This window comes from Blennius ocellaris, assembly GCF_963422515.1.
Source record: "Blennius ocellaris genome assembly, chromosome: 14".
NCBI lineage: Eukaryota > Metazoa > Chordata > Actinopteri > Blenniiformes > Blenniidae > Blennius > Blennius ocellaris.
Window position 1 is genome coordinate 24,184,639 of NC_137663.1, and position 137,572 is coordinate 24,322,210.

The 137,572-nt window shown below is 44.2% G+C and overlaps 4 protein-coding genes across 5 annotated transcripts; 3 read left to right on the forward strand and 1 right to left on the reverse strand.

The window, feature by feature from the left end:
* Positions 1–1,246: 1,246 nt before the first annotated feature.
* On the forward strand, positions 1,247–7,416 carry nherf4b (NHERF family PDZ scaffold protein 4b; the record flags this gene model as incomplete). Its single annotated transcript, XM_080509049.1, has 10 exons — positions 1,247–1,263; positions 4,700–4,758; positions 4,841–5,052; positions 5,140–5,356; positions 5,445–5,584; positions 6,245–6,446; positions 6,523–6,719; positions 6,803–6,994; positions 7,097–7,309; positions 7,393–7,416. The coding sequence occupies 10 exons, from the start codon at positions 1,247–1,249 to the stop codon at positions 7,414–7,416; spliced, it is 1,473 nt and encodes a 490-aa protein (XP_080365175.1).
* A 5,039-nt stretch (positions 7,417–12,455) lies between these two features.
* LOC308139588 (vacuole membrane protein 1-like) lies at positions 12,456–71,357 on the forward strand (the record flags this gene model as incomplete). Its single annotated transcript, XM_080509050.1, has 11 exons — positions 12,456–12,534; positions 12,661–12,793; positions 17,537–17,627; positions 18,782–18,892; positions 33,253–33,462; positions 37,028–37,159; positions 45,658–45,738; positions 46,070–46,186; positions 50,495–50,556; positions 66,435–66,537; positions 67,998–71,357. The coding sequence occupies 11 exons, from the start codon at positions 12,456–12,458 to the stop codon at positions 68,139–68,141; spliced, it is 1,263 nt and encodes a 420-aa protein (XP_080365176.1). The 3' UTR covers positions 68,142–71,357.
* Positions 71,358–85,055: 13,698 nt separating this feature from the next.
* Positions 85,056–95,096, forward strand: rps6kb1a (ribosomal protein S6 kinase b, polypeptide 1a). 2 transcript variants are annotated; one of them, XM_080508214.1, is made up of 14 exons: positions 85,056–85,094; positions 86,580–86,700; positions 88,778–88,846; positions 89,237–89,384; positions 89,475–89,532; positions 90,303–90,403; positions 90,507–90,597; positions 90,900–90,990; positions 91,078–91,185; positions 91,262–91,324; positions 91,416–91,493; positions 91,580–91,687; positions 92,492–92,604; positions 92,868–95,096. In XM_080508214.1, the coding sequence occupies exons 1-14, from the start codon at positions 85,069–85,071 to the stop codon at positions 93,142–93,144; spliced, it is 1,452 nt and encodes a 483-aa protein (XP_080364340.1). In that variant the 5' UTR covers positions 85,056–85,068; the 3' UTR covers positions 93,145–95,096. The 2 variants fall into 2 exon arrangements, with proteins under 2 accessions (XP_080364340.1, XP_080364341.1); XM_080508215.1 differs by having other exon boundaries at positions 85,078–85,094; positions 86,615–86,700.
* A 568-nt stretch (positions 95,097–95,664) lies between these two features.
* Positions 95,665–99,500, reverse strand: rnft1 (ring finger protein, transmembrane 1). Its single transcript, XM_080509234.1, has 9 exons — positions 99,353–99,500; positions 97,840–98,294; positions 97,663–97,739; positions 97,479–97,579; positions 97,239–97,392; positions 96,962–97,120; positions 96,814–96,879; positions 96,625–96,726; positions 95,665–96,521 (listed from the first exon to the last, which is right to left on the reverse strand). Exons 1-9 carry the CDS (start codon positions 99,376–99,378, stop codon positions 96,387–96,389), a joined length of 1,275 nt encoding a protein of 424 aa, XP_080365360.1. The 5' UTR covers positions 99,379–99,500; the 3' UTR covers positions 95,665–96,386.
* Positions 99,501–137,572: the final 38,072 nt, after the last annotated feature.

Sequence of the window (137,572 nt, forward strand, 5' to 3'; positions counted from 1 at the left end):
TTCCGCGAAATGAACGGCCTTCACCTCTGTCTGTCCATTCAGATTGTCCAGCGAGACGTCCTCATCCCTCGGCACTGTCCCTTATCCCCTGCCGCTCAGTGGAACGGTGGAGAGTCAAGGATCAGAGGAGTCTGCGAGGCTGCGACTTGAGTTATGTGCAGCGAATGGGGGTGAGGCTTACAAAAAGGTAACTGTCTCCGTGACAGATTATCTTGACCGTGAGTGCACTCCAGCGTTTTGGCAAGGATTTGGGCACAGATGGGAGCTGTGTCTTCCTGTGGCTGGGAGGATCCCATCAGGGATGACTGAGCGGGACTTGACACTTGGATCCGGAGCAACGACTGAAAAGCTCCACTGGGTCGTCTGTTTCTTTCCTCATCCAGCTCCTCCTCGGCAGTCCTTCTGCTCCACTGTGCTCCACCTGGAGGACATTCTATACACACTTTGTCTTTTTCTCTGTCTCTGCCATGAAGGCCGAGGTCAATGAAGCCATTCCCCCCCTTCACATGTCAGTGGTAATAATGCTGCTCAACAAGATTTCCTGAAGAACAAATAATGTTTGAAATAACCCTCCACATTCTATAGTCACCTCATGTCCCACACATACTGTACAATCACGTGAGACATGGGGAAGTCTAACCTTTGGCCAGAGTTTCAGGTGGAGTTACTAATTGACTGTATGTGGGCCTTTGCTCTTTTCAAGCTGGCACTATTCTAGTTAGTCACAGGTTTGAAAAGCAGGAGTGACTAGCAAGGCCGTATAACACTGAATTAAGCTCTCACGGATGAACAGTTTATTTCTGGAACTGTCAAAGTCCTAAAGCCACACATTGATAGTGAAAACCTTAAACCTGCTTTGACAAGAAAATAGGTAAACAAAAGATTTAGGAATTAACTATTGGCTTAGCCTGTCACAAATAGTGCAATTGTGCATAGACAATATAAGAAATGACAGAAAAAAAATGTGTTTCTGATTTCAGGATTTCAATCGTTGGACTTCTTGTCTTTGACTTTTTGGATTCTGCTGTCATCTAGTGGACTGAGGCTTCAACTTACGCTTGTGTTAGAAATGTGACACTCCCCAGTATGTGTGTGTAGATAATACTTCACACAGTCAGCCTAACCTTTGAGATTAAACACAAAATCTCCAACAGAATACGAAGTTTCATTCTTCACAGTATAAAACCCAAATTCCACCAAACTATGCCAAACTTCTCATTTGCAGGATGCTGGAGTCAACGTGATCATGTATATTGGGAATGGGTCAGTGTGGATGTGTATGAATGCAAAACTTAAATCTATTGTATGTATATGTATATGCGTTTATAGTGTATGTGTGTATATAGGTGTATGTATATTTATTATGTCTTCTATATTAGATTGTGTTCTTTCTGTGTATACTTACATATATTAAATTATACATTTTCAATACAGAAAAATAATTATATACAATCACTATCGAATATTGGAGAAGGTGGGATTAGGCAAGTTTTACTTCTTCCTTCCCTTTTCATTGAATTAGATACATGATGTATGTGGTTATTAGTATGTGTGTGTAAACTCAAATATAGATGATCAATTTTGTCTGAATATATTTCTATAAAATATAAACATATTCATTTATATGATCAATGAGGGGTTTATGTATGGAAAGAGATACTTAGTTTGAAATGAGTTGGGCTTATTGACAGGTTTCTCATGGTTTCTTGTTTCTACTTCTATCATCCTCAGTGCATGACGAACTCATGAATCACATTTTGTTTTCCTTTTTGCATATAATCTTGTCCCCTTCTCTCTATCTCTGTGTTGCCACTTGTCTGTTATTCGGCCTCGACCCTGACGGTTCCTGTTGGATGTGTACGAACGTTGTGCCTCTGCATTCCCAGATCAGTTTAACCTCAAAATAAATGTGACACTGTGGAGAGAGCAATCTTCACTATCGGCTGAGGTACTTTCAGTCCACAAAAACCACGCCATGGAGACAAAATACATGGACGTGCGCTCTGAAAATATTATGTCAAGATGAGACATTGACCCTGGGGAGGAGTCTGTTTGGGGTGAAAAATCAATGCTTATGCATACAGTACGTCCACTTCCCCACGACTGGACTTCTGAAATGACCGAACAGAAACACGGAATGAGCTCAAATGGAGGTAAAACTTTCAAACATTTTGATCTCAGCTACCAAACTCTCCCCATGCGAGGGCTTTGGTCTGTGCTATTTTATTTTGTCACAACATCTTTTAAGATTTCTTTTTGCAATTTGCAATTACAATTTCTGTGTTGCATTTTGGGAGCTGGTCAGTAACGTGAAACAATTTAAACTGTAATGCTATCTATCTATCTATCTATCTATCTATCTATCTATCTATCTATCTATCTATCTATCTATCTATCTATCTATAATACTGTAAGTAATTTTTGGTGTTGTATCTCAATGTAAAAACCCACGACCATCACAACTAAATGATGATTGCATAAGTATAAATATAACAGATGATCATTTATACCCTGGGGGAGGGACAAATACAAACACTTGTTTTTCTATCTATGCGGAAGATGCTGTGGTTTCAGAATATCAGAAGGTTTTATCGAAGAAAAGGGGGAATGGTAAACCATCAGTAGAGAGACAGATCTCCTCTGGGAACAAGTGGTTAAACTTGGGTTTAGTCATTTATCTTTTATCGTGACGATTTGTTTTTATTTAACACGGCGTCGGAGAGGCAAGGACCCTATCACTGACACCGTGGAGAAAAAAAACACAGATAAGCGGGGCAGCATATTACAGCTCCATGTGTCAGCTGGAGAGGATTTTATAGCCTGTACTGTCTTGTTTAGAAAGGCAGATTAACTCTGAGTGGATTAGACATTATTCTGTCATCTCGCTGTCATGTCATGGCAGGGTACCAAGGTAAGTTGACGAAACACTCATGGACACTCGGGGAATATGTTGCTGGTTTACATAAATCTGCTGCATCACAATCGATCACTTCGTTCCATCCTCAACCTTCTTTTATGTGGATCGGGGCTCTCAAACAGATTTTACTTGGGGTTACTACAGCTCAATTTGATTTCAAGTGGACGGGACCAGTAAAAACCTTTTCATCAGGAAGGCCTGCTTACCCCAGAGGAGAAAATCATCAGTCATTTCTGTAATGATTGCTTCTTTGTTTTACAGTTAGAAAAAGAGATATGAGCATAAGGTTGTTGTTTTGTTTTTTTTATTCAATGCCATGTTTTGGGGGCAAATGCACTTGTGGGATGGGCAGTGGAAGTGCCAAGTGTTGTGGACAACAAACAAATTAAAGTTCCTCTCTCTGCTTGAAGCTCCCCTCCGCCTTCAACCTGACCCCCACCTCTAGACAGGCGTCTTCACCATCATGTTTTCTCATCCATGCAGCTTCCTTCTCATGGAGCTGAAATGAAAATTGTGATAGTTGGGTCATTGAGTTCATTTGCCTCTCAAAGGAGACCAATGAAGCAAACAGAAATTCCGACTGATTAAAATGCGATCACGTTGTCGTGGGACATTTTGTAACTCCTAGGCTGTTGGTGATCTTCAATTCCCTCCCCTTCCACAGAGGGCGAAGACTAAAGATCATTACATAAAGTCAAACCCAGTTTTATTGCACCTGAGCTGATAATTAGAGGCAGCACATGTGTCCCCTGAGGTTCAAACATTAGTCTCACCGACTGACGACGCAGACGATCACAGAGCTGTAAGTTTAAAAGTTATGTATCGTGACTGACACATTTCTTTGTTTGTGTTTTGCAATATTTAACCTGGGGTGTGTGGATCTGATACGAATTGAAAAAAATGTGTCTGTTGAAATGTCTTTTCTGCAGTTTGCGTGGTTTAATGTGTTATTTTTCTTTCAAGGTATGGTGAATGGCTCATCTTTAACAAAGTAAGTCTGCTTTTATTGTATGTATGTGTACTCATAACTCTTACCGTACTTTCCTTACTGAAACACCAGATCAGTTTCAAATGCAATATGAAGATTGACGCGATCATTCAGAGTCTACATTGGATTTGTGAACAAAGCCTTCTTCTGCGTACTGAATTTTATATATTTGGGGCAGTGTGGGAATAATTTGAAATGTACTTGAGCTGGTTTGGCACGTTGACATGTGAAAGACTTTGGGCTCTTGATAAGGAATACTCTCCACTGATGTTAACATAACTGATTAGGCCATGTAATGATTGTGCACTATGGATTGGAACCGTAGTCGAGGCGAAATTGCAGAAAAGTGATAAATGTGTGGGATCTATCAAGATTCACATGAAGAATAGAAACCATTTATTTACATTCTCTCAAAGATAAGCCGTTAACTTAAACCCCTTTACACAATCAGCACCTGATAAAATGTGCACACTTGCCCACTCTTATCCCAAGTAGAAGAGATATTTTAGGGTCTGCTTTCTCTTTACGAAGCTTTACAGAGGCGATAACATGTGTCTGCTCTGCTCTTACGTAAACCCCGAAACATGCGACTGTATTCTGGCACTATCCACATATTTAATATACAATTATACAGTAAATCAGATTTTTAAATGCAGTAATCAAAAACAGAGTTAAGTCCTCACCTGTTTTATTAGTATTTTCAATTAGGGCCAAGTTTATTGTTTTACTTGAAAATTCTCCAATTTGTCCCAAGTTTTGTAACTGAAATCAAATGATCTCTCTTTTTCTTCAAGGAAATACACATTTAATCCAAAAGAGGGCATAATCAACCCAGGGATGGTGATCATGGAGGGTAACTATCAAGCAACATTATTATAATTTTCCGAAATTGTGTATCTCAAGATTGTGCTGAGTTTCAGTCTGTTCCCAACCAGACGGGGTGGAAACTTCCAGCCCACGCCTGTGTGTCCTCAGACGTGAGGAAAAGGAGACCTACGGCTTCAATCTGCAGTTGGAGAAGCATAACCGAGGTCACGTGATCAGAAACGTGGAGTCGGGGGGAATAGCGCAGCGCAGCGGCCTCCAAGATGGAGACAGGCTTCTGGAAGTCAATAACGGCTATGTCGATGACGTTTCTCATTCTGAAGTGAGATGAGACTCCTTCGTCATGGGGCGAACGTAATCTGCCGTGACAAGACTCAAATTAACAGTTGTTCTCTAACACATTTAACAGGTGGCGAGGAAGATCAGAGTGAGTGGGAACCAGTTGTGTCTGTTAGTTCTGGAAGAGAAGGCGCACAAGCAGGCCGTGTCCCAAGGTCAGGACCTCCGAGGCGTGGCCGGGGCGTGGCGTGCGGGCTGCATGGCGCCCAGACTGTGCCACATCAGCAGGGATCCCGTCTCTGGCCTGGGCGTCAACTTTACAGCCCTGGAGGGGAGCAACTCCATCGGTAATCACCCGAGATTAGATGACTAAATGGGAGTCTGTCTGTCTGCCTGCCTGCCGGTGTCGTTCAGCTGCTTGAGTATCTCTGCCAGTAGGAGAGAAAGGTCGCTTCTCCGTGAACCTGGTGTCAGGAGGCGCAGCTGATAAGGCCGGGGTGCGCAAGGGCGACCGCCTGGTGTGGATGGATGGGGCCATGGTGTCTGATCTCACACACTCCGCACTCAGCAGAATGGTTTGTTCTTTCTGTGATTAACGTGACCAAAACATGTATCTCAATAAAAGTGAAGATGAATTCAGGGGCAGAGATGAAGCTACTTGTTGCCAACTTTCAAAACAATAAAGGTTGAATGGTGAGGGTTGTGCAGTGGTGAACACTCTCGAGTCTCAAGGTAACCAAGTCGTAACCAAGGACTTTTCTGCATGGACACATGAACATGCTGTCAACATCCTTCCGATAGGCAAATCTGGGAATTTTGTTCAGTTTGGTGACATTTCTCTGGAAGTCAATGACTCTCACTTTTTAAGATCATTCTGGGAATGCTGAAGGCATTCACATTACTGTTTTTCAAACCTTTATTATTCCTCTGGCTTCTTCTTTGATGCACTTCTCCTCCTACAATCTTTAACCATTTGAAACCATTCAAGTATCAAAACGTACAGCTTTTTTCAGGACAAACCCACTATGCCGTGCGCTTTTTTTTTACGTAATATCTTTTGAACTTTTAAGATAAGTTTTTTTAAGATAAGCATATTTCAGAGGTTGACCATAGGTGACTCTAAACACGACAAAGCAACACTGAAGATGAATGCATGAACACCAACCAAGACCTCTATATACGACGTGGCCTGCTTCTGAACTCTTCCCTACTTCTCATCCCCTGTTGTCTGACAGATGAAAAAATGTGGTGACATCACCATCCTTGTGATCGACAGTGAGGGTGAGAAGAAATACACGCAAAAGAAAATACCCATCCTGCCCTCGATGGCCGTCCCTCGCAACCTGCCCCACAGAGCCAGGACGCTCCACCTTGAGCGAGGGCCCGACGGCTTCGGGTTTCTGCTCCACCTGGAAATGATTGCGTCGGGACGCACATGTGAGACGACCGACCCGAAGGAAGAGATTCAGATTTGGTGCGTGGGCTGACGTCTGGTTCCACCCCGCTTGATTAGATCACGTCGTGCGAGGCGTGGACAGCGGCGGTCCGGCAGAGAAGGCGGGCATGAAGAACGGAGAGCTGCTGCTGGAGGTCAATGGAGAGTCGGCGGAGAAACTGCAGCACCAGGAGGTTGTGGACCGAGTGAGAACGAGCCGGAAACAGATGTCCCTCACCGCCATCACCTACCGGGGACTGGACTTTTACTCCAAGGTGGGAATCGCTTCCTGAAACAGAGATATCGAAAATCACGCCCAGATTTGAGCATCGTTCCCTCGGTTTTTCTCTCTCTGCAGCTCGGCCTATCTCCACTTCTTTTCTGCGAGGACGCACCCGAGGATGAGAAGGAGATCAGAGTAAAAGTCTCGAAAGAGATGGAGACAGATGGTCTGCGCAATGCTCGACTCTGTTCTCTGCGAAAAGGCCCCACGGGGTTTGGTTTTGACCTGGGCTCCTCCCCCGGGGGTTCCGGGACTTTCATCAGGAAGGTATGGGGTGAAAAGATGACCCGCTGATACGAAACGGAAAAAGAAAAATTGGGAGACTTTTTAATTTTTTGTAAGCTTTGAAACTTTCTCCGTGTCCTGCAGGTAGTTTCAGGAGGTTCTGCTGAGACAGCCGGACTCGCCGAGGGGGACGTGGTGATCGAGGTCAATGGGCAAAATGTGGAGAGGAAACGCCTGGAGGACGCGCTGGTGCTCATGAAGGAAGGAGGAGCTTTTCTCTCGTTACTTGTCGTGAATGAGATGAATTACAGGAATAAAAGAAGTGACAGTCCCAGCAGGAACATCCCGGAGAAAGAGGTGAAAAATCAGTGACTCTCTATGTCTTACAGTAAGACGTCACGAAGCACAATCTTTACACGTTTCCTTTTCTGTCCCTGCAGGACGACGAGCTGACGATCCTATGAAGCGCTCCATTTTAAATAAATGTTGCGGTACAATTACAAAAGTATTCATGTTCACCACGTTGTACCGAATCAATTTAAGCCTGTTGTGTAACTGAAGTACAGCACCAGTGACAGAAAATGCATATTTCTGCATTCTTGTAATCCACTTAGATAAGTGAGCAGATTGTCATGGGAAGGTTCAGGCCTTTTTTTTTTTTTATGGCACCAAATTGTACAACGTGCATTAGTGTGCAGAACTTTATCTATAGATTATCAGCTGTGAATTGATAGCAGCAGGGTGTATCCGGGATTTTCAGACAGGGTTCAAATGATATAGAAATACAGTGAATAGCTTAATAATTCTGTGGCGTGTTCGTTTTGGGGACAATTTCAATTTGTTTTTGTTTAGTTTTTTTGTTACATGTTGGACGTCAAGAAAAATGTACAGAACAATATTCTGCAAAGTTTGTGAATCTGTATGGGATTCACTAGTACAGTATAGTCACGATATGCTGCCTGTCAATCAACTGGTCTACAATACTGAAAAAGTTCACTTTTGCTGAAATTTTTCTGATGAGACTCCCAATTATTTTTTACATAATTTCCTATGGAAATGTACTTCACATCAGACTTTATTTGACATACCACACAGTTTTGGGTTTTTTTCAAAAGTAACGTTGTTGTTTAATTTCCTTTTATTTTTAATTGTTCATGACTGTCATTGTGTCACGTTTATGATCAGTTGATCATCCAACTGTAGAACAAATGATCCTGTGGAAAATAAACTCATCAACAGACTGTTGATTAAAAACATCTTCATCTCCAGTCTTCATATCTCCTCTGGCTCCCCTCAGGGCTGCGGGACACATTAGATGACCCACATTTGCTTGAAAAAAATATTTTTTTTTTAATTCAACTTTTTGATCCAATTCTTGATTATGAATAAATAACCAAAAGAAAAAGGGCCATTTAAGGGTCCCACAATAGCAGGGATTATGCTTTAAGCTTTCAGTTTCTGGCTCTAAAAGGCCACAGCCAAGGTTGTTTTGTATTGTAAGATCACCTCAAATCATTTTGAAACTAATATATTCGTTCTTTCATTTCCTGTCCGAGCCAATCCCAGCTGACTGCACCCGAGAGCTACAGTATGTTTCAGCCTGTATTTCGTCACTTTTGCATGAGTAAAAAAAGTTGCATCCAACTTTTGCTTTCACTTTGTTCACTTATTTATTTATTTATTGCACAAGTCTACTCATCGCGAGCATATTTTTCTTTTTAGTGTCTGAAACAGTATGTGCTGAAGTTGATGACTTGACTAGTAAAAAACACAAATGGCCAGTCTATCAAAGGGCTGAGCTGAAGATAGGGGTGTGAAATGCAATTTTTTATTTGGGGGAAAAAAAAAAGAAAAACAGGATTTATCAACTGGAACTCCTTTGAATGGAACCATCAACCTGTTAACATGCCAACACATTTCCCATTTTTGCAGTTTTAGGGATGTGTTGATATGATGATGTACTACAGGTGTTTGAAATGCAAACACATGTCAAATATTTTGTCTCTAAAACTGCATCTACCGTATCTTGTATCTCTCACTTATGTCTGGAACAAGTTGTGAAATTTCAGAGCAGCCCTATCAAATTAAAAACCTATAGATACGGGAAAGAACAACATGTAGTGTCTGCTCCTCCTGACTGTCACAGTATGAGATCTTACTTGGATTCCATCTCACACAGTCGCTCACACATATATGCCCTAATTGAAATACCTTGAACAAATGCAGCTTTTTTTCAATTACAAGCGATACAAGTGATTCAGCAGGCAACGTTGAGATGACACTGCCATCTACTGGTCAAATATCGAGAAAACATAGAGGAACAGAGTAAATGAAATCGATTTAACTCCAGTTGATTTCATTTAATGCACGTCGTGGACACGTGTACTGCAAGGCTTAGACTGCTTTCAAACAAAAATGATTGTATCTGCATAAATGTTAATACTGATTCATCCTTCCATCTTTTGTACCATTTGGAGATTATCCCACCTCACTATGGAGGAGCACAGGTCACCTGTGTACTCCAGGGTAAACACATAAATACAGTCATACACACTCATTCCACGCAAAAGTAGTAATACATTACCCTGAAAAATAATCACATTGACTATATTGCATGTGTTTCCATACAGTATAAACTATGAACTGCAATGTTTTTTCCCCCCTGACGGTCTGCAGTGAGCACAGATCTGTACGACTGCAACACCTGACATTTAGTGTAAAACTCTCTGTCCAGCGTGATATTTCCCAGATCATGTACCCTATATAGCTGCCAAGTTGAATATGTGCAAGAGGTGTTACCATCCAACAAATGTATGATCTCAGTAAGCTGACAGGAGTAAATTATTCTAACTGATAATTCTCTCTGCCTTGTGTCTAATGCAAGCATTATCAGACGAAATCTCCTGGTATGTAAACACGCAGGAAACTGTATTAAATATATTATTTAAAGAGGTTGTGAATAAATCTTGGCACAAAGTGTTTTTTTTAAATATGATTTCTGTCTCTAGTTTCGCTCACCTCCTTTCAAATCCGCTGCTTCCCTTCCGTGAACCCCTAGACCCCTGAGCAGTGTTACATGTGAAGGCCGACTAACACGTAACTGATCCCACATCAGTGCCATAACTCCGTGCAAGCTGGCAGGGATTGTATTTGTCACGTATATCAAGCATGTCCCACACACTCTAATGAGTAATCCACAATGTTAATTTCCACTAAGACTTGGTCGATGACACATTTGCTGCATCGCTCTCCCGAGACTCCAATTCAGAAAATCCTAATTGTGTCCTTGTCCAATCAGAATCCGCTTCCACCAGTGGGAACAGAGTGACCTGCCCATGGGACAATAGGCAGGAAGTGCTCTGGAAAACTTTTCTCACTATCTCTCTCTGTCTCTCGCTCTTCCTTTGCAAGTAAATGATGCACAAACTCTGAGTTTGCAAGCGTTCTGCAGTCATGATCTGAAAAGTGTGCTGACCTGGTGTGTGTGTGTGTGTGTGTGCTTCATGTCTCCTTTTTGTTTCGCTGTGGGGAAATAGCCGAGCTTTCTGTGCCCAGATGCCATTCAGACTGAGAAGTGTTAGAAGTGTGCTCCAGGAAAGTGATCCACTTATTTATAGACCCTTAATTAGACTGGCTCTCTGGAGCTTTTACTGGGCTAATGATTAAATTTTCCCCCCTTCTTTCTGTGTCTGCCTTTCGTAACCCCCCCCCTCCCTCTTGAGCAACCTTCTATCGGTCCTCAAGCCCTCAGCGGCCCCTTCCATCACCACACCCTGCACTCAACTTCTGATGCAGTCCATGGGCAGCACACTCTTGCCCCACATTGCCACCGGAGCTCCACCACAGGATTTATTAAGAGCTCTGGCCTCACTGTGGATTAAACATCAGCTGAGCGGTGAGTTTGTCCTGTCTTTACGATTTATTGCATTGAGCAAACAATGGAGTTGTTTCACACTTTGTAACGTCTCTGAAATTGATTCTGGGTCCATTTACGATTCACACAGTGTTGGGTTTCTCACTGTGCCCTTTGCGTTGGAGTTACTCAACAGGTCTGGGTTGTTTTGGTAGATGGGATTGCGCAATCCAAGCAGAGTGTGAGTGTGTGTGTGTGTGTGTGTGTGTGTGTGTGTGTGTGTGTGTGTGTGTGTGTGTGTGTGTGTGTGTGTGTGTGTGTGTGTGTGTGTGTGTGTGTGTGTGTGTGTGTGTGTGTGTGTGTGTGTGTGTCTGTGTGTGTGTGTGCTACTACGTCTCAGACAAGCAGAAGTGCTGTTATGAAACAGTTCAGGAGGATGTGAACCACACACCGAAACCTTCTTAATAACCGAAGGAACACTTCATGTAATAATGCACATGTTTTTGTCAGAAGTGGGGAGGATGTTGTTTTGGAGGCTCTCAGTATGTGCTGACACACTTTTGTTAAACGAATCGTAGGGTGCAATACATAGTTGTGTGTGTCCTTGATGTTTAAAAGCTGTGTTGTGAAGATTTTTGTTTACACTTTGCATAAAAAGTCTGTAGCACCTTTCCAAACATCCTTCTATTTTCTTCAACATGACACTTGACCATACTGAAATGCGCTAACGACCTCGTAAAGTTATTTAGAACCAGATCAAAACAAACTCGAAGCCACTTGTTGGATTCGCAGCTACTTTTTGGTTCTTTGGGCAGGAAGATCAGAAATGTCCCTGCCCCGCAAATGACGGATCGACACAATCCAACCCCCACCCCCCCAAAAAAACCTCCTGCACGTTGAAAGTGATATCATGTCCTACTCTAACACTGGCGCAGCTTCTGTAGCCTCAACACCAAGTGAGTGAAAGTACATGGAAACAGGAGCCAGAGGCCCAGACCTCAGGAACAGGATAGAGGGATTAAGCCGCGCGTGTGTGTGTGTGTGTGTGTGTGTGTGTGTGTGTGTGTGTGTGTGTGTGTGTGTGTGTGTGTGTGTGTGTGTGTGTGTGTGTGTGTGTGCGTGCGTGTGTGTACGTGTGTGAACTGACAATTCCACCAGATGGTGCGTTACATACCTCAGTGTCAGAGTCCCCATCTCGCTGCTCCCTGGCAGATTCCTGAGGCTCTGTAGTGATACACTGCACATGTGCGGTGAAGGTGCGCTGATGATCCTCTCAGTCAACGCAGAGAAAGAAACAAAGAGCCGGAGCTCATATCTGACATCTCTGAGGACGTGACGTTTGTCCCGGTTTGTCATTCCTCTGATTACCAGGGGAACAAGGTGCATTCACAGAAAGATAAACAAGCTTTGCATGTGCACACTGATGCTAATTAAAGTACTCATTAGGTCATGCACAGGCCTGATTGGGTTACCAGTAATCTGCAAGATGCAGGAGAAGGCAAACACCGGCTGGTCAGCGAGTGTGTGCGAGTGTGAACCAAGTGTTTGGGAGGGCTTTTGCACGTGGGAGTTTCAGTTCTGGATTTGAGAATCCGTTTTTTTTTTTTTTTTTCCCTTTTGTACCAGAAGAAGTCATCGCCAGTGGACGACATGGCAGAGTGCGGGGCCCAAGGTGAAGTGACACAGAGACGTCCAAGTGTCAAAGAAGCGCCGGATGGAGAGCTGACAGGTAACCCGTTTGCATGCAGTAAAACTGAATTTCAACAAAACAAAAGGAGAAAAGAAAATACTCTTGAATCCTCATGTGTTCATTTGTGTGTGCTCTCCACGTGTGTTTCTCCATGAAAACACTCAGAGTGTCCCACGGAGGAAAGGCAGCAGAAGGACAGGGACGAGCACGAGGCCCTGGTGTTGTGGAAGAAGCCCGTCCAGACACTCTACTACTTCACTCTGGAGCTGCTCGTCACCCTGAACTCATGGATAAGCAGGTGAGGATACAAGGCAGACTTGATACAGCAACTTTCTGCACTTAAAAAAACACAAAAAAAAACTGTTGTCCACCTCTGTGTGAAGATGTATGTGAAATCATCAGTACAACCGTACAGAACACAAGCTGCTGATGTTCTTTGAATGTACTGAAAGTCAATTGACAATATGACTTTGAATTTTTAAAATAAAGAGTACGTTTCACTTTGACTGACTTAAACTGAGGCTTTTTTAAAGATTTCCATTCATCCAGCTGCTTTATATATAGCTGTTTTTGGTCAACAGGAGTGAATTCCTGAATGTATTCCGGTAAAACGGAGTTATTGTATTAAAGCAGTTCAGGTGACAACGTTGACAAGGGTGCAAATAACAAGAATAACAACCAGCATACAGGTTACTAAAAAAACTACATAACCAAGAATGAACTGTCCGAACCATGGCTCACATGAGCTGAGGTCAAGTATTGTGTAAACAAAATAGAAAGAAACGAAGATTAAATAGATATTGGACCTTCAAGTTTGTTTGTTTTTTATTCTGTTAGTTAAAAGTTCAGAAGCAGTAAGATTTGTAGATCATTAATTTTTTCAGCCTTTTTGTGTTCAGCACTGTGGATCAACCAGCTCATGAATTAAATTGTATAAACCTGAAAAGGGTAATTAAATGAATCCAGCAGTTTATAATGTGCAAATGCAACCGTGCACTTGGTAATATTGCCATGAACATAACAGGAGGTCAAACAGGTAAAGCCACTTATTTTTCCATTGATCCCGTCATAGAGGAGACCAGAGCAGAGCAGCTGGCCTTTTGATTTATGACGTTATGACGTGTCCATCTCAGGAAATTACACTATATGATGGTTGTGAAAGAAAAATTCACACATGATTAGAACCAAATCAACATGACATTCACCTTTTTGGGGGGGCAAATTCCCCATGTCTTTTTACACACCTTGTAATCTCCGCTGACACCGAGAGCCCAGAAGAAGGTCAGGGTGTTCTCTTCAGGGGGGGGGGGGGCTCTGTGGTTGAGCGTGTCAGGACAACGTGTTTATTTTCTAAACTACAAGAGGATGTGGTGAGCCGCAAGCGCCACGAGCAGCGTTCTGACGGAGAGAAGCTGCTCTTCACCGACGCTCAAAACACATGGCGCTGCTGCTGCAGGGCCTGACATGCGAACACATCGTGGCTTTGTCCACCAGCGTTCAGAGAATTCTATCCTGAATGAATTAGAAGTGGTTTATAATGTACAGCATGTGTGCAGGGAGGCCCTCGGGGGCAACGTACTATCCAGTATTGTGGCCCAACACTTGTTTTTCTTCTAATGTAAATGGATTTTGAAACAGTGAGCAGATCAGGGGGTTGGAGGGAAGAAAGGGGGGGGGGGGGGGGGGGGGGGGGTGTTAAGGACTGTTATTTTGTGAGAAATTATTCCGGGCAATTTAATGCTAATCTCACACTTATAAACCAGAGGCTCAACAGAAGTGTGACACTGTTGCTGCCCTAGATGAGCAAATTACTTATAATTTGTGAGTCAGAAGGACCATTTTCTCATAAAGCGGTAAAGGATATTACTGTTCCTCCATAAAGGAGCACTTTTCAGTCACTCATCTGGATTAGGTGTGCTGCTCATTGGGACATTCAAGCAAATGGCTCTTCAAGACCACCAGTAAGAAACATGGATATTAAATAATCTATTTGCTCCTCAAACTGTTCGATGTTTTATTTAATTATCTTATTTTTGTAATGCATGAAAAAAAGGTTTGTATATATATATCAAAGGTCATCAAAGGTTTAATTCTTATTAAATAAAGCATGACTGAACACAATTTAATAATTGCGTTTAGTCATGCTTTATGTACTTATTTTATTCTTTAAATTAGTGAATTAATGACAAATTACATGAGCTAATTTAAATGTATTGGATCTATTTGAGTGAAAAAGCCATTTTCAATGTGCCATTTTCAACGCCACCGCAGAGGTCCCGCGGGAGTTGCACTTTCCTGCACTCAAACAAAACTCCTCGTAACATCTCTGCTTACGAGAAGCGCATTTGTGAACTCCTAAAAAAACCAGAACAAACAAACAAATATGCTGAGATAAACTATAAAGGACCAAAAAGCTCTGATGGAGGTAAGGAAACGTTTATCTCAGGATGGGAATTTGTCGTATTTCCCCAAAAAAAGCAAACTGTTTTGCTTTCGTTGAAGCTAACAGCTAGCATGGGAGACGTGAAGACGGCACATGTTTTCATGTACAAGAATAACAACGTGCCAGTAATCGGTTATTGTTATTTCGTAAAGTAGTGCTTATGTCCGGCAGTTGCTGTTGAATTCAATTAACTTTATGAGTTTGCACTTTAGTGGGTGATAAATACTATAAATCAGGGGTGTTGCAGTCATTTTAGTTCAAAGGCCAAATGCTGCCCCCACCTTGGTCTTCTGTGACTCAGGTCACTAAATGAAAGCTATTAATTTATAAATGACCACAGCCTCCAAATGTTTTTCCTTTGTTTTACAGAAAACAAAGTGGGAATGCATGAAAAGTCTATTAAAAAGAACTGAAAAAAACAACTAAACAACAACACAATAATCATGCCATTTTTAACAAAATCGCCACCTGTTGCATGGAGTTGTAGGTATTTTCTACATATACTTAAATTTTTTGCATTGTCTATCATCACCAGTGTGTCTCTTCAGGTTAAAATCTGCTACTTTGCAAGTAATGTTTAATTTTTGTGACTACTACTTAAAAACAAAACCCCCCAAAAAACAATTTAGTTCAGGGGCCACATTTGTCCAATTTCATCTTGAGTGGGTAAAATAGAAATAGTAGTAAAGTAGTCATAATAATAACATAATAACATAATGTCATAATAACCTTTAGATTGAATTTTTTCTTTGCTGTGGCACAGAGTACTGGCAATGAAAATATCTATATTATCACAAAACCAAACAATTACTTGAGAAAATATCTACAGTCTTAACAATAAGGCTCATTTTAATAATATCTTCTGGTGCAAAATACAGTAACATTTCAGAACACTTGTCCTATTGTTGTTGCATTGTGTATATTTTTACAAACTCAGAGAGCGTGACAGAGAGAGAGAGAGAGAGAAATTTGCTTAAAAAAAAAGAAATCTTTTTTTTTTGGGAGGGGACATTTTTCAAAATGGTTTGGCCGGATTGGAACCTCTTGTGGATCAATTTTAGCCTTACATTTGACACCCTTGCAATTAAAGCAATAACACAATGAGCAGTACTTTTATTTTAGAATTTTAGTTCAGTTTTCAGTGTCATTTTTAAACTTTGTAAGCGAGTTAGTTTTGACCTATGGGCTGTGTTTCTGTCATAGAAAGACCCCTTTTTCATCAAAATTAATAATAAAACGTATTGGTGGTAATCATAATGATCCGAAATCCATACAGAATGTCGTGAAAATATGTAACCTCAGTATGACGTAAAATAGGTAATCTTACAGTCACACTGCACACCAATATCAGGTTATTCTGATCGCCTTATCTTTGACTGATGAAGTATTTACGTCACAGTCTACAGCACTTCCAAGAAACATTCCCTTGTTATGATGCTGCTTCCACCATGCCTTTATACTAATGCTGTCTTTCCCACGGTCGCCTGCGATCAGAGGTAACACTTGTTGTACAGTCTCGCTCACGTCAGCTGCAGAAGCTTTTTCTCTCATGTGTGACGACGGCATCCCCCCCCCGGAGGCTGTTTTTTATTTTTATTTTTTTCACATGGATCATCATCATCTTACTGTTTCATAATCACGAAGCAGTTAAACACTCACTCACACTTCCAGAAGTCTTCACAACAAGGTTTTTCCACACAAAAACAAATAGCCATTTATTTTTTTTTAAACTGTTTTGCTTTACTTGTTTTACTGTTTTATAGCATATTGTTTTGGTTTCGGGACGAGAGCACCCACTGGTGGCAAAACGGCATGATTTTCAGCGTTTTTGACGTTTCTGTGTAAAATGGACGTCGTTTTCAGAACATTGCCGTGTGAACGTGGAACTTTTTTGAAACAGAAACACAAAAACGATGCATTTTCAGTTGTCACCTTAATAATATATGCATATATATATATATATATATATATATATATAAGTCAGTGAAAAGTCCGGCGTGCACGTTTTTACAAACTCACCTTTACACTCACAAACACATTATTTCATAATTTAGGTAGCTGGTTTTCCAAACGCACGACAAGCTAAACAAAATCAATTAAAACCTTTTATTTCTACTGAAATACGGACTATTTTTCTTATTTTAACCTGGCTGGTTTCCACCTGTCCGGCTGTAAGTTTGACTCCGTTTCGCCGTCAGGTTCCCTTGCATGAAATTCCACTTTCGTTCCCACGCCTTTAGCAGGAGTTTGAGGTGGTCCACCACATTCTCCAATGGCACGGAGCCGAATTCATGGGCATAGCTGCTGCACTGGGTCGCGTTGAACTGCGCAGGTGTTCCCTGGTTGAGCGTCCGGGGCGCCGCATCACGCCAACATCTGCTTCACTTATTGCCTACCAATCAGCGACGACCAGTGAGGACTTGTTTTCCAGAAGATCTCCTTTTTTTTTTTCCCCCCCTTCCCGACACGCTCTCAACCCACGCTTTCCCGTAATGTCTTGCGTTCTGACTTTCTCCTCCCCGTTCGCATGTCGCCTCTCACCTCGGCCCACTTGGCCCGTACAATTCATTCGCTATCTCCCTGTCCTCCATCACCCAGGCTCTGGCGGCAGCGACAGACTGCGCTCGGCCTGCTGATCCTGCTGATCTTCTTCGTCACTGCCTACCGTGTGGAGGGAGCGCACCAGAAGGTGACCGCATACTTTACATCTGTTTGCGATTGTGCCGTAATGCTGTGCGAGAGGTCAGTGAACGTACGGGGTTGCCGCTCGCTTTCCACGCAATGAGATCTCGTGGCAGCGCACGCCTGATCAGATCTGTTTTTAGTAGACAGAGTACACACACACACACACACACACACACACCTCACATTTGCTTGATTACTGTAAACGCTTTTATCCGTTGGGGATTGTATTGGAGTCATGCAGTTGAATCACAAGAGGCTGTGCTCTATAAATGACTGCCCCCCCCCCCCCCCCCCCTTCTTCTTCTTCTTCTTCTTCCTGTAGTAGTCTGAAGCCCTCTGCTGTCATAAAACCGTTTTTTTCCCCCTCCCCTGCATTTATATGTCAAGTTGTGTAATCATTTCTCAGCAACTCCACGTAACAATCTCCAATAGCTGGCACTCCACTTCCCAGCAGTCTGCCAGCGAGGAGAGGTGGAGAGTACATGCTGTTTTTGTTTTGCTGGGTTTCCTGGGAAGTAGAGTTTTAGGTCAGAGGCCCCCCTTCCTCCTCCTCCTCCTCCTCTTCCTCCTCCTTCACTCCTCTGCCTCCTTTACCCCTCAGTCCCCTCCCTGCTTCCCGTAATCTACACACTCCATATTTCCTCCCGAAAAACAACCTGCTTTTGTCACCACAAGTGTGAATGAGGCGATAAGATGGAGGGATGAGCAGGGGGACAGTGAGGAGGGGAGATCTCTCGCTCGCTCTCTCTCTCTCTGCAAGTTGTGTAAGAGTTTGGCTGCCACCAAAAAGAATAATGGTGCCGTTCTTCTTGTCAGCGTGCTGAACACTCCTTCCCTACGGCTCTTGTCCTCCACAACTCAACAACAACTTCTGTCTCTACAGACTCCTCTCTTCCTCTTCCTCCGCCACTCACTTGCCCTCTCCCACCCTTTTTAAAGTGCCCTCTTGTTGTTGCACACTTTCACTCTCGTACCTTCTCTCACTCTGCCTCCGTCTCTCCCTCCCCTCAGAGCGCTCCCCCCCCCTCCTCCCTCCCTGCCTCACCCCCCCCCCCCCCCTCCCTCCCTGCCTCACCCCCCCCCCCCCCTTGTTTTGCTCACACTCTATGCATGTGTCTCTGCCATGTGGTTGACCGTCCCTCTCTCTGGCCCCTGCAGTATGTGCGCTACATGGAGACGAAGACGCTGTGGTGCGCCTACTGGGTCGGCCTGGGCATCCTCTCCTCCGTGGGCCTCGGCACCGGCCTGCACACCTTCCTCCTCTACCTGGTAAGACGGCGCGAGTCCCCGACGGCCACGCTCCCACGCCGCCAGCCAGCCGCCAGCCAGAAGCACATTTTTATGACTGGGCTTCCAACTCGCAGCACAGCAGTGGATGATGGTGGTGGCGGAGTGACGCAGGTCTTAAAAAGGGGGGGGGCTGTGTTGATGTTGTTGTTAAGTTGTTGCCAGGGGGGGGGGGGGGGGGGGGGTGTGACAAGATAGTTACTGAAAGCTGTTTTTTTTTTTTTTTTTTTTAATAGGTATTTGCAGCAGTTGCATATGCGAGCGTGTCAGTACGGGTTTGCGTGCGCGTGCATTTCGGAGCGGGGCGGAGATGAATAGACTCGGTGGAAGCCGCACTGTTTTGACAGGCAGTCCAGGAACAATCGCACTCGCTGACCCCTCTGACTGAGTGCACATGAGGATAAAAACACCCCCCCCCCCCCTCTCCTTCTCTCTCTCTCTCTCTGAACTCTTTCTCCTTCTTGCTCCCCACTGTGTTGCTCACTCTCACTTTATCTCCTTTTTAAAAAAAATATGTCTCCTCTTCTCTCTTTGCTTGTTTGTGTGTGGGGACGTAGTCCCGATCAGACCAGGGTCCCAAAACATCTGCTTGTCTTCACTGCTCAGAGTCCATCTGTCAACAGGGGAGTCCACTGTCACACTTGTTTGCCCTCGCCCAGTGGAGCTGAACTAGAAACCTTCCTTGAAGTGTGTGTCCTCCATTCCACTAGGTTTTTTTTTTTGTTTTTTTTAATTCTAAAAGCCAAACTTGAGCCCTCCAAAATGTAATTCGAGAGTTTTTTTTCTTTTTTTTTTCCTGGCTTAGTGGCGCAGATCTTATTTATTTAGATTTATTTATTTTTTTTTCTGGAAGGATGTCACCATCTAGTGAGCGTGGCTGCTACTGCAGGTTTCGGTGTCATTGAGTTCACGACAGAACTTGGTGCTCTTTCGCTGGAGCTGCTGTCGTGCATTTTTTTTTTTTTTTTTTTTTTTTACAGAGTTGGACTGATAATGGCCCGTGAAGGTCGATCCCGGTGCCGATAGTTTGGGGGTTTTAATCTATCCCTCGCCCATTTCTGCATTTTCAATGAAGATTTTTCTGATAAGGATGTTTAATTTCATCACATGGCTTCACCAAGATCACATGTGAGTGGATTGGAAATGCTTCTTTGGCTTCAGGTTAATGAGTTTAAATGACATAACAATGCTTCTTGAACAGTTGAATTGTTTTATTTGACTATGAGATGAACGAGTGACTCAAAAGTTGCTCTCAAGAGTGAATTTCTCTCTGTGTGTTTGCCCTTTGATGGACTGGTGACCCGTCCAGGATGCCCTCTGCCTTCACCACATGGGTCAGCTGGGACCCAGTCCAACCAACCCCACTAAAATAAGTTGGATGAAGTGGTCGGCTTTTTGGCAGCCGTGCAATTAAGCGCGTAGCCTCGTGTTGACCCGAGTTGTTATTCTAACCTTGTTTATGTAAGATCTCATATTGGCTTCCTTTATTCAACAGAGAGGCACAAGCCAGGAGCACAGAAACACTGCAGCTCCTCTCCTGATCAAATCCACATTCTTCAGTGCTTCTCGTTCAGTTTCTGTGTCCTGATAACACGTTTCTCTTTTCTGTCGGCGAAAGATGCGTCGTTCTATTTTTAGGATCTGGGACTCTGCGAGCGATTGTAACCGGAACAAACGGTCGAGACACTTTTCTTCCCCGTCCGTCAGACTTTGCAGTGACGGTGAACAAGGTAATTGTTGGGAGTGAGTGTGTTTACAGAGAAACACCGACACAAAATGCTCTTCAGCTGGTTTACTCGGTGCGCCCGCCGTAGACTTGCACCTCCTCACGGGAGGAGGCGTTGTGTAATATGTCATTGAGTTCAGGCACTGAGCTGCATGATGAGAAACTGACCTGAGAGCAGATCTCAGGCAGCGAGTATCATTGATTAGCATTGATTTCTTGACCTGGAGAACAGGAGCTTTGTGAATCCATTCCAGATTTCTTACATTTTTACACGCGGGACACGCAGTCACATGTTCACAACTGTTAGCAATTTAGAGTCACCGCGTGACTTAACAAGCATGTGTGTGGACTGTGAGAGAAAAGCTCCACTGAGGCGCAGAGAGAACATGCAAACTGAAAACTGGAAGTCAGACAACTGTTGAGGGGAATCCACAGTTGCAGCGAAAAAGAAAGTTCATTATGTCATAAACCGGGGATGTCGATAGATGTGAAACAGAACCATAATCGGCCTCGAATTTACACTTTATTGTTTTTATTTGTTGTGGCGCAGAGTTTACGTGATGAAAATGTCCATAATTTTTGCAAAAACCAAATGATTACTGTGTGAAATTGCAACAATCTCAACATAAAGTTAATTTTGATGATTCTGGTGCTAATTACGGTGAAATGTTCCAAAACAAACCCCAAAACTTCTCCTATTGCATTTTTCATGCTTTTACAAACTTGACTACGTGACTTTCAAGCTAATGCGAGTTTGCTATCTTTCATGGCAGCATCACTGATATATCAACTCAGGTCTCAGTTTTGTGTTTTCTCCACTATTCTTAAGACATTTTCTAAACAAAAATATGTGTTTTCTTTGAAGTTTTTACAATTTTGGCCCAATTAGAGCCTCTTGTGGATCAATTTTTGCCCACAGGCCTTATATTTTACACCCCTGCTCTGAGCCATAACAATTTTCTATATTGATTTACATAAGACGGGGTTTTTTTCCTCACTTTATTTCAAATTCTAATCGTTATGAAAGCATGGAAAGTTGTGCTTAGTGGGCTCTGGGAAATCAAAAATAATACTGTATATTAGAATTGCTATGATTGGGAAGATGTGATTGATAAATGTAAAGCTTGTTTTGCTGTGAACATTGTTTCGTAATAACCTCGTTCATTCTTCGTCAAGGCCAGTAGAGGGTGCCAGTGATCTTCAGACGTCAAGTAACAGTACAGTGCCTGAAATGGGTTATTGGGTCAATATGTTGAGATCAGCTATTAACATTTTGCACATACAAAGTTGTCTGTTCTCTGGAAAACAGAGGAGTGGCAGATGTGTGGATTTACGTTTTGAAATTGTGCTTCATGTGCTGGCTTTCTGCAAGGTGCAGAACGTGAAACTTTCCCAGCTGTTCCGTTTCTGATTTAAATTTCAGTTTTTGAAGAGATTTTTTTTTTCTTCCCTCAATCAGTTATAGAAAACACGAGTTCCTGATACCGACATTGAGAATCTTGCACAAGGTGCTTTGTAAGACCTGAACCTCCTACGTCAGTGTTTTTCAACCACTGTGCCGCGGCACACTGGTGTACCACGAGATCTAGTCAGGTGTGCCATGGGAAATGATCCAATTTCACATTTTTTTCTAAAAAAACATTTGCTCTCACAGCGACAGTGTGTTGCAGAGTAATCATGTATAAATACTCTTCGCCACTAGGTGGCAGCACAGAACTTTGCCGTTGAAATCAAAACTGAAAGACGTCAGTGGGGTTAATGTCCACCTCCTGCTCCCATCTTGTATCAAAGTGCTGTGTCAGTGACGGTGATGGAGAAGTTTTTGAAAAGGAAGAATGCTAACCAGGATCTCAGCTCTGTGTTCATCCAAACAGGCCCAGGTATCACACTGAGTGAGTAAAAATTAAAAAAAAGGAAATTGGGAAATACTTTTTTTCTGTATTTATTTGATTCCTGTTGATAAAGTATTGATGAGAATGACTTTATATTGTTAATATAGTGGTATAGTGGTGGTGTGCCTCGAGTTTTTTTCCAAAGAAAAAAAGTGTGACTTGGCTCAAAAAAAGGTTGAAAGACACTGTCCTACATCACAAGTGTCACACTTCGTCAGTACCGCGGGGCCACCAGCAGAGGGGGCCGTTGAGCCGGCGGCGGGCAGAACGTCCTGGCGGATGAATGTGGAGCAGAAGTGGCAGCTCTCCTGTTCCCTGACATGAGCAATTGGTGCCCTGCGTCTCCTCTCTGTGTCCGCATCCTGCTGGGACGGCGGGAGATCATTGTACATGGTTCAGGGCTGGTTAATGGAGAAAGATAAAACGCTTGCAGCTCAGGCGTAGAAAAGGAAGAAGAAGAAGGGGAGGGGAAAAAAAAAAAAAAAAGGCCCACTTGGCACATCATCAAGTGTATTTTATCCAGCTGCTCCGAGAGAGGAGGTAGTGGGCGGGCGCTTACAATACACACCATGAAAACAATGAAATCACGCAGGAACAGGAGAGGGATCTCATTTCGCCAGGGTCCCGCAGAGGCGAGGATTAGCGCTCGCGTTCCCCGAGTCCTGCACCTGTGCGTCTATCTGCTGTAATGACTGTCAAGATCACAAGCACGAGTGGGATCGGACATCATTCACACTTTTTTTTTTTTTTGTTTCTCTCTCTCTGGAGCCCTCGTTGTGGAGCGACAACTGGTGTCACTGCTCTCATAAATCCTCTTTTAACTGACAAAAAAAAAAAAAAAAAAAAGGGTGAGCAGTTGAGTGTGACTCTTGACTGCTCGGGAATGCTGTAAATATTTTAGAAGAGAGCTCATCTGAGTCACCCACCGTTAAATTACTCTCAGTAAATGGCTGTTGCCATTAAGTCATTATGGGCAGCATGAAAATTGTTGTGCCCGCCGTCAAAATCAACAGAAACAAAGAATTAAAGTCATTATAATTGCAGCGGCGCACGTTGCTGTTTACATAATAGAGGATCTGTTTTTTTTCCCCTCTCTCCCTCCTTTGCTTGGATTAGTTTTTGAGTAAGAGGTGTACATGATATCCTCACGTTAGCATAAATGTCAGCCGTCGCTGGAAAAAGAACAAAAAACATCTTAGCTTGTTTGCATATGATTTATGATTTCGAGCGCCATGTTTTCCACCAGAAGTTTTTTGCTAAATTACACATTCCACGAGATGGTTTTTGTTGAATGCGCAGAGCAAGCTCTCATTAGTTTTCGGTTGTATGTTATTACTAGTGGAACAGCTTTATTTTGATCATTGAATCCCGTCAAGACACCGAGAACCTCAAAGTTGTTTCGTTAAATACGACGAACTCGCGTTTTCACTGTAAGTCTTGAATTTTTGAGACGCATTTATTCAAGGTTGGTCTAAATTGGGATTAGAGAGTAATGCAAATCGAAGATACGACAACATATATCAGTTAAAGAGCTCAATTTCAACTTGGAGACTATGAATATAACAAGAAAAGACCAAATCAAATTAAACTGATCTGTGTTATTTATTTTTATGATAAAGAAAAAAAAAATAAGTACATAGAAGAAAAAAAACTTTTATTGAGTAAATCATACATTTGTGTCAGTGAATACATGACTGAACGGATCTGAAATGTTAAGTAAGCTTCAGTGTTAATCCATCAGTGTAACAGTGCGCAACTGGTGCGACAATCTATAAAGACCCACAGGAGATCGTATAGATTTTTTTACTGTAGATCCTGACAACTAGATCTTGTATTGTGAAAAAGATTGGAGGGAAAAGCTGTGTTCTACTTAAAAGATCAGGGAATAATTGTAACAAAGTACTTCATTAGTATTAATGTTACTTGTAATGTCACTTTTGTCCATCACTTTGCTTCTAGTAAGAAATCTGCTGTAATCTCTCACCTGTAAAACAGGAGGGCCCCCTCTCACACACGCACACACACACACACACACACACACACACACACACACACACACACACACACACACACACACACACACACACACACACACACACGTGTTTTTCCACTGCCTTCATTGTCCTCCCGTCACTCACTGGGTTGTCGATAAGAATCATCAGCGATGAAGACTCCCTAAAGAAGTTCAACGCTTGATTGCGGAGCGCCACGTTGAGATTATTGTAACTTTCCAATGTTCAAACAATCGTGACTCAGCACAGCACAACCGCCCCGCTGCTCTCCAAAGAGAGAAGTGATACCCAGAGCACGAGTGACGCGTCGGGATCGGGTTCAGCGTTTGTTTGAAAAGCTGAAAAGCTCCTCTTGAGTCACCGCTGGCCGGCAGTAACGGATCTCACACTTTAACTTGAAGCGCCTCTTAAATTCAATTTGAGGCCTTTAATTTTTAACTACATCTAGATAGGGTGTCAGAACTTTATCGCGTTGGGACGCCGGATTACGCACGTACTATAAAGACAGACCGGTTGGACATTTTACACTGAGCTGCAGCTGTGCAGGGATTTGGCAGATAGTTTTGATTCAGATACAGAATGGCTTAGAGTTGCAGCACAAATGCTTTCATTCATGATTTTGGGTTTTTTTTGTTGTTGTTTATTTTTTTTCTTTTTACCCAAATCATTTATAAATTTGCTCCCTCATAAGGTTTGGAGACACGATTCTTCTCAAACATCTTGTGACTTACTCATCTTCACCAAACCCCTTAAAGAGGAACGCCAGAGATGCCGAAATGTGTGTGTGTGTGTGTGTGTGTGTGTGTGTGTGTGTCTGTGTCTGTGTCTGTGTCTGTGTCTGTGTGTGTGTGTGTGTGTGTGTGTGTGTGTGTGTGTGTGTGTGTGTGTGTGTGTGTGTGTGTGTGTGTGTGTGTGTCTGTGTGTGTGTGTGAGATACATACTTCAGATGGCTAAAGTGTGAGTTACGACTGAGAAGGTATTGCGCACACACACACACACACACACACACACACACACACACACACACACACACACACACACACACACACACACACACACACACACCAAGTGGGCTTAGTCTGGAATGGCACCAGCAACCGTCCCAGAACAAACCAATATGCTGCGTGACCTCGGCAGTTGTTTCCTTTCATTCCTCTCTTCTTCTGTATCCAAACTTTTGTCATGAAAGTCGGCCGTATCCGTCATTCAGTGCTTTTGCATCAGCCACTGGATTTCTACGTCATCCTTTTTACAACTTTCAGCGACGGTAATAAGAGAACAATGGATTTTCTAAAAGATGCCAACAGGGTTTTCCTGTCGTTTTGGATAATTAAAGGACATTTAACCAACATATTGATATTTGCACATCACATTTGATTGTGAAATCGTTGTGTTTGAGGACTCAGCTCAATAATAGGTACGGATTTGATAAATGTGCGTTTCCCACGCAGGCAGCCTTTCCAGGTCCGGGTCTCACAGTGTCACAGTCAGCTGGGTTTGGCTCCAGCACCTCGCAGTCCTGAACTGGAAAGTGGAAAAGAAAATGGCTGCGTAGATGCCTCTCTGCCACAAAACAGGAAAATCTGCGATGCAGCTTGCCTTCTCAAAATAAGAGAAGAGCATATTTAGTTTGTTTTTTTTGTTTTTTTAATGAAATACAAACGTTCAAATGTGAGAAACCTGAGCTAAGGAACTTAACCTCAAAAATAATATTATTACTATCATCAAAATACTCCGCAATTGTTGCCAATAACCACTAATCACTTCCATTGTTTTCCGCTTTGGATTATACGTGGACAAATCTAATAGAAATAAGAATGTAATCAAATATAAAATAATAATTTGTGTCTTCAGTAATAACTCAATTTGAAGATTACATTTCAGTTCAATTACAAGTTGAATTCTCTGCCTTTATATTTGTTTTAATTTCATTTTAATAACTCTTATGAGAAGAATCATACACGTTAGATGCTTTATTTCATTTTAAATTGTTAATTGTTTCTCATTACAGCTTTATTGGGGTTAGCTCAAATTCATTTATTTATTTTTTAATGCATTGAAAATGCTGCAATATCAGACAAGTAATGTCAGGAATCTGTTGCACGGTCGGAGGTCCGGCTGAGCGCGTCCGCTCGGGGGAGAGTTCCGAACATGAAGTCATATGGGAAAACCACATGGATAAATCACCAGGACCAACCCCACCAATTTGTGTGTGTGTGTGTGTGTGTGTGTGTGTTGTGTGTCTTTTGTGTGCATGTGCGTACTTACCACCCACTTGTAAACACCCCCGCCCCTCCTCCTCCTCTCCCGTGTCTCCCGCTCCATCGCTGGCCCCGGTCCAGCGTTCCACTACCTCCCTCCGAGATGCCCGGCCCGGGGCCCTCGCCATAACGAACTGCCCTCTAATGTTTGTCCTACTTTACCTCCAGCAGTCTCCCACCGTATGAAGTGGCGAGCAGGTTACGCTCGCCGGACCGTGTCTAATGCGCTCAAATGGCCCCTGACAACCACAGCGACCTGCTAATGACTGGACCGTCCTGTGGTTGTGGTTCCCTGAGAAACTGGTCAGCTTCTGGTCACCCATTAATGTCTGGTATGGGCTGCAGCGGCGAACGCGTTGCGCCGTCGTGCGGTGCGTCGGCCGAGGTTTTCACATGTCAAAACACATTGAAGCTGGGAGAAGGGATAAAGAGACAAAAGCAAGACTTCACTCTTGCTTGTTCTGCCTCCTGGGTGGGAATATTTAAAGTTTTGTTGGATGACATTTTGGACCTCGTAATAAACATTCACCTATACTTCAGCCAGCGTGTTCATATAACGAGGGATGTTGCCAAAAGCAAATGCATACATTATACCTGGGGTGTCAAAATAACTTTATTTGAGTGATCACATACACCCCAATGCTCCAATGCTCCAACGCTCCAGTCCAGTCACATGGGCTTTAAATACAATGCAACCTTTCAATGCAATTTTGTGTTTGCATCACTCCAAATTGAGTGCATTTTAAAAACTCTACACGTTCGGAAAACCCGAACATCAGAACACATTGAAGAAACACAAATGTGATCGGAACTTTTGGAAAAAAAGGCTCCTTAAGTGGAACTTTTTGAAAATGCTTGGACTCCAGCTCCGTAGATAAAGGGGAGAGATGCAACACACAACAGCACACACTAGTGGCCCGGCTGTATAACTACACAGATTTCAGCATTTGTCGCGTAAACCGGGCCTAAAAGAACCTTAATTAAACCTCTGGTCTTAATAGAGAAAAAGAAAAAAGAACCTAATATGAAAGCAGATGATGAAAAGTCTTGTAGCCATGATTTAGTATTTTACTTCCCGTGTTTATCGTCAAAATATTGTTTTGTCTCATTATAAATCTGCTGCGTTTCTTTTTGTTCTCAACTGTAGTTTGTGGTCCGACGATGTGAGAAGATAATCTCAGGCTGTCTGTGGTGCCCCCCCCCCCCCCCCATGTGACACCTGCTATCACTGTATTCTGCCATATCATGTATAATGATCAAACGTTTCACCACAGTTGCCTATATATATTTATTTGAATAAGCCAAATTCGCAGTTTATAGCTGCTTTAAAAATGATTGTAGATACCGTTACACTTTTACAGACAGTATATATAAAATGCAGTGTGAAAAAGTCCAGCAATATGTCAAGAAGCCCTGCTGACAACAAAAGCTGTTATACATTAACACTTTTTATCGTGAGGCTTTATGACACGGTAAGTTAGTTATGGTTAAAGTGTAAAGTGCTGTAACGTGAAATATGACAGCCGTAAATTGGAAAATGTGTCACATTGCGGGGCCCTTCATATAGCGTCACCGCTTTTCTTTCATCTCCACCGTCTCACGATAAACGTCGTCAACGCTGAGAGACTCTCGTGGCGACCAACAAGCCTTTGCATTTCTCTGGCATTGTTTGGGGAAATCCGGCCATTGGCGGGAGATGTTGGGGTAACTCGGCCTCTGGCTGTGACATTATGCTACGACTGTGTGCGTTTGTGTGTGCGTTACTGGACGCAACAGTTGCACAACCGGGATCCTCGCCGTCGCACACAAAAGGAGGCATTGTTTCATATGTCGAGCGTTAAAACAATTCAGTGCGATAATTACAGTGATGCCGGATGCCGTGGACAACAGTCAGCGGCTCAGCCAGCAGTCACCTCTACACACACACACACACACACACACACACACACACACACACACACACACACACACACACACACACACACACACACACACACACTGAGAGGGAGCGCTTTTCTTTCGTCAGCAGCTGGTCAGCATGCAGTCGTTAACCAAAGGCCCGTTCTGATTCTGAATAGACATCAAAGTCATTTACCATAATGCAGTTGGTTCAGTCGTCCGGGCCGACGTATCGCGGCCGAGAGGCAAGAATCCCCCCCCCCCCCCCCCCCGTTGCACTGGTTTCCTGAAAGTCACACTTCAGTAATACCACATTTCAGTTTATCGCACAGGAAATCAAACATTCTTTTTTTCAGGAACTTCACAGCACAGTATATGAGAAACACAGTTTCTTTGCTGTGTTCGGTACCGATCAGTTGTTTTTCTCTCTTTGGGTTCACGCACCGTCTTTTTAAACTGTCATTCGCCGTCTTTTCATCACAAATAATACAACCGGCTCTAATTGTGCCCATTGCCTCAATGAAGAGTTTTAGTTTGGTACTCTCTTGGTACAATCTTGTATTGTTTATTTTCCTTTTGACGGATTCATCTCTTCTGTTGAATTTTTCTCCCGTTGCTCACTTTGCAAGCTTATCTTTGTCTGTACTGCTTCATGGAATTTCAAAACTTTTAACACTCAAGAGGGATTTACAACCCTTAACTACAACTACATTGGTAAAAATGATTCATAATCAACTGTGGAAAATAGTAACGTTCAAAGATTTAAAATAACTAATAGGTTTTACATTTCTAAGAGGCATAGTAGGGACATCTCGCTTATATTTTCTCTGTTTGAAATGGATTAATATCATACATATCCCGACTGACAATACGTATATACTGCGGGTCTATTATAGACAAAAGATTCACAAATATTTGGAAATCATGAACAATTCAGGTGCTCTTGAGTCTTTTGTAAATTTTCACTTTGTTCATACTTAAAATAGAATACAATAGAATCTAGGGCCCGACCGATTTCCAATAGGAAATAGAACAATTCCGATAACCGCCATATATCGGCCAATTAAACATGTTGGGATCGGAAAAACACCAAATTCCTATTTTATTGCCAAATTACCAATTATTCTGTAAAGGCTATAATCAGCCAACGACACAATTAATCGGTTGGGCCCTAATAGAATGTATTCGTTGTCTTATAAAAGTCATTGAAATGCAGATTGATGTTGAAACCAGACCAACACTGAGCGTGTCTCAGATCCGTTTGGGCCTTCGACGACACGTCTCTACCCGCCATGCCAGCTCTGCTGCCCAGAATGTGAAACTCGTCAAAAGATAGAAACCGCAGTGTCATGCCTCCAAACTCCATCATCGCTAGGTTGACGTCAGCATCTCGGCGGAGAGCTCCTCCACCCTCTGTTTGTAGTAAACAGCGTGGAACAATGAGGTCAGGAAGAAAGAAAGACTTCCCTGGCTCATAATCACCCGGCTGCACCTGGTCGTGACGTGACGTCGGTATATGTGTCAGTGAGTCAGGCGCCAGAGGAAGAAGGTACCTGGTGTTTGGCGGGCCGGGTCGACGTGGCGCTGAGTCACGCGAGGCCGACGTGAAGGAACTGGACTTGTGCGTAAGGTGAGAAGCGGTGACACAGCGATCGGGGGGGGGGGGGGGGGGGGGGACAGGTACTCTGAGTCACGCAACGCCACTGTGTGTGTTTAGTAAATACACTTTATCTGAGGCAGAGCCGGAAGGTGTGAACAAGGAAAATATAGTGTGGGATTTTTATTTTTTTTTCTGTACACACAAGTGTGTGTGTGTGTGTGTGTGTGTGTGGGTGTGTGGGTGGGTGGGTGGGTGCGTGCGTGAGGGGGAGGATTTGAGCTTGAGGAGTGTCCACACTGACTGGGTCCATGGTTTCTTGATGTCACGCTCTGCTAATGCTTCTCTAATTATGTTGTTTTTAACACGTGTGAAAATCAAACCTATTATTTTTAAGCCCTTAATGTGTTTTTTTTCTTTCTTTCTTTGTCTCTTCTTCTTTTTTGTCCCAAAAGTGTGTCATCTGAAGGGTGTGTGCAGCGTTTCAAAGAGGAGACGACGCTTATATCCTGTTGCCTCACTGTCCTGTCCTCCCACGTCCCGTCCTGTCCCGTCCTGCCTTGTCCCATGCAGCCCCGGAAGTTGCAGCCACGCCCCGCGTTTGCCAGATTGCCCTTGCTCCGAGTTGCGCAATGCCAAACTGCCCCCCGTGCGTCACTGGCGTCACCCTTCCCACACAGTTGCGCGTATGATCGCAAACGTTTTCAACGGGCTGCAGCGGCTCCTTCGCAACGCCAGGTCCTGCCTTTATTTGCTCATAGAGATTGTTTGATCGTCGCTTATTCACAGCCACGTCTCGGTAAACATTCGACGTGCAGCATGCGGCCTTACAGGGGAAGTGCGATATCACATGACCTCCCTTTTCTCACTGGCTCTCATTCATCATGAATCTCAATCATTGTGCTCTCCGGGGGACAGTATCAGTGTTCCAAACGAGTCAGCGTAGAGTTCTCAACACTAGTTTATCTAATCCATTCCCGTGAAGCAAGAAACTTTGATTAGTCTCTTTTTATATGTAAGAACCAAAGTGTTCTATCCAACAACACATTTTTTTAATGTCATTTTTTTTCTGCAGATTTTTTTAACATTTGTTTTGACTAAAAATGGAAGTAAAAATGCTTATTATTCCAGAATGCAACTCAAATGACACATTATTGAATCTTTTCATCTGACAAACTGAAGTTGAGTTGGATTTCTTTTTATTTGGATTATCAATTGATTGTGTTTGTTAATTGTTATTTTTAGGCCGTATTTACACAACATTTTCAAGCGAAAAGGCAAAACTTTGCATTTTCGGTGTCCATTTACAAAACTCGGACTCACTGATAATGCAACTTTTTGAAAACGGTCGCCAAGGTGGAACTTTTCGGAAACGCTCCAACTCCGTCTACGTAAATGGGTGAAAATGGAACTTTCTGAAAAATGCTCAGACTCCGTTTCCATGTTGTTGAGTCGCCCATAATAAAGACAAACAACAGCGCCCACTACTGGTCCGGCATGAAAACTACATTGTTTTCTGCCGTTTCCGTGTAAACGGATATCATTTTCAAAATATTGTCATATTTGGTGAAACAAAAACGATGCCTGCACTTTAAAAGTTGTCGCATAAACAAAGGTCCCAGTGTCATAGTAGAATCCAATGTAAAGTAATTGTAAGGTAGCTGTTTTAGTAAAATAAACCAAATGTGGTTTCTGCCGAACTTAAAGCTTAACAGTAAAATGTTCCAAACAACAGTGTTGTACAATAGAGGGACTTAAAATATCCGTCTATCCATTCATCTTTTAAACGTCGTTCTTCAACTTCAGGGTCAAGGGCTGCTGGAGCCGAGCGACCATGGGCGAAATTAGGGTACAGCTTGGATGGGTAACGGGTTACTCATTATCAAAGTTGGTTGAACACCGTCTCAATGAACTGAACAACGGCCTTTATGTAGCAATTTAATCATTTCATTAAAAAAAAAAAACACCTTTCCCCCAGACGTCGAACCTCTTCCCCTCGAGTTTGGTTTGAATTGTTACGTAAATGATAAAGGTGTGAAGAGGATCACACCATTTCAAAGACCTCAGGTCTACGTCTGCACAGTCCAGAGCTCGAATCGAGAACTGGCTGCTCATCCATGTATGCAGCAGTGGGCACATGGCTCTCATCTGGCAACCGTGGAGTGAATGAGGCTTATAAAGCACTTGCTAATGAAACACTACATTTATCGCTTTCTTATGCCCCCCCCTTTGAAAAGTGGAGGGTGGAACATTTTGCAGGTTGCTTTGGCCCTGCGTCAAAATAATACTCGTCCCTGGCACATGTAAAAGAAATGTATATTTTCGTGAAGTGTCACCCCATAGTGCTTCAGGTCCTCCACCGCTCAGAGCCAGGGGTGCAGGTTCAACTCCACTTGGACTGACTTGCCGTGAAACAACTGTTGTCGCGCTCAATGAATTGTGTTTCCGACATTAATTGTTTCATGGTTGTGAGAGCACACTTGCAGTAAAATCCCCAAATCCAACCACAGCTTCAGATTACATTGATCTTTAAAAAAAAAAAAAAAAATGCACGACAGCCTTATAAAGCTTCAACTCAAGTGGTTTATCTTCAAGCAGCGTGTCACTTCTGGAGAAGCCCGTCCTGATATGGATCAGACCCACGGTCATTTGCATGCGGGGCCTTCCGAGTTCACGCTTTGATCCTCAAACTTTGATCTGATCTCATTTGCATAATGCAACGAGAAAAGCTGCGCAAACATGTTTTGTTTTGTTTTTCTTTGTAACTAATCTACTGTGAAAAGGGAGAATAAACTCATTCTGTGTTTGACTCCTGTCACTTTTCCCACTCGTGCTAAAAACAAAAAACCGAAGGGGTCTTCCTCTGACTCAGAATATGTCCGACAGGTGTATTTACTCCCACTCTTTTTCCCCTTCTTTCTTCTCCACCTTCCCCTCTTACTGTCTTCCCGTCAGGGACCACACATAGCGTCGGTTACCCTCGCAGCCTACGAATGTGGCTCTGTGGATTTCCCCGAGCCCCCCTATCCAGACCAAATCGTCTGCCCCGCGTCGGGCTCTGACGCAGAGCAGGTGAGCATGGAGGCCGCGGGGGCCGCCGCCCTCCAGGGGACCGTCTCTCTCTGGACCATCGTCTCCAAAGTCCGTCTGGAGGCCTGTATGTGGGTGAGTGGCTGTCACAGATTAGAGATTTTGCTCGAAGACCAAAAGAAAAATCGTCGCAGAATCAACAGAAATCTTGTAACATTTGTAGTTTTTTTTTTTTTTTTTTTTTTTAACCATTATTTGGATTTTTTTAAGCACAAAATGTTGTTTAATGTTTAAAACGTCACACATGTCTGTGTGAAGTCAAAACCCTTGTATAGAAAATTTGGGGTTTAAATATAAAGTACAGTATTAGTATTGCCATACTTGACATGGAATTCAAAGAATTCACTTCTTGATTAATTTGCAGAAACGACACAGATGTGTTAAAAAAAACAAAACAAAAAAAAAAACAGGCTGCAAATGTATTCATCGATTCCTGCTTGGAAACTCCGCCCCCTTTTACAAAGAATTTCCCCTCAGCAGCGTTGAAGGTTTCACACCTCTAACCAAACCCCCAGAGACCACCACCGCAGATCTGACAGTTCTTTCCAACGCCCAAACCGATAGAATTACTGCGTCTCTATAATAAAATCAACTGTAAAAAGTTTCTTTTTTTTTTCAAATTAATTCTGTCTTATTTTCTGTTTAGAGTTGGGTGTCTGACGAAGAGCAGCCCTCTGTACTTGGCTCGGTTCTGCTTAGATCGGGCTTCTTCGTGGTTTATCAATGACTCACACGCGTCTCGGGCTGAAACCCACCGACAGTGGCAGAGGACACGTGTGACCTCAAGCACACGCCGTTCTTGGCTTTCCTGTAACTTTCGTCCACTTTTCTCATCGGACGACTTCTTTTTTTTCTCGCGTCGACGAAAGGGCAGAACTCGCAAAGAGCGAGAAAAGAGAACTCCGCGTGTGATTCTCGTTGCTCTTTGTCTTTATCAGTTTCCCTGTTCGTCAGAATGTGGAAGGTGCTGGACCGCGGGGGGGGAAGCGCATGTCCCGGTCGAGTTCTTCACTGTCGGGGCTTTAGAGGAACCAGACCGAACGCGACTTCTCCCATTCAAGCTTCCTCACCGCCGCAGTCCCGTCAATGATCCGTGCACACATTAAACACATGTTCACTGTAACAAATCCAGAATTGGAACCGTGTGCAGCGGCACTTCAATCACTTCCTCGCTGTCTTTAAATAAGGTCCTCTTACTGGTAGTATTTAAATCATTAATACGAGACGTGTCATGTTAGTTTATTTAATCATTTTTTTTAAGCGAAGCAGTTTGCATGTTTGCCTGGGCGAGTTCATCCGGTTTTAGCACGTCGTCAGATTCCATGGTGAGGCGAGCGCCGGCAGCGTGGTTGCGATATCCACTTTCTGAGGGCGTGTCCGGTGCCACCCAATCCCCTTTTGGCTTCGCCAGCGCCGCCGGGCCGCGCGTTTGGCTGTACGGTTGGGAGACACCTGTTGCCTCCACGGTTTCAAAGCAGCCAGCCACGCCAGGCCTCCCCTCCTTATGGCGACTCTGGTGATGAGACGTTCCCCCTCAATGCACTCCTCCTCCTCCTCCCTTTTTTTTTTTTTTTTCTTTCTTCCCACTCCCTCCATGAGCCGCTCCGTCCACCAGGTCTCTCGAGTGCCCCACTTCAAACACCACCACTGTGCAGGTGGACGCAAATTCATTGTCCCGTACACAAACACACACACACACACACAAACACACACAAACACAGGCAGAGCCACTGAATGGAGCAGCTGCCAGGGAGATTAAGACACGTCCCTATTATGAGAGAAAACTGGCAGATTTCATCAAAGACTGCAGTGTTAACAAGAGAACTGGGTGTCCAGATTAAAGATGCAGCCCTGCCAGGTTTGGGGATAGCACCGCCTCCCGAGAGCGATTGTTTGGGCTTGTTGTCGCTGCCATGGTTGCTAACTACCCACTAATCATCTTCTGGCTGAGCCATTCAGCAACATACGAGTAATGTGCCTGCGATTAGTTAGTTATGTTCTTCTGGGAGAGAGATGGAAGTTGTGATTTGTGCGCAGACCACGAAACTCGGGGGCAAAAAATAAAAAAAATATATTAAAAAAAACTTAATTCTTTTACTGCCTGTACGTTTTAGGCTGTTATGGATACGCTGAGTCTTGAAATCATCCATTTGTCGTCTGTAATTGTAACTTACGCCTAACTATATCTTCTCATGCCCCCCCCCTCCACCTCCCCCCTTCCACCCATTCTCTCCCTCAGTGCCTGGAAACATTAAAGTAATGAGCTGTGAGCAACTCCAAAAACACAGCATTTCTTGGCGGCTGTTTTCATTGTGTTAATTAAGTCTGTAACCCTCTCCCCTCACTCCTCCCACTCCCACCTCTTTTCTCATGTTTTTTGGCGAATGAACTTGGTGAACCAACCCCAAGTGCAGAGGATTTATTTCCCTCAAATCACTTCCGTTTTCTCCCCGCTAAGCCCCCCCACCCTTCAATCACACAGGCTCCAGCGCTTTACGGCTACGAGCCCCCCTTTTGACGCGTGGATATAGACATCGTCATTACTCCGTCGCCATCCGAGCGCAGGATGTCTCATTGACAAAAAATGGAATTTTCAAAGAAAACTAACCAAAAAAAACCAACAACTTTCAATCCACATATCGAGAGTAAACTGGAACTGAGCAGTTTGTTGATGTCTTTTAAACAACATATGCTTTTTCACCTTCACACCCCCCCCCCCCCCCTCCCGGCCCCGTGTTTAATGTGTCCACCATCGTTAGTAATCACCGGGATTTTCATTCTCGTAAATCCTTTCCGTTTTATTCCCATTAAGCACTCTGATCGCACAATCCCAGACGTCAAGCAGGGCAAGCTTCTTTGGATAGTGGACATTGATATTTTTTGCTCCATTAACCAACCCCCCCCCCCCCCCCCCCAGGCTCCGCTTTTCACTAAAATTACCAACTTTAATACTGATCTCTTTTCAGCCAATGCTTCGATGAAACAAGCTCTGTATGGAAATCCACTTGAAAAGAATTGATAGAAATAAATATCCTGAATACTGTAAAGTCTTGAGTGTCGAATTTAATTCAAAAGTTGCACGTAAAGTATTGAGAAATAGCTTTTGATTGCCTTACTTTAGCGTGCATTTCGAGAGAAAACAAAAAACACAAAGTCGCTATTTTTATCATCTTGGTCGCATCTCGTGAGCCGTGAAAATGCCTATAAATAGCTCTGAAACTGTTTGAAGTCATGTATTCTTTGTACCGTTGCAGCTTTGGAAACGTTACAGAGTGTTAAAACTGAGACCAGGCTGACTGTTGAACCTGAAGCCAAGAAAGAAAAAAAAGCATTCCCGAAAAGTTCCCAAGAAAATCATTCATCTGATTTCATAATTTTCATGTTTGTTGGAGTGATATTTTTGTTGTTGTTTTACATAGAAATTTTTTTTTAATTGCAAAACAATGTGATGTCAGAACACGGTTGTAATCTCACATGTTAATGTGGGGAATTTTTTTTTTTTTTTTGCATGTGCTACCTGTGCATGTGTGGATTTCCTCCAGATCCTGAGGATTCCTCCCACAGTCCAGGGACATTAAACAGCATGAACACACGATTGTAGGCTTCCCCTGTGTTTGAGTGTGTGTTCCTGTGTGCACAGGGTGCGGGGACGGCTATCGGAGAGCTTCCTCCCTACTTCATGGCGCGGGCGGCTCGGCTCTCGGGAGCCGACCCCGACGATGAAGACTACCAGAGGTTCGAGGAGATGCTGGACCAAGCCGAGTCCGAACAGGTGACCCGCCTTCGTCACACCCTGCTCACGAAAACCCACCTCACTCTTTCCCCCCTCTGCCCGTTTCACTTACATCTCACGCCCTCATTTCACATTTTTCCATTCAACACTTTTACGAGAGGCAGTGATTCTCTGGAGGAAAGTGAACCAACAGGTCACCAGCAAGGTGACGAATAAAAGACGACCCACTGTGGTGAATCTGTAAGGGAACATGAAAATAACAAAACCCTAAAACGAATAGATTTACCACACGTCTTACTGCGTATGTTCCCCGCCTCGGTGTCTCAACACTACGGCATACGGCGAAGTGCTTTCACAACGCCATGACTAAGAGAGCAGTGACGACGCACTCCAGTGAAATGCTCCCACGATTTCCGGCCCATCGTTTGGAAACGCTGTGTTTAAAGAAAGAAAAGTGATTGCATATCATATTTTCTTCAACTTTAAGCCTAACAGCTTATTGTAAATATTTATTTATTCCACCCTCTCGTCATTAAGAAAGAAGGGCTGGTGGGGGAAACATGCAGTCCAATGCAGCGGCGGGTCCGGTGCGACGAAACGGCACCAAGTGGGTTTGAACATTTCAAACACATTTAATCATCTGCAAAGAAACTCCGGTACTCAAAAGTGTCATTTTAATGAGGGAGTTCCAGAGAGATTCAGAGGAATTGCATGCCGTTGGTCAAAATAAACTCAGTCTGCTGAATTGAATCTACCGATTTTATATAAAATAATGAAAAGCAAAACAGTGGTGACAAAAAATTGTTTTTAACAGTGTAAATTCAGTTTTTAGTGTACGTCTACTCATGGAGGTGTAAGAATATCCCAGAGTCCAGTTGGGGGCATTTCTGTGCAAATGTTCATCCGGTTGCTCCTCCCAATACAAATATTTCCATTTGTATGAGTTTATTATTATTATTTTCAAGTTAAGTCAAACAACTTTTACATCCTTCACTACTGTTTTCCAAAAGAGCAGACTAATAATGGAAAAAAAAAAAAAGAAAGTATTTTAAACCAGTGGGGAAATGCAAACGCCAAGTTATTTCCAAACAGGACAAATTACTTTTTTCCTCCCCCAATTCAAGTTTATGTATAAATATTTCATATCAGTTGTCTCCAAGCAGATGTGGACAAATATGTTTCAGGTTCCTTCTACTTTTATGTGGAAATCCTGAATCACAACATTGTTTTTTTTATTTGTTTTTTTGTTTTTTTTTCTCGTGTCGAGACATCTCCATTTCTCATTTTTCCGCGGGATTAAACATTTCAAATGAAGATCAGCCGCTTGCCGTCGAGGTAGGTGATTGTCTCATTTGATCGCACTGCGAAGCACAACTTCGGTCGTATGAGTAAAGTCTGATTCCTAAGTCATACAGGCAGTGATTATTTACCATGTCATGTGTTCAGTGCTGGTGAGTCGATTATGTGACTGCGGGCGCGCAAACTCAAGTGACCTTTCAAGACTCGTAGCGAAACGGCTTTCAGGAAGTCAGAGAAACGTGCGAGGAGGAGAATCCGTGGTGCTAATGAGCGCAGGGCGCCGGCGCCGGCGCCCCCCACCTGCTGGAAGGTCCACGGCTGAACGTGCCGCGGACAGCTGGGCAGGTTGGCGCCGGCGTCAAGAAAAAAAAAAATAGTTCACGCCACGTGTGTTCCACTGCAGCTCTGACATCATTACCGGCTGATAGAGTGGAGCGTCCCACCAAAATACAGTGGAACGAGACAAAAGGAGAGGCGGCGGCGGCGAGAAGGAGAGACTGTCAAAATGACCGTCCCGGCATTGGGAGGGCTTCCGCCCACTTGCTCTCCGTCGAACCCGCAGGAGGAGCGTCGTTTGTGTGCGTCACACTCGCGGAACGCCAGATTATATTGACGCAGATGTGGACAGCCTCGGTCTTCAGCCGACTCTGACATGGTTTCTTTTCCTGTCCGATTCGATGCTCTCACTCTCTCTCTCTCCCTCCCTCTCTCTCTCCCTCATGATGTCTGGCAGCTGTATATATGTGTGTGCTCTTGTGATTGGACGGCGTCTGGAGGCAGGTTGCTCGCCCCAGCGATACACTGAAACTTTTTTTTTTTTTTTTTTTTTCTCGCGCCATCTGACTCCGATGTTGATGGGGTTCCCTCTTTTGCTCTGGGAGATCCCGAAAAAACACCTCTCCCATTTTGACACATCTAGTTTTTATACCCTCTGACAGCGGATGGGGGTGGGTGGTGGTGGGGTACCGGGTGGGGGGGGGGGGGGGGGGGTTATGGAGGGGGGGGGGATGCTTGTGCGCCACAGATCAGTGTCCAGTTTTCTTTGAAAGCTGAAAAATCGGTGGTAGTAGATTAAAACAGAAACAGATTAAACTGGAAATGGAGCAGCGATACCGTCGGACTGCTGTGCATTAGGCAGGAAGTGGTTAAATTCGGTCGTGACCCTCCGTGAACCTTGCACTGCTGTACACACACACACACACACACACTCAGACATCTCCAACCCTACTCACAAACACACACTTTCCAACCTGTGCCCGTCGAGCTGGATGAAGACGCCGACTTTGTCGCCTGCGCACAAGTCACACAGGTTTGTAGGTGCCAGCAGTTTGACTTAAGCCCGCTGGTATTTCTCCCGTCCTGCACGTGCCAACTTCCTGCCACAAGCGCACGTGACACACAGCAGCAAAGCACTCTGGGTTTTTTTTTTTTTTTTTCCTCATTCATTCAACAGAGCTATTCAAGAATAATGAAGTCATGCCTTTTCTAACGGCTCCAGACGCTGATGTCATGAGCATCAGCTTTTTTTTTTTCTTTTTTTTTTTTTCTTTTTCCCCTCCTCTCTTAAATCTTTCGCTCCGTACCGGAGCTACTTCTCTTCGCTGGAGAGGATCCCCCCGGATCGCAGCACGGATCATCTCTGAGGATTGGAGCATGGACGGCATCCATGTCGGTCGTGTCACGTCACTTTGAACTAGCCCCCCCTGACCCCACCCCACCACCGGCTCAGGTGGTTTTGCTTTGCGGGTGTATTTTTTTTCTTTCCTCCATCTGGTGCAGAAAGGGTTCACGGGCTGTGAATTCTTGATTGCCAACTCCCAGGATCGTATCTCCTGTAACTCAAATCAGGGCCATCTGCACTGGGCGTATGCCTGCCTTCCCCCCCTGGCCTACTGCACTCAAAGGCTCTCTGTGCTGTGGTTTGCCCAGCCCTGTCACGTGACTTCTCTGAAAGTGCCCCCTCCCTCCTCCTCCCTCTTTATTTCCAGTAAACTGTTTGAAAGGAGGGGGGTGAGTCAGAGTAAAACCAGCTTCCCCTTAACCGCAGCTTGTTAAAGAATTTGTCAACGTGGACTCAGGGGTGCATTTGTGTGTGTGTGTGTGTGTGTGTGTGTGTGTGTGTGTGTGTGTGTGTGTGTGTGTGTGTGTGTGTGTGTGTGTGTGTGTGTGTGTGTGTGTGTGTGTGTGTGTGTGTGTGTGTGTGTGTGTGTGTGTGTGTGTGTGTGTGTGTGTGTGTGTGAGAGAGAGTGCGCACGCACTTCTGGACAGATTTGAATGTGTACCTCTTTTCTTTTTTTTCTTTTTTTTTGAAAGAGGACTGTAGCTTCTATTGCGTCAGAAGTCCTTAATCTCTCCACTTCCTGTGCCAGACAGAGCGGGCGCGGGCTTGTCAGGAGTTAATGAGATGAACTTTAGCCGTCTTCGTGTCGGGGGGCTCGCGACTGCTCCCGAGATGTGTGTTTTCTGTGTGAAAGAGTTTCATTGAGAAAAAAAAGAAAACACACAGAGAGAGGGAGAGCGAGAGAGAGAGAGAGAGAGAAAAATGTGTGTGGGTGTGGGCTTGTGTATAGGCTATGCATAGATTTTTCCTTGTCTGACACTTTAATTTTCCACATGGAGCAGAGTGCCTTGTCGTGGCTGCTTCTCGTCTGCGTTTGAACTCTGTACCTCACCAGAACTACCAAAGCCCACCAGAAAACAAAATAGTTTACTTCGCCACAATTAAAGGTGACCAGCCTGTCAGCAAAAAGTCAAAATGAATAGATGCCACATTGCACTGCACGCTGTGTGATGCATTTCGAGCTAAAACAAAAGAGGGAAAAATAATATTGTTTATGCAAAGAAAACAAAGACCCTTGTCATCCACAATATATCAACATGTGCTCTTATAAACACGTTGAATAAAAAAAAGCTGTTCATATCTCGGGGTATCTGTCTTCCATTTAATTTTCTCCCATGAACGTTTTAACAATCTGCCCGCGGCTGCAGCCGCAAATTTCCAAGCGACATTGTTATATGTATCTCAAATTCATCCTCACAAGTTTTAATTCAAGACACGACGATGTCGGTTTAATCGGATTTCCAATTATTCTTTTATTGAGGTAATGGTAAACTGGTGACCGTCACAATAGTTGATGGTTATCAGTGTTTCTGCTGCGATCAGCTCAGACCTCAACATGTCCAATGTGTGATTTGCTCTGCCGACATGAACACATTGCACATAAAGAAACCTTGAGCCGTCATCGCTTGATCGGGTCGTTTGTTTAAAGTAAAATAGGGTCGCGATCCATCAAATGCGTGTAATGTTCCCCAGCGGGCGAGAGACGGCGAGGACTGCTGAGTAAACCGTCTGCGCCCGAGTGGCCAAACCCAGAACTGTTTTATGACACTTCACCCGTGACAAGAATTTAGCAAAAGTAATTGCTGCGTCGCTCAGCCCCAACAGGCTGATGGTGAGGGGTGGAGAGGAGCGGAGGACAAGGGAGGGGGGGGGGGGGGTAGTAGACAGGCATTTCTTGGCAAACTGCCTGGTAAAGATGGTGATTTTCCATAAGCCGCCAACAACAGAGCCTGGATGTCTGAACCCCCAGAGGTCCAGGAGAGACGCTCCCCCCCGGTTCAAACGCTTTATGTAAAGAGGGAATAGTTCAGCCACAGTAAATCACAATGTCACAACTGTCACCCCCCCCCCCCTTCTGCAGCCTCCCCTCACCTCCCCCGGAGGGGAAAACCTTTTGTTTCGCAGAGCGGTGATATTTTCATTCTCTCACTCGTGTGAGCCGGGAGATCCGCTTACAGCGCCGGCGTTAACGGTGCGCGCCGTCATGATGTCAGCAAAAACGCCGCGGTGACACACTTCTGATTGGCTCTGCGGGGACAGTGGCCGTCCCGTCAGGTGTGCCCGGACCAGACCGGGTCCTCGGCGGTTCAGCTGTGTACACCGGCCATGCACATTCCTTCCCTTCCTCGTCTCCCACCAGCTGAGAGACACACACACACACACACACACACACACACACACACACACACACACACGAACACGGGGAGACGAGCTCAAATTAAAACTACAGGGTTGTCCGAGGAGAAACCTTCATGATTGGACATCGGCGGAGGCAGAAATTCAAATGGCGAACCAATGGGATGGTGTGTCTCTTCGCTCCCCCCACCACCACCTTATTAGGCGACCTCCCATGTCTCTCAGATTTCCTGCGAGCTGGGCTGTACCCCGCAAAGAATGTCATCAGCACTGTACTGGCTTTGTTGACCATATTTGGTATGCTCATGAATTGCAAGCCCCCCTCCTGTACCTCGTTTTCAAAAGCAAACATGTCAGGGGGGGGAGAAAAAACTGTGGCCTTTTCTTAAAGATAAACACATTTTCTTTACTTTTCATTCGGCACAAATTGTTCTTTCTTGTTTGTTTGTTTTTTGGGGGATTTTTTGTATTGTTTCAGGGCAAAAAAAAATGTGGATCAAGAGTAAAACTCATTTTCATATATAGAAAACATTGATTTGGATATTTAGACTTCAATTAAAGAAGCACAGATCTGTAATTAGTTCAATATCATCTCCAGAAAATGTTTTATCATCCTAAAATCATCCTAAAAAGTGAAACTGTTCAGTTAAAAAAAAGAACATATTAAACATTTTTGTAACTGTTGTTGAATTTTAACCTCAAAACTGAGATAAATATGCCTGCCTGGCACCTATTGTCAAAAGTATTTTTAGTAATTATCCGAGGAACAAACATTTGAATATTGTAATTAGACATATGAAATGATTTTAGAGTTAAATTAGAAGAGCAGTAAATGAGAAACATCAATATGATGCAAAATATCTATTTTACATTCTTGTATGTACTTTTATTAAAAGCAGCCGAATCAAATGTCACTGAAATCTTCTATTTTTAATTAGAAGATAAACTAGCAATGCTTTTTTTCTGCAAAAGTCTCACTGAAATCACCTCTAAGGTTGACTGACATAAAGTTGTGCAAAGAAAATGCTCTATTTAGGGACGCCTTAACAATTAATTTCAAGTTATAATCAATTTCTCTGCAATTAAAAATCGACGCAGTGTTACCACAATAATTTAATTTGTATCACAAACATCAAATAATGCCATTATTTTAAATGATAAAGGTGGTGAAACACAAAGAGAAGCTCAGACAAATGTAGGAATAATGAAGGAGAAAATCCAGTCTTTTTATCTGTCAGCAAATCAATAATATCACATTTTAAAGCCTAAAACAGTCTCAGTAATCAAGATAAATACAAAATCCAGCAAAACAAAAATTATTGTATCGAAATATCTCTTAAAAACTGCAATTTTCACACTCCCTTTTTTTAATTTTTATGAGTTTCAGAGATTTCAGCCCACGGAGGATAAAAGTCTCTCCAGAAGAAAGTATTTCAATTAAACAGTAACAAATCTATGAAAGGAATAATTTAATAATTTACCTTTATATTTAAATATATCACCCAGAATGTGAAGACCCTGCATCAAGGCTTCTCTTTGTGTTTCCACAATGTTCCCAGAAGTTGCTCGGGTCAGATCCAAACAGATTAAAGCTCCTATTCCCAGAAAAGAAGGTAGATTGAGGAAATTCTGTGTCATTGCTGTGAAAAGAGGCTTTTATGGAGGCTGTCAAGAGGGGTAATGGTCAGACGAGCAGAAAAACCTACGAATTTGTGAGTCACTGGAGGGACTCTTGTCTTCTTCTCACATTCCCAAGAACAAAGGAGTTAAAAAATGGGCTCTAAAAGTATATAACCGACTTGCTAAATGCAGATTATTGTGAGTTAGAATGAAACGGGCTGTTGGCAGAGCAGGATTTTAATTCTATCAGATAATGTGACAGGTGAATCAGTGACTTTTCCTTGAGTTTCAGTATATTATTGTGCTGGAATTTAATCTTCAAACTTTTTTTTTCAAATGAAACATTCAAAGAAACACATTTAAAGAGTGAAATGTTGAACATTTTAAGAAGATTTAATGTGTTAAAGGACAGGCACACAGACACACACTTGAAGGTTTTTCTTGAACAAGACTCTGTTCTGACTGATTAATAACATTTAAATTTTCTTCATGTATTAATGGATCAGTAAGTGTTTAATCTTTGCAAAAAAAATTTTTTTATTTAGTTCTGAAAAGTAGTTTTTTTTTATCTTTTCAAACGAAACATGAGAGAAGTTGGATGCAGTAATTCTAGGATGTACTCATATGTGTGGCTTTCTTGTACAATTACATTAAGCTCATGTTATTTTACATTGTGAAAAGTCAGCAGTGCCGTGCGTGTCATTTTTGGAGATGCGACTGTTGTGGTGGTCAGTTGCTGACTTGCTGAATAATTGATTAAAGATTTGAGTTGAAGACATTTTCAGGAGGAAGAAAAGCCTCCCAGGTTCTTTGCACTCATTTAAAAATATGCAGGGATTGAAAAAACACAGCCAGTTAATTCCCTCATTTTTCGTTTCATTAGGCCTCAAATGTGTTTTTAGATAGAAAAACGGAAGGTTTAATTGTCTTTAAACAGACATTACAATGTAATAAAGTCGAACCTGCCGCATCAGAGACGTCCACAAAAATCCTGCCGGCGTAACTTTGATTATAAGATAGGAGGCCAAAATAAATTGTAGTTGTAAAGTCTTTTGTTTGGCTAAATGTGACACTTGAATGAGTCTCTAAGTGTTCATAAAATAATCCTTTTGAAAGGAAACCTTGCAGCTGGCGGCACACATTTATTTCACACGTCTCTGTGATATTCTCGTCTACGCATAAATGCTTGGAGGGGGAAAATAAAAAGAGTTCTAAATGCAGTTTTCCCCCCAACTTGTCTCAAATAAAATTATTCAGGAGTGAAATTAATTATTTAAAATTAAACAAATGCATCAATCTCCAATTTAATTATTTAAAAGTGATTTGTAACAAAGAAATGCAGATCTGGGGTCATTTTTTTGGTGAGGAAATGAGCGGTTATCTTAAAAAGAGCTGGTCGTATGCCGTGCATCTGATGGAAAGTCTGCATTATTTATATATATATAATTGTTATCGTGCAATTTTCAGATTATTTAAAGGAAAAATACACCCTCTGATAAGTTCTGCTGTGAATATGAATGATTTTTTGTTCTTAATGTTCACCTCACAAATAATAAATGATAATAAATGATAATATATGATTATGAAAAGGCTTAAAATGTGTTTCATCTCACGTTTTTGTCTCCCTTCTTCTCCGTTTCAGGACTTTGCCACCCGAGCAAAGGTGGCGGTGCAGAAGCTCATCCAGAAAGTGGGATTCTTTGGGATTTTAGCCTGCGCCTCCGTGAGTCTCCCCACACTATATTTATATATATTTATTCCTCTCAAACACTTTCGCCGCTGATTCAATCGGTCCTAAATCGTTTTTTTATTTGTTTTACCTGGATTCATTCTCTAGGTTCACATTTAACATGTGAGCAAGAACTGACCTGATCAAATCTACATTTGACACATAAACGATTTTCTAACTTTTTTTTTTAACATCTCACACATAAAAAAAATGAAATAGAAGATGAAGATCTTTTGGATTGTTGCTTCTATTTCTCTTTGCATGTAATTATTAAGGTGAATTTGTACATGATTAACTCTAATCTCTCCTCCCCCCCACCCTCTAGATTCCCAATCCCCTGTTTGACCTGGCAGGAATAACATGTGGACACTTTTTGGTTCCTTTTTGGACTTTTTTCGGCGCGACGCTCATCGGGAAAGCCGTCATCAAGATGCACATTCAGGTGAGCTGCGGTTGAATTATACACATTTGTTGCTCGCGACACCACGACGAATCACCTCCCTCCACCCCTCGCCCGGCTGGTATAAAAATAAAAAGTTGAGTTGCGTGTTGGGGAAGAGTTGGACAACGTTGCCTTTAACCTTTGGACTTCATGTGAAGCAGATCGAGCTCTGAATGCATCTTTAATGTTGCCTCCGAGGGTTGAAATGCCCTGAATAATGAATCACACTCGCGTACAGCAGCCCTGACACTGTCAGAGTCAGCTGCTCGAGAGGAGGCCATTTTGTTGCTGCCAAAGTGGGGGCAGTCAACCATTTTGTGATTTGCAGCTGCAGACGCATTGTACAGTAGCCCAGGTCAGCCCCTTCGGCAGATCCAGGTCTTACAGGGGGGAAAAAAAAAAGTTTAAAAGCTGCATCGTCGACCTGGGGTGGGGACGCTGCAGTGGGGAGACTTGGCGTGGCCCACGTTTCTTTGTAATCCTGGAAAATCCTCAATTTGCGTCCAGGAATTTGCAGCATGTCTGTGATTACCGTCAGGGGCTCGACTTTTTTTTTTTGTTTTCTAAGCAAACGCGGGAATTTGCTCAGTGTGACACAGAGAGAAAGGGGTGATCGGAGGAAGGGGGGGGGGGTGAAAGCATATACCATTTCTTCTCTTATTCCTTATCATATGCAGAAAAGATTATCCTGCAGCGAAGTGAGAGGAAAAGACGTGTGAACCCAGCGAGCGCCAGCTAACCCAGATAAACATAGTCTGTGGGAGGTGATGGAGAAACGGAGAGGGACAGATGGGGCGACGTAGGGGTAGGGAGGTGAGGGGGGGGGAACACACACACACACACACACACACACACACAGGACCAGATTACACCCAAAGGGTCCCAGGGGCCCCCCCACTGACAGAGGTGTGTCCCTCTCGGCCTCACGAGAAGAAAGACTTCACCCGCTTCTCCGGCATGTCTCGGGGGGCCCCCAATCTCTCCTGTAGCTGCTGAGTTCAATCTTCCTCAAGCCGGAGGTTTCTTTTTTCGCTCGGGGGGTAAAAAATGCTAATGGTCAGACCGTTTACAGTCGAGGGGAAGAACAACAAGTGTCTGAGGAGGGCAGGTGACGTTCTCCCGGGGCGAACAAAGAGGGGATTTGAGGCTTGGCGTTTTTGTGTTGTTGCGTGTGGGCGTAAAACACACCGCCGCTTCAAAAGCCACGGTTTTTGATCAGGGTTTGTACCTGAGCTCGAGGTGTGTTCTTACCAGTCCCCAAGGAGAGCTCTTTATCTGGGTTTTTTTTTTTTTTTCTTCTTCTTCTTCTTCTTCTTCTTCCCCTTTTTTGTTTTCAGTCTGAGTGTGCTGAATGTGTTGAATGTGTAACTTCCATGGCCATGTGACACGGCGGGCCCCCCTCTCAGGGTCACGTGTGGCGTCACTGAAGTGTTCAGAGACCTTACAGGATGTGCTCTCAGAGCGGCGGCGTTGGATTCATGAGTTTGACCTTCCAACTGTCCCCCCCCCCCCAAAAAAAAAAACGTCATTCATTTGAGGTGTGACGGTGCGTTTGGAAACGGAGATCTGACGCCGTCTTTCACTGATACTCGGCGTCGATCGGCTCCGTCGCCTCACTGAAGTTCAACAAAACGGTTTAGAAAAGGAAAGGGAACGAGTTGAAATCTGATGAATATCTAAATGCCTTGTGAAAGCCGCAATTACTCGGCTGTGGAAGCTGGATCTTTTCCGCAAATTACATTTTGTGACGGTCTCTTAATATATTCTTGTTTTTTTTCTTAGCTTCCATTTACCTGTTGAGACATTTTTTTTTTAAGAGAGCCCTGCCATACATATAAATACAATATATGTTATTTGTACTAAATACAGAGTGGGGCAAAGCGTTTTAAACAAGAGCGTGTTCCTTCCTCTTACATCAGGGGTGTCAAACATGAGGCCCGGAGGCTAAAACTGGCCGACAAGAGGCTCCGACCCGGCTGCCAAACCACCGAGCAAATGGTGAAAAGCTCAACAAACTTGACATTTCTTAACAAATTAGCGGATACGACACGAGGCGGAGACCCGAGCTGAGATATTGGCTTGGAGGTTCGCTACCTCGTGGCTCGAAGCCACGCTGTCAAGTTGAGTTTGTGAAAACATGCATAACCCAACAGCTATAGAAGGTTTGGGGTTTTTTTTGTGGCCATTTCAGTGTATTTAACACCCGAAAGTATAATTTATGTTATGATTGTAGTGAGTTTTCTGTACTAATTGTCTTTGTGAAAAAGAAAATATAAAGATTTTCCTGACAAGCGCAACTAAGAATAACTTTTGAAGTTAAAATTACAAGGTTATTGTGGAACTATTTTCCCACTCCGGCCCACTGAGGACGGAATTGGTCTGTATGTGGCCCCTCGACTAAAATCAGTTTGACACCCCTGGATTAGATCAAGGACAGTGACAAATCCTCCTGTAGCGAGGTTCCAAGTTGGCGGAGGCCAGTAAGAAAAGTTGTTGTTTTTTTTTTTTGGACGACAGCAGCGGGTGTACCAAGGTACGAGTCCACGGAGAGATGGGCGAGCGAGGGCTGCACATCCTGTTGATGAGTTCTCCCTGGCTCGGGATGTGTGTGGCCTCTTAACAACGCTATCAGTCCGGCCCACAATGAGTGTGGAGTCATGCCCAGGTCACCGGTTTCCGAGCAGGCCTGAGTCAGCTCCGCTCCGTCTGCCACCTTGCCGTCCCTTCCTGTGCGTGACGTGAGATCAGCGCTCGGTGTCGGTTACAAAAGCTGCGAATGCACACGAGCCGCCACATTTCTCCCAAACCCCCCCCCCCCCCCCCCCCCCCCCCCCGAGCAAGTTTCTTGGCTTACTTTTGTTTTTTTTCCACATGGTGGCAAATGTGAGTTGGTTCTTTTTTTTTTTTTTTTTTATGATGTTGTAAATATCACAGTTCTTTTTTTTTTGTTCTCTCCCAAAAATAAAGCTTTAACCTACTTTGACACTCTGAAGCTTCAACGCACTCACAGAAATGATGAAAAGACAAGGGAGTGATAATACATGCGTGACCTGGATCGTGTGTTACATAACCTGACGGGGGACTCGGTAACCAAGAGCAGATCCAAGAGCCGACATGTCACATGACATTAAACTTGTGACCGTGTTTTCCCGGTGCCGACTCATTTGTACTATGTGTAGGTTGAAAATGGGAGCATCTGGGTGTTAATCTGCTTGTTTTTTTTGTTTTTTTTATGACTTGACATGATAGAAAACCGTCTTGAATATTGTTATTAGCAAATGTAATCTCCCCAAAACGAGGCCCAATACTGAAACTGACCCGAATCTTCTTAGTTTGTGTGAATTAGAGGTTGAAGATCAGGTCAGTCAGCGTCTCTGCACCTCATTTCACATTACTATTATTCCAATCGTGAATTGAAAGAGCGAAAGAAACGATTTCCAGGATGTCATCTGGGCTCTGTTGTCAGATAAAATAGGAACCTCGAGATGTCCCGTGCATCGTTTTATACACGTTCCCCTGTAATTCAGCTGTTTATATTTAGTACCTTTGGAAATGTCAGGATCTGGACGAGAATGTAAAATAAAGTCTCTGCGGGTTTGAGCAAACCCTTTTCTCCGCACAGCATGAGTTTGTAATGATGGAGCTGCCGGCAGCTCTGTTAGCTTAAACTTCTCTAAGGGCACGTTGAAGGCAGCCGGGACGCTGCTGCATCGAGACGCATTTATACTGGTCAAAAACACATGTTTGTTTATAAAAATGCTGTAACCTACGAGGGCAAGTTGAGAAAGCATGTCAATTAGTCTCCACGTGTTCCTGTCCACCCCCCCCGAGGAGGACGTGGAGTAGATATGAGCCAGAATGGCTGGCGGTCGCCCCATTGTCTCTTATGTCCAAGTGACTAAGCAGGAATCAGACGGACAGGAGCCGGATCCAGACCCCCTCTCAAGCAGTGACACATCTCCTTTGATTCTCCATCCATCCTTACTGCAGACTGCTCACACACACACACACACACACACACACACACACACACACACACACACACACACACACACACACACACACTGCTTTGATGACAGTCGCTGACATGCTGACCTACTGTACTGTGTCATTTGTGTCTTGCTTTCCATTCCATGACAGTTTGGTGCTCTTAATAACTGCTTTTATATCCAACCACCTTGGTCTTACAAGGTGTGTGTGTGTGTGTGTGTGTGTGTGTGTGTGTGTGTGTGTGTGTGTGTGTGTGTGTGTGTGTGTGTGTGTGTGTGTGTGTGTGTGTGCGTGTGCGTGTGCGTGTGTCTCTTACAGAAACTGTTTGTGATCGTCACCTTCAGCAAGCACATCGTGGAGCAGATGATCTCCCTCATTGGGTGAGTAAGGCCTCCCTCGCCCTCGCTCGCCCTCACGCACGCCGCCTGTGTTCTCGCTCACTGAAAGTTCGGGGTTGACGCCGGCACCGACGTTTAGAAGTGACTTCGAATGAAGCACTGTGGGGTTTTTTTTTTTTTTTTTTTGTCTCCTTTAAAGAAAGGTTGTTGTTTTTTTTATTTTTCATTGTTTGTTCCTCTTTTGGCGTCACCATCATGGCCGACACCGTGATTAATGGCTTGTATTTTTCCACTGGATGACTATGGGCACGAACATGTTCTGGCTGCCGCACGGGGCAGGATGAACTCTTGTCGATTGGCAGAGAACCGCCTCCTCTCTCTTGTTTTATCTCTCCGGCGATACGCCGCTCTCGTCGTCACTGCCGCCGGTTATTACCCGCTCACCTGAGGCGCTCGGGCCAAAAGGGGAGAAGTGGATCACCGCCGAGCAAATCTCTCTGTGTCTGAGCCCATTAGAAAGGCCTTGCTGGCGTGAGGGGGAGAAGAAATGAAGAAGTTTAGTGCGTTTTAATTTCCTCTGCGAAGGTTCTCACAGAGGAAAGTTATTAGCGCTTGTATTTGTTTGGGTCCAACTGGAAATAGCGTCGGTTGTATTTTTGGGTGTGTTGCTGAATAATACAAAATGAGAGGCTGGTTTTCCTTGTAAAGCCGTTTAAGCGCACATTCTCACACAAAGACAACCTTTTAACAAAAACTGTGGTGCCGTGCGTATGTGTGTGTGTGTGTGTGTGCGTGTGTGTGTGTGTGTGTGTGTGTGTGTGTGTGTGTGTGTGTGTGTGTGTGTGTGTGTGTGTGTGTGCTGATGGGTGCCATGATGGGCGTCCTCGGAGAGGTGCCAGGGGCTGCAGCTGGAAACTGCCCCCGACACACCTGCTGGTGGGAGTGCCGTTTGTAACACACCCACACACACACACACACACACACACACACACACACACACTCACACAAAGGCCGACTCATTCATAGACTCCTGGGTCTTTTTCTCACACACAATCACATTTAAGCACGCAGGTACTTTCGGACTCGCACGCACACTCACGACTGCATCAGCTCCCGGAGTCTCATCGTAGTTGTATTTTATTTTCTTTAAATAAAGGTATTTACTTTTCACAACGTGTAATTCCGGTGGATGCAAAGAGAGCGACTTGCAAAATATGCATCTAACAATTTACATATCGCCTCACTGCCAACTATGTAGCCGCCAGCGCTGATCACATTGTAGGCGGGTCACATTGTAGTTCAGCCCATTTTCACCCCGCGTGGGCCGGACCAGTAAAATGCTGCCATAATATGTCGTGAAAATGTCGATGTTTTTGCAAAAGTGACCTAATTACTGCAGAAAATGACCAAAATCTCAACATGGGGCAAATTTTATTGAAACCTTCTCGTACAAAATAAAAAAAAGCTTCTGTGGTCGTTGCATTATGGGTGTTTTTTACAAACTCGCCATGACAACGGGGCTTCGAGCCAGTTGGCTGTCTTTCATCACTGACATCTCGGCGTGGATCTCGGTGTTGTGGCGTAGCCACTACTTTTAAGAAATTCCTTTGACATTTTTTTTTACAATTTGCTTGGTGCTTCGTGGGACCAGACTGGAGCTTCTTGCGGGCCGGTTCTGGCCCCCGGGCCTTATGTTTGACACGCCTATGTTAAGGCCATTTCTAGTTTTATACATACAATTTTGACTCGAGACTTAATAAATTAACATAATTTTGTTACGCAAGCAGATTCAAATTTTTATTTTCATTGATTATCGTCACAAAAAAATGCTTTGTTCCATTTCCTTTTTTTTTTTTTTTTTTTTTCAACACAGACTTGCGTCGTGTGTGTGTGTGTGCGTGTCGCATTGTGAAACACCCGCTGGCAGTCACTGTTCATTGATCTGCAGACGTGAAGCCTCACATCGCTGGTTATCGACAGGTTTCACTCTGAGTCACTTCCCTCTCTCTACACCTTGTCAAACCGTCGGCTTCCTTCCAGGCGGAGGCCTTTTCCACCGTCACCTTTGATTCCCCACACCGCCCTCAACTCTCACTCTCAGTCACTGTCGCCTTATGAATGGCGCGGCGGTCTCACGGGTTTAACCCCCGCTGCACCGGCGCCGGCACCTGTTGTTCCCCTACACACACACACACACACACACACACACACACACACACACACACACGGTTTGTTCATTTTATTCAACGTTTGTATTAATTTTTCTCATTTTTATAGTGAGAAATCAGTTGAGCAAGTTGAGGAGTTGTAATATTTATTTAGTTTATTTTCTTGTGTGTCGTTTCCGTTGTCGTTTTCCTGATTGTGGGACTGAAGGACCGTTGGACTTTGGCCGCGGTGATTTCATTCTCACGTGACATAATACGACACTACAAGGCACTTGGCAAGGGCACACACACACACACACACACACACACACACACACACACACACACACACACACACACACACACACTGACTTTTTTGGGTTACTGATGCATGATGTCTCATTGCTTGTTTCATTTATGTTGATTAATATAGTTTTTTTTTTTTTTTTGCAGCTTTCTGCCAATTTTCTCATTCTGAGTCCTCTGAAATTTGCCATTTATTCAAATCTTTGCTGGTGAATCCCCTGGAAATGTGTTTTGAGCTGTGACCTTTTAGTTCTGAAGAAGAAGAGAGGCCTTAAGTTTCAGTATTGGTGAACATTTGGACTTTTTTTTATTTATTTTTTTATTTGAGAACGGAACATGATTATTGTTGAAGGAGAAAGTCATGTTTCCGATCTTTATGTCTAATTGCCATACTGGAAGCAATCGGCTGTTTTGTGTCCACAGCTTTGCAGTTCAAGCGTTTTATTGGTTAATCTTTTTTTCAATATCAGAATTTTATGTGTTTAGAAACACTTTGGCACCTCTGGAATATTCACAAGGCAGTCAGAGCGGTGCATCATGTAATAGTTATGTTCTGCCGTACTCAGTAGATTCTTTTAAAATGAGCTTTTTTTTCCCCCCCCTTTTGTTATTTTTGTCATCTCAGTCATTCAGCTGCAGTTGAAATGATGTTGAACGGCAACTGGAAAACAGTCAAATCCAGTCTCCTGGAAGAGCTCAGACGTCTTGTCATCAGCTTTCATAAAAGAAATGACCAAGTCCTTATTTATTTATTTATTTATTTTCAGCAGTTGGAAATAAAATGCAGAAAATATGCAAAGAAGCCCTTTTTTTTTTTTAAGAACAAAATAAAGTGACTTTAAATTTCCATTTCCAAATCTCAGGCTCTCAAACAGTTTGGTGGAAAAATTCGCCGTGTCCTGCGGCGGCTGCTCACTCAAAATACTGTTTTTGTAATTACTCCAGAAAAGGCATGTCAGACAGTTCATAACTTGACGGATTGGTTCTTCTTTTTCTTTTCTTCTTTTTTTCCAAAACAGACTTGTGCATCTCTGCTCAATGATTTTCACGATTCTTTTCCTTGTCGTACAAAGAATCTTTCACCTGGAGGAAAATAATGTCGATTATACATACATATATATATATTTTGTGGGTTTTTTTGCTTTTTCTTTCTTTGAACCGACACTTAAGTCACAATAAATCCATTGGGCTGATGGCGGAGGCTGATAAGCAGGTCGGCTGGAGCTGTGTGTCTGATCAGACTTGCTGGATCTCCTGCGTCCTGTGACTAATGTACAGATGTCTCCTCTTCAAGTCCAGCCGTGCGTGTACAGTCATTGTTTAAGTCGGGAGAGAATTCTGCAAGCTCACAGCAAGACAAGTCTTTGATCACCATCTGAAGCAGTTGGATGTCAAGAGCTCTCATGCTGGTATTTATTTTACACTCCTCAGGACTTTTTACCTGGAGTCACACACACGGGGAAAAAAATGCACACTTTTTGTTTAGTTTTTTTTTTCTTTTTGCATGAATCATGAAGATTAAAAAAAAAAAAAGTAATAAATAACAGGTTATTAAAACTCAAAAGAAAAAAACTCTTTTTCATCTTTAGTAAGTATGCGTTGAGTCAGCTTTTAGTCTTTGTGTATTTTACCTTTTCATGCACCCTTCCATCAGGCACGTTTTGACCATATATGGTAACTTTGACGTTTTCTATAAACTCACCATAATATGGACACGATGGTCCCAAAATCTAAGCACATACAAGCTAAACATGCGAAATTTAGGTACTTTTCCCTCCATATATTTTGCATTTGTACCCAGTTAAAGTCAATAGCAGCCGTCCGTGCTTTCCCACGTGGTTTGACTCTCGTGTTGATTCAGCAAACATGTAATAGTAAGATTGTACCATTTTTTTTATCCCGTCTGATTTACTTACTTTCCATTAGAACAGTCTAATGACATGGAAATGTCTCAAAAAGTAATCTCAAACAAAACTAACATGGTTTCAGAGCCGTACATGTGCAGCAAACGCCGCAATTTAATGAATTCAAATCCATTTCATTCAATTGTAATTAGTCATGTGTTCAACACTTGATAAAGAATAATATATTACGTCATTAAATCATCTCCTAAAGCAGATATGGGAAGTTTGCGGATGAGCAATTAGACGCATTTGAACAAAGAATCAATTTCCAGTTTCTTTCGACGTTTTAAATGAAAATGCAGTGTAAGGTGGAAATGTTCTAATGCATAAATGATCAAATTAATCTGTTTTTATCATTCACTATACCCTTACACTTTTCTTTAATTCATAATATATCCATTTTTCAGTGTCTTGAGTCCTCTGGAGCGGGACTTTTTTTATCATTCTAATTCAGTTTTCCAGTTTCCATGAAGACCAACAGGAAGGACTCATTCTGGCACCGCTTATATATGTTACTTTTTCTTCCCCAGTGATTGATGAGCACTTTTCCTGTCGAACAGATAAAGGAATTATGTTAAATGGCTGCAGATTTTCTTCAGTTCAAAGAGCAAACATTTGAATCGGAACATTTTCCGCGATTGTGATGACCCTACATGGACTTCACACACCGGGCCCGGCCCAGCTCCACGGCAGCAGATCCATCTTTTTTCCCCCCGTGCCCAGTCCTCCTTGTCCTCCTCTCTCTTATCTCGGCCTTCATGAGCCAGCGAGATGGAGATATACGGGGGGGGGGTGGGTGCAGTAATGGAACGGGGAGCTTTCCTGTGTCTGGGTCTCCAGTCTCCTCGTTTGATCCTCCTCCTCCTGCGAGTCGCCGCCGTTGATGCCAGCAGACGTTCGCCCGTGACGACGTTGGAAGTTGAAAAATGGAAAACGGCAGAAGTCTCCCCTAAATTGCGAGAGGAGTCGTGGTGACGAGGGCCGTCGGTGGAGTCGGCCTCCGGGGCATTCCGGCCCGTTCGCACCTCGTCAGCGGCAACTGTGGTTGGGAGCGGGTTCGCGGGATCCGGAGACGCTGGGAAACCGATGACTCTGAAGCCTGAACATAAAAACACGATACGGTTCAGTAGGTTTATGTGCTGGTTAATTATGAGACGACCTTTCTCAACCGATCCTGCCGCGGGAGGGAAAAGTCGGTCACTTAGTGTGAAGTAATCTGTGATCTCAACATCTGCAGGAGGCGTCCAGTGTCTGTTCACTGAAGAGAGAACTCGTCACGCAATCTACCACTTAATATTCTCTGTATATGAATGAGTGTAATTCGAGTTTGATGGCAGTAGAAGTATCTTTCCAATTCAGTTTCCCCCCCTTTCTTGTGTCATTGACTGCAAGTTCATTTCAAGATTTGTAATAATAGAATAATGTATATATAATATAATATACTGTAAATCAGGGGTGTCAAATACATTTTAGTTCCGGGGCCACATGCAGCCCAGTTTTAACTCGAGTGTGTCGAACCGGCACAATGACATTTGAATTTAAACATTTACGTTTTCCTTCGCTGTGGCGCAGAGGCTACATGACGTAAAAGATATTTTCCCGAAATCAAACAATTGATGTTAAAACGTCTCGGTTCAATGATGCAGTCCAGCGTTTCATATTCAAACCTCGTTGTAGCTTCACACTGGGAGTTTACATGCTTGGGATTTCTTTGTGTACTCTGGTTTCATCCCACACTCCAAAATAATGCATTTGAGGTCATTTCTGAATTAGAAATACAATTTTTTTTTTTTTCTTAAACAAACAAAGCTTGACACAGCGAGGGCAGTGTGACGCTTCTCGGTGGGACCAAAACAAACAGTCCTGGGTTGAGGATGGAGCTCTCGCCTGTGGCTTCTGACCACGCAGAGGATTTTCCTCGGGGGTCGCAGTCGTCATTTTTGTTTCTTGCCCTTTTTTTTTTTTATTTACTTATATGTGAAAACTTAAAATAGGAAAGCGAAGTTGCAAATATTCTCATTTTCACATAGAAATCTGAAAATACTGTTTCGACTACTTTCACTCAAGAAAAGATCACCTAATCTCAATTATTTAGGTTCTTCTTATCGTCAATAAGAAGCTGTGGCCTCAGTGGGGTGTTAGTGGGCTGCTGGTGAACCGTCTGAAATACCAAAATAAAGACGAAATACCAGTGGCAGGATGGGACAGAGTTTGAGGATCTATTGTAAGAGTAGCACATCATTTTAAATGACTCTTGCCAATAATCAATCATCATGATTGAGTCCTCTCCTCCCGTGCATTGTATAAACGGAGGTAATCCTTCACCGCCCTCTCGGGGAGACAGTCATTGGCATGCAGAGAGGACTCGGGCCCTGAAAAGGTTCCCAAGCGGAGACCGCTGTGTGAGGATACCTGGTGGGCTTCCATGAGAATGCACCTATTTCCATGATAGTGTCTCTCCCAGGTGGAAGTCTATTACCAGAACAATCAGCCTGCAGATGGCTTCTCCTGCTGCACCAGGCCGTCGGCAGAGATCACAGCAGGAACGGAAGGTCAGCAGGTCAGGCTGTGGCGTTATGATCAGAGCAGAACTATGTATAGCTAGAGATCTCATTTTAAAGCAAAATCTGTTTTTTTTTAAGCTCTTTATTCTGGTTTGTTTGATGCCAAATATGTCATTTTTTTTAAATGCTAAATACAAATGTGCAATTTTCCAAGGTAAATTGATGGTTGAAAATAAAAGTTGGCCTTCTCCAATTACAGAAAATTGTGAAAATAACGCATTTGCTTAACAGTTCTTGAAATATCACGATTTAATTTACTCTTAGTCCCAGAGTGATGCTCATAACATCAAATATGCCACCATCACTGCAAATATAAACCGAGAAAGCACATGACAGTAGCTCAGTTTATATTCTTATGCCCAATTCATGTTCTGTGTCGCATTCAAAGAACTGTTTTTGTACTTAAGTGTGTAAAGGATGTAACAAACAAGATTTAAAAATTGCAAAGTTATTGTGCTTTTGGTCAAATCGCAGCATTTTTACCTCCCGTCTGTAGAGAAATACCTTTTCTCATGAACATCCTTGGGATCAAATTTTCAAATTAGGAAGTATTTCAATGAGCATATGAAGGCTTAAAAACAGGCGGTAGTTCTGATAGAAATGCAGCTTCTATGAAGTTGCGATGCATGCGTTCCAAAAGTAGTCCAGTTAATTTAAGAAGTGGTTTTCTTGACTGTAGACTTTAAAAGTCTGGTTGCTGGAGAAGTGAAATTTCTACGAAGCATGCAAATCAAACTATTCTTGGTTTTCACAGTAATTCAGTTGGGTTTTTTTGTGACTGACTACATAAAAGTAATGAACTGCAGGAGTTTGAGGTGACAAAGAGCCTGTTACCACTTGTTTCCACTGAATTCCACCCATTTGATCGCACACCGTCGACTCTGATAGAAACTGGGTTTGTGTGGTTTCAGACTGAATGTGATGTTTGAGCTAAAAGGATGTTTGAACGTCTACCGGCAAGAAGGGAATTTTTTTTTTTTTTTTTTTTTTTTTTTAGCTCTGTATCACAGCTCCTGCCTGTGTGACGTTGAGTGCAGCCAATTGAGGCAATCAGTTTCCTCAATCCATCAATCATTTATGTGTAATAAACAAAACAGCCAACAGTTGAAAGCTTTTTTTTTTTTTTTCCCTTTCCAGTTTGTTTAAGTATGGCGAAGTGTAACCCCTTGTACCTTTGTCACATTACTGCCCCTATAAATAGCCGCCTTTGAGCCGCATGAGCAAAGTCTTCCTGTTAACCCAATCTGCAGGAAGGGAGTATTTTCGATCCTATTAGTCACTGGGCGCCCCGGTCACCTGAGAAGCACCCTGACAAAGATGCCATTGATCCCGTCCTTCCATCCGCCTGCCCCACTCACCCGAACGCAGCCGGGACGGGATCGGAGGCGAACACTGGGGGCGAGGCGGCGCGAGCGAGCGACGGCGTGGCGGGTCACGGCCGCCTCCAGTTTTATATGGCGTCATTAAGTTTAACGCCGGGCACAGTGGGGGCATCCACTTTCTCTCTCTCTGTCCTGATTAGCTCGGAAAACACAGCGGCAGTGAGAGTCCATGAGAGGTCTGACGCAGAGCCAGAGCGATCTCACTACGGCCATTTAGAATAATATTAAGTCGCTCAAGAAGACTTATTGTTCAGGTTGTCTACTACGGGCCTATTTCTGTGATTAATAGCACAGTCAGAGTCCTCAAAGGAGTGAGTGTGTGTGTGTGTGTGTGTGTGAGTGTGAGTGTGAGAGAAAGCTAGGAAGACACAAAAAGAGGGAGAGGTCAAATGTGTGTGTTCCAGGCCTGGTGTCATATAATGTTCCTCTCAGGACTTCCTGCTTTACTCACCCCCCCCCCCCACCGCCCTTCGATTCATTTGTTTTGGTCTCGATTCTCACACTCGGTGCCACACCACACATGCTGCTCGCTCATCAAATCATCTCTGCACATGCTGGGCCCGCGAAGCTGCCATGTATTTATTCGTGGGGATGCCAAATGTCCTGTGTGTGTGTTGTTTTAGGAAACAGTTCACCATTGATTCTTTTTTTTTTTTCTTTTTTTTTGGGAGCAGCTCATTTATCAGGAGAGCACAGCGTGACCCCGAGCTCTTAATCAGCATCTTCTACTGAAGTGTATTGTTTTGTAAATCCCATAAACACGATAATGCGCACTGTAATTTCGGCAGTTGTCAGGAACGTGTGTGTGCGTGTGTGTGTGTGTGTGTGTGTGTGTGTGATTTCTGTGAGAGGAGTCATCCCAGACAGACCCTGACTCAGAGGCCAGACGTCCGGACCCCTCTCGCCTCTTGCCTCTCCGCCCTGCATCCATCTCACCTCAGTCAGAACGGACATGTTGTTCCGCTCCATGTAACACACAGCGTTTTACTGTGTTGTCCGGCTGGAAAACCACGGCAACCAAAACTTTTCTTTAAAAAATTTTTTTAAAAAAATACAACTCCCGCGTGTGTTTTAATCCCAGACGTATTAATCATTCCGTGTTTTCTTCACTACTCTGAATGTATTTATCGCACTGATGTCTCGCCTTGGGAAATCTCCTCATGTCTTAAACCACGTTCATGCAAAATTGATGTTCCTACGTTTGTTTGGGGTTTGTTTTTTTTCATTCCAATGTACTATATTTAAAACGTTTCAAAAATGAATTCTTTCTTGTACCAAACAGAAAAAAGTGGGATTTAATTGGTCTCACAATTTAAGCCTAAAAAAAAACCCTCACTGCAACTTGCAGGGTTGAAACGGAAGCTATAGAGAAGCTTGTGGCTTTTAACAGGTATGTAGTAACCCATGTGGTTGTCTGAGACGCGCGATCACATCTGTGACACACCACGCAGGGTCTATACGGTCCCACCGTGAGCCTCTTCCGCCTCGCCGGTTCGGCTCCTGTGTTAGATTTGAGACATACGTCTCATTTACGGGACGGTCGGGGCTTCAAGACAGTTCTCATTTATTCCATATGTCATCGACGTTCCACCCCCTGACCTCCTTTTTTTTTGTTTCTTCGCCGGGTTTCAGTTGAACGTGGCGACGCGAGCCCAGGGAACCCCTCTTGTGCGTTTCGGTGTTCTGTGGGTTTTCGGGGGCTGATGAAGTGTCACTTCAAGTGAAACCCAGTACGTGTGGTTACCGCCGGGTCATTTTGTTCCTCTGAAAGCATCCCACTGTGGGAAAAAAACAAGGTGACTATTGCCCCGATGCATCAGCAGATCCCCCCTTAAACATGACATCACAGGATGAAAGAAGACACACACACACCTCTTCTTTTTTCCTCCTCTACATTTGCCTCCTCTTCTATTTCTGGCCTGCCTGTTGCTGCCGCTCTACAAGTAGCGGCAGCAACAACTTGTCCGGATGCGTCCGCAGTCACACGTGACACAGCGCTGGACAACCACCCCCCCCCCCTCTCTGCCACAGCGTCGGGGTCCGGGTCCCGGTTACCCAGTGGCCTGCCGACCTGCGTGTCGGTACGGATCTCAGCGCTGTTTTATGTGGTTGTCTGGGAAGTGAGAGGAATAATAGACTGCTATAATTGGTGCCCCCTGATTTCCTGGCAGCTCTGCGGGTACCCAAGAGGATAGCATGTGTCCGTGTGTGTGTGTGTGTGTGCTGTAAGTGTGTGTGTGTGTGTGCGTGCTGGCTGACACAGATGGCTATGCAGCAGGGATGTGATAAACACCCTGGGCAGGGGGATCTCCGTCCAGGAGTGGGCTCCATGCTTTAGTGGTGAAGTCATTGGGAAAAAGCCTGGTCGAACTGGAGGAGGAACAGACACGCACCCACAGGCAAACACAGATATTGCCTTACAACATTTGCACGTGAATCACAGTTTTCCTTACCCTGAAGTAAAACACGCACACACACACACACACACGCACACACACACCTCCCCTGATTCCACTATTTCAATTTCCAGCTCGGGTTTGGAGCAGTAGCAAGTCATCAAAGCAGGACTAAAATCGAAAGCTTCTGTCGGTGTTTTGGACGAGGTCAGAGTTGGAGGAGCGCGGGGTCAGAGCGCCGTCTCCCCACACCGCCGGCGCTGTTATGTTAGGTGTGAACTATGGCCCTGCACAGGGTTGGGTAACACTAGCGATTGCCTAAGCCAGTTGTTGTGGTGATGTCGTAACCCGTTGGACCTGGCCTGGGTTTGGCTGTCATGTGAGCCCTTGTTCTCTATCTACACCCCCCTCCACCCCCCCACCCACAAGCCACCACCATCCTGCTGAGGCATCAGGGCACGTGTGTGTGTGTGTGTGTGTGTGTGTGTGTGTGTGTGTGTGTGTGTGTGTGTGTGTGTGTGTGTGTGTGTGTGTGTGTGTGTCATCTGACTGATTGTGGGATTTCATTAGCACGAAGAAAGAAAAAAAATGTCATTTTTAAGAGCGTCTATTCAAGTGGCATCGGAGGTCGGCGGCGTCAGAGGTCACATCTGACTCATGGCCTGTGGAATTTGATTTTTTTTTTTTTTTTTTACAGAAGAAACACAGGACGTCTAAACATGCCCCGCTCTCCGTGAAGAGCAGCAGGAAATGATAGTGCATTAAAAGAATGAGATGCTGAGATGTGCAAATGAAATAAGCGGCTCTAATCAGGATACAGGAAGCTGACAGATCTGGGGGGTTTTCCTCTTTATTCACCGATCGTACTGTAGCCCTTTCATTTCCATTTTTCATTATTTATTTATCTTTTGTCTGGTTATTGATCAAGTTAGACTTTGCTCCAGGGTCGAGCGTGGCACGGTTTCAAAGCTTTATTCAAAACGACAGGGACGACGATGGACTTTCAAGATATGAATGAATGGCGTGGCTTTGGAAATATAATCAGATTTTCAATGCTTTTTTTTCTTCTTTTTTTTGTTTACTGCCCCGGAACTACACAAACAAACAGTTTATCTTGTTATCTTTGTTAACAATACGAGGCAGAAGACTGTCACCAGGAATCTGAATATTTCAACTTGGAAAATATATTAAAAGTTCAAAACCTTTTGTTAAACATCCCATCATTCCATTTTACGTGTGTGTGTGTGTGTGTGTGTGTGTGTGTGTGTGTGTGTGTGTGTGTGTGTGTGTGTGTGTGTGTGTGTGTGTGTGTGTGTGTGTGTGTGTGCGTGTGCGTGGTGTCAAAAAAGGGAAAAAAGAGTGATGCTCTCATGTAAAATATAATAAAGTGGCACATTTTCTCCAAACACGCTGATAAAGTTGTTTTGGTTGCAGTGACTTGCCGTACGGCCGCACTGAGAATTATTTGGGAAAATGGAAAAAGTGATTATTTTGAGTGGTATTTCAGGAGAGTGGTGGTTGTGCCCTGGTTTCTCTTCTATCTCTGCATTATCACACCAGTTCACGTGCTCATATATTCACCCCGGTGCTTTAAAAAGCTTTGAAACTCGACTTGGATGAAGTGATATTTCTCCATTTTCCCCCCAAAAATGTAAACCAGTCTTGAAATGTAAACCAGCGAGAACAAAGGAAGTGTGCAGTCTTTTCTCTCCTCTTCTCAAATTCTTCACATTCTTCCAAAATATTTAGTTACCTTTTTTTTTTTTTTAAAGCTCCTCATGAAGTCAAATCTAAATATTTTCACCTTGCAGGTTTCACCGTGACACTTTTGTCTGATGTGAGTGTGACACGTGAGGCGATGACACACGAATGAACAAATTAAAGTCTCCTCCTGTATCTGCTTTATGTCAATTCTCGTGGCTGCATTTTTATTTGTGTTGAATATCTATTGATTTAATCGGTTTATTAACAAAGCTGCATTTTTTTTCTCCCCTGACTATCTGCATTCAGGAGGCTTTAAGCTCGGTTAATACATAAATTATCACCCATGCTTCTGGTAGAGAACATGTGCTGCTATATAAAACATATTTACTGTGTCGACGATTAGTCATATATATACATATGCTTAAAAAAAATCTTTCTTTTTATAACCCAAGTAATTGAAAGCCTCTTATGGTGTTTTTTTTTTCTACTTTCCTGCACAACTTCTGGAAGTGATTTAATCAATTGCAGAACAGCAGTTATAAAGTTTGATAGGATCCACACATGCAGAGTTTTATGGTTCGAAAGCCACCTACATTTTAAGACTTTTCATTACTGTTATTATTATTCTTTTTAACTGCGCCATATTTCTTTCTCTTTAGGAGAAACAAAGCGAAAAACTCTGGTTTTTATAGATCTGTTTACACCTGATAGTAAATTTTTTACATTTATATTTCTGGATACAGTCAAACAAAAAGAGGATTTTAATAAGAAATACACAAAAACGGTTCCTTTTTTTTTTTCATTTCTCAGTAAAAACTCGGTTGGTTCTTTTCTTTGAAAGTGAGAAAATCTAGTGAGCAAAAGCTACAAACTTAGTGGAAGTGAAGGCGTTTAGACTTCTTTTTTAGTAGATTAAATATCACTCAGGGCTTTATTTCCTGTAAGAGACATTTTAGCATTCGTAGCCTCGTCAGAACTACATTTAAAGACATCGAGCTTTAAGGACATGCATATTTAAATAATCCATTAGAGTTCACAAAAACTTCACGGGTGTAAAAAAACAAAAAAACAAATTGCTTTCTGTCAAATGGTTTTGCTCCTAGATATTTACCTTCTTCTCCTTCTCCTTCCATAAAGTACAGAAAGACACAAGTGAGGAGGAATATTTCACTCTTTTAGTTGAAGCAGATGATTTTCACAAAGTAGTTACAGTTTGTTCTTCAGTTGTATATATCTCAGGCTCATTGTTTGCCAAATTACATGTTATTACGAGTATAAATCTTTTCTTTTCTGTCTCACTCTCCTTCGGCTGCTCAGGCGCACAAAGAAACTCACAGGATTCTCACATTTACACATTTACTGATCTTTTTTGTTGTTGTTTTTACAAGAGCATTACAAACATTTTAAGCATGCACATGTGACGGAGAGCACACAGAAAGTTAACTTTAGCTGCTTACACACACACACACACACACACACACACACAGGTACGTAAATCATGAGCACACTTACAGTAAAGCATTCTCAAATCCATCAAACTCAGTGAAAGTGAAAATATGTCCCCCGAAAAAGAAGACAGAGCCGTCAGGTGTTTAATGGAAGGATCAGGAACCAGTCCCGACTGTGTGGCATTAAATTCTTGCTTTGGACTGCGAGCTTTGAGCGTCTTTGTTGGTGGATTTGCCCCGGCTCATGACTCAGTATTGCTCATCATGTAGGAGATGATTCGCCCGCCATTTCTCAAAAAGCTCTTTCTCCCCTTCTTTGTTCCTGCCTTTACTCTTTTTATCTGACGAACTTGTGCATTTCTCCGTAGCTTTCCGCTCTTTGACTACAAACTCGTAATTTGTTGTTGGGTTTTTTTGTGTTTTTTTAAAGTTACATTTTTGTTTGTGAGTGTGTGTTGGGAATATTTTTGAAGTTAGGAGGGGGGGGGGGGGGGCTTTTGTTTCCCTCCAAAAAAAAAAAAAGATCTGAGCTTGGTTTTTGACACAGTTTGTCCTCAACCATTTTTCTATTGTGTAATTTAAATCCATCTGTTGGACTTCCTGTCTGCTTTAAGCCCGTTCACACGTCGGGTATCCATTACCTGTAATAAAGTTAATCATTACTAAAAAGGCTTCCACGTTGTAAATTCAATCATTTAACACACGACCTGCTTTTTTTTTTGGCCCCCCCTCCTCCTCCCTCCCTCCCTCCCATAACATAGGTGTATGTGTGTACAGTATACGTGGGTGAGGGACGGAAGTGACTCGCCTCCTTCAGAGAAAGTTATCAGCTATAAACTCAACCGTATGTGACACGGCCGCCCACGCAAAAAAAAAAAAAAATCTTTTGATGTGCCTCTGTAGCTTTTCCACGATTCCCCCCCTACACACACACACACACACATAACGCCGGCAGACGACGTTAAAAAGAAGTGTAACGTGAGCGAGGCTGTGGAGACAATAACTCGGGGGATGTAATTGACTGCGTGGTGCCGCAAAAAGAGAAAGAAGCGACGGTCTTTAGTGTGTATTTGTTCAGTGATTAATCACTAACTCCTGCCCAGGGATGGGCCGCTGATTCGCTATTCCAGAGCAATCGCACATCTTTTTGTGTGTGTGTGTGTGTGTGTGTGTGTTGGGGTGGAGGGAGGGAAGGGGAGGTGGTGGTGGTGGGGGGGGTTGTTCGGTAGTATGCTTGTAGTTGGTGGCTAAATCTTGTAAAGGGTTTCCTAATATGGGCTGTCTTAAGAGCGCCCTCCCCCCTGTGGGCCATCCCCCCCCAGGTCTCAGCCAGTGATGACACTCGGGTACGACTCACTTCCTCATTAATTGGCTGAAACCAGTTCTTACAGGAACCGCCTGTGATAAATGTGAGAGTTCTGAGAAGTCATTCATTTCTCCCCGCTGCAGCGGCGGAGGAGGCACTGCAGGGGAGTTGAACGGGTTCACCGTGAGCGAGAGCGAGCGAGCGAGCGAGGGAGAGGAAGCTGAGTATGTGTGTTGAGAGAGAGAGAGAGAGAAGAGGAGAGGAGAGGAGAGGAGAGGAGAGCGGGAGAATGTGGGTGACTACTGCTGCCGCAGCAGCCGTACCGAGGACCGGCCAACTTTATATCTCCTGGCTTCTTTTTTTTTTGTCTCTTTTTCATTTTTCTTTCTTTCTTTTTTTTTTCTTTTTTTTTTTTCTTTTTGAAAAACAGCGATATTTTCTGTTACGCTGCGTGTTTATGTGTGTGTGTGAGGGGGAGAGGAGGAGGAGGAGGAGGAGGAGGATGAGCAGTGGCGGGATCGCTCTCTCTCTCTCCCGTCTTTCTCTCTTTCTCGGGAGAGAGGAAGCAGGCGAGACCGACACTGTACAGGAGATAGGACAGCATGCCTCCCTTTGTTGCTGCCCTTGGGCTGGTGAGTAACAATGATGTGACGTGATTTGTGCCCCCCTCCCTCCCTCCTCCCCTCCCTTCCCCACCTCACTCCCATCCAACCCCACCACCACCACCACCCCCCCCCCTCTCTCTCTCCGTTGGTGGAAACAGAGCTGTTCCACTGCTGGGTGCGGCACTGCAGAAGCCCTTCAGAGAGTACTTGGAGGCCCAGAAGGCCAAGCTGCACCATCACACCGGAGAGGGGATCCCAACTGTAAGTACAGGGGGGGGGGGGGGGCCTCGGCAGCCCCCGGCTCGCCGCCTCTATTCATTCACGTGTGCGCGCCAAGAGAAGAATGCGGCCCCCTTACTTTTGCCTCTTTTACTCCTTCTCCCTCCACTTTTTTTCTTTTCCTCTTCTTCCTCCCGTGTGTCGTTCCTCTCTTTATCCGAGCCTTCCTTTAAAGCCTGACCCCATCCCCCCCCCCCACTTACACCAGTTTCTTTTTTTGTCTTTTTTTTTGTCACACCTGCTCTACCTGTCCCACTTTAGTTCAGATTCTAAACTAATTCTTTACATGATTATAACGTTAGTTATGTAATATTTTATTTTTGTTGTTCGTTTGAGATCACATGTTGGTCGATTTGACTCCTTCCTGTAGCGATATAGTAAATTACAGGCACTTGTTTAGGACCGGAATGACAGACTAGGTTAGCGCTGCCCTGGGCGGGCTCGGAGGGAGGGAGGGAGGGAGGGAGGGAGGGAGGGAGGGGAGGGGAGGGGAGAGGAGAGGAGAGGAGGGAGGGAGGAGGAAGAAGAGGAGGAGGAAGAGGAGAGGGGCCAGTGTGGGGTCTGGCTCCACTTGCTGTATTGAACTGTACTACTGTAGCGCGGGGCGTGCTGACTCATGCTCCGTCTTACCAATTGGGAGAGTGTGTGTGAGTGTGGTCACTCCCCTTGTGTGTCACACACACACTTGCACTCAGTGCCCCGCCTGAGACCCAGCTAACTGTAGACCGGGGCGGCCTCCAGCTACCCCCACCCCACCCCACCCCACCCCGCCCCGCCGCCCAGTGACAATCCATCAAAACCCCCCTGTCTAGAACAAAAAGAGCCAGTTGTAGCTGTAGCCTTTTTCTCTTCCAAAGCTTTTCTTTTGCCCCCGCCTCCCTCTTCTCCATGGTTTTAAGTGATTCATTAAAAACATTTTCTCTCTCTCTCTCTCTCTCTCTCACTCTCTCGCACTCCCTCTCTCTCTCTCTCTCTCTTCTGTGCTCACTAGCACGGAGAGGGGCGAGAAAGAAAAAAAAAAAGAAAAGAAAAAGAAAAGGATAGACTTTGAGTTGCACAAGGACAGATTAAGGCATTTCTAGAACAATGTTCCTTTTTTTCTTGTAACTTGAGCCTCCAGCAGTTACAGGAGAGAAGCGAGGCAATTTAACTTGGTGGAGGCAGGCTGCAGGCTGGGGTCAGCGGGGGCGTTGGTGAGGGAGGACGGTGGGGGCTGCCGCGTGTTTTATTACCCCTGATCTCTATCTGTCCTGCACATGGAGCTGGATCCCCACCTAGCCTACAGCATCAGGGGGCAGAGAGGGGAGAGCAGGGTGTGGGGTGACGGAGTGTGTGTGTGTGGGGTCGTGGGGTGGCGGCGGCGGTGGTGGTGGGGGGGGGGAGATCCCTCAGCTCGCCGCTCACTGACTGAGCTCCTCTCTTCTCTCCGCGGTTCCTGGCAGGAGGAGAACTGGCTGTCGTGGCTCTTCGAGAAGGTTGTGGTCATCATGGTATGCTTCTTTGTCTGCTCCATTGTCAACTCCATGGCTCAGAGCCACGCCAAGCGCCGGCGGCAGGAGAAGCGCTCGGGGAGCAAGGCGGAGTGAGGGCCCCGGCAACTTTTTTTGGGGGGGGGGGAAAGCCCGCTCGACCCCCCCCCCACCACCACCACCACCAAGGGGTATGGGTTGGAGGTGGAAGTGGGGGGGGGGGGCTCCCACCACTCCTCTCCCTCCTGGCTGACACCCCACCATTATCTGAAGAAAAGTATCAGCTCCCATCTGGTTTCTCTCCGCTTACTGTAGCAACATGTCCGTGTCGAACTTGGGACTTCCATGTGCTTGTTTCTATTTTATTTATCTATTTATTTATTTATTTATTTTTGCGTTTGGTAGCGATTTTGGGCGGATTGTTCTCTGCGAGGTAGGTGTCTCGTCAGCCTGTTGTGTCGGTGTTGATGCTCTGGAGGAGCACGTTGGGAGCAATAATTCTTCAGCCGCTCTCACGTCCACTTAGACGCTTCAAAATAAGATGGAGTTATTTAAATCTGTTGCCTCGTGTGATGCCAGCTCGGTCTGTTTGTATTTTATTTTGTTCTGATCTATTTATAGGTTATTTATAAGACATTGTGTATTCGCGGACCGTACTGTGGAGTTGTCGGCTGTACTTAGATAAGACACGCCAAGTGGACTGTAAATAATTCCCCCACGTTGTGGAGCTCAAAGCCAAGTTGTAGCAGCGATATTGACAAATGTTGTAAAGTCTAAGTGGTGCTTTATATTTATATATTTATTTATTATTATATTTTGATGGCCCTCGTCTTTTGTGGTGTGCGAGTGGAGCCCGTCGCAGTACTTTTGGATGAGAAATGATAAATCAGCCATGATTCACCCGGCCGGTCCCTTTGTCTGCCCTTATTGTTCTGCTTCCAGGAAGGGAGCGCATGAGTCAGCCCGGGGCGACTTTACCAGATGCAGCCATATATTGAATCAGATCTACTACCGCCTGCGAGACGGGGAGAGCCAGACCGAGATAGTAGGTTGAGGGAGCTTCCACATTTGTTGCTCTCTCTCTCTCTCTCTCTCTCTCTCTCTCTCTCTCGCGCTTGCTCTCTTTTTTTTTTTTTTTTTTTTTTAAATCTTTTGTGGATTAAAGCGGATCGCGCTCCACTAGAACAACCGTCCGTCTGTCTGGAAGCTGCTCCGTTTAACTCTGAGGCGCTCAGTGTTTTTAATAAGTCGTCTTCTTTTGTCTCCACTTGTTCACCGAGATTTTTTTTTTTTTTTTTTTTTTTTTTGTCTCTCTCTCCGAGATGAGGACGGCAGGCTTATGTCACAAGTAGCTCTTAAACAAAACTGCAGTTTTGTGTACCGAATCCTCCTCTTTTTCTTTTTTTTTTTTTGCCTCATTGGATAATGTCAGCTTGCTCTCGATATATACCTTCCTCGCTCTCTTTTTTTTTTTCTTCTTCTTCTTCTTCTCCCCCCCCCATAATTGCCAGTGAAATGTGCTATTTTCTTCTCCTCTCTCTGTACCGCTGCTGTGCTACGCTGGACTGAGCGCAGTGGGCGCTAGAGCGGCGGCGGCGGCGGGGAGGGGGGGAGAGAGAGAGAGAGAGAGAGAGAGAAAAAAAAAAAAAGAAAAAACCCTCAAGCGCACAGTGAAAAGCGTCTGTGCCGTTACCTCAGCTGAACCTTCGAATGAACTCGTTGCACTGCCCCAGTCACGGCGCCAGGAGACGAATCACTCGAGTAGATTCAAAACAGAGGGGTACTGTTGAGCGAACTGAACCCTGCGCACTGCACCGGCTCCACTCCCAACACTCACATCCCCTCTTTTCTCATGTCATGGTAAGTAGGATTAGGATTCGCTTTTCTCTCTCTCTCTCTCTCTCTCTCTCTCTCTCTCTCTCTCTCTCTCTCTCTGTCTCTCTCTCTCTCTCGCCCATTGTTGTCGTCTGTACATGCGTACGTCTCCGGCATGTCCGTCACTCTCCCGGCCTGTCAGATAGCTTATCAGACTGGTGTTGGCTGTTAAGATTGCAAGGCGACAACAGTCTGTAGGCTGTCTGACATTTCGGGCTCTTTCATCTTGACCAGCATCCTGTTTTGTCCTCCGTGTCTTTGTTACTGTCATTGTTCCAGTTGAGCATCAGTTCCCATTCGGAGGTGTGCGCCGCGATGTCACTTCCCTTTATCCCCAGCTGCTTGTGAAACGTCGGGAGACACGGCGCCCCCCCCCCACCCCCACCCCCATTGTTTATCTCCTCCGCTGACGTCCGTGAGGGTTTTTTTAACGCGGTTTTATGTGAGGAACTGTGTTTTTTTTTTTTTTTTTTTTCCGTTCTTTCTTCTTCTTTCTCCTGTTTGCAAACGCAGATGGAGTGATGTCAGCACTGTACTTTTGTGTGTGTGTGTGTGTGTGAGTTGGCTCTGTTGAGGATCCAGGCGTGCACACACCTTATTGCAACACGTCTCATTGTGACACCCTGTCCTAGGTATGGTACACGCCGTGCTCACTCAGCCTCCCCTTCCCTTTTACACTTCCCTCTTCTGTTTAACCCAGAACTTTCTTCTGTTGCTCAACACCAGCCCCCCCAGCCCCCCCCCCTTTTTTTTTTCTTTCTTTCTTTGTCGGAGGCTATATTTTATTGGAACAGCACCCTCAAGGGGGTGTTTTTCTAAGGGCCGCAAATTGGTAATTATACAAAGCTGAAAATCACTGCTTGACCAGGAGATGCTTTTTGCCACAAAGCCTAAGTTTTATTTTGGATTCTTCTTTTTCTAGAATCAAGCAAAAAAAAAAAAAGGGGGGGGGGTCAAACTTTTTCTTTTTCTTTTTTTTCTCCTGGTCATTAAAGCGAAATCACTGGATAACACTGGAACGACTCGCCGGCCTGAAGAGTGTTTTTCTTGGCACTTTCATGATGTCCTGTTCCATAAAGGGAGCCCCCCCCCCCCCCCCCCCCCTTTTTTTTGGCACGACGATCTGAATGTGTGTGTTTGTGGAGGTATTCTGTTTATATTTCCGCGTGTACGCCGCTGTATTTCGTTTTGGGGAAAAACGTGTATGCGCTGTCGGTTGTTTGTTTTTTTTCTTCCTGCTTTCAGCTTCAATAAAGTTAATTAAAAAAGAAAAAAAAAAGAAAAGAAATGTCACCGATTCTGTTCATTGTGTTAAAAGTCCCGGCCTAATGTTTCACATCCAAACACATTACTGATCCACTCTCCTCACTGACATCATCTCCAGTTCAGATTCCAAGCGAAGCGGGGAGTTCAGGGTCAAATCTGCGACTCCGTCGACCCGCCAGACTTTCGGCGAACGATTACATCAACGCATCGAGAACGTGCTTAAATTCCTGGAGGGTGGGTCGTGGGGGGGGTGAGAAGCATTTAGAAAGTGCGACACGGTGGAGCACGGCGATGTGGAGGTCAGGAGTGCGACCTGTTCGAGGGTGGGGGGGGGCGGGGGCGGCCACACCCACAGCACGGTGAAGACGGGGGCTCCCTCTCCGCCCACCGCACCTCGCCCTGCCCCCAGGACGCCCGGCTTCAAAAAAACCCCAACATGCAAATCCTGCTTGTCTAAACAGGCCGGGGGGGGGTTGGGGTGAGTGGGGGGGGGGACTCGTGTTCAAATAATGACACCACGTCTGTCCATATGGCCCCCCACACACACACACACACACACACACACTACAGTTAAATCTGCTGCTTCCATTCCTGGCACGGTAACACTCCCAACCACTCAACACCACCAACGCCGTCTCTCGCCCCCCCCACCCCCACCCCTTCTTTCTCTCCAACCACCCAGGGATGCTGAAATATCACTGACTTCATCCTCCACCCACCCACAATCCCACTCTGCATTTTGGTTATCCACTTAGTTCCTTTCACACTCTGTCTCATTAAATTATGCTGACCATGTGGATATCTTTTCACCCCCCCCCCCCTCCTCCACCACCCCTCCTCTTTTTCTTTTTCAAAATCAAATTAAGATTCTTTGTTTTTGTGAGCAGCAGTGGCGATGGGGATGGGGGGGGGGGGGGGGGGCTCACATTGGAGGGCGGTGGAGGAAACAGAACAAACGGTCCCAATATTTAAAAGAAAAACAAAAAGCGTATCCAGAATAGAGTTACAGCTCCTGGATGTGTCACCCAGTTAAAACCCTGAGACAACGAGCTTCAAAGCTCCGGTTCTGTGTGCGGCAGCTCAACATGTGGACATGTAAGTTGGATTTTTTTTTTTTTTTTTTAATGGAAATCACGGCTCGATTTGCAAGGCAGTCATGGTTCAGTATACAACTTACACATGTGTGATGTGAAACACGAAACCCAGCAGTACGCAGAGGGAGCCCGCCACTTTGCATGTACTTTGATAATGGTAATCATTTACCTCTTTAGCATTAGGAAGTTTAAATACAATTAATTGGATTCAGCTGTAAGTCACTGAATTATTAAGAAGTAATTAAAGAGAATTTCAAGCAATGTTGGTGGCGAAAATCAAAACATTTAGTTGAGTAACTTCAATCAATCAAATCAGTTTTCATATAAGATAATAAGTTGACTCAGAGTTAAATGGATATTTTACTTTAATTAAGGTTTTGTAGTGACACAGACACTACATTTCCAGTTGATTGACAAAATGCCTCATAAAACGAACTTATCTTAAGTTGTATGAACAAAAAAATGCATTTTCTCCAGTTTACCTAAAAAACAAACTGCAGTAACATAACGTGCATGAAGTTAAAAACAAAAATCATTTTTAAAACTAAAGCAAGTTATTTTGTTATTTGTTTATTTTATTTTCAGTGACTAATAAAGCGACTCACTTTTATTCTTTTTTTTTTAAGCGACTTATAATCTGGTTCATTTTTTTTTGTTTTCTTTTGTACTTTTTTGCAGTGACTTTTGAATTTACACAGGTACTTTATAGTGAAGTAACTTTCTTCCACTTTTATTTATAGTGACTCATCAAGTAACCTCGTTATCTTATAAGAAGGAATTACCTCTCTTTTCACTGTTTTGTTGTGGCTAGTAAAGTCATTTGTTTGCGTATAAAGAAGTAACTACTTTCTTTTTTGACAGTGGCTAACAAAGTAGTCTGGTTACTTTACAAATAAGTATTTTCTCGTATTTTCCGTTTTCTATCTTTCACTTATAGTGACTAATGAAGTAGCATTGTCGTTTTTAAAAAGGGTAACTAAGTTTCTGTAGTTTCTAAGTTTTTGTAGAGACTAATAAAGTAGTCTGGTTACTTTATAAATAAGTCACTATTTCTTTCTTTTGCAGTGTTGTAACATATTTCAGAGAGAAGTGACCCGTCTTACTAGACTTTCCAAAAATCTGTTTTATTGTTGTTTTTTTGTTGTGGATAATAATGTAACCTGGATACTTGATAAAGAAGTAACTAGAATGTTTTTTTGGGAGCGACTGTTTCGGTCACAAGAGTCATGAGAGTCTTTGAAGGGGTTTTGTTTATTTTATGCCGTGGATTAATAAAAATGACTTCAGTTTCATTTATGAGCTTATTAGTGTTTGATATTAAAAATAACAGGAGATGATTTTAGAATTCAATTCTTTTTAAACTTTCTATAAATGTGTGTGTACACACACACACACACACACACACTGTGGTTACTCCAAAGCTCCAAAAGCATTTTTTTTTTTTTTCCTTCTTCCCGTCACTGTTTCTTTGAAATGTTCAGATCAAACACGCTTATCAGCAACTTTATAATTCGGCCCATCTGAGAGGAGGCAACATTATCGCGGTCGTTTGAAGTCGTTCGGGGCGTCTGAGCCGTCGTGGACGAAGACGTACGGCCTCTCATACCGAGTTTGACTGGATGTGGGTACCCTGGCTCAGCTCCGGCCCTCACGGTGCCAACATGGCAGGCAGGCAAACGCCACATCCTCCATGTTCTTCCTTCATCGCTCCGACCCGAGAATTGACTTCTGTTTTTCTTTTTGTCGCTATGTATCGTAGTTTGGATCACTCTTGTGATCCTTCCTCTCCCACCACCCCCACCCCCACCCCCACCCCACCCACCCGTAAAACAAAAACTAAACCCTTTCATTCGACTGCACTCGCTCACGGACTCCGTGACCTTTCCCAGATTAAACAAGGAAAATCCCTCGTTTCTTCTCATGCGGCTGCGTGTCACAACAAGAAGGGGCGAGGAGTGATCGCCAACCTGCGTCGCGGCTCCTCTTCCTCGCTCGTCCTCCTCCTTTTGTGTGCCAGGAGTTTTTTTTTTTTTGAGGACGTGCGTCATTCAGGTGTGTCGTCAGGTGGGGGGGGGGGGGGGGGGACCTTGTACTACTGGCTCTCATGCCTCTTTGATGTGGGAACCACCGAGTCAAACTCTGGAATGCTTCAAGTGTCTCCTCCGGTTCTAGTGTCACGACATGATGCCGTCTCACAAATACCACTCGGGAATGTCTCGCTCTGCCGAACCGAGCATGCTGCCGCCGCCACTGATGTGTGGTCCCCCCCTCCTCCTTCCCCTGCAAATTAGGCAACACGAGAACGAACCGGAAAAACCGCAGGAAGCTGATTTGAATGTAGGTGAGGCGAGAACTTGTGAAAACATCTTGTTTGGCTGAAGGGCTCTGGAAATGTCAAGCGTTTAACCCTCTGGAGGAAACCTGCATTTCAAGCATAGTTCTGTACTGTGGAACCTCTGCAATTAAATCTCATGCAAAGCCGAGTAGAAATGGCACAAAGGTCACAATTTCTAATAACAAACAAAAACTGTAAATCTGCTTCTGCTTCAATTTCCGATTGCAACAGTTTGTTGAAGCACTTTTTAATAAATATATATTTTGCTCATAATTGCAGCAGCTGTGACTCGGCTTCTCAGTCGGATGGTTGCAGGTTCCACTCCCTATCTCAAAATGTCAATGGCTTAAAGTGTCCTTGAGCAAGCCGTTAACCCCCCAAAATCACTTCCCCTGGATGAACTGAGCACTTTGTATGGCAGCTTCATCCATTAACCATAAAACTATTTAGCATTTAGCACAGTACCTTTTCAATATTATAATAATAATCCCCATTAAATTACCAAGAAACCACAAAGAGATGTATGGAATATGATTTAACTTCGGTTAAATGAGTCGGTAGTGGAGTAGTTTGAACCAGAAGTGTGCCGGTTTGAATCCCACTGTTAACGGGGTCACCACACCTGCTCAGGCTGCATCAGGAAGCACATCTGGAGCAAAAGTCAAGAGTCAACCTGCGGGCTGCTTTAGTATTAATTACTTTGTTAACCCCAGAGGGAATTCCACCTCAAGGCAATCCAGGGTGTCCAATCACCCACAGAAGCTCGCCATTCAACCTGAGCTTCCTCGTTATGAGGCGAGAGAGCCAACTGCCACGCATCCCAGTGTCATCTTCCGTAAAATCGAAAATATAGACTTCATCAGCAGGTAATACTCAAACTAAACTTTGTCATCTACATCTGTGATGAAGATAATTTATTTGACAGCTCCCAGCGGAGGTACATTTTTGGAAACGCAGTAATTTAGAGCCCCTAGGTTATCAGTTTCTCCCTTTTCATTTTAATAGATCTCGAGCAAAACTCCCGGATTATTTCACTTTTGTGCAGGACATTTTTGCGAAACGTGCCTGTTTGCGTTCGTGCTGAGTAGGTGTGAAAATCTCTGCTCGCCGCGCTCTGCAGGTCTCATTGTAATGGTTTCAGTCTGGGGGATTATTGTGGCACTAAAAAGACTGAGCTGGCAAACACACCGTAAACGTGTGTGCATGCAAGTGATCCTGGAACCACACCAGTTTTAAACCCGGGCTGGGAAAATAAAATAAAAGCTCTGATTGACGCTCATAAACGAAGTTCCTCCGAGATGCAACATTTAGTTTTTATGTCCAATGAAATAAAGGCAGAAATCTGTGAGACACACCGCAGTATCCTCTGTGCCTATATACTGGCATCAAAACCATATGACAATACTCTTAAAAAGTTAAGCACTCAGTCTTTACGGCAATGCAATCAGAGCTAATTTTAGTCTCGTCCGCGCACTCTGCATGAGGCCTGTTTACCGCATGCACTGTGGTCGCATCCAGCGCGCCCGTCATCGTGCTGCAAACAACCACAGAGTGCAAACAGAACCAGGCTCTCCTGCACCAGACGACGCAACAGACGCTGACAGACTGCCGGGGAATTTCTGCGCCGATTCCTGCGGCTTCCGTCCTCAACCTGAACGTTAATGCTGAGCCGCGTCGGCCGCATGAGAAAGACCCGACATCCGGTCAGGACCTGAGGAGAACTCCAGCTGGTTTCCAACAAACCTTTCACGTCACGCTCACTGAGCTACTTTAACGTAGAAATGCGGGTCTAAAAGGGTCCTATTGGGGAAATATTCACTTACTAATTGTTTTCCCAACAGTAATAATCATCCGCATACCTGGAACGATGTCCCAGACGTGAAGAACGTCTGTCTTCTCTCTCCCTGGCTTGTTTAAATCCTTAAAAAGTGTGTTGCTCCAACCAGCCAATCAGAAATCAAACCCTATATAGTGTCATCAGGGGGGGGTTGGCTCCTCCCCTTTGACTCCTCCCACAATCAGGCAGCTCTGCTCTGGCACATGGCACCACGAGAGGAAGTACTTCCTCTTCCCATAGATGGGCGTGTGTGGGCGGAGCCAGTCCAGCTCACACAGACACAGCAGATTCTGAATGTAGCTCCTGTGATCCAATATTGAAAAGGAGGGAAATCAAAGGAAAACTGGATTTGAATGCTTTTGGACCAACCGTGTGAAAGTGTTGAAAAGATGGATAATATGACCCCTTTAAAGGATAAGTACAAGTACGAGTACTAACCTTTAGCTACTTGCCGATACCGAGTACCGGTAAGTATGTGTGATCATACCTGTTAGAAAAGTGATCTGACCAAGTATTCCAGGAATCATATCTTGAAAAATAGTTTTAGTGAATATATTTCTGACTGGATTAAGAGGCCAAACAATCATCGACCAAAGTTGCTCAACATACTTACCATGTGTTTTCTATCAATTATAAGTAATACAAACTAACTTGGAGTAAAATGTGCTTTACGAAGGCAAAGGAGCAAAACACATCAGCATTGCCAGTTTTGAAAAACCAAAAAATAACAGGAAGTGAACAAAAAGTTATTAAATCTGCTGACTTGCTTTGTAAAAGCTTTCAATTAAAGATAAACGAAGCATAATTAAGGCTTCATTACACTAAAGGATGTCTCTGCCATAAGAAAACGCTGAATCTAAAAGTTCTCACGCTCATTTCCCAGAAGGATTTTGCCCTTTTTTTGTTTGGTTTTTTTTTAAGTGAGAAATTAGTCGAAGGTAAAACTAGGAATAATTACGTTAAAACACACGTTTTAAAAATTGAATCGATGGTAATCATTTCACTTTTCTTACTATTGCAAAAGCTGTTTCCGTGTTAAAGTTGTGCATTGAGCTACTTTTAGGCCCCATTAAACTACCGATATGAACTATAAACCTAGAATACAGACCGCAAGTCGCACCACTGCGGGGGCCGCCATGTTTGTTTACATGCACATGAGTGGAAGGAACTATTCATCACCACTTTATTGCCTCCAGGAGACTCTGCAGGGCAGAATCGCACCCGTGAAAGAATCTTTGGGGACACAGTGGCTCCGCACACCGGTGCGGGTACACTCGTATCCGTTGTCGTGGAAACCGGGCCTTATATAAGACAAGGTCATCAGCATACAAACAGAATTGTATTCAACTGTTGAATTTGTTATTGTATCGTTGCTTCAGGAAGTGAAATCCTCCGATTGTCAGAGTTCACGGTTGTGTCACCGCGCTTTGAGGGAGGGGGGGCTAATATTTTAATTTTAGCCGCACGATGTTCCCTCCCCTGTCTCCTCTCAGGCGTTCATCCGTTCAGCCCCGCTGACCTGACGGCGACATATTAAGTCCTGACCCTGACAGACTAATGGGCCGTTACGCAAAATAAACACAATATGCAGGGATTACTCATGTGCGTCTGCCAGATGCACACGTCTGGCTCCCAGAGCGCGCCCTGATGTCCGTAGCCCCCCCCCACGCCCCCCCAACCCCACGCCCCCCCAGCCCCGCCCCGGTCCGTCTCTAAACCCCACCTTCACCTCCTCGGCCCGGGATGCTGCTGGATGTCGGCTCTGATCGGATCGCTGACTCACGTTGTGAAAATTTAGGTCAATTACAGGTCTGTGTACAGTTAAAGGAGAACACCTGCTATTTAAAGTGTTTAGCAGCACTTAGAGGGGTAATTGAGAATCATTAAAGCTGTGCTGTTTTTCCTCATGTTTTTGGTATTTATTGTTCACGTAAACATTCAGGCTGCGACGGAGCCGTCCGGCAAACAGCAGATGGACGCGTCAAAAGCAAACAAGAGAAATGTCAGAAATGGGAAGCAAAAATTAAGATGGCGACGGCTCCGAGCCTGTGAGATTTTTGTTGTTGTTTTTTTTTGTTTAGATTTTTTAAATGAATGGTCTTCCATATTGACGGGCTCCAAAGAGCAGAAGACGGTCGGCTGATATGCAAAGTGACGGCGAAGTGAACACGACGCGGACCCACAACAGAGCGCGGCGACTCTCCGCCAGTGTCTAGTCTGTTCTTTTGTAAACATAAACAAAGCCAAACAGAAGAGGGAACACACACACAGAAAAACAGATTCTGTTACCCGCGGCAGCTGGTTCTGTTCACCGGGCAATCAAAGTAAAACAAACTATGAGATGGAACTGAGGTTAAGTATGGCCGCCCTGCATGGAGGGGTGGGGTGGGGGGTGGGGGGGGTTGAAGGGGCGAACTCCGCCCTGCACGGTACAAGAAGCTGCGGTAACACGTTGACCTTCTCGCTCCCGGGACGCTGCTGGGAGTTTCATCTGTAATCACCGTCACTTGTGCCGAAGTGCAGCGGAGGTCAAGTACAGCTGAGCTGCTCTCCGGCGCCGGGACACCCCGCCGACTCCTCTCACGTCGGCGGGACCAAAGGGAGGCAGCCGGATGGGATCAGTGGAGATTACGTTTATTTAATGTACACTTAGCAGCCTTCACTGTTGAACCTGTAATCATCGGGACACACCCTTGTTGGCTTAAGCCGAGAAAGTGATTTCTATTCGCCCACTGACAGAATCCTACGGTTACCGTGAGTTAGACGGGCGTCGCACACACACCGGGTCGGTGAGGAACAGGAACGTTTGTTTTTACGTGGTGCTTTACTTTTATTTTAAATGCGGATACGGTGGTGTCAATCCTTACCAACAGCACATTCAATTGAACCTCAAGCACATGTGTTTGAACTGTGGGAGGAAACCAGAGGAGCCAGAAATAAAACACACACAGAGAAGGGAACATGCAAATTCTACCTGGTAACGCGTCCAACTGGACCAAACATTAAAATATATAAATTTATATATATATATATATTACAGTAGACTATGTATTATTTTAAAAACAAACAAATGTTTAAATCTAGAGGGGGGAAAAAAAGGTTTACAAAGTGAGCAATCGAATGCATAATGTCTTGAAATACCACCTTGTACCACTAGGTGGTGCAGTGAGTCACGATTCCTGTTTACAGTTGAAGAACAGAAGTAGATTTATCAGACTGACAGGAGTGAGAAACAGAAACAAACACAGAAGCTATGAACGTATCACAACTTAGGCCTCGCTTGGACGACAACGGGAAAACAGAAAACTTTTGTTGTGTTTTAGGTGTCCTGTTACACAGGTGGAACTTTTTTTTTTTAGAAAACGTTTCGACTCCCTACTGCACAAAAGTCCCATTAATTGAACCTTACATACTGTATCTTTAAGTTACATTATTTGCTTAATTGATTATTAAAGTTTCAGAAGTTTTGAAGTCAGCTTCACTGTGCAGATTCCCGTTGAATGTTCATATTTCCCGGAACACATTTTGTCCACATTCTCCTTCAACGTGACATTAGAGGTGCAAAAGCTTATCAACGTCTGATATGCTTTTGTTTCCAGCCGTGAAATACATGTTTTGAGTGACATAGAGAAAGAAGATGTGATTTAACTAGTTAATCAAATGTTTTTTGTTTGTTTTTTGTCCATCGATAATTAAATATTCGAACCAGGGTTACATGTTGTTGCTGATAAAATGTTGTGATGAGCGTTTTTATTCTCCCTCCCTGGAATAACGCCTCTGATATGCAGTTGAGAGTCACTGACCTGGATAATCAGTATTTCTGTTTAATGTGTTCAAATTATACTGTTAAATGACTTGGATTTTTTTTTTTCCTCCACCCAAAACACTGAAATCATTATGTTTTGGCTCGACGGTGCATCCAGATGTGGAGTGTTTCATGAAAATGAAAACAAAACAAAAAAAAGACAACAGAAATTAGGATTGTTATCACGGAAAACTTGCATTTAAAAGGATTGCAATGATCATGAAGGTGAGGTGGTTTGAACGGGGCGAGATAACAGGATACATCCGTCCTCTCTCATTGTCACAAGTGGATCAATAATTGATATTTGTTGGTGGGTGATTGAGAGAAGCTCTTACTTTTTGTCCTGCTTTTTATTCAACCTTTACACATATCTTGATCATTTTAACGAAAACATTCTTCTCTGACACGCCCACGTCTATTTGGAAATGTAGAAGTTATGTGACTTTATGTGAGTGTAAGTGTCCTTATTTAGTTTTTCATTAATGCCCTCCAAAAAAGCTCAAATGTATTCCTTGTATTCTGAACATACATTTAAAAAAATGGTTCTGATCCTGATTATAAATTAAATCCTGTGATTTAAGTTCTTTCAGCTTCCCATGAGTTGAATTAAATGACAGAATAATCTCATTAACTTAATATTTTCAAGTTTGAGAGACATTTAATTAAGGGTTAGGGTTAGTTACAATTAATTGCCTGTTGCTTATGCAATCTCCATCTTTAGGATGCATGAAGCAAATAAGTTAATGCATCCAAAACTTCATATCTGTTATATTATATTTGCTGCGACACGTGAGCAAAACTATAAGGCTGCATACGGAGTTTTGAGACTTAAGCACCTTCTGGGCTTGTTTTCTTCCAGTTCCACAAACAGAGTATGGAAACATCCCCCAATATAGCGTCAACAGTGTGGTTGGGCTGCAGCCTCAGGTTTAGATGCACTTGCACTGCCGCTGTGTGAGGCCAAACAGCCTCCTGCTTATTTCCTGTCGGCTGGACAACAAAAGCCCCGCTTAGAAAGACCTTACGTCCTTACCTCCAGGTTCAGGATACAGCGCAAAGCTACGAAGGGAACAAAAAAAAAAGGGAGGGGGGGGGGTTCTCCTAAAAAGACAAAAACACATTCAGCGTCCTTTTTATCAAAATATTTACTCTAAAATTCTCCATTTCTCAGAAATGGCGAGGAACAACCAAAAGACAATACCAACATAAAAACAATAGTGAGAACAAAAATGGCTGGAAAATGAAATTTAAAAAAAAGTAAACATCCACGAAATAGAAAAAAGTGGAAGGAGTTAGTATGAGAATGAGGTATTATATTATGTGACCTGTGCAGGTGGTTCAAATTCATGAGGATTTCCTTTTTCCTGCTGCCACCTACTGGTCAGTAAAGGCTACTGCACACTGACTCTGCAGTGTGGCAGAGGGATGTAATCTGATTATAACTGGGTGGAAGCCATTACTCCCAGAGACTTAACCTTTCACAGTCTGAATCCTCGAGTTTGATTTGTCACAGCAAACACACGTTACGAGTGATAGTTGTTCATTTTGAATCCTAGCAGCCCGTTTTGTTTTTCTAGTATACTGTATCGATCAATTGATGGAGATTCAATCCATCCTGACACCATTAATTTTAATATAATATATCTTATCACTCCTTAATGGGGAGGTTAAACTGCTCTGACATGAAATCTGCTCACAAAGTCCCGTTCAATAGCAATTACATAATTAAGATCTACATTAGCCAGAGAAAGATTATTTATAATGTTTCATGTGTCATAAAGAAGAAAAGGTCACTTTAAAATCTGCTTTGTCATTGTCAATTGATGGAGCATCACTTTATAATCCTGCTTTTGCAATATTTTAAATCTGTAGTAAGAAAACAGTTTTAATCCAGTCAGGAATCGGGTTATTGCAAATAGCTCTTACTTTGCAGTATCTGTATTTTCAATTATTATTGAACCTTTTTAATCTTACATTTTGTAGCTGAAACAAAGGTGCACTTCATTATGAACACACTGGGGAATGGGGTTGTCTGGCACATTATATTAACACATATTTATGTACTTAATCACACATTGGCAATGTCTTTTTTTGGTGAATATCTTTGTTTTCCAACTTGTACGGTTAAGTTTGACATCTGCCTGTGAGACCAAATAATAATATTTTCCAGCATGAAAGTCCTTGAAAATGGTTGAATCAGTAGAAATTATATCGAAGCTGTAGAAACTGTTGCAACAAGAAAACAAATTGACAACAAACAAAAAAATATGACGTATGGATTGTAATATTATTAAAAGTCATGCATTTTATTGTTCCCGTGTTGAATTGAACTGGTGAAGCAGTGGGTTTCTTCTCCAACTTCTGCAACAATGACAGAGAAAAGACAGCACTTTTGAGGCCTTTTCTGCTTTTTCTGATGAAGCCGGCAAACAGGTAACCTCACTGGAGTGATCGGGTCACGACTTTGCAGAGTCTGCTGGCGGAAACATCCAGACCTCTGGGAAGCTCAGGGCCAACTCACACATTCCCACATCCTGCTGTTTGGGAACCGAAATAATGAGGCGATGAATGAAAACCTCAGAATTTCTGGGAAGCAGCGGAGTCTTGGAGCTCTGTTTTTGTAAATGTCACCCACTCAAAGCTAATGAGGAGGTGCGGAAGGTAAATATGCGAAACAATCGTGTCCCAGCAGGGAGATTTACTGGAGTCACCGGCTGACGGGGTGGGATTCATTCACACAGTCCAAGTTGTTGCAGATCTATCAGGGCGAGTTTCAACATTAAAAACAAAAGGGATGATGAAAAAGAGATGTACATTTGAGAAGATAAGATCAAGGGCTACAAAAAGACTCAGTTATTATTTGTTAAAGTGTGGGAACTTCTTTCGTTGCTTTATATATTTCTGACTCACTGTTTTATTATCAGATTTGAACAATTACTTGTATTTATTTACCCAGAGATGTAGTTGTGGTTGGTTGTTGCATTTATCTATTTATTTATTTGTACTGCCTGTTCTAAGCTTCCATTTAGTCCTGACTTTATTTCTGACTGTCATCTGTCCATCTCCCGTATATATATCTATATCTATCTATATATCTATATCTATCTATCTATCTCTCTCTATATATATAGATAGATAGATAGATAGATAGATAGATAGATAGATAGATAGATAGATAGATAGATAGATAGATAAATAGATATAGAGCTAGATAGATAAATAGATAGATAGATAGATAGATAGATAGATAGATAGATAGATAGATAGATATAGATATAGATAGATAAATAGATAGAGAGCTAGATAGATTATAGATAGATAGATAGATAGATATGTGGCACTAAAAATGATGAATAATAACTTTTACAGTTTATTTTAGACTAAATGCATCATAACACAGGCTTTAAGTTTGTGACCATCCCTGACATTTGATTGAATTCGGGGGCAAAAACTGATTAAATAAAACTCGAGGCTCCCCGCCCGTTGACCCGTCCTGATCCGGGGACAGTAGCGCTGTTGGCGGACACCGGAGGCTCCACGCCCCCCCCCCCCCCCTCCTCCTCCCCCCCTCCAGACGCCGGTCCCTCCGTGTTGTTTTGGTTAGCTCGCAGCTTTAGCCCATGCGTTCTGCAGCAGCCGGCTCTCCCATGAAGCGGGCGGAGCGGGGCTTTGTTTTCTGAGTAAACCGGGCAGCGGGCAGCGCCGTGGATCATGGCGGGGGTTTTCGACATTGACCTGGATCAACCGGATGAGAATGTCTCTGACGACGAGCTCGAGGACGGGGTGAGTTTACGTTACCGGGGAGGCTAATGCTAACGCTGACGCTCAACGCTAACGCCCGCTCGCGAGGCCTGCGCCACTAAAAACGCCAGCGGACCGGCTTCCATTGTCGGACAGCCCGCCGTCCTGTCGTTTCCCGCGGATTCCAGTGGCGCGCCATAGACTACTGTAAACACTCAATTTCAACACACTTCTGTTGCATTTTATGCTTCAAGTGACGTGCAACCACAAAAATCACTCTCCTCTAAACGGACATTAGATACTTTCAAGCCGCAGAAACGAAAGTCTTGGACGGCGCACAGTTTTGGCTTGAAGTCCGGAGCGTCTAATACTGTTTGTGTAGCCGCGAGTAAACAGAAAGCGGAGCTTTAAACCGCACGAATGTGAGATGTTTGGGTAAAGAATAGTGCACTCAGCCACCGAACAGTTGGTTTCACTGGAAGGAGAAAAGCGACGCAAAATAGACCGATCCGACTTGTCCGATAATGGACGCACGCGTTTAATCTGCATCGGCATTCGCCAACCTGTCGGCTCTTTCGACAATTGCTCCGAAACTCGCTCCCCGTCACAGTGCGGCTTTGTGTATGCGCGGAAAGCGGATTTGAATGCATAGTAAGCCGATGTTGTGGAAATGAAAAACTCTTGTACATCCGACCGCCGACAGGCTGAAATCCCACCGGCAGGCTAGCTGCGATGTAGCTCAACGCTTCCCCACACAAAACAGACGTTACAGCCACTCATTCCAACTTTACTGGTCATAAATAAACTCGATTTCATGAAATCACATATTGACAGTTAAGGCAAAAAGCGTGTGCCTTTTTTAATTTTTTTATTTAACTCTATAGTTAGTTTATTAGCCAGCAGGCAACCTGTTAAGTTTAACCCGGCTAAGCTACATGTGGGAATTAGTGGACATGTGAGGCAGTTGGTTAGATAAAGTCTGTGATATATGTGCATATAAATCCGCTTTTTCCCTCCCTCACATTCCAGCCCGCTTTAATGCTGTGTTGTCCTGCTGTTCCTCTTGTTCCCAGGCTCAGCTCAGTGAATACATGGACCAGTGCAGCAGCTTTGAATTGTGAGTATCTGAGCAGTTCACCGTCAGGACACACAGAGAGCAAAAGGAAGGCTTTCACTGGGGATCTACTACAACATTCAGCTATTATATAATATAGAACTGCAGTGCTTTGTTTCGACATGTGCCGTAATCTGTTTTAAGACAACACCGCTGTCCCGTCAAACCTTGAGAATCAAACCGTGACCATCAGAAAAGGGAAAGCCAACAGTTCGAGCCCCTTTGACACAACGCGTCAAGTGAGAATGCGTCGTTTTTCCGTCGCAGAAAAGTCTTGCCTTTCCACTGCAGCCTTTTTAAAACGCAACGTCGGTCTACGCAGAAACACTTGAAAATGATGTCGGCTTCATGGACGGTCACTAGTGGGAGCTGTTGGTCGTCGTTGCAATGAAACCACACGCATACCCGCAGAGATCAGTACGCAGTAAACGTTAACAATTGCGAGTTACACGGACGTTATTATGGACGGAGGAAGAAGTTTGACTGTTTTTACAGGGACTCAACTATAGAATTACCAAGTCCCAGGAGAGTATGGACTGGGAGTCATGACACTCTGGTGGCCGCCATTGTTCTTATCGTCCACACTCGCCCAGGTGTGGAAGAACTATTTACTCCGGCCTTGGTGAGCATGTACTAACTGTCTACATGGAGCCTTCAAACGGAGCCATTGTCCTGTAAACAGGGCTTTATTTTTAAATCATCTCGAGCCACCACAACAGCTCCGGTGCTCTTCAACACAGCCTGCATGAAATCCGATAACAGGCCAAGAGACAACCTCCGATTCCCATCATTTGTCTTCTCTAGTCGAAGCAATCCGGTGACCTCTGAAGTCCCTGCGAGGGACACTCGCCCTGTAAAATCGTGATATCTCGGGAGATTGCAGACTGTAATTCGGTGCGGGCTCGCTGCAGCTCTCATCTGGATCTATTTGAGGGATCGTTGTATGAAAACACTGGGGAACCACATCAGCAGGGCACCCGTCTCAACACATCTGTTTATTCCCCTCAAACAAAGCTGTGGAACCGCCCGTCACCCTCGGTTCAACCTTTACCCGCTGCTATGTTTAGGGCCTAAAAAACAGCCCTGTGCCGGGCTGGTTTGTAAACACACAGCGACGAGTGCAGAGTAGTGTTTTGATATTGTCGTTCGTCGTCTTGCTCGGAGGACACGCTCGTCATTCAGCAGCGGATCAGTATGCTGTCTTGACATTTGTAAACTCTGGGGAGTTCCCCCCCTCCCCCCGTGGGTTGATGAGATAGATTGCGATACACCTTCGACCTGAAACGCAACGAAAATTTTCCCTTTTCACTCGAAAAACGTCGTCGTTGTGTCAAAAGGGGCCTTGTAAAAAAAAAAAATCACTATCTGATGACAAAACTGTGCTGTGAGAAGTCGAGGATCTTGGTGTTTGTACTGATGTTAACATGCATGTCTTTGTTATTTTCTCATCTTTATGTTTTGTTTTGTTTTTTTTGCTTGTTTTGCCAGTAACATGGATGACTGTGAGAGGTTTGAAATTTCAGAGAACAGCGTGAACAAGGGAACAGAGCAGATCAGGCCCGAATGCTTTGAGCTGCTGAAAGTTTTGGGGAAAGGAGGCTATGGCAAGGTGAGGCGCGGGATTCCTGCTCTCCGTTTTCAACACCAACTCTGCATTTTGTGTTCCCGCCGTGCCGCCCGTATCTCCTCTGTTTGTGCGAAAAAAGTACTCAACTTTTGAACTGCGTTAGAAAGTAATCTGTGACTGTGGGAAATACCGTGTTTGTCAGTTTTCTTTGCTTGGGATCTGCTGTCACGTTACCAGCTTGTGTGGGAGGAACTTTATTGTTGTCCTGAAACTTCATCTCGTGGGGATTTTGTTTTGTTTTGTTTTTTTCTTCTTTCCCCCCGTCGAATCAAAGAGACAGAAATTCAAGTCTTACGCACTGGGATTTTCTGCAGTATTTAACGCTGTCAGTGTTGTTTATCAGCAAGCCTTTCAGTGTTTTTGTCTGAGGTGAAAATATCCTGTTGCATATTTAGTTGGAGGAGCTGGCATCCTGGAGCCAGCCCCACATTTCCCCGCATTAACACAAAGCACAACTATAATCCTCCACTCCTTTTTTTTTTTTTTGTTTTTGTTTTTTGTAGACACATAAAACAAATTAGCATTTAAAAAAAATGAATACATGCAAAAACATCCGTCTCGTTTGGATTCCGTCGTGATCGGCGTGTGGTCACTTCCTCCGCCTTCCTGCACCGGCCGACGGCGGCGCACCTCTCCGTTATTTTGGAAACATGTCTGGCCTGACATGCACAGGCACGACGCGCTCCGTCTTGAAGTGGTTTTTTGACTGCGATGACTAACGAGTCATTTTCTGTAACAAGTTGTTTTCTGGAAATTTCTCCAGCCCGCCGAGTAATCCGCCGTTTCTAACTCTGTAATTTGTTTCGCTGTTTTTAAAAACTGAGCCCACAGAATCTTTTTTTTTTTTTTTTTTTTAAAGTCCCAGATGACTGCCTATTAGGGAAAATGCAAACACAGCAGCGTCTCCTCACCTCCGCGTCCGTGTGAGAGAGGGCGTTTTGGTTTTCTTTTTTTTGTTCACAAGCATGACTAAGCATCATTTTCACGGTGGAGACAGAAGAAACCATCTGGGCTGCGCTGGCAGAGGATTAGTGACTCCACACTTCTCGCAAAACTTCAAAAGCAGTGAATTTCTTTTCCATAAAAAAAAGGACTTTAGCAGGTCTTAAATTTAATCGACAAAAGTCACTTGAGCGTTTTCACAGTGAGCGGCGTTGTGAGTGTGACCGGCTGCAGCCTGTCAGGAACCTTCGTTTTAAAGTCACGTCATGAAAATTTTTATATTTTTGGCAAAACTGGAGAATTACTCCAGAAAATGACTACGATCTCAACAAAAAAAGTAAATTTTTGTTAAACCTTCTGGTGCAAAATACAGTGAAATGTCAAAAAAAACACCTTAAAATAAAGAATGTTTTCTTTTTAGAACTTGATTGGTGGTTTTGTTGGGCTGGATTGGAGCCTGTTGCGGTCCAGTTTTGGCCGATGAGCCTTCGCTTTAACACCCCTGGCGTAGACGGTGTTTAAAATGTAGTAAGAATGACTCGGTCATCGTCACAAGATCCCACAGCAGCAACTTTCACTCCTTTCACCCACAGGTTGCAAATCATCTGCAGCGTCTTCCAATCACTTTAGAAGCAGGTCGCATTAATCATCATAAGCGGGTTGTTGTTTTCTATCAGGCTTGACATGAAAGAATCACTTTTATTTAAAATTGAAATTGAAAATAAAACAACACGGTAGCACTGTGTAATCTAACTATAATAAAACTTCAAAATCTAACAACATCTATCCATTGAGTTGCTTCATTCGGCTGACCGCAGCTCACTTCCGGTATCGAAAGTGCGAAACAGGATTTATATCTCGTTATCACTTGAAAATCTGATGCTCAATGTACGTTGTTCTCATGATATATGACGACATGTTCCACTCGTCAGTCTGTTATCGTCTGCAACACAAAGTTATCTGACAAAATATGTGATGGAAAAAAATGCTTTCTTATCTTGCTCGTATCCTCATTGTGACCTGTGCTGTCTCTTCGGACTGGATCAGGATAAATGTGACCTTTTCTGAGATCATAAGGGCTTTTTAAAAAGTCCTTATTTGGATTCTGTGTTCTCAGGTGTTCCAGGTGAGGAAGGTATCAGGTGCCACCTCCGGGAAGATATTTGCTATGAAGGTGTTGAAGAAGGTGAGTCGACAAGAGAGAACAACTTGGTTCGCTTGTCCTCAAATCACCTTTTCCAGAGGCGCCCCTCCACTGCCCCCTAGTGTACGTGTCGGGTAGTGGCGCACTGCGGAGAGATTTAATCCATGAGCATCATGTTCCCTGAAGTTGTTTTTTTAAATACGACTGTGTTTATTGATTTAATGAGACTCGTTCAAACTGTTGACATTAGCTGCAGTGCTTCTTTCAAATCATTTCTCAATTGCTTCCTGGGATTGTGTTCTTTATCCAAAATGTTCTTCATTAATTGCTGACCTTCTCTTTAATTCAGGGTTTGCGTTGCGGCCGCCATTGATTCTGAGCAGCAGGTTGACGATCGCTTTCTTTTGTTTTTTTCCCCCCACTCCCGTTCAGGCTATGATTGTGCGCAACGCGAAGGACACGGCTCACACCAAAGCTGAGAGGAACATCCTGGAGGAGGTGAAGCATCCTTTCATCGTGGACCTCATATATGCCTTCCAGACCGGGGGAAAGCTGTACCTCATCCTGGAGTACCTGAGCGGTGAGACCGGCGCCCGGTGTAGATAGTTTTGACTTCAGTCAGGTGAGTGGCTTTGGTGTGACGGACGTTGTGTGTGTCTGGCGGCTGCAGGTGGGGAGCTGTTCATGCAGCTGGAGAGAGAGGGCATCTTCATGGAGGACACTGCCTGGTGAGTGAGGTTCTCTCTTCAGTCCACCGCTGATGTGCGTCACGATTTTCAGACAAACACTGCAAAAGAAAAAGCAGAGCAACGGTAGCTCATGAAAAGTGTGTAAATAAAGCAGCTTTTTTTTTTAATCATTGGGAATAATATTAGTTGTTCACCCCTGAGTTGGACTGATGTGCGGTTGAGGCATGTCTGTCGGTTCTCACTTGTCATGACTGAAACTCATTTAAGCCGTAATGGAAAAGCAGCATTTAATAAGTCTTGATAAATTATCTGTGGTATTATTAAATCTTTTCTCTCAAAGCTGCGATTTTGTTTTATGTGACTTCTTTGGCATTGCGACAAGCACACTGTGCTTCTTTAGTTTGTTCTCTGTGAGTTAACAAATGATGAGCAGACACGCTCCGTAATGACGTCGTATTGAGGAAATTCTCATGTAGCACATTTGAATTAAGACGACATGCGGCGGTTTAAATCTTTTGTGTCATTTTGAAGAGGAGGTAAACATGTGCAGTTGACTCAGTGTTTTATAAACAAAGGCAGAAGATGAAAACAGTGATTACATGAACCAAACTGCTGAGCAAATACGGGTGTGTGTGTGTCACACTCCAAAATAACCCAGCTGACACTGAGCGTGTCACACTCTGACGACGGGGTCGCTTTTAGTGTCCACGTGTGCAGAAACACTGATGAGTAGCAGAGGGGAAATAATTGGTGTCGTTTTCTGAAAGTATGACCTTCCTTTGTTTTTGTTTTTGCTTTTTTGTTGACAGTTTCTACCTGGCGGAGATCTCGATGGCGCTGGGTCACCTGCACCAGAAAGGCATCATCTACAGAGACTTGAAGCCTGAAAACATCATGCTCAATAACAACGGTACAAAAACCTGAAGGGCCGGATCAGTCGCTCTCCTCAAACCTGTTTTTTTTTTTTTTTTTCCTTAACGCAACTTCCATCGTCTCGCTCCTTTTTCCTCCAGGACACGTGAAGCTGACCGACTTCGGTCTGTGCAAAGAGTCCATCCACGACGGAACGGTCACCCACACCTTCTGCGGAACCATCGAGTACATGTACGACACACGGTTACTGCTTATGCTAAATGCATGAGTGACGACTGTCCTCAAAAACCTGCACGTCCGCGACAGCGTTTTCAAGTCACGCCGAGTCAATTCACGTTTTCATTTCAAAAAACAAACGGCGCCCACTAGTGGGACAATGTGAAAACTGCATTCGTTTTACTTGTCAACGGGCATCGCTTTGAAAACGCAAAAATGTTTCTAAAACTAAAATGCAGAAACGACATGTGTCACTTGAAAAGCTGTAAGCGAGGCGATGGCGTCGGCTTATTTACGTCCTCCTTCTTCCTCCTCAGGGCTCCAGAGATCCTCATGAGGAGCGGACACAATCGCGCCGTGGACTGGTGGAGTCTGGGAGCTCTCATGTACGACATGCTCACGGGGGCAGTAAGTTCACGTCTCGAGACTCCCGCCGAGAACTCAAAAGGAGCAAAACCAAGCTCTCGTCCCTGACCCGCTTTTCTCTGTTCTCAGCCTCCGTTCACCGGCGAAAACCGCAAAAAGACCATCGACAAAATCTTGAAATGCAAACTCAGCCTTCCACCTTACCTCACACAAGAAGCCAGGGACCTCCTGAAAAAGGTGCGTCATGCGGAGCCTCGCCTCGGGAGGTTTTGTCTTCATGTAGACGGAAAATAACAAGTCTTTTGTTCTGCAGCTGCTGAAACGAAACGCCTCTCTGCGACTCGGCGCGGGACCGGGAGACGCTGCTGAGGTCCAGGTAGATATACATATATATATATATATATCTGCTCAGAGCACGTGGTGTTTCAGGGTACAGAGAGTTTCTAAACCCTCGTCCTCTCTTCCAGGCCCACCCTTTCTTCCGACATATAAACTGGGACGACCTCCTCGCTCGCAAAGTGGAGCCTCCGTTCAAACCGTTTCTGGTGAGTTGTGCCGCGTCCTGCAGGACCGATGCCCCCCTCCCCCGTCACCACTGACTGACCCCCCCCTCGCTGCTTTCGTTCGCCAGCAATCGGCCGACGACGTCAGCCAGTTCGACTCCAAGTTCACCAGCCAGACTCCAGTGGACAGCCCCGACGACTCCACGCTCAGCGAAAGCGCCAATCAAGTCTTCCTGGTGGGTCCTGCCGCCTCGGGGAGCGTTGGAATGAGAGGAGGGTTGCTCATGGTGGTGGTCACGAGTTTTAAGTGAAATTGTTGCCACCTGTTGCACATCAGAGCAGGTTGGTGTATTTCCTGGTCCTCATCCAGACTGAACACGGTGTGACAGACACCCGGCGTCCATCCTCAGCCTCAGACCACCGAGCTTTTTTTTTTTTTGCAGTAGTGACGTTTTGAAAACTGTGTCTGTTTTAATGTCAATGGCAGAAACCGTGAAAACAAGGTCGTTTTCACATGGAGCCACTAGTGGAGAACCGTCAGTGGTATATAAGAGGAATAAGAGACAAAGTAGTTTATTTCTCCCTAAGAGGGGAAGTTGAAGTTGTCCAGCAGCTCAAAATAAAATAACGACATAAGATCAGTCGTGACAAATAATAAATGGGTAAATGAAGAGGAACAGATGCGCGGAAATGTAAATATTTTTATTGAATGTTTTGAGAAATATATAGAAGTCATGATTACTTGCTGAGGCTGTAATAATCTGAGGTTTTGGTGTTGTTGTTTATCTGCACAGCTGCTTTGTAAGCCATTACGCACACACACACACACACATATTGTTTCTGTTTTGTCTTACGAGAACCGGTTAACTGGTCCCAGCTGCTTCCGTCCCGCCGCTTTTCCTGGAAGCTTCACTCACTGATTCGCCGCATTGCACGATCTGCCTGACTCAGCGTTCCGCTGCTCGTCGTCAGCGGCGGCTTGTTCCCTTGAAGACGTTGGGCTCAGATCTCTCTCTCTCGCTCTCTCCCTCCCTCCACAGGGCTTCACGTACGTTGCCCCGTCGGTGCTGGAAAACGTCAAGGAGAAGTTCCCCTTCGAGCCAAAGGTCCGCTCGCCGCGGAAGTTCCCAGGAAGCCCCAGAACACCCGTGAGGTAAACGGCGCGTTGTTTTGATTCCGCGACATCGCGCGATCCTTCCCACGGCGGTGACTCATTTGCCGAGCGTGTAAACGTCGTCTTGCCCGGTCAGCGTTTAGAAGTCCTAGTCACGCTCCGGATCAAACACGGGGAAGATTTGAATCGAGAAAATTTTAATTTCCCCCTTTTGCTCAGATGTTTTCAATGTTTCTCCCCCCCGGTGGTGACGCGTGTCGTTAAACCTCGAGGATGGTAAACAGACGCGTTGTTCTCTGCAGCCCGGTGAAGTTTGCGAGGGGAGGCGGCTGGCCGCGGGGACCCTCGCTGACCGGCCCCCTGCTGTCCCCCGGCGGCTCGGCGGAGCAGCCCATGGACGTCTCCGGCGTGGAGCACATGGACACGAGCGGCGGCGGTGGCGGCGGCGGCTGCTGCACCTCCGAGGCCTCCGCCCCGCTTCCCATCAGGCACCCGCCGGGCATCAAGGCCGGGCCCTACAAGAAGCAGACCTACCCCCTGAACTCCAAGCGGCCCGAGCATCTACGGATGAACCTATGACGCTCGGCTCGCCCGCAGACTTTAGCTCTCTTTCAATTCCTCTTCCTGGTTTCCTTTCCAAAGGACGTTTTCTTTTCTAGATACTGACAGTCGACGCAGATCACCAGCTCTTCCAGCAGCGCCCCCCCCCCCCCCCCGCAGCCGAGGCTCGTCCTCACATGATGTACCGGTGCTTTTTTTTTTTGGTTTGTTTGTTTTGTTTTAACCTCCCCGTCTCGGAATCGTTGTGGTGAGACGCAGCGATTCTGGCTCCAGACTTCGCGTTTGGATTTATTGGATCTCATTTCCTCGGCGTTCCTTTTAGAGGAAGCAGTCTGATGGCCTTGGTCGCTCAGGAGCCGGCGGCGCGACAGCAGCTATAAACAGACAAGCGAAACTTCATCCAGGAGCGTCGCTCACACCAAAACCGACGCCAATCGTTTCCTGTCGGAGGCCCCGCGCAGACGCACTGCTCACATTCTTTGTGTTGAATGTAAATCGACTGTAAAAGCTTTTTTCGTTTTAGTTTTTGTGTTCCTCCATTCCTTGTATTCGCGTTCACCCCGAACCCTCCGAGCCGCGGCTGGTCACCGCAGCCTCTTGGATTCAGGCCGCAGTCACGTCTCGGTTGCGTCGGGTTCGTTTTTCAAAAATCCGCACCTGCGTCCTTCCTCATAATTGCAAATCCTGGACGGACACCGCGTCCTCCTTTCAAACTACTTTCTCTAACGTCATCTCAGCCGCAGTGGAGTTATGTAATCGTCTTTTTAAGAATCCTACACATAGAGATGAAACACACAAAGAGTCAAATGTTGACGTACTGTATTTTAAGTTAATTTTTTTCAAGGCGAAGCTCATCACAGCAACCAAATGGGCATCTTTCCGTATTTCATACCAAAAAAAAAAAAAAAAGAGCAAAAAATTTCAAGGCAGCTTCAAATGAACTATGTTACTGAATATCTGCAGGAGTCGCTCCTTATGAGAAGAGAAGACAAATCTGTATTTGTTGTAACAGCGTTGATTCTTCTCGGCAAACTTATCTTGAAGGATCTTTCAGGTCCTGTGAGGCGAGAAGTTAGAAGTTGCTTCTCCAGACTCCGTGATACTGATGTTTTGGACTCATCACAGCTCCACTTCCTGGTACGTTAATCGGTCCGGAGTCAACCTCTTGATTTTCTTCCCAACGTGCCCGGTACGTTACGTTTCAGCCGTTTTAACGAGGCGTTTTCATTTGACCGTCTCGTCGCTGAAGGTTTCCACACGGTTCCAACTCGCATTCCCAGAGTCAAACGAACGGTTTCTTGTTTCCCCAAACACTCATCCTGCCGAGACCAGAGGAACTGTTGAACTTCTTTTTTTTTTTTAAGACTTAAAACCTTCCGAGAAAGACCCAACACACCTTCCTCGTGCTTCTTTTCAACTTCCGTCAGTGTCTTCTATCATTCCCCTGTATTTCTATTTATTTCGAGTGTCTCCACTGCATCGTCCAACACTATGCAAACTTGTGTATTTATTCTGTATTATTATTCCGACGAGGCCGCAGAATGTCTTGACAGTTACTTTGAACTTTTTGTACAGTAGAATTTTTTTTTTTTTTTTTATTTCCTCTCGACTCGTCTTACGGCGACCTCGGTGCAGCTTTTCTTTTCTACACCAGGATTCGGTCCGGCAGTATTTATTTGTGAAAGTCGTTCCGCTTTCTTGACTTGGACCTGCGTTCCTCCTCCTCCTCCTTCTGCTCCTGCTCTTGCTGCAGCGTCTGAAGTGAGACTTGTCGCGTTGCGAGGAAACGAATGATGCAAAAACAAGAGATGGGCGTAAATAATGTACGTTGCCGCGTGTCGTGACGGGGGAACAATCCCAAACCTTATGTCACGTCTGCTGAGGACTGACGTTCCTTCGCTTCAGTCCTGTGAGAAGATCGGTTCACTGTTCAGGTTTACAAGAGAACCGTCATATCAGACTTCCCTCGTGGGGGGGGGGGTGACATCTGGGTGCCCAGTGGGCATTTCTGCTAGTGTGTCACTCCTACACCCCCCCCCCCCCCCTCTCAAAGAATGCTAAGATGTATCATGTAAATATTAAAAATAAAAAAAAACTAATGAATGGATCTGGTTTCTGAGTTGATCCACTGCAGTAGAACCCTTAAAAAAAACCTCATTTAATTGCATTTAATGTCAAACATTAGAATTAAAAATTTATAAACTGTGCGAACATTTTAATTTACAACTTTGACGTGTTAGAATCCACAAGCTATAAAAGTGTTTCAATTGTCCGTTTATACATCGTCTGTTGTTTCGGTTTACCTCTGAAGTTTGTTTTAAAGTTTCTACACTCACCTCATAGCAAAACGTTTGATTCTGCTTATTCTGATTCCCTTCCAGTCCAAAAATCTTATTATATTTAAAGCTACAAGTGTTTCTTTTATTAAAATACTTAGTTTTTACCCTGTATTCAAGTCATTTTATCAAGATTCTTCTCATCGTTCAAATACTTGAGTCATGTTTATTTGATGCACACAAAAGGAATCCCAACTCCAAATTCAAATGTAGACTTTATTCAGATATTTTAAGGATCTAAATGGATAAAAATAACACAGTGAAATGATTTTTCATACATAAAATAGATGTTTCTCCCGGTCTTTGGTTTTTTTCTCTTTTTTTTTTACAAAAACGGGGCTCCGTCTCCCCTGTAGAAAAATAATTTATGTGTAAATCAATCTCACGAGCTTGCATGTGTTCTGTTAACCGGCTGCGAAAAGGAAACTCTCCCCCCCCCCCAAAAAAGCTGAACACACCATCGATCCAGAGCGGATCACCAGCCACCTGCTTCTCACCTCACCAGCAAACATTCAAGACCGACATTCAGAATTTAACAAGGACATTCCCGAGGATTTAGAAATAAACTAAAATTATATGGAAACACAAGAAAAATTGAACAAATAAAAGGAAAGAGAAAAAAGGGGTAAAAAAAAAAAAAAAAAGCCTGTGTCTTGTTTGTTTGATTAGGAAAGTGTCAAATACTTATTTCATAAAATTCCACTCCATATTAACAGGAGGAAGGTTGAATAAAAGTAACACAAAACGGGAGGGAAAATACTAAAAGGTGTCAAAATAATTAACTTTCACCGACTCCGGTCCGAAACCGACTAATCAAACAGTGTGTGCGACGTAACGGCTGTTTGAAGCAAAATAAAGAAATCACATGTTGCATACAAGCCAAAAGCCCAGAGCCCCCTCCTCCTCCTCTTCCTCCTCCTCCCCTCAGTAAATCTGCAGGTGAGGCGACGTGGCGCCGTCCCGCCACTTGTACACCTTCTCCGTGATGACGGTGCGGCAGAGCGGGCAGCTCTTCTCTCGGTTGAACCACAGAGCGATGCATTCGTCGCAGAAGATGTGCTGCGAGGAGAACAAATTCGTCACATCTGAACGGTCAATCAAAAGAGTCATTTTCATGTCGGAGAGCGGCATGGCATGGCGTGGCGCGGCGCGGCGTTCCTACCTGACAGATGAGCGCTCGGGGATCCCGGTACTCTCCCTGACAGATGGGACAGACGTCCCCGGCCTCGCTGCACTGGCTCCTGGAGGCCGCCGAGCCCGTGTGCTGACGGGAGAAACACAGGCAACCCTCAATACGGCTGTTTCAGAGTCTGAGCGTTGGCGTTTGAACCCCTGACCACTGACCACTGACCTCGCCCACGAGAAACAGCCTCACAGTTTTCAGTAGAGACGTCCACTGGCCGTACAATCCCAAAAGCTAAAAACAAAAACAAACGGTCTCTTTTGCCATTCAATAGCAACAACGAGAAAAACACAGTGAAGTTTGGGGGGGGGGGCACCTTCAGTATGAGGTAGAGCAACGCCAGCACGACGCCCAGGGTGAGCTCGGGAGCCCCTTCGCTCTCCTGGTAGGTCACCAGGTAGCGGAACCACAGTGGGAGAGGAGCTGTGGCCTGGTGCACCTGACCCAGCTCCTCCGTCAGCATCAGCCAGCGGCCCTGGAGGGTGGGGGGAGGGGTCAGGGGAGTGAACAACATCACACTGGAAGGGTTCATGTCCAAACTGTCCCCCCCACCCCCCGTCATCTAACCACTGTGTCCAATCGTCCCGTCATACCTGGGCTCTGTAATTCACCAGTGCGGAGGGCAGCAGCAGAATAAGGCACTTAATTCCCATAAAGAAGAACTTTATGACGTAGTTGGTGATGCCGACTGCCCACAGCGTCTCCCAGAAACCCAGCGGCTCGATGGCCGGACTGAGGAAGATGAGGCTGGGTGGGGGGGGGGGGAGAGAACAAACCGTGAGCGACCCGGACCGCGCAGACGGAGCCTTTTCCCACCGCTCGTTGAGTCTTACCAATTGTAAAGTGTCTCAGTGAGAAAAGTGTAGTAAAGCAGGAGGCTGGAAGAGATCAGAAAAACGAGCTGCCACACGCACTGGAGCTTGGAGTGGCGATCCTGTTGGGAGGCGCACGGGGGACGGTTAGCGGATCAAACGGAAAGCAGTCGTGAAAGAATCCCAACTCTTGATCCCGACTCACCTGAAGAAAGACTTGAGCCTGAATGTTTTTATTCACATATAAAAAGGTTGTGAAGAGGCCCACTCCCACTGCGAGGCCTGTCGGAGGAGAAACATGACAAGAGGTGTTGTGTGGTGACTTTGCTTCGTGTGTGTGTGTGTGTGTGTGTGTGTGTGTGTGTGTGTCGCCAGTCCTCACCCAGAGCGTGCTGGATGACCAGTTTGGAGCACAGTATGACGAGGAAGGGCAGGCTCTTCTGGAGCCAGCGGAACAGACACCGGAGCTCCGACAGGGACGTGCTGGCCTCGCCCGAGTCCGGGTCGGAGTCGCCCGGGTCCGCCTCGGACTCGGAGCCGGCGTGGTGGTGCGCCCGGTGGTGTCCGTGCGAGTGGGAGTGGCCGTGGGAGCCCACCCTGGACCTCCTGGACGACGCGCCTCCCGTCGACTCGCCCAGCCCGCCGGGCATGGTGACCCGCACCTCGCCGCCCTCGGGCCCGCCGGCGGCGGCGGCACTGTGGACCGGCGCTCTGCCGAGGAGCTCCGGCTGCAGAGTCAGCGACAAACCGTTTCCTGCGTGGTCGTCCCGCTCATTCGAATGTGGCTGCATCACAGCAGGAGAGTCCCTCAGTTTTACTGCTCTTCTGGAATCACTCCTGGGACACGGGACGATAAAACATTCATGTCTCCGCGTGTGAGTAAAGCCAACTGCGATCATTCAGTGTCGGGTGGGATTTACTCTTCTGTTACTTCTGGACAGTTGAGAGTCATCAAATGCATGTTTTGCTCTACGGGAGGAAACTGGAACATGCAAACTCTAAACAGAATATCCCCCCCGAGCCCAAGCCACACTGGATCGCGACACTGCAGCTAATAAAACACAGTAAGGTCCATAAATATTTGGACGGAGAAACAATTTCTAGCTTTTCAGCGCTGTAAAACAGCCCAATCGATTTAGAATGAAACAAAGTACAAACATCACACACGGTGTATAAACAGTTAAACTAGGTGAACGGTGACTTCCGAATTTTTTAAAGGGACCAAAAGTAAATCGTCATCAATCATATTGAAGCAGAAAGTCTAAATCTAAAGCACATCCTGATCATGGTGGTGTATTTCAATCTTGCTTGCTTGACCATCTTCATGATTTCTATTAGTCTTTATGTATAAATCTTGTTTCCGATCTTAATCATGCTTTTACCCTTTGTTTTCATTATATGAAACAAACGTATGGTGTCTGTTTAAGTATTTCTGAGGTCAGATTTTACTTACTGAACTCTTTTCATGGGCTTTCAATTTCAGATCTACTGCTGCTGTCCTTGGGTTTGATCAAATAGGAATTTCTTTAGATAATGACAGCTCTGGGGGAATTCAGGGAAGATGACTGACAGAGGAATTGTTAGACAGGCAGTGACGACTTCATTCTGATGTCGATCACTGGTCTTATAACAGCTGTAACAGATGTTTACCTACTGAGGCATTATTTTGACATCTTAGACCTTAGTGTCAGGCAATTTGATGAGCGTTTCAGTTGACTTATAACAAAAAAAAAACTATTGAATCGACAGTACTCCTCCTCATCACGATCCCCTCTTAACACCCCTACAATCGCCACGAGCTGTCAAAAACTAAAAAACAGCTGATCAGAGGAGCAGCGGTTAGCATTAGCGGCGAACATTATCATTCATTATTTTCCGTCAAAGCTTCCGCTCACCTGTCATTCTGTACACGGAGTTTCATGGTCAGCCGCCGGTCTCCATCTAGTCCCCAAGCCGAGGCGCCAAAGGAAACAAAAACAAACGAAAAAGCAGAAAGAAGCTGTTAGCTTTCAGGCTAACACGTTAGCTGCCCTATCAGACATCTTGACGTAGTTTGACGGCGGCGACTTCTTCTGCCTGCAGTTTTCCGTTGTGTTCATGTAAAACCATGCAACACCACCATCTAGCGGAGAGTTATGGGACTATAGATAGATGGATGGATAGATAGATAGATGGATAGATAGATAGATAGATAGATAGATACAACATAATTTTGTATGTACGACTTTCTTCATCCCTTCGTTTAAATGTATTTAATCATTTAAAATGAAGGTTCTTAATCACTTTGCTTCAACGTTTTCCCACATTTTAATAAAGCACTGGGAATTCCCTGAATGGTGCAATAAAAATACATTTAGCCTTTCTTAGTATAAAATAATTATGAAAATTCCACACACAACTTTCCAGAAATTAAAACAAATATATAAATTAATAGAATTAAAAACAGTACGAGTATAATTTCACTTGGTTTAATCTGTAACCAATTATATTTTACCCGATCTCTTGGTGATGAGTCGTTCTGATTGGTTGATCAACTAAAGAGGGCGGGGCTTAGACAATTTTGTTTATCGAACACACCTGTCGAGGTAATTAAGGATGACCTTCACTTTGTGGACCTTCAATCCACAAAACAGCAACGGTTTACCCCCCAAGGAAAACTTGAGATGTCAGCAGGACACAAGCTGCTTTGGTCTGCAGGTAATTTCTGTTTAAAATGCAATGAGATGGAAAAAATTATGAACTTCTTGGTTAAGCTAGACTGTTACTAGAACTATTGAGCTTATGTTTACATTGATTAAAAAACATACTACCTTCAAAATCTTTCAGGCTGGCAATATCTTGATTAAAAAAGTAATCCTGCCGCGAAACACACTTGAAAAATGTCCAATATTTAGAATGAAGGCTGTTCAAATAGGCTTCCTCTGGAGAATTAACTATCATAAAACAGATATACATTCACAGATTTAAATTATGACAAAATGCTGTGAAAATGTCAACAAATAAACAATTTCATAAAATCCTGTTTTAATAAAGTTATATGTGACTGATATGAATGATCAAACAGTAATTTGAGCACATTTTGTGGACAGATTGGAGGCATTGCTGCTCCTTCTGATTGTCAAAATAGGCTCCTAGGATTCATTTCATATATTAAATGGATTTTTAATAGCCCCTTGAATTTGTAAAGTCACTGTACTACCGAACTGAAGTCCTGTAAATTCATCAACCACTTTATTAGGAACACTTGCACAAGCTGGTCCGGTCCTGGAGGAGAACCATAGAATCTGTCCTGACAGACGTCATGATGACGAGGTGTGTTCAACCTGTGGCTCACTGGATTATACCGAAATCAAACAGTTGGTCTTGTTTCCATTTGATTTATGCACTGAAACTGATGCACAAAAACTGCAAATAATGCCTCTGGGAGGAAAAATCGTTAAAATGCTGGAAAATGAGGTTGAAACCTCTAAAATCAGGTAAGAAAACAACTGAAAATGTAAGGAAATGTTTCAAATCCCAAATTGCAATTGAAACATCATAAATGCGGCATAAGACACATGGCCAAGCTGTTGTTTACTACGTAAGTCTCTATTTGTGAACCTGAGAACTGATCAGTGTGTTGAAACACTCTCACTGTGTGAATATCACTCACTATATATATATATATATATATATATATATATATAGGTATTGAAGGGTCTCCTCTCTTCAGCTCCCAGTTGGCATCAAACCCACGCTGGTTAGTCAGACTGCTGTCCTGCTGGGGCTTCGTCTGTTTGGCCTGGCGGCGTGAATGTGTTGCCCCACGCAGCCGAGGTTCCCTCCGACGGCTCTTTAACTGCAGTGAAAGGGAAAGAAATAACCTGCCGAGTGTGTGAGGTGACTTGTCATCGCGTGAGAATTCATATTATTATTTTAAAAGCTGTATTGCAGTAATGACATTGACCGTTAAAGCAGGTTTGTTTGTGAAACAATCTCCATGTTTGACTATATATTATAAAGCAGAGTTGTCGTATTTGCAGTTTCGTGTCAGTATGAAGGTATTCAAACATGTTTGAAGCCACTTTCTGAACATCAGAGTGAGTGTGTGTGTGTGTGTGTGTGTGTGTGTGTGTGTGTGTGTGTGTGTGTGTGTGTGTGTGTGTGTGTGTGTGTGTGTGTGTGTGTGTGTGTGTGTGTGTGTGTGTGTGTGTGTGTGTGTGTGTGTGTGTGTGTGTGTGATGTTGCCGCCTTCATGGAGGCGGTTGCGGAACATTTTCGAAAAGTTCCCCGTTGGAAGCCGTTTTTAAAAAGTTGCATTTCCAGGGCCTCTGAGTACCGTTGTCATGGAAACGGACCCCCAAAACGCAACCAGATGTTCAATTTTCACTTCTAAACGGGGCCTTATCTTGTTCTTTCAGTGATAAATGTGACTCGTAAAAAAAATAAAAAATGGTTCAGTGGTTAAAACAGTTAAACCTGTTGGAGTCTGTTAAAATACCTCAAAGTTCCTGCTGCAGAAAACTGGCTCGGTTGGCTAATAACAGGTTTTTTTTTCTAATTTTAGTGTTACAAGTGCTAACATTTGCTTTCTTGGAGTGAATTGCTGTAATCCGGTGGGAAAGTTCCTGAGAACAATAACGAAAGCAGCAGAGGCTGAGATGTCCATAATTTTAGAATAAAAACAATAGAGGCTGGTTTTCAAATGATGCATTAACATTGTTAATCACACCGGCACGGTGGAGGAACATTCAGTGATTCTGCAATTAGTCTCGTTCTCCACTCAGGCCTCCGACGTGCGTGTTGTTGGTTTTCGCCCGCTGCCTGGTGCGTCCGGGCCTCCAGCCAGACGTTGGCTTCTTTTCACAGCTGCCCGCCTCGTCGCTCTCCTGCAGGCTCCCGATAGGATCCACTACCGCTTTAGAAATTAGGGAAATCAAAGCTGGAAGAGAGGGGGGTCGACTGTTGAAGGTCTCACAATCTGCGTGTGTCTTTCTAATTATAGAAGATTTTAAATGCGCCAAGTATTGAAAGTTAAATGAGACTTGTCAAATGCATCAAACCAAGACGTTGAGCACGGCTGTCAAACTACTTTCTACTAACTCACAGTTTCATCTCGATTGGCGCCGGACCGGTAAAATAGAGCCATAATCACCTTTAAATTTCAACTTTAAAGTGTTTTTCTTTGTCGTGACTCAGACTATACGTCAGGAAAATGTCTATATTATAACAAAAGGATTACAGAAAAGGACTACAATGTATATATAAAGCCAAGTTAATATTAACATACGAAGTAAAGTAGAAAAGAACTCTCCTATAGCGTTGTCTGGTATGGCCGTCCCTGTTGAAATGGCCCGAGGCGGTTCCACCTGCCCGTTCCTCCCGCCTCCAGCTCACCGCTCACAACGAGCAGCGACTGGTTAATTCTCTCTGACACGCAATCCTACGGTGGAGGACGATATGTGAGAGGAATTCCTTTCCTCTCCTGTAAGAATATGGCGTCGATTTACAGTCGGCGTGACGAGGGCCGTATAAATCTCTACCTGAAAGCCAAGTATTGGTATGAGTTTCTTCATTTTCATTGAGGTGGGCTCATCAGTGGCTGTTTGTTTTTACATCGTCCCCCCCCCACCCCCCTTCCGATGCATCTGGCAGACGCTGGATTTACATGAGCACATGTTGCCACGTAACCATGTCTTGTAAACGTCATTTGGCCCGATCAGGCAGAGTCTCTGGCTCTCAGGGTGTTTTTACACATTTCTGGATCGTCGCCAAACGTTTCTCAACGTCGGCACTTTCCTCAGGCCCGGTCGTGTTTTCCTGCACTGCAGAATTCATGGCGCCCCCCCCCGTGACCTGCAGGTACGTTCTCTTTGCTCCCGCAATCCAAACCACATGCTTAATTGATTAAATGTCTATAAATCCACCGCCGGAGCAGAGAAGCGTCTCCCTCCGAGGAGCGTGAGGAAAATATGAAGCTTCTGGTTTGGGAAATCTCTGAACAATTTTTCTATTTTTTGGGGGTAAATGGCCAAATCGAGATGATATTTTAGTCACTGAGGCAACAGCGGACAAGCGTCCTGCTAACTTCTGTTCTGTTCTGTCGCTCCTTGTATTATTTTTCTACTTTTCTGTTATTTATCTATTTATTGTGATCATTATTTTGTTTTATTTTATTCTATTTAATTTAGTTTTTCATTTATTCATTTATTTATTTATTTATTTGCCTCAAGTTTTGTTTTTAGCGAGTGGGTCACTTGCTTCCCTTAAAGTGCAAGTAGACTGTGTGTGTGGGGTTGATTCTTGCAATAATGTGCATTATGCTTTAATGACCTCTCTATGTACAGGTCTTGTTTAAATCATTTGATTTAAACAAGACCTTTCATCATAATAACATTTAACGTTTCTGTCCTATAGATACGGTCGGTTATTATGCCGAGTCTTTACCAGATATTTGCAGCCTGTCCTCGATGCGTTCCGCTTTCTATTAACCGAGAGCGCCGCCGCACCTCCACAGACCAAAGTTTTTAAAGCGTCGGACTGAAGATGGAGGCCTGCCAGTGACGGGAAAGACTCGCTGTCAAGTCCTCTTGGCACACTCATGCACACACTGTCAACGGCGTACACACACACACACACACACACACACACATACAGTGTCTCGGACTAAATGTGCAGCTGCAGCGTATGCAGAGCAGCACGTGTCCCGCAGGAGACGTCCTTGTTTGTAAGTCGGCTGGCCTGTATTTCAGTCGCACACGGTGCTGCAGTTACATACATATTGATGAAATGAAGCTCAAACACAATTAGAGGATTCTTCGTGACACTTGAAGAGAGACTCAGTGTTGCTTCCTGGATTCTGATGTGTGCGTGTGTTTTTATTTAATATATATATATACTACCAGCTACTTCTAAGCAAGTCATTCATAGATGGTTGTCCTTGTCATAATGGCCTCATTGTGCTGCCGACGTGTCTTCAGACTTCCAGCCTGTTAGTCCTGTTGAAAGAGAACAATACAGAGCGGCAGCCCGTTCGGCTTCTCGCTCTCGTCTTTCACCCTCAAGTAGTTTCTGAGATACGGAGGCCAACTCCCCTTTTACCTCTCTGTTTCTGTGAAGTTTCTTCCTTTAAACATTATTTAGACTAAGAGAAAGCTTCTTGTTCCACCTCATAAACACACAAGCAGCAAACATTTCACACGGGTCTAATGGGATTTTAATTCTTCGTAATTTTTTTTTATGGACGTCCTGAGAGGGTTGGGGCCAAATTGGCCGAATTTCAACAAATCGAGCGATTGAGCTGATTTATTTAGGTTTTTTTTACAACGGCGGCTGTAAACTAACCACCGTTTGAGGAATCCCGTCAACCTGGAGTGACAAACATGAGACCCCTGGCCCAAACCCGTCTCACAAGAGGCTCCAATCCGCCGCCAAACCACCAAGCAAAGGGTAAAACATTTTAAAGGTAACAGATTTATTGGGAAACGCGAGTTTTTGGGACATTTCAATGTATTTTGCACCAGAAGGTTTGACTAAAATTGACTTTTTATTGCGAATTTTTGGCCACAATTGTTTGGTTTGCATAAATAGACATTTTCTTTATGGTAAAGTTTGGATTGAAATATTATTATTATTATTATTATTATTATGGAACTATATACAGAGTCTTTGGTTCCAGTGCACTGCTGCTGTGTCCTTTTGAAAGCTAAACTAAAGGCGCCCGTAGTCCACTGACTAATGCAGATGGCTTTATAAATCTGCAGCGAACTCGCTTGTAACATCACACACACACACACACACACACACACACACACACACACACACACACACACACACACACACACACACACACACACACACACACACACACACACACACACACACACTCCTTTCAAACAGGAAGTGAGCACTGCTAGTTTTGTTGCAGACATCTGGAGCTCTGATGATCTCGTTGAAACATCCTGTGACACCGGCAGTGTCTCATTGACTCCAAATTAATAATAATAATAATTAAAAAAAAAACTGATTTTAATATCAGTCCTCGGTGAAACTCAAGTGGGATTCGTCCGCATGTCTGGAGCTTGTTACTGTTATTTTATTGTTCAATCTGAGTTTGTGCTGGAGGCTCCTCTTGTGCCTGCAGCCTTTCCTCAGTATCCAGAGTCTCTGGGTCACAAGACTTCCACACCACTAAAATCAGGTTCCCATCTCCAACACCTACAGACAATTTTCTTTCTTCTTTTTTTTTTTTTGCAGCTTGACTGTAAAGGAAGGAAGGTTTTCACCATGGATAACACTTGTATTTATTATATATTGCCCCCCCCTCCATCAATTCTAACATCTTTGTGTATTTTTTTGTTCTTTTTTCTCCAAACACACCGGAGTCTGACCTCGCTGTTGTTTCCTTCTGACCCATTTCTGTTGAGGTTCTCCTTTCCTCCGCCGTGGTAAAAGCAGGTTAATGCACTGCGGCCGCGAGAGCCGTTTCGCCGGCTCCGTAATTGTGTTATTGCACTGTAGAATTGTCAGCGGAGTTGCGCTGCCCCAGTCAAGACATCCGAGCCAAGTCTGTGGAGGGGAGGTTAACCTGACGAATAAATTGCGATCTGCCAAGATGAATGGGGCTCAGCAGAGAGCAGATGAGGAGAGCGGCGACCTGACATCTCTTCTGACAGACTTCGTACATACCCAGTCATCTTTCTTTCTTTTTTTTTTTTTCTTTTCGCGCTCCCTTCCTCTGTACATGGTGCCAGCTGCTGCTTCCTCTGATGTCTTAGTGGAGTTGCCAGGGATGTACTCGTGGGCATCAGACACGGTTTCTGAACTACCTGCACTCTTCAACGCCATCAGACGCCAACCCAATCGGCGGGGATCTCGCCGACATCCTGTAATAAGTGTACTTGCATGTTACATTATGTGAGCGCAGGGGCTGCAGCTTGTTTGAGTCCTTGTTTCTTTATGCACCAGTGGCTCAGTAATACACCGATCAGCTTCTACATTAAATCCACTGACAGCAGAGTGGAAAAAAACAACAAAAAAACCTCTGATTATCGAGACGCTGACACCTGCCAAGGATGTGGGATTCATTAGGCTGGAAGTGAACCGTCAACCTTTCAATATGATGCGATGGAAGCATGAAGAATGTGAACAATCCAACAACGGCTGGATTGATTGCTTAAAGTATACAGATTGAATAGGAGATGAAATATGTGATGTAATCAATGCTATTTAAAGTAAATGAGTACTTAATATTTAATCTCACAATGGAGACGTGTAATGATAGTTGTTATGATACTGAAGATTATCTGTTCGTGTGAATGTGTTTGTCTGTGTTATAGACTGGGGACATGTTCAGGATGAACACAGCCTTTTCTTCCTCGTCCGGTTGACTCGCATCTGGACAAAGAAAGTATAAAAGATGAATCGCTGGATGGATATCTCTCCTCCCCGGGCCTGTCTGAGTTATGTTGATGGGAAAGGGTTCCTGTGAATGTGTGGGAGGCTCGGTTTTCTATTGCTCTGCCTTTTATTTTTGTCTGTATATCTCCAGAGGACCTGGGGTTGGTTTGTTTTTGCCCAGGTTAAGAAAGCAAATGTTCTTGCTGGCATTGCAGCTCTGGTATGAAACTGCCTTTAATGTGAGCAGAAGGGTTTTTCTTCTGTTTAGATTTATTGTTGGAATCATTGTGTTGTTTCAGCTAATCGTGTTACTGATAAGATTTAAGAGCGGGAAAAACACGACTGATGTAAATCAGGGGCAAGAGAAAAAGCACTGTGCTTTCTAAAAATGGAAGATTCTTGGGACAAGGGCAAAGTTTCTCCAGTTTTATTTTACCACCATAAGCCCATTTGAATTAAGTCCAAATGAGGATAAATTAATGAATGGATCTGTTTAGTCCTTCATTTTGGCTTCTGTAGCTAAAAGTGGTAACTTATTACACGACAATGTTTCAGGTGACGACACCGAATCCATTAAAAAAAGGGAGTGTGTTTACACTGCAGCAGTGGACACACTGACAACCATGTAGTTAGTATGCCAGGCCACAGGAGGGCGCTGTTGCTTGATTTTGTAATGAAACCACACAGACGTGTGCAGAGAACAAATCGCTATAAACGTGAGAACAATGGAGAGAACGACGCATCGGCGGCTATCAGGGGCGAGTCTCAACTATAAAACTACTGATGTGGACGATAAAACTAGAATACAGACTGCGAGTCATACCAATACGGGGGCCGCCATGTTTGTTTACAAGTGGAGGGGAGGGGGAGAGGTGTGCGCATGCGCAGTAAAAGCACTCCATTGGAGACCTTGAAAAATATTATAGTCAAAAAGACTGTTGAGGCAAAAATGAAAACTGCAAAAGTCAGTCCACTATACAAAACTGGACAACAATTCACTCTTTCTTTACGACCCACAATTTTCCAAAATCTTAGATAAACTATTTACATATTGGACTAATTTCTTGATAAAAACAAACTGCTTCCTAAAAGCCAATATGGATCCCAAAATCAGAATAGCCGAGTATATTTCAAGTTTCCTTTAGGCGTCATGGGTATTTTAGCAATTCATTTTTTTTAACAGTACAATTTAGCATTTCTGCTGCAGTCCTATTTCTTTTTCAGATACTTTATCTTTCCTGTACGTTACTTATTTGTTTGTTGCTAATGTAACTACATAACCTTTAATGCTTACTGGAGAATCTACTTTAATATATCATGCATTAAAAAAAAGGGGGGGGGGGGGGGGTAAAATAGACAGATTGAATTTATATTTGATGTTGGTACAATCCTGCCTTTCAAAACGCCAGCAGAATTCAGTCTATATCACTTTAAAAAAAATGTTTTATCTCCTCACTCCCTAAAGGGACGGGAACAATTTATAGCGTTGCATACAGACATAAAAGGGAGTGTTACTGTGTGCAGCAGCATCAAATATTACCTCAAGCCTCGCACATATATTGTATGCATCATAAAGGCAGAACTGCAGAGCGTTCAAAGACACTGAAGGACAGAATTTACCTGACACTTCCTCAGTGGAAAGGTTTTTTTTTTTTGTTTTCTTATTGTAATGGCCAGCAGGTGGTGCTGTTTGATAAGTGAAGATAATGTTTGAATATTACATGAGAAATGTAAAATTGATCTACAAACGACAACTCAGTGGTGACTTTAGCAATAATGTCTTCACTGATAAGTTGTGGGGTTTTCTTTATATATTTGGCTGCTGTTAATCAGCCACTATAAACATAAATATGTCGAGGTTCACGTGGCGGAGACGTCCATAACGCAGGCCGACGGGGGCATTAACGTCGTCTCGTGCTCCTGGTCCCTCCACACGTCACACCGGTGGCCACCAAGGTGAAAAGAATCGTTCCACGGCGACCTCCGAGCCTCGCCACTTATCCAGAACGTGCCTCCATCTTCCCTGTCACAAGTTTGTGGCACTTTTAGTTCTATTCATCTTAATAGATGTGCTGCTGTAGAGCAACACACAAAAAAAAAAAAAAACCCGGCCTTATCGGCCACAACGCGGCCCCTAAATTGTCAATCTGATCGATGTGTGCCGGTTGGATCCAGGCCACCGCATCAGTCGAGAAGGCTCCGAGCTGCTCACCGTGGATACACGTCGCTGCTCACATCTTGTTGTTGCTTCGCTGTAATTGTTTTTGTCATTGCGGCTTGGATTGGGCCGAACGCGGCGTCCATTTAAATGCTCCAACGGCACCAGGCGGCTTAATGTTTGTGACCCGGCGCGTTCGCTCGATGTCACAATGACTGGAGGGGGGAGGGGGCGGCTGCGTTCCCATTTATTGGAATGGCTTATTGACTTTTACCATCCGGAGGAGCATGGAGGGGCCTGACGTCGAACAGGTATTCATGACCGTGGGAGAAGGAGGCGCTCAAGGGGCGTCCGCGGTCCTTTTAAGAGGCACCGTGATGTTTTTCAATTGATGGCATGTAATATCTCAGCAGAGGTCCTCCTCTCCCACCCGCCCCTCTCCTGCTCGCCGGAGGCCAGGAGCCCGGGCCGCCACGCCAGGCCCAATAAATCCTGGCCTGAGAGTGGCGGCGGCAGCAGCAGCAGGGCCCGCATTCTTCAGGAGCCAGCACTTCCCCTAATCTGCCCCGGAGTTGGAGCAACAGTTGGCCTGGCTGGCGGGGAGGTGGAGGAGGAGGAGGAGGGGGAGGAGGAGGAGGAGAAGGGGGGGAGGAAGGCTCTCCCTGGTGACAGGAGCATGATGTGTTTGTAAAAACACTGGGAATGTTAGAATTGGATACGCTCACACACTCTCCCTTAAGCAGGCTTTGTGTGAAGATATACAGAGGCTGATTTTGGCAGATGTGTTCATTTTCTCCTGCGCCGCGTGCGAAACAGACAAGCACGACACATTACCCTACCTGCCACATTTGATTTTTTTTTTTCTTTCTTTTTTCTTTCCCCCAAGATGTTTGAGACTTTGATTCCTTCTATGTGTGCGTTTGTGTTGGAGCGGGCCAAAGCAAGAAAAAGCGAGGCAGACATTTAGTGAGGCACTGGACAAGGAAATGCCTTGCAGATGTGTGCAGCTATGTAGCCACTTGTGTCAGGCAGGGGATTTTTCATTTATTTTTTTTCCCCACAGCTGAACAATAATCTACACTGTAAACCGCCGTGGATGATTTCATACACGACATGGAACCGCATCTTCTTGCGTGTGTGTGTGTGTGTGTGTGTGTGTGGGTCCCCTGTTAACCAGACAAAGGTGATTAACAGGCTGATTATGTGACAGACCCGGGTCAATAGGCACGGTTTTGTGTAGGTTTATCGCTGACACAGCCCGCGCAGTCTTTATAGAGGAGATCAAGCCCTATGAACGAATTCCTCTCTGCTGGTCTCTAGTTTCAATTGATTGCTTTAATTTGGCCTATAATGAGTAGGAGGCCTCCTGTCTGCAATTAGTGCACAAGTGAATGTGTGTGTGTGTGTGTGTGTGTGTGTACTTGTGGGCTGTGTTTAATTACTGCAGTGGATGGATGCTGTGTGGCCCAGCAGGGTCCTCCAGGAATGGAAGGATCCACAACTGTGCTTGGCATGCACTGACACTTCTGCAGACCGTGTATCAGGGCCAGGATTTAAGTTATGCCTTCCTGTCTGAGGGAAGGAGCCAGCTTCTTCTTTAGCTTAATACCCCCAATCCCACTGTTTGACCCCCGTGAACCGAGATCTGATAGACTCGGGGAGGGATAAAGTGTGCTTTGCCTTTAACCTCGCTTTTCCAATTGCAATGCATTTGAGGGGAAAAGACGTATGCCTATAAAAGTACACGGGAACGAAACAAATCTATACAGCAAGCGAGAACATTTGCCGAGCGCCTTTAAAATAGAATGCGCTGCACTTTATATCTTTCTAGAAGTGGTTCCGAGAGGGCAGCGGGATTTGTGCTTGGTGAACCTGGCTTGTTCTCCTCCTGGACCTCAGTGAACACAGTTTCCCGGAAGAAAATGCGGTAACCCTCTGATGTTTTAAGCACGTCAACGTGACGAACTGATGCACTCAAAGGAGCCAGAGCTGCTGGGGATCGCGCAACACCGCAAAATCGCAAAATCGCAAACACTATTGTGTTATTTGTAAGATATTTCAGACTCTTGAATAAACTGCTGCGGGGCCAATTATGATCCAACACACTCACATCTATGAACTGTTATGCATTTGCCCATGATGGTCAGTCAGCATTAATGCGACTGCAACAATAATAAAACATTTTTTAATTTTATTTATAAATAAAGTTTAAATAATCAGTCCCATGATTGTCGGTTCAATCCTACATATCCACCTGTACCTGTGTCTTGCTGAATGACTTGGTAGCAAATGTCTATTTATTTGTTTCTGTGGTTTGGTTGGTAGCGCGGGCGTCTCTCAATCAAAACGTTGCAGGTTCAATTCCCCATCTCCGCTTGGCTACATGTTGAAGTGTCCTTGAGCACAACACTGAACCCCAAATTGCACCCGGTTGACGGATTGGATGCCTTGCATCCACAGGTGTGTGGGAATGTGTTTACTTGTTCATTAAAACTTAATTTAACCAGGAAGAAAACCCATTGAGATCTTTTTTCATGGTGACCTGAGCAAGAGGTGCTCGGCACACGTCACAATGTCATTATTAAAAATCAACACGTTTGACAGTATGCAGCAGTTAAAATGATAATTTTGAAAAAAAATTGACTTGATTAGAATAAAGTGCAATTGTGATTGATGATAATAAGGTGCATTAGTTAAGACTTTAAAAACACAAACTCTGACTGATCGAGGCTCATTCTTTGTGAATGGGTTAATGCAAAGACTTTGGGGAAAAAGTCCAAAGTCGGTAGAAAACGAACTTTTCTTTCCCTCAATCAATTGTGATTTCGATGTGAAGTGAATTTGCAGTTTCCTGATCTTAACTGACTGGACGCTGGTTTTTTTCTTCTTCTGTTTCTGTCACTGTGTATCATCATTTTCAACGACTCTTGGCATCTGCAAGGCACTAATGGCAAAACCCTGGTCGATGAGCAGCTTGTGAAATACTCAAAGCAATGGCCGCGCCAAGTTCAAAGTCATTTAAATCATGTTTCCTCGCAGAGTCGCCTCTTTTCACCACGGCGACGGGGCTAAACGCGTCGGGTCGCTGTCATGCCGTCGGCTGGTTGCACATTTCTGTTAACGAGGAGTTCAAGAGCTGTTAACATGGATGGATTTGAATGTGAATGTGTACAGCACTTCACCACTTGAGTGACAGTTATAGTAACCCCGTGATATAACTGATGAAATCTATTGACAGAGTCAGAAACACATTTGCAAGCCTCATCTTGACGGTTTAAGGAAAGAGTTCATGTCCTCGGCTTTGCAAAAACCCTCACACCCCCCCCCCCCTCTGTCTCGTCGTTTTTTAAAATTTTAATAAAATCGTGCTTGCTCATCAGCAGAGGAGGCCGGGCGTCTCTTCTTCCTGGGCAAGAAGAAGAACAGCAGCAGCAGCTCCCTCGAGGGATGGAGGGGGTGGTGGTGGTGGTGGTGGTGGTGGTGGTGGGGGGGGGCTCGGTTCGTTGTGTGCCGCCGCTGCCGGTCTGTGGTGAATGCAAATGAGGCTCAACTCTCCCCGATAAACTCTGTGTATATACCCAGACACTATAACTCTATCTCCCACTATCGCGCTGTCTCTCATCCCATCTATCTCAAGGTCCTGGGGGTGCACACGCCATCCTCCACCTTTGTTTAAATCATGATAACAAGGTGCTCTTAGCACTTGGCTGTCACACACCCACACATGCCAGACCGCCGCCTTTATTACAGTGCAGCTCTGCGAATTAGTAATGGATACGACCGGCTCGTCATCACGCCGTGACGGAGCCGCGCGCTTTTTGCTCTGCGTCGCATGTCAGGCTCCAGCAATCGGCCTCCAAATATGTTGTTATTGACAAGCGGAGGACTGAGGTGCTTCGTCCCGTTTCATCCAGTTCACACACACAAACACACACACACACACACACGCACACCACGCCTCTTTACCTTCACTCGAGTCCTTGATTGGATTTGAATGCTTCTATTAGCTGAGAGCAAGTCGACCTCTCAAGCATGACTGGTCCTTCGCAGCACGTGGAAAATATGTTAAACTCTGCGTGATTGTTTATGCCTCATTAATAACAAAGCACAATTATTTGTTTAAAATCTATCTCCGGTAGGACTAACCCCCACCTCAACTTAATTATCTTTTCTGTTCCGTGCTAATTTGGAGCGTAAAGCAGGCGTCTTAATGATGTTGTGCGTTTGATTGCTCTTAAGCCCCTCCGCCAGTAGGATGGATACCATTTGTTTTTCTCTCTCATTAAGCAAATAATGTTATGTTGATTGCCAAAAGCTAATTACACTCGCCACTGCTGGAGCTGTCTGTCTGTGCAGTAAGGAGTAAAACAGCTACACAGGTAGAGCATACAAGCTTTTAGCACACACACACACATTCTCCATATTTTTCTCGATAATCCTCATAAATTTTCCTCTTTGTTTCCAGCAGAGAAGGAAACCTATACAGCATATTTATTCCCCAGCGCTCAGCGCCGCAGACTTGATTGACCTTGCATCCTAATGTATTTTTATAAGCTGATCCCATAAGACCTTTGTGCCTTGGAAGATTAAAATAAGAATCATACAACAGCAGCATTATCAACTATTTATGGCCTCTACAGGATCTGTAATACAACACGACACAAGAAAAGCAGGAGGCAGATGGAAAACCTTGTCTCTCCCCCCCCCCCCCCCCCCCCCCCCCCCCCCAACTGCTGGTTATTGAAAGCATACATTACAGGCTTTGAAGAAGTATAACGGCAAACAAAATCCGGGCACTGTCATATTTCACAGTGGGACTTGTTCATGTGTTATAGTGAAAAGATTTGTTGGCGCATGTTTAAACGATTCAAGTTCTTTGGTGGTAGGAATATAAAGATGTAATAGACTTTTTTTTTTCTTCTCTTTTTTCCCCGCGTCCTCATAAGCTCGGCAGCATTTTAATGCAGAAAACCTTGTGATTTGAACCCTTCAGTCACAGCAAATGATCCTTTATGCCTCATAAGAAGTTGAGTCAGCTCTAAAATACGACGCCGTCCTTGTGCAGATGATGTTCCCCCGCTCCGCGCTCGCAGGCCGGCAAAATGATAGTATTACAAGTGACCTCCAGCCATACCTGCAGCCGCCCCTCCAGACGCGTCACGTGCGGAACGCGAGGCGAGGGGAGATGAGGCGGCAGCTCCTGTTGCATCAAGCCGCTGAGGAAAATCCGAAGTAACCAGGGTGTGTAGTACATCCCGGCACTGCTGCACAAAATCAAAGCAATCTGCTCAGACGTGGTTTGATCAGAAATTCTTAGTGCTCGGTTTACACAGATGAGAAAATCTGTGGCCTGTGATCCACTGTGTGTTCCATTTTTTTTATTTTTTTTAACCAGCTGCTTTCACTCTTAATGTCGGAGGGAAAGGCTTCGGCTCGTGGTGAAATCGATGAAGTAAACTGTGATTCCTCGTGTGGAGATGTTGGAGTGTTGGGAGATTAATCAGCTGCAACATTAAAACCACATCATTCATATTGCATAGGTTTGGTCTTGTGCCATCAAATACAGACTCTGGGAGTTGCACGGATGGACTTCCATAAATTGCACTTGATTTTCCAAAAGATTGAGATTCGAGGAATTCTAAGTCGACTCTTGCAACTCTGGTCAATATTCTCCCCAGGCAGGGTGTATCATCACGCTTAAAGTTGCCATTGTCAGGGATGTAAATCAGGGATGTCAAACACAAGTCTGTCGGGCCGCATTATGTAATAATGATGCAATAATGTAATACATGTTCAACTCATTGTGTAATAACGATGCATTTTGTAATTAAATTCTTGAACGCATTTTCAAATAAATGCACCAGTTATTACAAACTCTTTTATTAAGCAAAATTTAATAATTTAATGCATTATGTGATAAATTTAACCTTTTATCCGAATGCATGGTTCTGTGTTTAATAGTAATAAATACATATTCAGTTGGACGAGAATTACATGTCCCCCTTTGCTTCCGCTCACATCCAGCCGACAGAGCAATGATCGAACACGGGGCTCTAAATCTGATTGAACTTTTTAGATCAGCTGCCATTGTGGCTGTTGGATTTTTAAAGTTGCAAGCTAATCATGATTTCCACCAGCCATTTCTTTTTCTCTCGAAGAAATGAAAGGAGAATGCAAAGTGCCGCTGAGTGCATTTAATCATTTGACCCACATTCTGTGATAACTGCTGCAATATGCAACAAGTTATTCTGAAATGCAGCAGATTATTACAAAATGCTTTGTTCCATAATGAGTTGAAAATATATTACATTATTACATCTTGTGCCATTATTGCATAATGTGTCAGTACAAGGCCTCAAAAAAGCTCCATAAGAGGCTCTAATCCAGCCAAACCACCAAGCAAATTGTAAAAATTTCAAAGATAATACAGTTGGGTTTTTTTAAGATGAAGATAGCAAACTGGTATTAGCCTCAAAGTATGCTGTCGGGTTGAGTTTGGATAATCTCATATCTATATGACAAGTTTATTGGCGATTTCCCTGCATTTTGCACCAGAAATTGTCATTAAATTTGACTTAATGTTGAAATTTTATGTCGCCATTATTTGGTTTTGTAAAAATATAGACATTTTCATCAAGTGTAATCTGCACAACAACAAGAAAAAAAAAATACTTTTAAAGATTATTATGGTACCAGTTTACCGGTCCGACCCTGAACTAAAAATGTGTTTGACACTGCTGAAGTAGACAGTAAGTATGGAGACAAACTTCCACATGAACTCAAGGTGTCTCCGCTCTGGCTGCTCGCGAGCTCCCGATACAAAAGATGGTGCAATCCGACGTAATAAATGAAGCTGTGTTCCTGTTTTCCGCCATGTTTTTGTGGTTCGTCTCAGCTTGACCAGGCCACACAGCCCAACCTCTGCTCATCGTGCATCAATAAGCCTTGAGCTCGCCGCTGTCCTGCAGCAGACAGACAGAATTTGGCCCCCATGTCAGAATTGCTCAGTTGCTTGGCCTTGTACATTTCCTCTGCCTCTAACACGTATTCTTGATGTGATGTAGCCTGACTGTTCACCTGCTGCCTTATAGCACCTTTTGACAGGGGGAGGGGGGGCTTTCCTGGGAGGAAACCAGCGTTAGTCACATCAGTTGCCATTAATTTTCATGCTACGGCTGATCAGAAATGAAAGTCTTTATTGTTACAAAGAGGGATGTTCTTGGCAACTAATTTTCTTCTGTTACTTCATGTCATTTTAAATTAAAACTAACTGACAAGTCTGGAAAGGGGAAATCCTGAGAAACCCGTCAATATTTGACAAATTCCTTTTGGTGAAGCAGATTTTCTGAGTTCGTGGTTGTGACGAGCTGCGTTATTCTCTGTATAACTCTATAATCTAACTTCATCATCCGTCCACACGAATATCTCTGTACTCCCGTTGTTAATGTTTGTGTTGTATTGTTCTGTGAGCACACACAGTCTGTGGTTTCACGACAAAAACAGCACCCCCGAGTGGCCCAACATGAAAACCACATCGTTTTCTGCGTCGCTTGACTTTTACGTGTAAAAGGAATAGTGTTTTCACCGGAAACTTTGTCGTTTGTGTGTCTTGGCAAACAATATCAAAGTGTCCTGATCGAGCACAGCTGCATGTTGCACCAATAAAACAATCATGATCCACTTTCTTCTCCACTCTCCCCTTATTCACTTCATTTACTGTAAAATGGCAGTCGTTTTGCAAAAAGCACACTTTCCTAACATCCCATCACACTGTTATTACAACCGAAGTTCACTCTCTACACTCCTGCTGCCTGACGGCTCAGTAGCTCCGGCTAGTGGCAGATTGTTGAGTGACGGTGAAATAGCCTTGTACATGAATAAAGCAGGAATTAGATTATTATAAGTCTGTCTCCGGTGAGACATCTCCATTTCAGTGTGTCATTCGTGGAGAATGACACACTGAAATGCAAAACGATAACGGCTTATTCAGAAGTTGCCACTCAACATTTGCGTCTATGACGCGTGCATAAGAGTCTGCGTCACGTGACCACCCCGCCAACGACATGTACTCTGAGATCGACGCGCATTGATTCTAATGAAATGTGACATTTATGCTGTAATGTTTTGTTTTTTTATCCTGCATCACATTTGCATAAAGTGAGCGTGCTGTTCTGACACGTCCGCTGCCATCGCTGCGTTCGGGGTGTGAAACGACGAGCCACCGGCAGCTGCTGTGCCTCCCGTGGTCCTCCCCGAGTGTCCGCGGTTATTCCAGGACATCCACCGGCAGCCATTCATCTACGGGGAAGCCTTTGTTACTGCTCACACAGGAGGCAGACACTTCCAGCCTCTCCCCGCATCCCCGTTTCCATCCCTCCGTTTGTATATCGTACCTTCTGTCCGCCGCCTCAATCCCTCTGTGTCCATACCATTTCTCTGTCATAATTGTTGTTGCTGCTGCCCTTGGCTTCGGCTGCGGCGGCAGATATCGAAGATAACGGCTTACTCGATCTCTCCCGCTCTGTCCTCGGGGGACAAGTGCAGACGGATGCTCCCGGCCCTGGAAAACAGTGGCAGTAGCAGGATGGTTAACGCTGGCTCACCTCTGTTTCAGATAAGGCCTACTTAGTGCATTTCTACTGTAAGATGAATCACACTAACTGGGGGATTTGGAAGGCGTCCCAGTAACTGGCGAGCCGGGATAATGCCTCCATGCAGATTAACTTGTTGTGCAGAGGAATGCAGGTATATACGGCGCCGCTGCACTGCCGGATAAATAGTCGGAGGTTGTGTTTGTTGCAAACGAGCCCACACAGCAGAAATTGAGCAAATTAGGCGTGCTGTGTGTGTGTGTGTGTGCGTGTATTCGGTTGATCTTATGCATATACATTCCTCTCTTGCACCTGCGTGTTTGTGTGTGTGTGTGTGTGTGTGTGTGTGTGTGTGTGTGTGATTGACTTTTTTTGCCCGGCTGTGTTTGTCTAAGCTGAATGTTTTTGCCTCCGAGACCCGGTCCATCCAAGCGCCTCCAGCTGTGGGCGTTCTTCACCCAAGTAGCTGTGGGCAGTGTGACCCGCCGCATCCAGTGCATGCGTTGCGTTGCGTTGCGTTGCACACAAGCACGGGGGAAGCGCGCATGTTGAATCACGCACACCTCCAGCTCCAATTTTATGCAATCAGTGCTCTTAATTTGCATACATTACCATAGATCCTACATGTCGGCGCCGCTCGCAAGGTCACTGCTGAACGGCTGCCTGGTAGAAGTGCAGGATAACGCTGCACGGCGGCTGCGGGAGTGCCTCATTGATTTACCGGAGGAGCGCCAGTTGCTCAGATTCGACGAAGTGGCATGCGCCGCGCTGCTCTAAGTCCTCTAACCCCTCAAGACATGTGAAACACGCAGACCTCATTACCACATAATTGCAGGGTGCACCGGTGAGGATGTCTCTTAGTATAAGAGCCCTTAATGCTAAACAATGGGCCCCGTGTCTCCTCTCTGGAGGTACATAATGGCATATGTGCTGTCAGAATAGTGTGGCGGGCTGGAGCCTGTGATGTCTCTCTCACCCGCCCCTGCTTCCCTGGATCCGTCCCTCCCCTTCCTCTAGTTAATATGCATTTCATTAGACGGCCTGCTGTCGGGGAAACCACGCTCTTTTGGCTTGTCTCTTCCGCTCGCAGTTTGGCTCCCTCAGGGATCGTGGGCTTAATGGTTCTCCAAGATGGCAGCGGGTCCGAGCCCGCTTCGCGTTTCGCATCCAGCCACGAGGAAGGCTCCGGATAATTCACCTCTCCTCAGTCCCCTGTCCCTAACTGTGATGGATGCAGATGAGCTTTTCTATACCTCTTAGTTGTGTACGTGTGTGTGTGTGTGTATGTGTGTGTGTGTGTGTGTGTGTAGGAGGAGGCGGTGTGCCTTAAGCAAGAAATGGATTGGTCTGTGTCTTTCGACCGGCCCCGGCGAGGCAGGCGGAGAGTATAATCTGATTTAAAGCATGTCAGGGATTGTGAATAATTTCCTCATTACCCCCACCCCTCCCGTCATTTTCAGGGCATATTTAATTTAACACGAAGAGGGGGAAGGTGTGTGTGTGTATGCGCGCGCGTGTGTGTGTGTGTGTGTGTGTGTGTGTGTGTGTGTGTGTGTGTGTGTGTGTGTGTGTGTGTGTGTGTGTGTGTGTGTGTGTGTGTGTGTGTGTGTGTGTGTGTGTGTGTGTGTGTGTGTGTGTGTGTGTGTGTATGCGCGTGCGTGTGTGTGTGTGTGTGTGTCAGAGCTATGCTGCAGACGGTCTCATATCTTCCCGCTCGAGGAGGAAAGAATTACTCCTTGCATTCTCTCTTGTTCTCTCTCTCTCGCTCTCTCTCTCTCCCTCTCCTTCCCTCTCTCCCTGCGTCTCTCACTTTGCCTCCCTCGCCGACCCCCTGAGAGCTACAGCTGTCACAGTGTCACTTTTCCCATCCATAATTGAGGAGTGTGCACTGCACAAAGCCCATGAAACCATGTCAACCACTTCCAGTTGCTCCTGTTAAATAATCAGGCAGAACCAACAGCGCCGGGGGGGGGGGGACTGTGCCTGTGCAGCTGCCTGTGTCGCTGGCTTGTGTAATCGGTCCTCTCTGATTCCCCCCCCCCCCCCACCACCACCACCACCACCACCACCCCTCCAAAACTCACCCGAAAAACACAAACACACACATAAACCCCACTAGCCCAGTTGCCAGACTTTCCAAGTTCTGTTCCAAGTGTCATGATGAAGTCGAACATCAACTTTGACTGGTTCTGGGAGGGGGGGGGGGGGGGGTGGCTGCCCCTGTTTCTCACTTTGACCTTTTCGTTTCTTGTTTGTTTTTTTTGTTTCACCCCATTCATCCACCAGATGTCCTCAGATTTCTCTGCAGGCTCACAGTCTCCTGCACTCCCGCCTTCACCTCTGCACGCTTCTCAAACGCCTGTTTTGTTCCTGGTCGCTTCGCTCTGCTCTTTCGTTTTCTCAACTCGTCGGCACATTTAAAAGGATCAAATGTGTGACTAGATAAAGCAGGTGGGGAAAACTCCGAGGACATTCAACAGGTTAGAAGATGTTTGCTTAAATCATCTGTGAGATATAATATATATATATTTTTTTTTTTTTTCCTGCAGAGAAAGCTTAAGTCTTGATCTGATCCCTGCACTGTAAAATGACGGTCTCGGTCTTTTAAGTTGCTCTGGATGATGTGATGATAAATCTAAGAGCTGAACTGCAGAGATCACTCCTTTTCCTTTCTTTTTTTTTTTTTGTAGCTTTAGACGACACTCTTTTCTCTCAATGCTGAATAAACTGAGCTCATCTCACACTGTCATCAGCAGTACATTACCACCAATTAATGTCAATTACAGGCATTATTTATTTAATAATTATTTTTTTCAGATCTTACCATTTAGAATCAAAAAAGAGCAATTTATTTTCCCAGAAGTTTAGCTGTTTTTTGGGTTGTTTTTTTTAAAACACCTTAAAGGATCATACAATAAACAAGATGAAGTGTCTCATGCTCGAGTCCATGACCTTTCAACAATTGGCGCGTCCACGTTTGACCCCATCAGTTCCACCATTACGACTTGTCTTTTCACCGCCACTCGAGCCCTTGAGCAAAACTCTAAACCCACAATTTCTCCCTCAGTGTCTCACTGCAGCAGCCAGTCTGTGCCGTTTACACTATAGTGAGTATGGATATTTCAGTCCATTGAAGTCGGTGTAAAACATCATTACATACTACACTTGAGAAACATTTATACTGACAAAAATCCCAAATTTCACTGTATTTTTTATTTTATTTTTTAGCTTCAAACGTCTTTAAATCAAATATATTTCTTGCAGGGTGTCTGGAAATGTTGGCTTCGATGCAGCTGCCTCCTGCGATATAATAATTTAATTACAAAAAGAATTTGCTCTAAATATGATTTACTGATCTGATGATCATTTCGAGTGTGAAATCCTTTGATCGAGGAGTGTTTCATAATTCTGTTATATTAGTTTAACGGTCATTAATATTAATTAAGTAAGCTTTAGTAATGGGCAAATTCCTCAATCAGTTGAAATGTCTATTAAACGATCATTTACCAGAGAAAAGAGGCAAAACAACCAAGCAGCACTTCATTGTTTGTCACAATTTAATCATGTCACTGATGTTTGAATGAATGGGGGCTAATTTCCCCAATGGGGACAAATAAAGCTACTTAGATAACGCAATTATGCAGCATCAGACATAAATTATCTCTGAACTTTTGGTTACTGTTTGAAACCAATCAATGGAAACATTCTCGATTAAATTAAACAATTTTTTTTCTTAATCGTTACAAAAGTAATCATTAATGATGTGAATGCTTTAACCTACTTGTGAAAGAAAGGAACTTTATATATTTAACATACAGATAATTTCCCATTTTTAAAGTCACTCTGACCTGACGTGGTTTATTTTCAGCCCAATTCTCAGCCTATGTAGGAATCATGTTAAAACTGTAAAACTATTATATGTGTGATAAGGAACACGACATAAACGCACAAAATAAACAAACTTAAAGAGGTAAGCGAGTTTTGCTCCACAACTGGGGGATACCCGGCATATCTGGCAACGCTTGCTCCGCCCATGAAGAACCATTTTCAAGTGGTTGTTAAATGCGAGTCGACAAAATGTAGATAAGACGAGGAGGGAAAGAAGAAGGCTTTTAACTTCGTGGTTTCGCCGTGATGTCAGTCGCACGTTAATGTCGAAGTGGGAAAAAAAATTTGAAATTGGTAGAACGTATGAACAAGGCCTGGATCTGGATAAAGACTGAGTCACTAATGAGCAAAAATATTTCAGCGGTTCAATTAAAGAACCAACCAGAAGCTGAACATCCGTCATTGCAGACTTCAGTATAAGAGCAGCTGGATCGTCTGAGAACATCACATCCCAAATCCTCGTAATTCTCATTTCTCTCTATAGTTTCCAGACCGTTTAAGGAGAGGCCATTCGGAAAAGGAAATCACTTTGACTTTTCTTTCCCAAAAAAGCCGTTCGACTCTGCCAGCTCGTCGCCGTGCCTCTTTTTCCTGGACTGGTCGGCCTGGGCTCTTTTTCCCTGCCTGTTTGGAGCGTGACCCCGGGTGTTTTGTTGGCCTCCCTGCCACCCTGCTTGTTTCGCTCTGGCTTTACAGGAAACCGCCTTCAGAATGTTCCCTGCTAGGTTCTTGTTCCTGCCAATGGATTCTGGTTGTCCTGAGCGAGAACACGGCCGCGTTTGATCCCGAACCAGAGCGGCTTGGAAAGTCGCAAACTCTTTCCATCATTCGTCCTCTTGAGAATTCTGACCAGTCGAAGCGAACCACAATCCACGTCCTCCAGCGTCGCCGTCCCCCGAGCCGCGACGCCGGCGAGACTAAATATAAACCGAGCGCTCTGTCAAGTCGAACGGAGACCAGCGTGAGCGGGATCAATCTGCATTTTACCGGGGATTCTGCTCTCAGTGGAGGTGTTTGTCACTTTACTGATAATTACATCACTATTAGTGACCAGTAACCAGAAGAGTATATTGTAAAGGAGGTGGTGGGTGGGGGGGGTTGTTATTTTGGTTCCACCTCTTTTTGTCTCTCTCTCTCTCTTTCTCTCTCTCCTCACCACCACGCCTGTTCCAGTTTCCTCCTCCGTCGCCGCCCCTCCTCTCTCCTGACCCCTCCTCCCTTCCTCTCGTCTGATGGCAGGTTCTCACTGGCATCTCGCGGTGTCAGGAATCAAAGCAGGCGGAAAGCTCCCAGGAAGGCGTACTGCGTGCTGCGAAACAGGCGCCAAGATCCCCCCCCACCCTCACACACACACACACACACACACACACACACACACACACACACACACACACACACACACATCCACCCCCACCCGCTCCTGGATCCCTGTATAATTGAGCATCACCACCTTCGCTGTGGAGCTGCAATGACTCACACCCCTCGTAGATACAGCATCCATTAGAATAACACCGTCTGCCCTGATGATTATTAGACTCTCTCTCTCTCTCTCTCTCTCTCACTCTCTCTCTCTCTCTCTCTCTCTCTCTCTCTCTCTGTGTGTAGTATGACATGAAAGCGAACCTCCAAACCCACTTCAAAACTCCCGAGAACCGCTCACATTTTGAAAACAAGCAGCGCCGCCAGGGTGGGAAGTTGAGATGATGCCGTTGCCGCCGCGCGGTTGGGGGGGGGGGGGGGGGGGGGGGATCGTCCTCTGAGGGCGCGGCCACGTCGACGTGATCAAAAGGGCTGAGAAATATACACCCTCCCCGAGAAAAAAGGTGGACGGCTTAGTAATAAAAGATGTGTAATTACCGTGTAGTGAACAGTAATGGTAACCTCCCACTCGCTTGGCGTTTGACAGCCTCACAGGCCCCTCTGGGGGACGGTGAATTCATTCCTCTAACATTCAGGGTTTGTTTTTTTGTTCTTTTGTTTCCCCCCCCCCCCCCCCCCCCTCTCTCTGCTGATTGGCTTTTTATACAAACAGCTTTTAAGTTCATTAAAAACCACATTCAATAAAGTTAATTCGGCTTTTACGATGGTAAAAATAGTAAAAGGTGAGCGAGTTCACATTAAATTTTTATTTATTTTTTTGCACGTGAAGCATTTCTGCTTGTTAAACTGTTCAGTTGTGGCTCAGCTTCTTCACATTCGGGCCCCGTTTACGCGACAACATTTCAAGTGGAAAAAAACGTTTTCGTTTCAAAGGTTTTGCGATTAAAAATGATGGAAACGAGCAGAAACGCTGACGGGCAGTTTTCATTTTTGGCAGCAGTTCTCCAGTGATTCGTCGAGTCGGCTAATTCAAAGAAGAAGTTTTCATTTTGGGCCACTAGTGGCTGCTGTTGTTTGTTTTCTGTCATGAAACCACACACACACAGAACAATACGCCTTGAATATTAAACGATTGCGAGTAAACGGACGATGGCCAGACGATCGTATGGAGTGGATTTTTATTCAAGGTGACTCTGGAGACAAACATTAGTATTTTCCTCTTCTTTTATTCCAGTTTTTTCTTTTTCTTTTTACCACCAACACTTTTTCTGTTTCCTTTCTTTTCTTTTCGTGGACAAAAAGCAACATCAGTAATTTTAATCAATTTAGTTGAAAATATTTTATGTAGTTTTAACTAAATGTTTATTGCACTTTGACATTATTTAGCTGTTTTTTAGCTCGGAGATGAAACCAGTTTTTGAAAAATCAGTCTGCAAAACAAAACTAAAATGTAAAGACAATGTTTATTTACAAATAGCATTCTGAGAGCTTCATGCAACCTGTGGCTCCGGAGCCGCGGGCCGCAGACTCCGTGGTTTATATCCAGTCTCTATTTTGACTTTACTTTTGTTTAAGCTCGAAGGAATTAAGCGATGGATGTGTTGCGCGGCTAAAGTTTCCCGTCGCGGCGTCTCCTCCCAGCGAAAAGCTCCGCGGGGCGTCTGAACGCTACTTACCGCGAGTGTTTGGAGATGTGCCCCGACACACTGTGAGCACATTTCCCTGTAATTGAGAACTGTATGGCGGTCCTGGTGGCTGTGGACCGGCTCCCCTCGCCCCGGCGGCGGCGGCTGCTGCTCCTCGTCTCCGCTTTTCTCTCGGCGATCTTTCATATCACTTTAATAACACCTTTCGACTCTGCTATTTTTCACATTTCTTGACATCACTACAAGGGTGCCGCGGTGAATTCCTCTCTGATCTTCCAGTGAATGGAACCTGAATGATGGTGGGCTGCCGGGGCCGCGGCGCCGCTCCGCCAAACCTGCTGCTTTGTTGTTGTTGTTGTTGTTTGCGTTGACACACGCTGGAAAAGGTCAGTTGGCTTTTCTCGTGGAGGGGAAATAAGAGCAACCCTGGACCATAACTTTTTTGCATACCCATGAGCCAGAGAAGAGCGGCTGCGACTCGCCTCTGCGGATTTATTGACGAGCGCCCGAGTCTAAATGGGGAGTCGTAATTGTGTGCAGACGAAGGAATCCAAGCGGGCGGCGATATGTTAATGTGGCGTCTGCTCGCGGAGAAGAAAGGACTGTAGAATAGTATTTGTGTTTTCCTGCCACTCACAGTCTGCATCTGATGAAAGCAGTCGGCTTCAAGGTTTTCACTGTCGATGTGCACCAGCCAGAGCTATTCATAGCTTTGATTGCCCCTGAGCAGAGCTTTGTCTGTGTGACTGACTTACCAAACTGTGCACATCGCGATACGTCTGACGAACGGCTGCCTGTTTGATCTTCCTTTCTTTTTTTTTACTTTTACTTGTATCTTGCCACGTTTTGAAATAATTCGGAAATCATTAGTAATTGTCTTTCTGTATTGATTCGGCTCTGCAGGACAGGAATGTGTCTTGATAAATTCTACCTTTTCCCCTTTGGCCAGTTTTTCTTCTTCGTCTTCTTCTTCTTCTTCTTTGCGCAGCGACCCCGGAGCCAGCTGTCGCCCGTGAGACCCGCCAATCTTCATTACTGGCTGAAATGGAGTAAATTGATTTGAAAGATTTAGTTATTTTCTCTGAGTGAATGAGCCGAGTCCCCGGGAACTGACGTGTGTGTTTGATGTCGGCGTATATTGCCTAATGATGCATGCAGATGTATGGTGATTGTATAAAATAAGAGGAAAACGAGAATATAGGCCAGGCACACCTGGGAGCTGGAGGGTTGAGCTCGAGGCAAAACTGCATCGGAGACGACGTCAGTTCAACATTATTGTGGTTTTATGAGGGATGTACACGAATGAACATTTACATGACAACGGGGTTTTTTTTTGTTTCAGAAAACTTTTGGATTTCCACGGCTACGTTTTGAAAAACGGCGTCCGTCAAGACGAAAACGGCACAAACGCTGAAAAACGACGCAGTTTACAGGTTGGACCACTAGTGTGTGCTGTTCCTCACGCACAACAATACGCTATAAACATCAACAATGGCGAGCATATGAAAGTTGGTATGGGCAGACCACCGAGTTAGATCGTTATTACGGTGACTGCACTTGAAGTCTTCTGAACGGCGCCTGATTCTGCTCGGACTCTCAGAAGGTTATTGAGTCGCGTGGAAATGAGCGAGGCAGTGACAAATGTTAAGAAGAAGAAAACTGCAGTGATTCATAGATCCATTAGAGGTGGAAGCTGTTTGTTGCAGTTTAAACCAGATGAAGAAATTGATTTCAGCCCCTTTTGTGAAGTAATTGTTTGAACACAGAAGAACACGTGTCGTCGCGTTTCTCATCACTTGAGTCAATAATGATGCTTAGTTTTACTTTGGGGGTGAAAAAACTAATTGAGCTCAAGAGACGTCTTTTAAAAGATTTTTTTTACCCATTCTTCTTCTCCTTTTTTTTTTTTAATTACAAGCCTATTTACTCGGTGAGCGATAGGACCCCTCTCTCTGTATACAGGCGAGCTCCACTCGCACTGTTTGCACAGTTTCTCCTTTATGACACGAAGGAATTTATTATAATCTCTCAGAATATGAACACACTTCTTAGCCAAGAGACAGAGAATCAATTCCCTGTGATCTTATAAGTGTCATCTGATTCTCATTAACACAGTATCAAATTAGTGATTTTATATATTCATTACTTTATTTCCTGTTAATTTCTACATAAAAATAGGCTGAATTACATCGTAAACCTATATTATATTTCATTTATTTGGGAAACAATTCACTTTTTGTTTTGGTTATCAATGTATCCCTTCAATAGTAAATATGTTGGTGGTGGATAAAATATTTATGGCTTAAGAATGGACCTTATTTGCTGTGTTTTTACTGTTTTCTCAAGTTAGTTTTTTTTTTTTAATCCTTTTCATTTACCTTGTTGATTTTGGAGAGGTTGTTTGTGGAATCGTCAGACGCAAATAAACAGAGAGAACAAAGTCGAGGGATTTGTGAGTGCAGTGATTGACTGCAGACACGCATCGCTTATAAGCCGCGATTGACTCTTAATGACAAAGTGCCACTTTAAACTTGGAAAAATACTTCAGCTCTGCATCTCGGAGCAGCACAGGGTCGGTTTCTCACATGTTAGACCTCGCTCAGTGACGAACCGGCTGGTTGTCGGAGAAAACGTGTCTTTCGCAGTTTTCACGAATTGCAGAGGTTTTGGACGGACTTTATTTCCAACTGCAACTATTTATTTCCTGCCTTGTGGTTTGTTTCGAGCATCATTTCCGACGTGGCACCAAGATCGTCCGGATTCCAAAATCAGCTTGAGGTCAAGGTCAGTCACTTTCCTTTTTTTTTTTTTTTACCAGAAGCTTGTTTTTCCAAGATTTCAATATGTCAGGAAAGTCTGAGACGAAAATTTTTATCAAAGGTCTGGACAGTCTTCAGAGAGATCACAGTAAAATACCCGGTTTCTTTTAAGTTGCACAAGGCATGGCGCTGTTTGACGTTGGCAGAATTAAGGCCGATCGTGTATACTGCAGCGTAATACGTAGTACACGTAATGAAAATGGATAATCTATCAATACTTTACACATGTATATATATTGATGCATATTAATAATGAACGACCGTTTCTTCCTGTCATCTTCAGCCACTCACTCTGACCCAACGAGAAACCAAAAGACCTGCAGCCGCCGCTCCGTCGTACGTCCAAAGATCAACTTTCTATGAAACTTTGTGGGCTCAAGCTCTGGAACTCTCTGGATAAATAACTTGAAAATGCTCTTGGGTCGTCTTTAAGGCTAAATTATTGAATTACCTTTTCGTCCAAATAGGATCTCACCAGTTCTGTATTAATATGTCATGACTGTTATTAACTCCTATGTTTGTTTTCTCTGCTTGTTGTTGTTCCTTCATCCTCTGTTCCTTATATTTTCATCACAGTAATGTTTTTTTCTTTTCTTTTCTTTTTTTTTTTTTGATGGGGAGGATTTCATATGAGCCCGTTGGGCTTCTTTCCTCTCCTGCACAGTTTTGGTTTCATATTCTTGTAATTATCTTATCTTGTGCAAATAAAGAAATGGTCACTGATGAAAATTGCTACAATCTCAACATTAAGCCAATTTTAATGAAACCTTCTTGGAAATGTCCAGAAATCTCCTATAGCTGTTGCATTATGGGTGTTTTTACAAACTCACCCCGACAGCATGGCTTCGATGCTAATGCTAGTTTGCTATCTTTCATAGCAGCGTCACTGATATTTCAGAGAAAACTGATTAAAAACAATTAAAAAAAAGTAATCCGCTGCCAGCTGACCTGCTAGATTGGTCCTTAATCCTAGAGCACCGGGATGCTATAATCTCAGGTCATATGTTATTTGTTATTTGATAAGTTATATGTGCATTTTGCACTTAAATAATAATTTATACTTTTTCACAAGTAATAATGATCCATTTCACAGTCCGTAGTCATTTTTCTACAGCGGCCCAGGAGGGTCAAGGCAACAGCAAAAGATGTAATGCAACTTAACCTGCATTTTGGAGGTGGGTCGTTACATCAATTCCAATATTATTCCTCACTAATGCATACACAATTAACACATATTATACCAGCTATGATTATTCAATCTGGAAATACCCCCCAAAAAATTGTATTTAGATCCTGTCAGTAAATTTTAAACTGTTGCCTGTGATATTTCCAGGGAGGCGAATAAACCACGACAGAAAAATCTTGAAAATCAAACGTCTTTCTGAAAACAAAGTGGGGATTTGTTTGCATGCCGGTGCCACATGCGCTGGTGGTGCACAGGTGCGTGAGCTGCATGTGCCGTGAGGCCCGGGCCCCGCTTAGAGCCGATGGCGAAGCAAACAGTCGGATTCAGCGTCGATTAAGAGAAACAGATTGTGCCACATGCTGCACACACGACCAATATATCCACGGCAAACAAAACAGTGTGTCGGGGTGAGCCTTTTACACATTGCTTCACAGCCGAGCATTAGGCGCGCTACTGCTGTATGCCATGTGTGGGATTAGATGTGACATGGCGGTGGATGGAGGGGATGTCATGGTGATTCCATCTGTGTGTGTGTGTGTGTGAGGCCGCCTGGTCTTCCCGCAGCTCAGGAGGCTGCCGAGCTCGTATGCAAGTGTTATTTAGAGGTCAGGCTGTACATGACGAGCGGTACCGCCGGGGCCTCGCACAACACGATGATAATCTGACTCAAGTGTTTATTCGGACCACGGGGACAATATCTGAATATCACAATACTGCGTCCTGGCGATTCCCTTTTACAGCGTCTTCTTCCGCCCCGCGTGCATTGCCCCCGGGTGAACATCCCTCATCATAACAAGGCAGTTTAGCGGGATTATTTCGACCCGCACAGGGGCGCTTTCTCGCCGCGATGCGTGTCACAATCTTTCTTAATGACTTTCTTGTGTTTTCAATGGCCCACCAGTCAGTGTGTCCTTGACTCTGTCAGCCGCTGAGCCGCCTGGAGAACATAAAGAGAATGTGTGATCCTTGGATTGTGTGTGTGTGTGTGTGTGTGTGTGTGTGATGCTCTTACAAGGGAGAGCGCGAGGAGGAGGAAGGGGAGTCTATATAGATTGCGGATGCATGCTTAATATCCACGTTTAAATTATAATTTTTTTGTCTCCGTGTGCCTATTGTGGTGTGTGTTCACGTGGTGCAGCAGCCGCAGCACAGGGCCCCTCGCGCCGCCGTTCCTCAGACATCTTGTGCGTCTCCGGTGAGTAATCAGGTAATTGATCATAGAGACAGGTAATTATTCCTGTGCCAAGCTCACTGGCAAATGAAAAGTCCGGCAAAAAGCATCCGTCTCGCGCCGCACAGCCCGGAGTAAGAGGACAAGAGAGGAGTAAAAATGGGACTCCGGGAGGATAGATGGCCAAACGAAAAGCCCTTAAATCACAAGAGGGGTTTTCTTTTTCTTTTTTCTTCTCTCTCTCGCTCTCTGTTGCCCTCCTCCTTCTTTAGGTTGTTTAGTCTCGCCGTGTTAAAGAGCCACGCGCTCCAGATGTTCATAACCACAACCCTGGATGCTTGTACAGCGACGAACACGGAGATAAGAAAAGGGGGTGAATTCCTGCGTGACTCGGAGGGTGGGGGGGGGATCATGAGCCATGAGCCTCCTGAGCCATGCTCAACCCCCCCCCCCACCGCAGGTTCGCAGGTGCAGATCCCCTTTAAAAAAAGTTTAAATAGACGCTCCGAACGTTTGCTGCAATGGCGCTTAAGTGCTCGTGTAGTTTGCTTGACTCCAGCCTGGCCTGGTGGGTTATAAAAGGTGAGCTACTGTTGGTGTGACAGAGTGCTTACAGGGGGAGTTTTACGCCCCCCCACCCCCACCCGCCACCCGCCACCCCTTCCCTGCCTATATCTGTGATTCGGATTGCTTGCTTCATTGGTGTCATTTAGGTTTGTTCTGGAGCAGTGAGTAAACCAATCTTCTTACATACACTCCTGTCTGCAGTTTGCCTTGATTTATGAACGGGGGAATAACCCGGCCGAACTTGAGGCTCATTTGTCACCTGTCATTAAGATGTACTGGTAAGGTGTTTGCCTCTCACAAACAGCCCCCCCCCCCCCCACCACCTCCTTCCCCCAGCCCGGTGTGACGCCGCCGCTTCTGGGCCCGAGATGTTGCCGGAGCGTCGCTCGGCTCCTCCGGCTGCCTCGTCCGGTCCGTCCGCCGCGATCGCGTCGCCAGAAGATATCGTTTTCCCCTCAGCGGCGCTCTCCCGTCGTCGTTTTCCATCCCTCCCCATCCCCCTCCCCCTCCCCCTCCTCTCCCCTCCCCTCCCTCGCTTCCTGCCTCACGCACCCCTCCACCACTCGCAGAAGTGGTTGCGCTCTTGTAGGCTGAAACTCCCACTGGAGACAGACACTTATTTGGCTCCAGGATAGAGCGAGATGTGCGCTGAATTGAAATGCTAAGTCTAGCATGAAACTCCGGGGCCATGGGAGACTAATCAGTTGTTGAAAGGCAAATAAATAAATAAATAAATAAAGGCCGCAAATCTAATTTAGCCCGGACGTATGTGAGGCTGACTGTTGCTAAACCCTTAGTTGTAAAACAGGCGAGCAGCTACTATTCTCTTTGTCTCAGTGTGGAGGAGTGATGGAGAGAAAGGACTGGAGAGGGGGGGGCCCATCCTCCCCGGAGGAGTAAAGAGCCGGTCCGGCTGAACGGCGACAGAGGTTGAAAGAGACACACGAGTGCGGATTTAACATTAAATATGTATTTCCTTCAGTAGAAAAAGCTTCTAAACACACTCCCTCAACTGACATTCAACTGCTGTCCTCTGAGCAGTGTGATGGAGACGGCGAGGGGGGGGGGGGGGGGGGTTGTCGAGGGAATGGAAAGAGGGAGATAGACGCACAAAGAAGACAAGGAGAGCGTGTTTGACAGGAATAAGAAACAAGGGGAGGAGAAGCCGTCTGCGCGGGAAGATACCTGAGCCGACAAGTCGGTTAACGCGGCGCTAATCAAACGCGCCGAGACAAAACGAGCTGAGGTGTGAACGGAGTCGTCCGCAGGCCGCCGCGGACTCTCCTCGTCCCCTTGCCCGAGATTCCAGCGGTAGTTACGCGGCTAAACGCTCATTAATAGTCCCCCGGTCTAATTATAGCATTTCGCAGTTTGAACTCGTACGCTCATCAGCGGCTCTATTCTCGGCGAGCCGCTCAGCGTGTGCTCATTTACCTGTTCGCTCAGCGCAGGGGCGCCTCCGCCACGTGCCGCCATGGCATTTCGGCGTCCTCGGCGACGAGACGAGCTCCAGGAGATTCAGAGCTCATCCTGAGATAATCCACACTCACAATGTTGCATTATTTAACCTGCAGACACAGGAAGTTGTTTATTTTAGTTAATTTAGCCCTGCAGGAAACTATAAGAGAGCAACATGCTGTGTGTGTGTGGGTGTTTTTTTTTAAAAATGAGCTAAATTCTGTAAATTCAAAGATCTGCCATTTAATTTGATTAATTTGCCACATTTTCGGGTGAAAAAGCGCCTCAAAATGTGTGGAAGTTTTGTGAATAGTGTGCTATCACTTTATGCTAACGATTTGGCAAGAAAAAAGAAAATACAAAAAACAAACACACAAACTGCCAAAGTGGATGACGTTTGGGTGAAATTGGGCGAATGTACACAAAAAGCACATGAAAACATGCAGAGCCTTTGGCAATAGTGCGCTATGACTTTTATTAATGATTCGCGAGCCGCTTCCGAAAGAATCTAAAAAAACCAAAACAAAACTGTGAAAAATCTACCAGTCAAATTGGATGGGATTCTGGTGAAAATGGGAGCTCGTACACAAAAACACCATCACAACATGATGGAAATGTGGAAATATTGTGCCTTTTGTGAATGATCAGTCAAACTGTTTAGATTTGTTGAAACTCAACAACACAAGATTTCACTCGGTCGTAGAAACATACATGTTCAAATATTCTTTTTTTTTTTTTTTTATTCGACATTTTGAACACTTGGATAAGCAGCACTCACACCAGCGTTGTTCTAAATTAGCAGTTCTGAGTTTCCCCGTAGACACGGCGATGCTTTCAGCGGTGTCGACATGCTGATGTGTAACAGCTGTAATGTTTCCACTCACAGGTTCATTTTCCACACCGTCACGTCCTCACAGGCGATTCAGAGACACCAATTAACCTCAAACACATGTTTTCAGACTGTGGGACGAGGCTGTAGTCAGGAGAACCCACACATGTACATGGAGAACCTGCAAACTTCACACAGAACCCCCCCCACCGCAGTCGAAGTAGTTGCCAATAATAATTTAGTTAGAATTTTCTTTATCTTCTGACAAACTGACTTGGAATAATAGATGCAGTGAAATTATTATGTAGTTTGCATCATTTTCGCTTAAAGGGTTGTAGATTTCGTACAAGGGGATTTTAATTAGAAATACTTTCGCTTTAAATCTTTCCCTGTTTTTGTTTCTTATAACTTAAGTTGCTAAAATGTACTCGAGTATGTGTGTTACAAAATCTGGAGGTCAGAGGTCAGGAGGTTAAATTCCTCCAAATAGTGAAATATTTAAGATAAGATTATGGTTTTTTTTTAATCACACAATAAGAGGATTTTGCATCTTTGCAGCAGAAGGTCGACCGAAATAAGAATACAAACAATAATAAGTATTAAAAACAACATGAACAATATAAACAAGACATTTGTGACAATAATTTACATTCTGACATGCTAATGTAAGTATTGATTTTATATATTATGTTATTATTGCACCGAATGAATAAATTATGAGAACAGTGATTTGCATTAAAGTGCAGTGCGTCTGATTTTCATGTGATTTTCAACTTTTGGAAGTGTCCGAAAAAATAAACTATCTAATCAGACATTTGTCTATTTATAACATTTGATCAATAAGTTTTATGCTTTAATCATTAAAACTCTGTTTAAAACACAGAAGAGAAAAAATCTGATTTCATGTAATATTTTAAGACTGTTGTAATTTTTGTGATATAAGCTGAAATTAAAATGACTCAAACAATTGAAAATGTATAAAATACTTCCATTTTTGTGTGACAAATCAAAAATAAATGAAAAAAAAACTTTTAGATTTGAATTGTCAACATGTGTGACTGTTTTATCAGCAAGCCGTGCAGCACAGTCATAAATTAAATGTAAAAAAGTGTTTTTGCTGAACTTGTGTTTCCATGTGCGAAGTTAATTATTTATCAGCATTTATTATTATTATTTTTCTTGAAACATTTCAGACATGTTGCACACTATATATATATATATATATATATATATATACACAAAATAGAGATGTTTGCAAAAATAAAATAAAAACATCTATTCACATTAATATATTTACATAAATATATCTATTTAGATAAGTGAATCTGTATTTTCCTATACTACATACATACACACAGAAATACACAGAACACGTATATCTGGCTCAACGTGTCTGAAAAGCGTTAAATCAGAATAAAATCAAAACGCGGGGGATTACTGTTGATTTCACGCCGAATCAAGCGGGTTTGTATTACTTCGAGGCCCTCGAAGTACGTTTGTACACAGAAATAGAAGAAAACCCCCGGAGAAGCCCGTGGAGTCATTCCCCGTCACTATCCGGCCACATCTGATCTTATCAAGCGTCAGTCGGCTCACAGAGTGCCAGTACCTGTTTCTTGAGGCTAAAGCTATTAGACACAATGGGAGGCTCTGTGTGTGAGGAATGAAAACCGGCGGTGATGTTTGGAAAAGCCCTGGGTGTCATGTCAGCGCTGTGTCGACCAGCTTGCCAATAAAACCTCGCAGCGACCCACAATAAAACCCTCCAATGCAACAATTTGGACCATTTTGACTGTAATAAATGCAATAAATTAATAAGGTACCCGCAAGAAAATGATTGGCTGCAGTTATTACATTTCATTTTCCTTTTTTATTACGCTTTCACTTATTCATACATCCGATTATGTTCCTCTGCATTTGTCCCTCTTATACATTTGTGATCTGTGTGGATCTTACCGTTATAATACAGAAGCAATCGTCGACTAATGGGACGTAACCGATTTAAAAATGCATTTTGTTAATTATCATTTTCAATTCATGTTTGTTATTTTCTCATGTTGAGTATTTTTATCTTGAAAAATTACTCTTTTTTATTTGCCAAGGTTTTATTGATTTTTGCTTTATTTTTGAATGGCCTTTCAGCACTCCGATTCCCTCCCGGGCTTCCGTAGTTCCTCCCGATTCCTCCTCACTGTTAATTTGAACGGCTGAGGGACCGGCGTGTACAAAGGCAAGTGAGGAGAAGAATATTAATTGTATTTTAATCTCTTCTGCAGCACTTTTGTCGTCGACATGGAGCATTTTCAAAAACAGCTGTTCTTCCAGTGGCTCTGAGCGACAACGTTTTTTTTCTTTCTGTTTTCACTTGAAAACGTTGTCGTGCAATTTACTTTATTGTCAGCGGTGCGTTTATTGCTTTTGACGAAACCATAAAGTTGTTAAGTTTTCTCATTTCATGAATTTATATTTCCTTGCAGCCTTCATGTGACATCGATGATCATAAATTGTGTCCAAATTTCATCAGACTTTGAATTCGTGGGGCTTCTATTGCACAAAAAGGCAGCGAGGGGAGTTTCGGTTGTTGTCCAGGTGAAAAGGTCACGGCGTTGCACAGACGTCGCCTCCCACCCAGTGTATCCGTGCGTCATCCACTCTGGACTCATCGGGTGACACACTGACGTGAATCACCGAGAGAAAAGGAGTGAGTGGCGTCTGTCCACGCTGCAATAAAAAAAAAATGTTTAAAAAAAAAAAAGTCCTTCTGTGGCCGATCGTACCTGCCAGATGTTTATCTCTAATCAATATGGAGAGATTACAAGCAAAGTCTCGTCATCCGTCACCCGCTGTAGTCTGCTCCACCTGTTGCGGGGAGGAAACTTGTCGACGTGACGGAGCAGCTCTGGGATCGGGCGGCGGCGGCGATGATAATGAAGTGAACTCAGCCAGCTGCACCCGTCCCGGGCTTTGTAAGTGGTACCGTGAAAGCAGCCGAACATGTGAGGGCAGATCTGATTTGCAAACCAAAATACCTTCATCCAAAACATTCCCTGACTATATTAAAGTGCATTTGACCCTGAATCGTATCACTTAAGCGCTGGCGCTCAGTTGGTTTATGTGCAGCTTATAGCAGGAAGAGAAAAAAATCTAAAAAAAAACCAAAAAACAGGCCTGCGTGTAGAAGATACACGTTTCTCGTGTCAAATGCCAGCGCATCTAAAACGGGACGACGGAAGTTTTAGAAAAAAACTAAACAAATCAATGCAGCTGTAAATATAGTGTAATTATTATCCTCGACTTCTTCAAAAAAAAAAAGTTCCCTCGATCAATGCGTCGGATTTCTATCAAACAGATTGAAATCATCCAGCTTTTTTGGGGTTTCCCCTCCAGATACTCGGTGTTGCGGTTTAAAATAAAGCGCGACGCCGCGGCTGAGATTCCGAGCTTTGCGTCTTGTGAATTCCACTCGAGAATGCACTCAGGAAATGGTGCAAGCTGATCACACACATTAGGCCGACCATATTGCCCCCTCAGAACAAGACACTCCGCGCAGTGGATGTAAGGCGCAGATGCAAACATGCATAATGCATGAGTGTTGAGCAAGTGTTCACGTTGCAATGGCAGCGCGCTGTGTTGAGAGTATTTATGGCATATTGCGCCGTGAGTAATGACTCCAAACACACATATGTGTACACACATTTGCATTTACATTGGTGCGCACGTGTGCGTCCATGCACACACACAGGCACACACACACACACACGCAAACACACACTCGACAATGCAGTCTGCTGGCAGCACAGATGGATTTCTAATAGGCAGCTTATAACCTGTATCCAGCGACCAGCTTGGCTTGCAATGAGCAAGTAAGCGACACGCGAGCCGTGTTATTGTGTGCGTTGATAGAAATGTACATTACATTGTCATTATAATGCTGTGCTTTACATTCCGAGCAGATTTAGTGTGCATTCCATGTATTGATCACACGAGCACAGGAGATGCTGTATCCATCAGTATTCTCTGTCATGGTGGGAGGGGGGGGGTTGTTTGCAGAGACCTTGGATGCTGCACTTGGTAAACTTATTGACCGGTAACTAGTATGTTCAAATAAACCCTGCTCATGAATATTGACCAGCCTCCCATAAAATATTGACGAGCGCTTCTGTGCAGGATCCCGACTTCTGCGTTTCGGTTTGTATCACCGCACGCGTGTTTACATGCGTCTTGGTCTTCTGCGAGAGGGATCGAAATCAAAGCTCGACTTATTTCTGGCTTTTTGAGAATCAGTCATTCAGAAACCTAATGGATTCCAACGTCTGTCTCGAATTGATGTAAAACGTCTTATTAAACATGCACTGATCTACAATAACACCGACAGGTGAAGTAAATCTCTTTTAACAGGCCACTTGTTGGCTGGGCGGGTTATAAGAAGCATCGATAAGTAGGATTTCATTTTCCTCACAATGATATAGTTAAAAATAGAAAAGTGATGTTGGCCTCGGGAGTTAAAATGTGAAAAGTGGTGAGCTTGACAGGATTTGAGGTCTGAGGCCAAGTCGGTCGTGGGAGTCTCTCTATGCACAGTTTGCATATTTGTGGATTTTCTCCAGGCTGCTTTGGTTTCCTTTAGCGCCTCTAAATATCTGACAAGAGTGTGTGTGACTGTCTGTCTGGTTGCCTTGGCTGCAGCGCTGTAACCCTGAGGTAGAGAAACCAAATGTCATGGTTGAGAGTATCGATATGATCCATCTCTGCCTGTGTAGCAGGTACTGAAACATTAAATATAGATGGATTATCTCTGGAGTGTCTGAGGTCCGCATGTTCTCCTTGTTTCGTTAACGACTGGCTACGAGTATGCAAATGTCTCTCTGTTTGCCCTGTTGTACACTGCTTTGTGACTTCTACCTCAAAGGAACAGATTTGCTTGCATGGACAGACTCAAAATGACAAAATTGTTTTGGGAAACTGAAAAGTTAAATTCCACAAGTGCTGGAGTGTAAGAACGTGAAATTTCAGGATTTTTTTTCTTCTTCTCCCCAGTTTTTCTCCAATTCAGCTCAGAATATCCACTTTAATTGACGTTTCTGAAAATAAATGACTTCTAAAG

Coding starts and splice junctions, on each gene's coding strand:
- rps6kb1a (XM_080508214.1), top strand. CDS start 85,069: ATGGACCAGTGCAGCAGCTTTGAATT. Junction 90,991..91,077: donor ACGACATGCTCACGGGGGCA/GTAAGTTCACGT, acceptor CTCTGTTCTCAG/CCTCCGTTCACCGGCGAAAA. Junction 91,186..91,261: donor CCAGGGACCTCCTGAAAAAG/GTGCGTCATGCG, acceptor TTTGTTCTGCAG/CTGCTGAAACGAAACGCCTC.
- rnft1 (XM_080509234.1), bottom strand. CDS start 99,378: ATGAAACTCCGTGTACAGAATGACAG. Junction 97,121..97,238: donor TGGTGAATTACAGAGCCCAG/GTATGACGGGAC, acceptor CCCACCCTCCAG/GGCCGCTGGCTGATGCTGAC. Junction 96,727..96,813: donor GGCTGTTTCTCGTGGGCGAG/GTCAGTGGTCAG, acceptor TTCTCCCGTCAG/CACACGGGCTCGGCGGCCTC.